The sequence below is a fragment of the Salvelinus namaycush genome, chromosome 31 (assembly GCF_016432855.1).
Source record: "Salvelinus namaycush isolate Seneca chromosome 31, SaNama_1.0, whole genome shotgun sequence".
Classification (NCBI taxonomy): Eukaryota; Metazoa; Chordata; class Actinopteri; order Salmoniformes; family Salmonidae; genus Salvelinus; species Salvelinus namaycush.
The window spans coordinates 35,266,237-35,410,415 of NC_052337.1; the positions used below are offsets into that span (position 1 = coordinate 35,266,237).

The following is a 144,179-nucleotide window of genomic DNA, read 5'->3' on the forward strand; positions in this document are numbered from 1 at the left end:
ACTGGAGGCACCGGGCTGGAGACACGCACCATAGAGAGAGTGCGTGGAGGAGGAACAGGGCTCTGGAAACGCACTGGAAGCCTGGTGCGTGGTGTAGGCACTGGTGGTACTGGGCTGGGGCGGGGAGGTAGCGCCGGAAATACCGGACCGTGTAGGCGTACTGGCTCCCTTGAGCACTGAACCTGCCCAACCTTACCTGGTTGTATGCTCCCCGTCGCCTGACCAGTGCGGGGAGGTGGAATAACCCGCACCGGGCTATGTAGGCGAACCGGGGACACCATGCGTAAGGCTGGTGCCATGTAAGCCGGCCCAAGGAGACGTACTGGTGGCCAGATATGTAGAGCCGGCTTCATGGCGCTTGGCTCAATGCTCCATCTAGCCCTACCAGTGCGGGGAGGTGGAATAACCCGCACTGGGCTATGCACACGTACAGGAGACACCGTGCGCTCTACTGCGTAACACGGTGTCTGCCCGTACTCCCGCTCTCCACGGTTAGCCTGGGAAGTGGGCGCAGGTCTCCTACCTGCCCTTGGCCCACTACCTCTTAGCCCCCCCCCAAGAAATTTTTGGGTAGTACTCACGGGCTTTTCGGGCTTCCGTTCTAGACGTGTCCCCTCATAACGCCGGTTCCCTTCTCCGGTTGCCTCTGCTCTCCTCAGTGCCTCCAGCTGTTCCCATGGGAGGCGATCCCTTCCAGCCAGGATCTCCTCCCATGTGTAGCAACCTTTACCATCCAAAACATCGTCCCAAGTCCATTCCTCCTTCTTGCGCTGTCCCTTCCTTTGATTACACCGCTGCTTGATTCTGGATTGGTGGGTGGTTCTGTAACGGTGGTTCTCCTCCTCTTCAACCGAAGAGGAGGAGTAGTGATTGAACCAAGGCGCAGCGGGTTGTGAATACATAATTTAATAAAGACACGACAAAACAATGAAGACAGAAAACGACCTAGACTTGAATAAACTACAAAATAACAAAACCGAAATGTATAGACAGACCTGAACAATACGAACTTACAAATAACGCGAAGAACGCACGAACAGGGAAAAATAGACTACACAAAATGACGATGAACAAACATACCGAACAGTCCCGTATGGTGCGACAAACACTGACACAGGAGACAACCACCCACAACGAACACTGTGAAACAACCTACCTAAATATGACTCTCAATTAGAGGAACGCCAAACACCTGCCTCTAATTGAGAGCCATACCAGGCAACCCTTAAACCAACATAGAAACAGACAACATAGAATGCCCACCCAAACTCACGTCCTGACCAACTAACACATACAACAAACTAACAGAAATAGGTCAGGAACGTGACAATAGGCCTTTCTTTGCATTGCAGTGCCCTGATACATTTAGTGCTCAAATCTCTGACAGCTGAACCATGAGGTGGACAATTATTGTTTTAGGAAAGTAGCCTAAAACCCCCCAAAATAAATTGATTATAAAATGTGTATGTGCTACTCATCGAAATACAAGGAATAGTGTTTTTGTAATTTGTTATAGGCTGTTTTTAAGGACACATAAATGTGGCTCATTTGGTTAACATCCCTCATTTATTGATGGAGCTGACTGTGCCATTTTGGATCTGAATTCATATGGATGTCCATTAAATTACATTTTTCCCGGTCATGTTGACCGGCGCAAAGTTTTCCTAAAGGAAATTCTGAAATGGCTTATTGTTTTTATGAAGATTTTAGAATCTTCAAATGAAAATCTGTTGCCAATTGGATGGAAACCAAGCTATATACTCCCTAAAGACTCTGGCAGGTGGGCTAGTCCAGTTTCACTGATAATGCCTGCACATCACGGTTCACCAGTAGCCCCAAACATCTAAAGAATAAGTTACCAGCCAAACAAGCTTGTAAGAATTGTACAAGGTTGAAGTTTTTTTTGTCTCTATCTCTGTAATGTGTCTGTATCTCTGTAATGTGTCTGTATCTCTGTAATGTGTCTGTATCTCTGTCATGTGTCTGTATATATGTCATGTGTCTGTATCTCTGTAATGTGTCTGTATCTCTGTAATGTGTCTGTATCTCTGTAATGTGTCTGTATCTCTGTCATGTGTCTGTATCTATGTCATGTGTCTGTATCTCTGTAATGTGTCTGTATCTATGTCATGTGTCTGTATCTCTGTAATATATCTGTGTCTCTGTAATGTGTCTATATCTCTGTAATATGTCTGTATCTCTGTAATATGTCTGTGTCTCTGTAATGTGTCTGTATCTCTGTAATATGTCTGTATCTCTGTAATGTGTCTGTATCTCTGTAATGTGTCTGTATCTCTGTAATATGTCTGTATCTCTGTAATGTGTCTGTATCTCTGTAATGTGTCTCTATCTCTGTAATATGTCTGTATATCTGTAATGTGTCTGTATCTATGTAATGTGTCTGTATCTATGCCATGTGTCTGTATCTCTGTAATGTGTCTCTATCTCTGTAATATGTCTGTATCTCTGTAATGTGTCTGTATCTATGTAATGTGTCTGTATCTATGCCATGTGTCTGTATCTCTGTAATGTGTCTCTATCTCTGTAATATGTCTGTATCTCTGTAATGTGTCTGTATCTCTGCAATGTGTCTGTATCTATGCCATGTGTCTGTATCTCTGTAATGTGTCTGTATCTCTGTAATGTGTCTATATCTCTGTAATGTGTCTGTATCTATGTCATGTGTCTGTATCTCTGTAATGTGTCTGTATCTATGCCATGTGTCTGTATCTATGTCATGTGTCTGTATCTCTGTAATGTATCTCTGTAATATGTCTGTATCTCTGTAATGTGTCTGTATCTCTGTAATGTGTCTGTATCTCTGTAATGTGTCTGTATCTATGTCATGTGTCTGTATCTCTGTAATGTATCTCTGTAATATGTCTGTATCTCTGTAATGTGTCTATATCTCTGTAATGTGTCTGTATCTCTGTAACGTGTCTGTATCTATATAATGTGTCTGTATCTATTTAATGTGTCTATATCTCTGTAATGTGTCTGTATCTATGCCATGTGTCTGTATCTATGTAATGTGTCTGTATCTCTGTAATGTGTCTGTATCTATGCCATGTGTCTGTATCTATGTCATGTGTCTGTATCACTGTAATGTGTCTGTATCTCTGTAATGTGTCTGTATCTCTGTAATGTGTCTGTGTCTATGCCATGTGTCTGTATCTATGTAATGTGTCTGTATCTCTGTAATGTGTCTGTATCTATGCCATGTGTCTGTATCTATGTCATGTGTCTGTATCTCTGTAATGTGTCTGTATCTCTGTAATGTGTCTGTATCTCTGTAATGTGTCTGTATCTCTGTAATGTGTCTGTATCTATGTAATGTGTCTGTATCTATGTCATGTGTCTGTATCTCTGTAATGTGTCTGTATCTATGTAATGTGTCTGTATCTATGTAATGTGTCTATATCTCTGTAATGTGTCTGTATCTCTGTAATGTGTCTGTATCTATGTAATGTGTCTGTATCTCTGTAATGTGTCTGTATTTCTGTAATGTGTCTGTATCTCTGTAATGTGTCTGTATCTCTGTAATGTGTCTGTATCTCTGTAATGTGTCTCTATCTCTGTAATGTGTCTCTGTAATGTATCTCTGTAATGTGTCTGTATCTCTGTAATGTGTCTGTATCTATGTAATGTATCTCTGTAATGTATCTCTGTAATGTGTCTGTATCTCTGTAATGTGTCTGTATCTCTGTAATGTGTCTCTATCTCTGTAATGTGTCTGTATCTATATAATGTGTCTGTATCTCTGTAATGTGTCTGTATCTCTCTAATGTGTCTGTATCTCTGTAATGTGTCTGTATCTATGTAATGTGTCTGTATCTATGTAATGTGTCTATATCGCTGTAATGTGTCTGTATCTCTATAATGTGTCTGTATCTATGTAATGTGTCTCTGTAATGTGTCTGTATCTCTGTAATGTGTCTGTATCTCTGTAATGTGTCTGTATCTCTGTAATATGTCTCTATCTCTGTAATGTGTCTCTATCTCTGTAATGTGTCTCTGTAATGTATCTCTCTAATGTGTCTGTATCTTTGTAATGTGTCTGTATCTATGTAATATGTCTGTATCTCTGTAATGTTTCTGTATCTCTGTAATGTGTCTGTATCTATGTAATGTGTCTCTATCTCTGTAATGTGTCTCTGTAATGTATCTCTGTAATGTGTCTCTATCTCTGTAATGTGTCTGTATCTTTGTAATGTATCTCTGTAATGTGTCTGTATCTTTGTATGTGTCTGTATCTATGTAATATGTCTGTATCTCTGTAATGTATCTGTATCTATGTAATATGTCTGTATCTCTGTAATGTGTCTGTATCTCTGTAATGTGTCCCTATCTCTGTAATGTGTCTGTATCTATGTAATGTTTCTCTGTAATGAATCTCTATCTCTGTAATGTGTCTGTATCTCTGTAATGTGTCTATATCTCTGTAATGTGTCTGTATCTCTGTAATGTGTCTCTATCTCTGTAATGTGTCTGTATCTATATAATGTGTCTGTATCTCTGTAATGTGTCTGTATCTCTGTAATGTGTCTGTATCTCTGTAATGTATCTCTGTAATGTGTCTATATCTCTGTAATGTGTCTGTATCTCTGTAATGTGTCTCTATCTCTGTAATGTGTCTATATCTCTGTAATGTGTCTGTATCTCTGTAATGTGTCTCTATCTCTGTAATGTGTCTGTATCTATATAATGTGTCTGTATCTATGTAATGTGTCTATATCTCTGTAATGTGTCTGTATCTCTGTAATGTGTCTGTATCTATGTAATGTGTCTGTATCTCTGTAATGTGTCTGTATCTCTATAATGTGTCTGTATCTATGTAATGTGTCTCTATCTCTGTAATGTGTCTCTATCTCTGTAATGTGTCTGTATCTATGTAATGTATCTCTGTAATATATCTATGTAATGTGTCTATATCGCTGTAATGTGTCTGTATCTCTATAATGTGTCTGTATCTAAGTAATGTGTCTCTATCTCTGTAATGTGTCTCTATCTCTGTAATGTGTCTGTATCTATGTAATATATCTCTGTAATATATCTCTGTAATGTGTCTGTATCTCTGTAATGTATCTCTGTAATGTGTCTCTATCATGTGTCTCTATCTCTGTAATGTGTCTGTATCTATGTAATATGTCTGTATCTCTGTAATGTATCTCTGTAATATGTCTGTATCTCTGTAATGTGTCTGTATCTCTGTAATGTGTCTGTATCTATGTAATATGTCTGTATCTCTGTAATGTGTCTATATCTCTGTAATGTGTCTGTATCTATGTAATATGTCTGTATGTCTGTAATGTGTCTGTATCTCTGTAATGTGTCTGTATCTCTGTAATGTGTCTGTATCTCTGTAATGTGTCTGTATCTATGTAATATGTCTGTATCTCTGTAATGTGTCTGTATCTCTGTAATGTGTCTGTATCTCTGTAATGTGTCTGTATCTATGTAATATGTCTGTATGTCTGTAATGTGTCTGTATCTCTGTAATGTATCTCTGTAATGTGTCTCTATCTCTGTAATGTGTCTGTATCTATGTCATATGTCTGTGTCTCTGTAATGTGTCTGTATCTCTGTAATATGTCTGTATCTATGTAATATGTCTGTATCTCTGTAATGTGTCTGTATCTCTGTAATGTATCTCTGTAATGTGTCTCTATCTCTGTAATGTGTCTGTATCTCTGTAATGTGTCTGTATCTCTGTAATGTATGTAATGTAATGTATGTAATGTAACCCTGTGGCAGTCTCAATGGAGGTGCCACAGGGTTTAATTCTCGGGCCATCTCTTTTCTCTGTACACATCAATGATGTCGCTCTTGCTGTGTAACGGCATTCCTCCTCCTCTTCATACGAAGAGGAGGAGTAGTGATTTGACCAAAGTGCAGCGGGTTGTGAATACATAATGATTTATTAAATCAAACGATGAAACACGAAAACAAACACTTGGAAGGAGTTTACAAAATAACAAAACGGAGTAGACAGACCTGGACATGGAACTTACATAAAATACACGCAGAACTCACGAACAGGAACAGACTACATAAACCGAGACAGTCCCGTGTGGCGCGACAAACACTGACACGGACGACAATCACCCACAAACAAACAGTGAGAACAACCTACCTTAATATGACTCTCAATCAGAGGAAACGTCAAACACCTGCCTCTAATTGAGAGCCATACCAGGCAACCCAAAACCAACATAGAAACAGAAAACATAGACTGCCCACCCAAAACTCACGCCCTGACCAATAAACACATACCAAACAACAGAAAACAGGTCAGGAACGTGACAGAACCCCCCCCTCAAGGTGCGAACTCCGGGCGCACCCCTACAACTCAAGGGGAGGGTCTGGGTGGGCATCTGTCCGCGGTGGCGGCTCCGGCGGTGGACGAGGACACCACTCCACCACTGTCTTTGTCCCCCTCCTTAGCGTCCTTTGAGTGGCGACCCTCGCCCCCGACCATGGTCCAGGAACCTTCACTAAGGCCCCTCCTACATAGAGGAGACAGCTCAGGACAGAGAGGTAGCTCAGGACAGAGAGGTAGCTCAGGACAGAGAGGTAGCTCAGGACAGAGAGGTAGCTCCGGACAGAGAGGTAGCTCCGGACAGAGAGGTAGCTCCGGACAGAGAGGTAGCTCCGGACAGAGAGGTAGCTTAGGACAGAGGGACAACTCTGTACTAATGGCAGCTCCGGACTGAGTGGCAGCTCCGGACTGGGTGGCAGCTCCGGACTGGGTGGCAGCTCATGACTGGAGGGCAGCTCATGACTGGAGGGCAGCTCATGACTGGAGGGCAGCTCATGACTGGAGGGCAGCTCATGACTGGAGGGCAGCTCATGACTGTAGGGCAGCTCCTGACTGGCTGGCGGCTCTGGCAGCTCCTGACTGGCTGGCGGCTCTGGCAGCTCCTGACTGACGGACGGCTCTAGCGGCTCCTGACTGACGGACGGCTCTAATGGCTCGGGACAGACGGGCGGCTCTAATGGCTCGTGGCAGACGGATGGCTCAGAAGGCGCTGGGCAGACGGATGGCTCAGAAGGCGCTGGGCAGACAGGCAGTGCAGAAGGCGTTGGGCAGACGGCCGACTCTGACCCGCTGAGGCGCACAGTAGGCCTGGTGCGTGGTGCCGGAACTGGTGGTACCGGACTGGAGACACGCACCTCAAGGCTAGTGCGGGGAGCAGGAACAGGGCACACTGGACTCTCGATGCGCACTATAGGCCTGGTGCGTGGTACCGGAACTGGAGGTACCGGGCTGAGGGCACGCACCTCAGGGCGAGTGCGGGGAGAAGGAACAGTGCGTACAGGGCTCTGGAGACGCACAGGAGGCTTGCTGCATGGTGCCGAAACTGGAGGCACTGGGCTGGAGACACGCACCACAGGGAGAGTGCGTGGAGGAGGAACAGTGCGTACAGGGCTCTGAGGACGCACATGAGGCTTGGTGCGTGGTGCAGGCACTGGTGGTACTGAGCTGGGGCGGGAAGGTGGCGCCGGATATACCGGACCGTGTAGGCGTACTGGCTCCCTTGAGCACTGAACCTGCCCAACCTTACCTGGTTGTATGCTCCCCGTCGCCTGACCAGTGCGGGGAGGTGGAATAACCCGCACCGGGCTATGTAGGCGAACCGGGGACACCATGCGTAAGGCTGGTGCCATGTAAGCCGGCCCAAGGAGACGTACTGGTGGCCAGATATGTAGAGCCGGCTTCATGGCACTTGGCTCAATGCTCAATCTAGCCCTACCAGTGCGGGGAGGTGGAATAACCCGCACCGGGCTATGCACACGTACAGGAGACACCATGCGCTCTACTGCGTAACACGGTGTCTGCCCGTACTCTCGCTCTCCACGGTAAGCCCGGGAAGTTGGCGCAGGTCTCCTACCTGACTTCGCCACACTACCCTTTAGCCCCCCCCCAAGACATTTTTGGGTTGTACTTGCGGGCTTCCAGCCTTGCTTCCGTGCTGCCTCCTCATATCGTCGCCTCTCCGCTTTAGATGCCTCCAGCTCCGCCTTGGGACAGCGACACTCCTCTGGCTCTGCCCAGGGTCCTTCTCCGTCCAGAATCTCTTCCCATGTCCAATCCTCCTTGACCCACTGCTGCTGTCGTTGCTGTCCGTTAACCCGCTGCTTGATCTGGGTTTGGTGGGTGATTCTGTAACGGCATTCCTCCTCCTCTTCATACGAAGAGGAGGAGTAGTGATTTGACCAAAGTGCAGCGGGTTGTGAATACATAATGATTTATTAAATCAAACGATGAAACACGAAAACAAACACTTGGAAGGAGTTTACAAAATAACAAAATGGAGTAGACAGACCTGGACATGGAACTTACATAAAATACACGCAGAACTCACGAACAGGAACAGACTACATAAACCGAGACAGTCCCGTGTGGCGCGACAAACACTGACACGGACGACAATCACCCACAAACAAACAGTGAGAACAACCTACCTTAATATGACTCTCAATCAGAGGAAACGTCAAACACCTGCCTCTAATTGAGAGCCATACCAGGCAACCCAAAACCAACATAGAAACAGAAAACATAGACTGCCCACCCAAAACTCACGCCCTGACCAATAAACACATACCAAACAACAGAAAACAGGTCAGGAACGTGACATGCTGCTGGTGATTCTCTGATCCACCTCTACGCAGACGATACCATTTTCTATATAATTATTATTTAAAAAAATAAAATCAATCAATCAATCCAAACTGTGCAGAAGCCAATTAATGAATGGAAAGAGACATCTGTTACCAAACACCAAAAAGTTTAATGACCTTCGGAGATTGTCAAGCCAGGCCTTCAATACTGGGTAAGCCTACAAGGTAGGAAGGATGTATTTTCTCTTTGTCAAGATTGACATAGTCTATTTATTGTGGTGTTAAACACAAACCATGATATTGAAGTGCCCAAAGTCGGTATGTTTTTAAAATTGGTTGTGGGGTATATTGGCACAGAAACCTGTTGGTGGAAAATTTGTTGCATATATATTTTATAGAATTATAAATGGCATCAAAATGTTGAAAATCTGATTTCCCCCCTGGCTGATCATTGTCTGTAGCCGGTTCTGATTGTAGTGTAATGAAACAGGCAGGGAGACGGAGCTCGTCTGTGGTGGTTGGCGAACCCTTAACTTTCTGGCCGTAGCCCTGCCTGGCATCAACTGTGACACAGAAGCATGCTGAAATAGCAAAGTCGATCCACGTTTATAAACACAGCTATTGTTATTTATGGTTGTGAACATTATTTTGAGTTAATTTGATGAGTGGGGAGGGTGTTCCATTTATTTTACAGTACAAGGGGAGGGTCATGTAAAAATATTTTTTACTTTGTGGAGGGGGGCACACGTAATTTTTTATGACACCTTGAGTTGGACCAGCCCCTCCCCCCAGTACATTTTGATCTGTCCCTGAGATGTAAAATTGCCCCACTAAGATCTCTTTGGCAAAAACTTTAAAATTAATGACAGATTTCTTGAGTTATCTTAGATTAATTTTGACTATTTTGAGGAAGTGTATACTGGCAAAAGGATCTCAAAATGGACAAACAGTACTAATGTAACTTTTTAAAAAATGTTTTAGCTAAGGTCTTTTAACGAAGTATGCAAGCACACTCGTTCGGTTTGGCTAGCTAAATCTAGGCGCCAGCTGAACTGAAGCATGCCGATGCCTTAAGGCCAGCTGGAAAGCCTTTTAGAAGAGGCTTAATTTTTGTGGTAGCCTAATTGATGACACTCAAAACGTCTTATTTCAGAAACCATGTATCTATTGGTGTAGGTTACATTTGTGTTCGATCATGTGCTAATCGAACAACAATGAGTAAATTAAACATATTTTAATCTCCTTTGTTGTAGAGTGAGACCCTGACAGAAGCCATGCAATACCCCTTTAAGTTTTTCCGCGAAATAACAACGTGCTCACCTAGACGCTTGCGGCGTCACCGTGGTTACCGCCTTCTGTTTCAAACGATTGGTTGAGCCGTGGGAATATTCAAATTTACTCTTAATTGATTGGTCGGATGCCCGGTTTGTGCAGTCGGGAGAATTCATTCCTTGCACTTCGACATCTTTCATTTCGGTCGGCTTTGGGGAGAGAAGAGGACATGGGAGACAATTTGAACAGAATATAGCTACAAACTAATTTATTTTCAATATCAACCCATTTGGCATTTCGAACATACTTTTTAAAAGTGGTTCTCATGGATATTTTCAGACCTATAATTCCCAGTCTCATCGGACTTCAGCAACGTCTCTTTGGAAAAGGAAATACGCCTTCCGAACAGGGGAACAAGCATCCAGCAGTGGCGAGCCAAAGATAAACAAGCCTTATGATAACACTGAACACTGTATGTAAGAAATAGTTTTTATGTGCTATTCTAGTCTTCGTTGCATTACTTCATTTGACATAATCTCGCCAGGCTATCCATTCAGTTTAATGCATTGTTTGCGGTCATCAGCAGGTGCATTCATTTGACGAGGCTATGGTTAAGATTTGTAGACCTTAAGAATGATGGGAATGGGAGGGAAATCAATCTCCTTTTATGAAACGTGGTGCATTTATATTGCCTAGATTGTTCCACTTGGATCAAATAAAGGTGAATTAATCCAGCTAATCCATCAATGTCTTGTGCGCAATGAGACCAGTAGCCCACTAATATGCGTATGGTCCCAGACCCAGTCTAGACTTGTTCATTATTTGTCCTGTAGTCTAGAATGACTTTCCTTTAGATTAACTGTTTTATGGAAACAGTCTGCCCTTGAATGCGGCATGTATTGGACCTGGTTCGAGAGACTGTGGGACAGATTTGAGTAATACTAGAATATTAAATATATTGGACTGGGACACAGGGTGGAAGGCTACTTTCATGTTTTTGATTGTCCGCTCCGTTTTAAGGCATATCCAGATACCTAACTGCTAAATTTATTCTTTAAATGTATGTTGAGTATTAGACTAGCGTTTTTCAGTTCCCCTTTTGTGCGCATTTGGAACTAGTCATAGCTGCGGAGGGTACTGCTCCACCCCCTAAAAAAGTATTTAAAAAAATATTTTTTTATACGTTTTTGTTTTTACTAGTATTAGCAGACTAGTTGTTGCCCTGTCCCCTTTTCTGCAATTGTCATTCTAATGGCATCCAGAAAGAACAAAACCCTGTCCTCAAACATTTACATCAAAAGGTGCAAAGTTATGGACAAAGACACAAAACATCCACATCAAATTCAATATTTTTCTTGATCAAATAACATGTAAAACTACAATGTTTTGTCCAGTATTAATTTACCGTCTTTACAAACCACAATGTAAATGTACATTACTGTATTGTACATAGGCTGGTCATCTAGGTTTGTACCCGTAGACTTTCCATCACCATGAAGAAAAACAATGTGCAATACAGTAATTGAGTACTCATGTGGCTCAGTTGGTAGAGCATGGCGCTTGCAATGATAGGGTTGTGGGTTTGATTCCTGCGGGGACCAGTATGAAAATGTATGCACTCACTACTGTAAATTGCTCTGGATAAGAGCATCTACTAAAATGGAAAAGGAATGAATAAGGCATTTCAGTTTTCACAGAACTAAGTTGCAAAGTATTTCAAGAAACTGGAAAACATATATCAAGTAATTGTTTTTATATTGTATTATCAGTAACTTTTTGTACAGATAATTATCATACTTTTCCAAAAAAGTGGTCCACTGGGCCTTTTACTAGTCCTGTATTAGCGGACCGATATAGAGGTCTTCAGCATGGCACCCCCAAACTACTTCTCTTCCATATGGAACCAGTCACTGATTGAAAGCTACAAACGGGTCTAGTCTGGCATGAAGTTCCACTCTGTCTCTGAGGCGAGCAGAATGTTTTTTTGGCGGATGTACAGCCTGCAATAAAGGAGGACTTATGTGTCAGAAACCCAGTGGTTACAGGAAATGCTTTGAAGTATATTATTGGCCCTTCAAAGCTGCATCCAAAGGCTATCTTCCACGTCTATTGGCAAAGCCGGAGGAGGAATCCTCACACCTCATTGCACCTAGAGGCAGGGCTGAAGGTTGGCCGCAGTAGAGGGCCATCGATAATAGGCCGAGGTGTGAAATTCTATCCTGCATGCTTTCCTGGCGGTGTCAGATCATTTATTGGGTAGAGAGCGGTCACATCTTCTTCCCATCTGAGGTTTAGCAATAAAAGAGAGACACAATGGCAAATTAACAACTTACTCTACTATCTGACTTTTCTGGCAATGACAAAACTAAAACATTTTTTATTGAAGACATCTTTAAAAGCACATTTTAACCAGACTAAGTCTGAAATGCAAAGTTTTCAGTTTATGTTCTCAGTGTAGTCTTTTGAAGCCCATCGGGCCATATGTATGATGGACAGTACTTGACTTGGACTGAAATAGGTGCCGGTACTCATTTTGTTTATATTTAGGTGCAGGAGCTCCACACTACTTTTGAGCTCATATTCTATAAGAGGAGCAGTAGAACATTTGAGGTGCCGGTACTCCGCTCCAGTGAGCTCCTGCCCAAGTCAAGCACTGATGATGAATAGTCCTGAGAACTCATTCCATCCGTCTCCATGTCTCTTGCCTCAGTACCTGAAAGGCCTCTGTCTGTATAAATGTTATACCCTAAAGCATCTGAAACAAAATTAGGGAGGACCTGCTCTCACTCCTGCCCACTCACATAATTTAGCATCATTATGGGATTGCCTCTGAATATATTTAAATCATGAAATAAACATTATGGCCTTTTGAGTAGAGCGAATGTAATTAAACTAAATGAAAAATGCTCTGACTTACCCTCCCCCACATCCCCACTAAGGAAATTGCTTTATTCACACATCTTGAGTTGACATTCAATCTGTTTGACTGGGCTCTACTTTAATAATTCTGTCAAGTCTGCAGTTTGAATAGCAGTGGCAAAAAAATGTTACTTTCAGCTGCCACTCTGTGTGTAGTGCTGTATGTTTAATATATGACTGAGCATAAAGTCAATGTAATTACTCTGAAATTGCTTTGGCTTTGCCTGTAATGTCTGTATTGGTTTTGACAGACAACATCCTTCATTTTGGGGAACATTTGGGTTGGAGGATGGAAAGTGTCCTTGTGTTTATTATACTGGAGTGATATAACCCAGGCCTAGTGGGGGTGTCAGACATTTTACTGAGTAGCCTAGTAGCAAAACTGATATATCGGCATACTCTACTCTAATTAACATTCTAGATATTGGCTTGGCTTGTGCTTTTTCTTGATCTGAGAAACAGTTAAAACGCTTAGCTTTTTATGGCTTGGCCAGCCTGTAGTCCGTGTATCAGAGGCTAGCGGGTAGAATTACAAACAGTCATGTGCACTTCTCCCTGGGGTTTTCTACAGATCACCTCACACCCATCAGCATTTTATCTCCGGATCCATGATGGGGATTTTGTCATCTGCTGGCTTGTTTCTCTCTGCTCTCCATGCAGGTCACCATAGGAGTAGCTCTTTTGAAGGTTCTGCGTTGGCCCCCCGGTCCACTCGTCTAGCCACTCAAGTTTTCAAGTTTTAATGTCACATGCACAAGTACAGTGAAATGCCTTTCTTGCAAACTCTAAACCCAACAATGCAGTAATCAATAACAATACAAAAAATAACACAAGGTAGAACAAAAAAACACAAGAAATAAGAACACGATAAAGTAAGTAAGTAAGCATACTATATACAGGGTCAGTTTCAGTAGCATATTTACAATGTGCAGGGATACTGGATTGATAGTATGTTATGCCTCTGTTGCATGTTATGCTCTGCTAGGTTTCAAACCAATGAGGTGTGTGCATATTTAGCCTGGAGTTCTATGATTATCTTAGCTACTATCATTTCACCAAGAGATTTGGAAATGATTTTGGAGTGTGTAGGTGACATGCACATCCCAAATTTCTCCACCGGCTAACAAAAAAAAGAGTGATGATAAAAAAGACATTGAAAATAATTCTGCACCACCACAGGTAGGGCTACATAATATCACATTGTATTATGTATCCCGTAGTTACTCTGCAGGAGGCTATATTTCCTACTGTGTGCAGCAGGCCCACCCACTCTCATGTGCCGATGAACTGTAAGATAGAATTGATAGGTTCAACCAGTCTTTCCCTTTATGCAGTCCTTTGCGCTTCATATCCAACACACAACTAGGCTATTAGGCCTAGTCATGGGGCAAAACAAAATGGCTATTATTACCAAGATGGTTTGTTGATGATAACCTAATAGTGGGAATTTGTGTTTCCTGCCCAGTGACTGTTTGCTCTTTTTTTGTTTGTGAGATCGAGAGAGTCAGTGGAGGGTAAAGTGACCTCAGAGAGTGCATGGACGGCCAATCACCATGCTCTGCTTAAAGGGATATTGTCAATGGCTTGGTTGCTAAGCTGTTTCTCCCATGCATCCATAGTAATCACCTTTTATCTCCTAACAATGTCATGTGTAATTATGAACTAGCTGCCATCTTTTGAAATCTGCCTAATTGGTCTTTTTTAAATTTTGATGGGATGAGGAGGCTAAGAGACAGGGGGTTAAGGGTGGGGGTTAGAGGATTGGATCTCTGGGGTCATTGGGGAGGGGAAGCTCTGGGGGCTGTCGTTGCTGTGTTTGCCATTTGAAACAGCCCGTTGTTTTGTGTACATTATGGTGCTCCGAAACCTCAAAGAATACACGTACTGCCTGATTGCACGCAAAGCAATGTTATCTGCCCTTACTGGGAAGGCAGCAGGCAGAGGTCGTTTTGGATTAGTCTAGGGACTAAAGTCCTCTTTCTCCAAGAACAGTTTGGTTTTTCCATGCCGCCCTGCGAGGACCAGAGCTTATCATTAAGTGTGGAAAAGGAGTTCTCTCCAGTGTGAGTACCCTGCAGGGAGCATTTTGCCAATCTTTTCTCATGACTTCTCTGTTTTTATTAAAATGTTTAATGACTTGAAGGAATCAGTGACCCTTAACAGCATAATGAATGGCCTTGCCTGCACTGACAGGAGAGGGGAGGGCATGGTGGGTGGGTATGTAGGAGTTTGGCAGTGAGAAGCACTGTAGCCAAAGCTATACTGTAGGAACATTTTTACTTTGTAGACAACATCTCATCAGGCAGGCATAGCTGCCACTTTGTCTCTAGAGGGTGGGTAAAAGAAACAGTTAGGATCTTGATGGGAAATTGATTATTAAACCCTAAGGACATACAAAGACTAGTTAAAGGATTTGTTCTTGGCCAGTTTGAGAGCATAAACTCAATCAAAGTACTTGTAAAGCCCAGTAACAATGATTGCTTGAGATGGTCTATGAGAATATTCATGAGAGGTCTAACTTGACTTTAGTCTGCCCTGTCTGTGGTATAGGCCAGTCCAGTCTAGTCTGGTTCTGTAGACTCTTCACCAACCATGCTAATCTGTAGAGAGAGTCAGAAGAACATCTGTCACTGTGTTTTGACTAGAAAAGCTTCCATCTCTCCCATGTGTGCTCTAACTGATTAAAGACAAAGACAGGCCTTTTGATTATTGCCTGGGTTCATCTTTTGCGGTTTCCACTCCCAGCAGGTGAGACTGGCAGTCAGTAGGCGGATCATAGACGCAAAGCATCTGTAGATCAAAACGGATAGTTATTGCTCTGACGTTGTGTGTATGTTTATACCTAGCTAGCTTTTGAACATTGCTCATTACAATAACTTGGGATTTTCTTTGTTTGTCAAAGCTTCTTCTGTCAGAAAGGTTGAGTACCTGCAGCATAATATGCATGTTTTTGTAAGGCATGGACCATTTCTCAAGTTGATTCATTGGAAACAAACATCTGTTATGTCTGTAGTTGTTGGGCTGTGGTCTGATAGCTTAAGGTGTGTTTTGATTAGATCCAGGCATCTTGTCAGTGCCCTCAGTGAGCAGTCCTCTCTCTCTACCCATTTGTCAGCCCACCCACACCCATTAAAACCTGTCAGAAACTGTTCAGGGTAAAAGAGCAGGCTTTATGGGAAGCACAAAGTCTAACATGTCATACAGAGGAACTGTATTTTGTCGTGAAAGCATTCATTCACAATTCAGTTCAAGGCCATCCAATGTGGTAGTCCACAATTAATAAACAATTTTTACAAATATATTATGATGACATTTACATGCAGAGCACACAGCGGGCATATCGACGTAAATATTATTGTTGGTTATTAATAGAGGCAGACTAAATAATGATCTCTGATGCAGCCAATACAAAGTGTCAGTGGTGTGGGACGGGAAGCCCAGGAATGGGGCATTTGATTGGCAAACATCTGTATGGACAACAGACAGGAAGAGATCTGTCTGTGCACTCTGCCTCACTAACTGTGTGTTTTTATATATATATATATATATATATATATATATATATATATATATATACACCACACACACACACTAGAAGTCAAGGTTGGCCAATGTTCCCCAGGGTTATCCAGTCGGTGTGTGGGATGAGGATAAGATAAGGCCCTGTTTACTTTTTATGCTCCCTCGGCTATTGCCAGGCTCCATGCCCAAAGCACGAGCAGTGATTTTACCTTGGCACCTGTGCAAGGACAGGGTTGAGGGAGCCCAAGGCTCTGTACCAAGGCTCCCTACTGTGAGATCCATTAATGATGCCCTGACAGAACTGAATGAGTTCATGGGATGTATGATTAGCCTACATGGGCTGTATGTTTAGGTTACCTACTCCCCCCAAGTTGACAATGTGTCTGGTAAAATATATATTTTTCTTTCATTCTAGTAGAGAATTTTATTTTTGGTTGGCGATTTAGTATTTTTTTTGTGGTTGTGCATGTACTTGGCCTAGGTCTAAAGAAACGTTTAACTGAATTTGAATACTCTACTGAGTCTAGGCTTCTCATCCCCTCCCGCTCTCAAAATGCATCTGCCAGAAGTCTCTCGAGGGATATTCATATCGACCCATTGTATTTATATTCCATACATTTTCGAGCAAGTGGATGCATTGTATAGAAATAACAATCCTCCAAACCCTGCTTAACACTGTTGTAATACCTTTTTATAGAAGCTAATCTCAATGGAAATGAGGCTCATTGTTGTCAGCCTCAGGCCTTGTGCAGCTCATTGTGTGGAGCAGAGCTGTTCTGGGTTGTTTGGATGTCCTGCAGTTACACCTTGTTTTCTTTTTTTGTAAAAAAAAAAATTGAGAATAAGAGGAAAAATCTGTCTCTCTCTCAAACCATGTTCTGATACCAATTATGGAAACTATTAGAGAATTTAAACAGGATGGCTCTTATCGGCTAATCCGGGAGTAATAGATTCCATTAAAAATGCATGAGGGGGTGCAGAGATGAAACCGGCAGCTGCAGTAGCAGTGCTGTCTGTCAGTCTGTTTTAGACTCAGACTAGACTGCTTGCCCTGTCTCCCTGGCTCCATCGCTTTGACAGGATCCTGTGTCCATTTAGAGGAGGCCTTTGAGAGTCAGTAGATAGCTTGCAGTCACACTTAAAGACTATCAGTCTGGCATTGCAGGTCATTGATGGAAATGGTTGTTAATACTTTAGGGCTCACTTTTGGCATGAATTATTCACAAAACCTCCTGCATTTTCAGTGCTTTTAAAGCAGTCATTTTATAACCATTTTTACTGTCATCCCCAAACAGAACCTGTTGTTTTGCAGGTCTTTGTGACCATATCACTAATGGTGAGTCTTATCCAATGTTTTTACCAGTGTACTGTAACACCGTTGATGCAGGGTGCATACATTTCAGGTTGTAAAGAGCCTGTAGGTGGCTGACCGCTCTTTGCAAGGTTATAGCTCTGTTATTCAGAGTGATGACGCTGTAAGGAGGCCACTCAGTGTAGAGACGTAAAAAAAAAAGTTAAATTAGGTCAACGTTACTGTATGAAGTTTGTGTTCCTCCTGTGTCTGTGTTTGCATTTGGACCTGTCAGGGATTTCACAGTGGTTAGGGAAGGAAGGACGTTAGCATAGCACTCTAATGAATCCAGCTAGAGAGTGAAAAGGGCGCTCAGCCTAAACCTTTTTTCATGTTAATCTAATTATTAACTGAGGATTCTAAGAACTGCAAAGACAAGCTGAGAGGATTGGGGGAGGAATGAGGTGGAGGGGTTGAGGGAGGGGGGTTAGTGTGTGTTTTTTTTGTCTGTGTGTTTTAGTATTTATTGAAAGGAAGGGTCACAGGGCAATGTTACTCTGCTCCAGTCAAGGCCCTGGAGACCGTTCAGAGGAGAGAAGCGTCTGGAAGGTCAGGCAGATCACCGCCTTTTTATCTGTGTAATTTCCATGTAAAAGGACCCATGAGCACCAACGTGAAGTTCATAAGAGGATATCAAATTGGGTGTCAAATGAAGGCTGTCTATATTTTGAGGAAATGATACATACAGGAAAAGGGCTCTTAGAAAACATCTACCAGAAAAAGTCTTAAAAGATAGAAGGGTTGGCTGAAAACGTCACGAAAAATGATGTGCGCCCATCGATGGGGCGGAAGCTGTGTTTTGCTATGATTCTGAATGGTCAGATCGCTGGCAACAATGACAAGAAGCTGTGTTTTGCTATGATTCTGAATGGTCAGATCGCTGGCAACAATGACAAGAAGCTGTGTTTTGCTATGATTCTGAATGGTCAGATCGCTGGCAACAATGACAAGAAGCTGTGTTTTGCTATGATTCTGAATGGTCAGATCGCTGGCAACAATGACAAGAAGCTGTGTTTTGCTATGATTCTGAATGGTCAGATCGCTGGCAACAATGACAAGAAGCTGTGTTTTGCTATGATTCTGAATGGTCAGATCGCTGGCAACAATGACAAGAAGCTGTGTTTTGCTATGATTCTGAATGGTCAGATCGCTGGCAACAATGACAAGAAGCTGTGTTTTGCTATGATTCTGAATGGTCAGATCGCTGGCAACAATGACAAGAAGCTGTGTTTTGCTATGATTCTGAATGGTCAGATCGCTGGCAACAATGACAAGAAGCTGTGTTTTGCTATGATTCTGAATGGTCAGATCGCTGGCAACAATGACAAGAAGCTGTGTTTTGCTATGATTCTGAATGGTCAGATCGCTGGCAACAATGACAAGAAGCTGTGTTTTGCTATGATTCTGAATGGTCAGATCGCTGGCAACAATGACAAGAAGCTGTGTTTTGCTATGATTCTGAATGGTCAGATAGCTGGCAACAATGACAAGAAGCTGTGTTTTGTTATGATTCTGAATGGTCAGATAGCTGGCAACAATGACAAGAAGCTGTGTTTTGCTATGATTCCGAATGGTCAGATAGCTGGCAACAATGACAAGAAGCTGCCATGTGGGGAATCATAGGTGGCTAATTTCAGCAAGGTTTTATCTTGTTCTTGATACCATGTCTTGTTTTAAGGTGTTTTGACTGATTTCATGTCGATGCTAATATGGCAAAAACATTTGCTAGTTAACAACAGCAACGATGTATTTGATAGACAAGTGCTCTTTTTGCAAATGTATTTGGAGACTAAATATAATGTATATGTCGGCAACAATCTAAGCCAACCCTGTCTGTTTTGCCCCATAGTTGCGCACGTGTCGGTTTTGTTTCTAAACAACCAATCCATCTATTAGAAATACATCAAAACGCAATAATGTTGAAGCGACGACCCCTGCCAACCAGGGTGTCTGTTAGGAAAATGTGACACCTGACAACGTGACAGGGAATATTTCAATTGACTGGCTATTTGAGACATTTTCCGGACCCATATGCATTGGGTTCATAACAAATTAGGGCGTCTACCAACGGTGCTCAGAATGACAGAAATCACATGTAGATTCTGGTAATGCATCTGAACAGAACATGCAACTCATGTAATGAAGCAGCCAATAAAACGTCATTTTCAAACATTTGCCAAAATGCAATTCGCGGGAAAACTAAGAAAAGAGGGGGGATCTAAAGATGCAACAACTAGGATAGGTTGTTAATATGACTAGGATTGGCTTCTGGACAATTAAATAAAGTTTACATGAAAACCAATAGAACAGGAGAGAAATGGCATAGCGGTGGGTCCAATAGTGGAGTAAATGGAAAAATACATTTGCTAAAATTATATAATTACTACTCTTTATACAGAAATAAATAAAATCATTCAAAATACTTCACCAGAAGCATCGATTAGCCACAGAGGAATTGAGGATCATTAGCTTCTTTAAGAAATAGCTGTGGATTGTTTCAAATCACAAGCTCGTATGCGTATTTGGGAAGCCCGCAATTTGGGCAGCATTGTGTGGCAATAGGCCTAGCTGATTATTGAGTTGCGGCTGTACGTGAAAAGCATCAAATATCTGTGACGATAATGTGTCGTGAGTATAATTTCAAATGTTGACAAGAAGAGGAGGGTGTGTGGTGACGATATAGGTGAGTTTCTCTCCAGAATGGCTCCGCTGTCTCCCGCCAATTCTTTCGCATTCATTGTTTCATTGTGTGAATTGTTTGCCCTTTTATTCAAAAAAAAAAAAATCCCCATAATGACAGAAATCACACTCAGCAAAAAAATAAACGTCCTCTCACTGTCAACAGCGTTTGTTTTCAGCAAACTTAACGTGTGTAAATATTTGTATGAACATAACAAGATTCAACAACTGAGACAAACTGAACAAGTTCCACAGACATGTGACTAACAGAAATTGAATAATGTGTCTCTGAACAAAGGAGGGGGTGAAAAATTAACAGTCAATGCAGCTGGTGGCCACAGATACTAAGTACTGCATAGCATTTCCTACTCATGGACTGCACCAGATTTGCCAGTTCTTGCTGTGAGATGTTACCCTACTCTTCCACCAAGGCACCTGCAAGTTCCCAGACATTTCTGGGGGGAATGGCCCTGGCCCTCACCCTCGGATCCAACAGGTCCCAGACATGCTCAATGTGATTCGGGCTCTTCGCTGGCCATGGCAGAACACTGACATTCCTGTCTTGCAGGAAATCACACACAGAACGAGCAGTATGGCTGGTGGCATTGTCATGCTGGAGGGTCATGTCAGGATGAGCCTGCAGGAAGGGTACCACATGAGGGAGGAGGATGTCTTCCCTGTAACGCACAGCGTTGAGATTGCCTGCAATGACAACAAGCGCAGTCCGATGATGCTGTAACACACCGCCCTAGACCATGACGAACCCTCCACCTCCAAATCGATCCCGCTCCAGAGTACAGGCCTCGGTGTAACGCTCATTCCTTCGACGATAAACGCGAATCCGACCATTACCCCTGGTGAGACAAAACCGCGACTCGTCAGTGAAGAGCACTCTTTGTCAGTCCTGTCTGGTCCAGCGATGGTGGGTTTGTGCGCATAGACAACGTTGTTGCTGGTGATGTCTGGTGAGGACCTGCCTTACAACAGGCCTACAAGCCCTCAGTCCAGCCTCTCTCAGCCTATTGCGGACAGTTTGAGCACTGATGGCGGGATTATGCGTTCCTGGTGCAACTCGGGCAGATGTTGTTGCCATCCTGTACCTGTCCGGCAGGTGTGATATTCGGATGTATCGATCCTGTGCAGGTGTTGTTACACGTGGTCTGCCACTGCGAGGACGATCAGCTGTCTGTCCTGTCTCCCTGTAGCGCTGTCTTTCGCGTCTCACAGTACGGACATTGCAATTTATTGCCTGGCCACATCTGCAGTCCTCATGCCTCCTTGCAGCATGCCTAAGGCACGTTCACGCAGATGAGCAGGGATCCTGGGCATTTTTCTTTTGGTGTTTTTCAGAGTCAGTAGAAAAGCCTCTTTACTGTCCTAAGTTTTCATAATTGTGATCTTAATTGCCTACAGTCTGTAAGCTGTTAGTGTCTTAACGACCGTTCCACAGGCGCATGTTCATTAATTGTTTATGGTTCATTGAACAAGCATGGGAAATGGGGTTTAAACCCTTTACATTGAAGATCTGTGATGTTATTTGGATTTTTACGAATTATCTTTGAAAGACAGGGTCCTGAAAAAGGGACCTTTTTTTGCTGAGTTTATGTCACAAATAGTAAATCTACCGTTAATCCCTGTCATTTGGTTGCATTAATTTCTGTTAATACATGTAATTACAGTCATTTACAATTCTCATTCTGAGTCAACGTTCTTTGCAGAGTTCACAACCTGCTGCACTTCTGCCATTTTTGGTTTATTTCATAACCATAATTTATGAGATTTTTCCATTTTTTTCATTGTCTTTTGTTTGGAGTACTCCATGTGAGCAGTGATCAATGAGCATGACTGGTTTCTCTGTCCTGTTAATGTTGAGGGAGCGCACGCGCCTGAGGACGCATAGAAGTACCTGTCCTGCTTGGAAATGTAGTAAAGTGTTTTTTTAACATCCATTGTAAATTATAATATATTAAACAATAGTTCCTCACAGTAAGCTATTTGAAAAAAATCTTTCTAGCAATCTCCCTCTTGATAATCACCAATCCTCGGTGTGAAAGAGCAATGGAAGTTATAGGCCAATGCAGATGTAGGCATATAGGCAATGAGTTCCATGCCCCCCTTTTTATCTAGCCACCAATGGATCACGGTGTATCAATGAGTGCATATGGCAGAGGCTGGTGATCTCACATTAGTTGACTTTTAACTTTTACATTTGATCATTTTAATTCAATGATTTTGAGAAATGAAAACATTATTATTGAAATAACTGTTCCCAGAAAATGCGCATATGAAAATTATAACTGGCACGCAGAATGGTAGAAATGGTAGGGTAAAGCTTCCCCAAACTTGAAACTCATGCGCTGCCTATGAAGTGTTTTTATAAATGAATTGCCTCCACATTTCCATGGTCATATTTTGCCAATAGTCTACATTAAAGCAAGGTAAGACATGCCTAAAAATATTAAATTAAACAATTTAAACAATTAAGTATGTTTCCAAAATACATACTGCCTCCAGCTCACATTGTAAAGTGGCCTGATATAGACTGATAAGCATGACGGTCAAATGTATTTACATCAATCAATGAAAATAATTATTTTGCAATGGGATTTTTTCTCCTGGTCATTTTGGCCAGGAACAGTTTCATTTATCAACTTTACATTTTTTGGCTGGTCCAAAAGCCGGCAATTGACGGCTAACGAAAACCCTGCTGCCAACTAATATCAGCACTTATATTTAGTTTTGGATCTTTTTTTTTGCCTTCTGTAAGTTTTAAGAAGCATTGCCTTGTGCCTTGTAATTCCATGACCAAAAAAATCCATGTATCTTTTAAGATATTTTCTTTATTTTTCTCCTTCATGAGGAGACAGGATAATGAATGTTCACAGAAGTAAGTAAAGGTAGACCTACCAATTACTTAGTCTTTTTACTGATCTCAATGTTTGTTTATGCATTATTAAGTGATTAAAATGTGTAGTTCTGTTACCAAATCAGTAACATAATTACGGACAAAACAGTAATGGAATGAATACAATTGAATTGGCTACAATGGGGAAATCATAATATTCGCAGTTGGGTCACCTGCTACTGTCCTACCTTCCACGGGCATTCTGTTATGCTCAGTTCAGTTCATAACTGATTTCTTTCTGTTGTATGGTCGTCAAAGCGAGAGTGTGAAAACAGTCTGGACAACTCCTCCCTCTCTCCAGTTAATGTTAACTCTCCCAGCTCTTACTGATACCTACCCATGAGCCCCCCCCCCCGCTTTCTATTTACTGTAACCAGCATCTGAGCACCGACCAACACCGGACGTCAATGGACATTTCAACGTCCACAGACGTCATTTTTTTGGACCATTCCAGACCGGCCTTGATTTCCGCGTCTACAGACGTTGATTTTTTTTGGTCTGGACCGGCCTTGAGTGAGCATAGGCGTCCATGATTGGTGACCGGACCAAATCTGAACCAATCATAGACGTCTATGTTTTACATGTTTGGACAGTACAGTACGTGAAGCACAGAGTACAGTAAAGAAAAGTATAGTACAGTAGAGCACACGAGTACAGTATAATGTACTGAACTTTATTGTGCTCTAGTGTTCTGTGATACATATACAGTGCATTCAGAAAGTATTCTGACCCTTTGACTTTTTCCACATTTTGTTACATTACAGCCTTATTCTAAAACATTTTTTTTTTTTTTAAATCCTCATCAATCTACATACAGTACTCCATAATGACAATGTGAAAATATATATAAATACATTATTTACGTAAGTATTCAGACCCTTTGCTATGAGACTGGAAATTGAGCTCAGGTGCATCCTGTTTCCATTGATCATTCTTGAGATGTTTCTACAACTTGATTGGAGTCCATCTGTGGTAAATTCAATTGATTGGACATGATTTGGAAAGGCACACACCTGCCTATATAAGGTCCCACAGTTGACAGTGCATGTCAGAGCAAAAACCAAGTCATGAGGTCGAAGGAATTGTCTGTAGAGCTCCAATACGGGATTGTGTCGAGGCACAGATCTGGGGAAGAGTACCAAAAAAATTCTGCAGCATTGAAGGTCCCCAAGAACACAGTGGCCTCCATCATTGTTAATTGGAAGAAGTCTGGAACCACCAAGACTCTTCCTAGAGCTGGCCGCCCGGCCTGACTGAGCAATCGGGGGAGAAGGGCCTTGGTCAGGGAGGTGATCAAGAACCCGATGGTCACTCTGACAGAGCTCTAGAGTTCCTCTGTGGAGATGGGAGAACCTTCCAGAAGGACAACCATCTCTGCAGCACTCCACCAATCAGGCCTTTATGGTAGAGTAGCCAGATGGAAGCCACTCCTTTAGTAAAAGGCATATGACAGCCCACTTGGAGTTTGCCAAAAGGTACCTAAAGGACTCTTATACCATGAGGAACAAGATTATCTTGTCTGATGAAACCAAGATTGAACTCTTTGGCCTGAATACCAAGTGTCACGTTTGGAGGAAACCTGGCACCATCCCTACAGTGAAGCATGGTGGTGGCAGCATTATGCTGTGGAGATGTTTTTCAGCGGCAGGGACTGGGAGACTAGTCAGGATCGAGGGAAAGATGAACGGAGCAGAGATCCTTGATGAAAACCTGCTCCAACAGCACAACGACCCTAAGCACACAGCCAAGACATTTAGAATTTTTTGAATTTGACCATTTATTTAACTAGGCAAGTCAGTTTAAGAATTTGTTTTTATTTACAATGATGGCCTTCTTGTAAAGCCCCCCTGGCAAACCCTACCCTAATCCGGACGACGCTGGGCCATTATCGTCACTAATCCGGACGTCGCTGGGCACGACGCTGGGCCGCCCTCTGGGTCTCCCGATCACTGCTGGTTGTGATTATAGCCCGGGATCGAACCTGGGTCTATCGTGATGCCTACTAGCACTGCGATTCAGTGCCTTAGACGCGGGAGACCGAGTGGCGCAGGAGTGGCTTCAGGACAAGTCTCTGAATGTACTTGAGTGGCCAAGCCGGAGCCCAGTATTGAACCCGATCTTACATCTCTGGAGAGACCTGAAAATAGCTGTGCAGCGACGCTCCCCATCCAACCTGACAAAGCTTGAGATGATCTGCATAAAAGAATGGGAGAAACTCCCCAAATACAGATGTGCCAAGCTTGCAGCGTCATACCCAAGAAGAGTCAAGACTGTAATCGCTGCCAAAGGTGCTTCAACAAAGTACTCAGTAAAGGGTCTGAATACTAATGCAAATGTGATGGTTTCGTTTTTTTGATTTTTAGAAATGTTCAAAAATGTTTAAACCTTATTTTTGCTTTATCATTCTGGGGTATTGTGTGTAGATTGACGAGGGATTATTATAAATTGTTTTAAATCCATTTTAGAATAATGCTGTAACGTAACACAGTGTGGGGGAAAAGTCAAGGGGTGGGATTATTGTTTTAAGGCACTGTACGTCTATGACTGGTTCAGATTTGGACTGGTCCTGACCTAACACATTTGGTTTTGTTTGGGGAAGGAACTCATTAGAATAATAGCCAGTATGTAAAATAATACCTATATATGCAAATTATGATCTTGCATATTTCTAAATTTGTGTACCTATTCAGCATACATCACCATGAAGAGAATGGCATTTATATCCATAATTCTACATTTCTGTGTAGTACAGATCAGGGACCCATGATATATAATTCTGCACCAAATTCCGTTACCGCAATTCTGTTCCTGGGTGTAAATCCACTTCACTTACTGTAGTTCAATAACCAACATTTTTTTTCAAACTCAAGGTGTCATGTCATAGCTGACACCCCATTCTTTCCGCAGACATATTTGAATCTTTAATTCGGAGCAGATATTTATTAAGAGCTTCGGGAAAACGTGAACGCATAAAAAAAACTGAGGGAGATTTTACCGTAATTCTGTTGCAAAGTTTGTATCTACGCAGTTCTTTTAGTGAATGTGTTTTTTGTGAAATGTTTTGTGTAAATTGTTCAAAGTAGTCCTTGTGCATGGAGTTGTATGGTTTGTTAACCTTGGAATCAGTGTTTTTTTTTTTTTGGCATACATTTTAAAGTAAAAAAATCTGAATGGCCTTTCACACTTTCTGAGGTTGTTTATTTCAACACACTTTCTTGTTTGAGGGAAAATTTTAAGAATCTATCCTGCACGTTTCATAAAATGTTTCTATTAATTGTCCAAACCATATTCTTCGACACTCCAAGGTTAATCCGTATGAGATCATACATCTATATTCTTCTTCCAGTGTCAATGCATAGCCAGCTTTCTTACTGCAACAGAGTAGGTACTGGCACCTCAAATGAGCTACTGCTTGAGTTCCTGCACCTCTTAGGGCGCTTTCACGTATCCTTTTATGATCAGGAGCATTTGGTACCCTGATCTGTTCAATAAAGCATGTGTGAAATGCAAACGAACTCTGGCTGAAAACTAATCCTGGACCTGCGGGAGTAGTGGATCCAAGAGCAGAGTACAAGGTATTGTGACACGGCAGTGTGAGTGGCGTGGAACCTTTTTGCCTGTTGTAAACATGCTAGCTCGCTAACGTAACATGCATCTTACTAACCGCAACCTGAAACGGTCTTGTGAAAGCAAAACGTATTCTGTAGAATTCTCACAAACACTTCAGGAAGCCGAACCAGGGTGCTGAATTTCATATGTGAAAACACCCTAAAGAATATTAGGTCAAAGCCATTGTTGAGTTCCTGCACCTAAATAAACAGTACCGGCACCTTTTTCAGTACAAGTCAAGCGCTGATCTCATCCATAGGGGTGTTTCACAAATGACAGCCAGCCACCAAGTCAACCCACTCTTCATCAGTCGCTAACTGACTCTCATACTGTTGATGGATGCAGAAATCGGGGAGGAAGCTAAGGAGGATACTCTCTTCTGCCAGGTTCCTAGATAAACAGCCATGGCTTGACCGAAAGGACAATTGTCTGGTGTTTAGATAAACAAACTAATTTTGAGGAATATACCTGGCTCATAATGCTAACTGAAGTGTTTACGGTCTGACAAACAAACTATTAGGCTATGTCACTTTGACTGTGATTCTGAAAACTGAAAATATTTTTGCCTGGTTTAAGACATTTTCAGCCTGACAAATGATTTCAGTAAATCTAAGGCAAACTTTCTAGATAAGAGATATCAGGTTTATGTGCCTTATCAATTGCTCTCTCAAGGGTAGGCTACTCTGAAGGATAGACTACATGTCCTTGGGGGACCATCTGGATCCAGTAAGAATATAAGAGGATCATTTTTAGACCTCTGTTCATTTAAACCATGACAGCCATCTAGCTCCTCATCACTACCCCTCTCCCTCTCAAAGTGACCTTGTTATCTTCCAATAAACAATCGTCTTTCTTCCCGAGCCCAGGACAAAAGGCAATAACTTGTAAAATGAGACATTTTATTTTCCAATGCCATTCCCGCAGACCCCTCCCCCCAAAAAATGAGCCCTTAGCCCATCATTGATGGAGCGGCCAATTTGTCTGCCAAAACGTCCTTATCAGGGGAAACCTTGGGAGACAAAAGATGGAGTGCAGAGCCAGGGGTCTTATCAATGTGGCATACCCTCAGCGGACCTGCATCACGCCTGATAACGCCTCTTATCGCAGCCACTGATGTCACCCCAAAGTGGCAAGGATTTACTGTCCTTGCCACTCAAACTTTGTCCCCTTTTTTTGATTTTTGATTATTTATTTTTTGTCCATCACCGTGGAGACCTTGCAGACAAAAAAAAGAAGAGGGAGAAGAAGAGGAGGAGCTGAGTAGATCTATGGGATTAAGCTGAGGTTTTTAAGTCAAATCAGGAGCTGAGGTTAGCTGGTGTTAAACTGCATGGTTCATTTGAGAAAAATGTGGTCAGCACTCAGCAGCAGTTTGAGGTTTTGTGAATGTCGGCAATTCTAACAAGAAAAAAATAAAGCAGGTGGGGAATCGGATAGATGACCATTACCATGCTTGAAATCCCAATTGGGTCATAGTCATAAGGCTTGAGTAGAGCTGTGTCGATGAATCTATCATTGTACCTTGACAGTTGTCTTCTTGCTGGCAGATGGCTGACTGATTGACAGTTAGCAGAGACAATTAACTTCAGATATCTTGGGTTTTAGTTACAGTTTTAACAATATGAGCTGTTGAGTTTCATGTATTTTTTTAAATATGCATCTCATCTAAAGTAAGGAGAACTGATGGGGATATCACTGAGCGAGTAGGGCTGGAAAAAAGGTCTGACAGACAATAGAAGGAGCCCTTTATCTCAATGGCACTGGTACTCTCTGAACTCACTTTTTGATCTGTCTGTACTCTGTCCTTTTTAAAGTCTAATTGAGAATGCAAAAGTACTTTTAGAGCCCTAAAATAACTGTTTATTTTACATTTACATTTTGATGGGATGAAAACAGCATTCTGCCAGTTATGCATGCCATTTCCTTTTTCTTCCTTTTTAATTTTTCTTAAATAAAGCAGCGGCCTCTCTCTGAATAATGCCTGCCTTGATGCATTTTTAATCAGGAGAAAATTGGGAGAGTAATGGAAGTTATTCTGATACCCGTCGCTCTCATTTTTCGACAGTAAAGTAGTGGAGGCATTTCCCTGGAGATTTCTCTTTCTCTGTGCCTTTTCTCCTCAACCCTCTTTTGACAAATGCGTGGTAATGGAAGGGTTGTTGTGAAATTGGTATTCTTTTCAAAATGGAGTCTGACCATAGAGGCTTTTAGCTTGTCAGCTGTGTGTGAGCAGATGAGAGAGCGAGAGAAAGAGGCTGTGCTGGGTGGTTTGAAGTGGGGCTGTCACATTGTGAGAGGAGAGGCAGGTGGGGGAGGAGGAGAGGACGAAAGGGGTGAGAGAGTTGGGGGGGGGGGGGGGGGGGGGGGGGGGGATCTCTTCAGGCACCTGACTAGAATGAAAGCCACTCTGTTCCTCCTTTCTTTTGGGGTGGAGGTAATCATGTTTCTGTAGCCAGTCACTGAGCTCTCTATCCTGTGGCTGACTCACTTAAGCTGGCCTGTGGACATTGAGGGAGAAATGAAAACAAGCCAAAGAATTGTAAAAGAAAAGAGGAAGACAGGGAGAATAAAGAAATGAAGCCGCTCTGAGACAGCTGTGTGCAAGACATTCACTTGAATTGAAACTTCAGGGGTGCTGTTTTTTTGGATAGAAGTAAAAGATTTGCTGACCATACAGTACCATTTAGATGTTGTTGCAGGTATATAGGCCTATGCACCTACCTATAGAGAGTAGAATATAGTACTCTGCTTAAGTCTAGTATTCAGAATGATAACTACAATCAAAGATACTGGGGTAAAACACTTCTTAATCATACACAAACACACCTACACTCCCCTTCCGTATGTATTTAGACAATGAAGCTAAAATTGTGAATTTGGCTGATATATTTCAGCATTTTGGATTTGAGATCAAATATTTAACCTTTTTATTTGAAGGTATTTTCATGTATATCTGTTTTACCGTTTAGAAATGATAGCACTTTATTCAACTAATCCCCACCCCATGTGAAGAAGTCATAAGTATTTGGACAAATTCACTATTAGTGTATCAAAGTAGTTAAGTTCATTATTTGGTCCCATATTCCTTGCACGCAATGACCCTCAAGCTTGTGTGGCGAGAATCTCGTTGGATGCATTTGCAGTTATGTTTTTGCCCAATAGTAACTGAATGGTGAAGGAAGACCGGAGTAAGTTTCTTTCTAAGTGAGTAGATAAGATGTTTCTGACCACTTCTAAGTTAATCCTGATAATGCCGTGATAGAAAAAAAATCAGGACTGAATGAATCATGAATATTGATGAGTGAGATGCTGTTTAGAGGCTACACCTCTCACATTAACCAATAACGGGGGAGGTTAGCGTTTCTTTGTGGGTATGATCACTGTGCCTCTGTAACCTCATCATTAGTCACGATTTTAATTCATGATTATCTATAATCATGGTAGCATCCACATAGATGTAGAAGTGTTCAGAACATCTTTCTTACTTACAATAAAAATTACTACAAAATGGCACAATCCAGAACAAACTGCCAAATGCATCCAACAAGTTTGTAGTCACAAGCTTGATGTAGTCATTGAGTGCAAGGAATATGGGACAAAATACAAACATTTTTGACTACTTTAATACACTAAGTTAATTTATCCAAGCACTTAAGCTTTATCCCCTCCACCCTCCATTTGAAGAAGTCGTAAGTGCTTTCATTTCTAAACGGTAAAACCGTCAGTTAAGAACAAATTCTTATTTACAATGACGACCTACCAGGGAACAGTGGGTTAACTGCCTTGTTCAGGGGCAGAAAGACAGATTTTTACCATGTCAGCTCGGGGATTCGATCCAGCAACCTTTCGGTTCCTGGCCCAACGCTCTGACCACTATGCTAGCTAGTGCTAGATGACAATTTTCAGGTCTTGGCATAGATTTAAGTCAAAACCGTAACTAGGCCACTCAGGAACATTCAATATTATCTTGGTAAGCAACTCCAGTGTAGATTTGGCCTTGTGTTTTAGGTCATTGTCTGGCTGAAAATTGAATTTGTCTCCCAGTGTCTGTTGGAAAGCTGACTGAACCAGCTTTTCCTCTAGGATTTTGCCTGTGCTTATAGCTGTATTACATTTTTATTTACAAAAAAAACTCCCTAGTCCTTGCCGATGATAAGAATACTAATAGCATGATGCAGCCACCACCATTCCTGAAAATATGAAGTGTTACTCGGTGATGTGTTGGATTTGTCCCAAACAATGCTTTGTATTTAGGACAAAAATTAACTTTCTTTGCCACATTTTCTACAGTATTGCTTAAGTGCCTTGTTGCAAATAGTGTGTTTTGGAATATTTTTCTTTCTTTTCACTCTGTCATTTAGGAGAGTATTGTGGAGTAACTACAATGTTGTTGATCCATCATCAGTTTTCTGAAATCACAGCCATTCAACTCTGTAACTGTTTTAAAATCACCATTGTCCTCATGGTGAAATTCCTAAGCAGTTTCCTTCCCCTCCGGCAACTGAGTTAAGAAAGGACGCCTGTATCTTTGTAGTGACTGGGTGTATTGATACACCATCCACAGTATAATTAATAACTTCACCATGCTCAAAGGGATATTCAGTATCTGCTTTTTTATTTGTACACATACTCACTTGTCTTTGTGGTTGAATCTGTGCTTGAAATTCACTACTTGATTTGAGGGACCTTACAAATAATTGTATGTGTGGGATACAGTCATTTAAAAATCATTTAACCACTATTAATGAACACAAAATGAGTCCATGCAACTTATTATGCAATTTGTTAAGCACATTTTTACTCCTGAACTTATTTAGGCTTGCCATAACAAAGGGGTTGAGTACTTATTGACTTAAGCCATTTCAATTTTTGATAAATTTCTAAAATGTTCTACAAACAAAATTCCACTTTGACATTATGGGGTATTATGTGTAGATCATGGACACTCTCAATGTAATACATTTTAAATTCAGGCTGTAGGCTAACACAACAAAATGTGGAAAAAGTAAAGGGGTTTGAATACTTTCTGAAGGCACTGTACATATGGAGGGGAGTGTATCCTTGTGTGTGCCGAAGCCATTTGGGGGAAAGAGCTACTTTTGGCTTTTCACTCCTGATCTATATCAGCATCAATTCATAGAGACATTCTAGACTTCCTGAGCTCCAGGCTAGTGACTGGGTAAAGGATACAGCCGACAGCAACAACAGGCCTTGTAAATGCGCTGTGTTATTTGCAACAGAGTAAGATGGAGAGCAGAAAAGACCCATCATAGCATCTGAGCAGAGTGGGGGAAGTTGACTTGATGTTAAGTGATATTACATGCTTAGATGTGTAGCCTCTGTAGTTCGAAGGGGGGGTTGCTGAGTTTGAATATGGTGTTACGGACCCGAGTGGGATTTTTTTTTTTAAATTTAGGGCTTAAAAGGAAAGAGAGCGAGCACAGGAAACTCCGGAGGGGCAAAACATCCATCAGCATGGTAGCAGTTTGCTTTCAGGGCTTTGACTTAAGATTAGATAAAAGGTTTTGCATTCAGTTCAACTGCCAGCTGCTTATAATTTAATACATGATAAAAAGTCTAACTGATGTGTTTTTTTTCCCTCTGTCTCTCTCAGGATCCCCCAAGGTCCGAGCGGCTGTAGATCCCAGAAAGCAGCAGCCATGTTAGCCTGCCTACAGAGACGGCAGCAGAACCTCTCATCTCAGCGTCTGGTATGCACCCCCAAGATCCTGGATGCTCCGCAGCAGCAGCAGCAGCAGCAGCAGCAGCAGCAGCCCAGCACACGAAAAAGTGAGTCCCCGTGTCTCTGCTCTCAGCAGCTCAGGACAAATCAAATCAAATGTGTATTTGTCACATGCGCCAAATACAACAGGTGTACACCTTACAGTGAAATGCTTACTTACAAGCCCTTAACACTTTTTTTTAAAGCATTGTTGGTTAAGTGAAAAATGGAAAATAAAAGTAAAAAATAAATAAAACAGCAGCACTAAAATAACAATAGCGAGGCTATATACAGGGGGTACCGGTACAGAGTCAATATGCGGGGGCACTGGTTAGTTGAGGTAATTGTGGTAATATGTACATGTAGGTAGAGTTAAAGCAACTATGCATAGATTATAAACGGAGATTAGCAGCAGCGTAAAAGAGGGGTCTGGGTAGCCCTTTGATTAGCTGTTCTTATGGCTTGGGGGTAGAAGCTGTTAAGAAGCCTTTTGGACCTTGACTTGGCGCTTGCCGTCCGGTAGCAGATAGAACAGTCTATGACTAGGGTGGCGGGAGTCTTTGACAATTTTTAGGGCCTTCCTCTGACACCGCCTGGTATAGAGGTCCTGGATGGCAGGAAGCTTGGCCCCAGTGATGTACGGGGCCGTACGCACTACCCTCTGTAGTGCCTTGCGGTTGGAGGCCGAGCAGTTGCCATACCAGGCAGTGATGCAACCAGTCAGGATGCTCTTGATGGTGCAGCTGTAGAACCTTTTGAGGATCTGAAGACCCATGCCAAATCTTTTCAGTCTCATGAGGGGGAATAGGCTTTGTCGTGCCCTCTTCACGACTGTCTTAGTTTGTTGGTGATGTGGACACCAAGGAACTTGAAGCTCTCAACCTGTTCCACTACAACCCTGTCGATGAGAATGGGTGCATGCTCGGTCCTCCTTTTCCTGTAGTCCACAATCATCTCCTTTTGACAACAGCCTCTGACTCTACATTTCACTACAGAGACCCATTTTGTTTAATTTGTGGCGCTGTGTTTGTATCTCTGTATAGTGACAGTCAGATTTCGCGAAAGAAAGCCCTGTATAAGATTTTTAGGGGGAAAGTAAAGCTTCACTTTACATACACAACTGTAGTTTAGTTGAGAGAAGTAGAGCGTTGCACCCGGGTAAACCAGACTCTCCTGTAGCAACCATTTGTACCACTGAGCCTCCATCTGATGGAGTTGATTGGCTTCAATTATGCCACTCGTCTCTATGCTGCATCGGAGGTGTGGAGTTCTGCCTGCGGGGCTACGGAGCAGGAGCCCACAGGGCTGTTCTGTGGTGAGGAAGGGCAAGTTCACCTTGGTCTATCTACCGCTGCCTGCCAGTCTGGCCTGCTGAAGAGAACCGTGCAGGGTAGATATCTCCCACTCAGATCTGTGTGGATCCTCTGGGTCTTATCACAGGCAGTCATCTTGCACTCTTTCATTTCATTCTTAAGAGCACTGATCAATGATGGAGCGGAACGCTGTTATGTTGTTGTTGCTGATGATTTACCCTGCCAAGGGCATACTAGCACACAACCCCCCCCCCCCCCCCCCCCCCCCCCCACACACACCTTCTCCTAGTCAGCCCTGAACTTTTGCCAATATATCTATTTTACACTTCTTACCTTATTATATGCCTCTTTCACATGTACTTGCACGCTCTGCCATTTTAACTCTAAACACACCGTGCTTACAGTTTATTATTCAGGTGTTTGCTATTTATGCTGCGTTTTGCTGCATTATATGGCTGGTACACGGTCAAAGAAAACCCTGTTGTCATGGCCACTCTCGCTCTGAGACCTAAATGACATAGGGGAGAGTGGGGTATGTTGAGGTGTTTTTTAAATTCAGCATCACTACGTCAAGGGAAATATATTATTCTTTCTAACAAATACAGTACCAGTCAAAAGTTTGGACACTTACTCATTCAAGGGTTTTTGTTTAGTTTTACTATTTTCTACATTGTAGAATAATAGTGAAGACATCAAAACTATGAAATAACACATATGGAATCATGTAGTAACCAAAAAATATTTGAGATTCCTCCAAGTAGCCACCCTTTGACTTGATGACAGCTTTGCACACTCTTGGCATTCTCTCAACCAGCTTCATGAGGTAGTCACCTGGAATGCTTTTCCAACCGTCTTCAAGGAGTTCCCACATATGCTGAGCACTTGTTGGCTGCTTTTCCTTCACTCTGTGGTCCAACTCATCCTGACCCATCTCAATTGGGTTGAGGTCAGGTGATTGTGGAGGCCAGGTCATCTGATGCAGCACTCCATCACTCTCTTTCTTGGTCAAATAGCCCTTACACAGCCTGGAGGTGTGTTGGGTTATTGTCCATTGTCCAAATGATAGTCCAACTACCTGCAAACCAGATGGGATGGCGTATCGCTGCAGAATGCTGTGGTAGCCATGCTGGTTAAGTGTGCCTTGAATTCTAAATATATCACTGACAGTGTCACCAGCAAAGCACCATCACACCTCCTCCTCCATGCTTCATGGTGGGAACCACACATGCGGAGATCATCTGTTCACCTACTCTGCGTTTCACAAAGACACGCGGTTGGAACCCAAAATCTCAAATTTGGACTCATCAGATCAAAGGACAGATTTCCACCAGTCTAATGTCCATTGCTTGTGTTTCTTGGCCCAAACAAGTCTCTTTTTCTTATTGGTGCCTTTTAGTAGTGGTTACTTTGCAGCAATTCGACCATGAAGGACTGATGAAGGCCTGATTCACACAACAGTTGATGTTGAGATGTGTCTGTTACTTGAACTCTGAAGCATTTATTTGTCCTGCATTTTCTGAAGCTGGTAACTCTAATGAACTTATCCTCTGCAGCAGAGGTAACTCTGGGTCTTCCTTTCCTGTGGCGGTCCTCATGAGAGCCAGTTTCATTATAGCGCTTGATGGTTTTTGCGACTGCACTTGAAGAAACTTTCAAAGTTCTTGAAATGTTCCGGTTTGACTGGCCTTCATGTCTTAAAATAATGATGGACTGCCGTTTCTCTTTGCTTATTTGACCTGTTCTTGCCATAATATGGACTTGGCCAAATAGGGCTATCTTCTGTATACCACCCTACCTTGTCAGAACACAGTTTATTGGCTCAAACGCATTAAGAAGGAAAGAATTTCCACAAATGTACTTTTAACAAGCCACACCTGTTAATTGAAATGCATTCCAGCTGGTTGAGAGAATGCCAAGAGTGTGCAAAGCTGTCATCGAGGCAAAGGGTGGCTACTTTGAAGAATCTCAAATATAAAATATATTTAGATTTGTTTTAAGATTTTTTTTGGTTGCTACATGTTTCCATATGTGTTGATACATGATTCCTATCTTTACTGTATGCCTTCATTCAGACTTCTCTGCTCAATATCACTTACCCTTATTTCTGGAACAGGGCTTTCGTTTTGATGTGCCAATTCGTAAGCAAGTTTTCTGCATTTGAGGCTACTAACTTCATTAAACTGGTTAGCGAGATTCTTAATATGTTTAGCAAATTCAGACTCCATGTAATCAGATAAGACCTTGTGTGACTCTGCTACTCTATCATAGCCTGTCTTTTGCACAGTTACATGTTTGTTTTCTTTTTTGTCAGTGTACCTCAGTGTCATTCAGTACATTTTATAATTTTTTCCCCCTCCCTGGCTGCTGCTCGACTGGACTTCTTCCCTTCTCTCACGTCCTTGGCTGCTCTCGCAAGAACCTCAAGGGGGGGCTAGACCCCCTGCTTGTTTTACGGGGCATGATGTCTGCTCTGTAACAATAAAAATGCACTATTTTGAGTTCATATGCATGACACACAAAAATACTATGCATATTATACATAAAACTGACAATGTCATCCATTATTTGTATGGGGTATGGTGGCCATTGGCTCAACTTATCCTAAGGCAAACATTTAGACTATTATCCCACACAGCTTCAAGGATGCACTTTCATGCTAGGTTTAGGACCTCATATTGTAGCTTATACAGACCCCAACTGATGTATAAAACGATCTACTTTGGTTTAGATAGAAGCATCATGAAACCTATAACACATAAAATTCATTTGACTTTGTGAAAATCCGTTTGTTTACCACTTTTCCCATGTCTTCCTTCATAGTCTCCATGAAATGACCTCTTCCTAAATATTTGGTCACATGATTCATTTTGTGTATTGTTTCCTACAAACAAAGGGTGGCTCAACTAAACCTTTGGCTCAACTTACCCCGCTCTCCCCTATGTAAAATAAGCTAGAGATGACCTCATTCCCTAACCAATTGAGGATCTTCCTTTTGAACTTGGATCAAAGAAAATGCTTGCTCAAGCACATGTGTTAATCAGTTGATAAGTGATTGCAAGCCATGTTATCCATGTCATAAACAGAGATTTCAAAAGACCGTGTTTATTATTCCCACTGCCAGTGCACATTATTATCACATTTAATGAGAGTATATGTTGTGGCAGTTGTCGGCTGATGAAACCAGCACAGGGCATTCTGAGTTTACGTATCATATTTCCATGATTCAATTCAGAGATAATGTTTAATCACTGTGTTTTATACTGCTCTGTCAGATTTCTGTGGAAGTTTATGACATGAATTTATGGGAAACCGCATATCATGCCGTGCCTATCCCCACATAGCTAGCGTAATAACATATTCACATTTTTTTTTCGTGATATAAATTGCCTATGGAAAATGCATAAATCGTCTGAGTGATTAACCTCTTGGCCGATGAGTAATTGTGTGGAGACATTCAGACTAAATGCAAGCTGATGGATTTGTAATGTATATTGTACTTCTCTAGCTTCACTTCCCAGATTTGGGCCATGAAAACAAATCCTGTGTATCCCCCAGCTTTCCTTCACATTGAAACCTTTCACTAATGCTCTCTGGGAGACTAGCAGTCTCTCTTCCCTATCTCATATCCCCATGTCCCTCATCTCTCTCCCGGGGTGAAACACCTCTTTTTGTCTCTCATTATTAAATATTAATTGGGAATCAGTAGAGCACTTGTCTGCTAAATGCTGGAACAGAAGGACCTAGTTTGCCTCAGGCAGAACCACGGGCGCCTTTCATATCCTGTTTACCTGCAGGAATCATTCCTCCCTCCCTGAGCTCTGTGTCTGTGTGTGTGTGTCAGTGGCGTACTACAAAACAGCTCATTTCCTACAATTCTACACATTTTGCAATGAGGCTGAGAAAATGTTAGTTTTACAGCTTTTTTTGTCACTGCTTCTGACGTGTTCATATGCTATCAGGGGGGGGGGACGCCAGTGGTGTGTGTGCGTCTGTGTGGAGCAGCATCCATCCCCCCTTGCCTCCAGCACTAACCTGACATTTCAAGCACATCCATATGAAACAAACTGCTCTACTGATTGGAACCTGCTGGTTGGACTTGATTAGACCCAGAATAGTTCTCTAAAAGGTTTTTGAGTTGATGTTTTTCCCATTGGGATTCTGTGTTGAAAGAGTGGTTTTCACACAGATTTTTTTGGAAAAGCTTTTGCAGAGGATTCAGAGGTTACAGATTTAGATGGACGAACCATTCTAATGGATGTCTGTGGTTTGGTTTCACAGAGGAATCCCTGACAATGCCAACCCATCTCTTAAATATGAGGAAGTGTGTATGTGTGACTGAGTGCGACGGTTTATGTGATGAAAGTTAATGAGTGCTCTGCTCTACTCTGCTCTTGGCCTGAACGGCAGATCAGAGCCGGGAATGCTTTTTCCCACGCTGCCGGCCTGTCTTTCCGGAGGGCTCTTTTAGAGCGGCGCACTGCTTTCCCCGGGGCTGCTGAGCAGAGTGGCACAGAGACAAATGGGGAGTGACACTCGCGTAAAGAGTTACCCGCCTGAGTCTCTTCAAGCACAAATAACTAAGTGTTCACCACTGAGGTTATTCTGTTCCACGACCAACACCCCTCATGAAGAGATTACAGAGAGCGAGAGAGCGAAAGCGAGGGATGGATGTTAATGGGTTGAATGAGTGCAGTTTCTCTTCATGTGTGTATGAGAGCGGGCGGCCTTATGTCCCACCCGGGACGAAGAGGACTAACTAATGAGAGCGAGCGGTAGACTGAATGGAGTGCTAGGCTCTGTGTGTGTGTGTGTGTGTGTGTGTGTGTGTGTGGTGTGTGTATCAGTGCTTCAGCTTTGTCTTTCTCTCGTTCTGTGTCTTGGGGCTGATGAGCCTCTGGTTTGCCAGGGTCAGGAGCTCAGGAATAGTAACCTCAGTGGAGTTGAGTATGTAGGTCTGCACACAGAGGACTGGAACACAGGGGCTCTGTCCAGCCTCTCTCGACTCTCACTCCAGATCTATGTGAGGAGGCCTCAGCCTCGACCCAGCTAACCTCCTCAGACTCCATTAATATTAATGCATGTTAATATGGATGCAGAGGTGAAGAGTGCTGCAGGCGCTGCATCTCAATACCTCTGCTTTATAAGGGCACTGACCTGTGCACAGCTAGACACAATCAGATGCTCTACCGTAAGATCCAGACAGCGCCCTAGATCCCCACTCCTGTGCACAGCTAGACACCATTCAGATGCTCTACCGTAAGATCCAGACAGCGCCCTAGATCCCCACTCCTGTGCACAGCTAGACACATTCAGATGCTCTACCGTAAGATCCAGACAGCGCCCTAGATCCCCACTCCCCTCATGCTCTACCGTAAGATCCAGACAGCGCCCTAGATCCCCACTCCTGTGCACAGCTAGACACATTCAGATGCTCTACCGTAAGATCCAGACAGCGCCCTAGATCCCCACTCCCCTCATGCTCTACCGTAAGATCCAGACAGCGCCCTAGATCCCCACTCCCCTCATGCTCTACCGTAAGATCCAGACAGCGCCCTAGATCCCCACTCCCCTCATGCTCTACCGTAAGATCCAGACAGCGCCCTAGATCCCCACTCCCCTCATGCTCTACCGTAAGATCCAGACAGCGCCCTAGATCCCCACTCCCCTCATGCTCTACCGTAAGATCCAGACAGCGCCCTAGATCCCCACTCCCCTCATGCTCTACCGTAAGATCCAGACAGCGCCCTAGATCCCCACTCCCCTCATGCTCTACCGTAAGATCCAGACAGCGCCCTAGATCCCCACTCCCCTCATGCTCTACCGTAAGATCCAGACAGCGCCCTAGATCCCCACTCCCCTCATGGATATTGAATGCATGCATGAGGGTTCTGACTTCATTTTCATTCACAGTTACAGCAGTTACTGTATGCCTCGTCAAATTGAAAGGAAAGTAAAGTAACCATGTGGAGCTGTATTGTGTATTGTATTGTGTATTGTATTGTGTATTGTATTGTGTATTGTACTGTATTGTGTATTGTACTGTATTGTGTGGGACTTGAGGCAGGTCCAGATAGTCGATACGAAGCGTCCTTGCGCTGCCTGAGCAGCAGGGGGGGGTAGTCAATTACAGTGCCTTGGCGCTAGGAGCTGAATGGAGTCAGGGTCAATTAATTACATGGGCCCTAATGAGTGGGCTTATTAGGGCCAACTGTGCTCGTACCAGAGGTTGTCATGGCAACGCAGAGGCCTAGGTTTTTGTGTTAATCAGCCTAGTTGTCAAGGACAGTCTGTGGTTGTGTAGGGCAGGTAGGTAGGTACGGTTAGTGTATAGTGGTGTTGATATTATTCATGTTTGGATCGCCATCGTGAAACACTGGTGTGTAACACGATGTTTGGCAATGAGTGTTTGTGTGTTTGCTGGTGATTTCTGAGAACAGCACTAATTAACCTCCGTGAGTGCTGCTGTGTGGCGCGTCCCCAGTGAGGATTAGCTATTATCATGTTTATCAAACAAACATTTTAATCTTACAGGCATTTAACACCAAATACCTTTCGTACAACCTAGACTTTTGGGCTTCTTGCCCTGTTTTTCAAATTTGTCTGCTAAGGATCTTTTTGTGATCGTTGCACAAGGACAATCACCAAGCATAGGACTACATTACTGGTTTTCCTGTTCATTGTAATGGAGGGAGATGTAAAGGTCATTTTGTTCGGTTCCTTCTGTTGGTCTCGGGGTGTTTTGTGAGAACCAGAAGAGCAGCAGTTGTGTTCTGTGGAACTGGAAATTCAGTGAGCCACTCCAACTGCAGTTTTTAGCCCTGGCTCAGGGGCTTGTTTTGCCTGTTAATCAGTGATTAACTCAAACCGCTCCAAAACAACGAGGTCTCCACTCTGATCTGTGGGGTATTGCATTAAGCTTGACCATGGGAAAAAAGATTAGCCAGCTTCCCGCGACTGAAAGCGTGGTGTGGGATTGTACAGAGGTGGACTCGGTGCAGGGTTACGGAAGACTGTGGTATGGTGAAGAATACTTAACGCTGTACATCATCTCCCCTATCTGTTTCTCATTGACTGTTTATGTTTGACACATTGTAAACCTTAACTATTAGGCCTACACACATTCATGCATGGAAATGTGTACACACACACACACAACTCCTCACTCTCACATACAGATACACGGGATCAGGCTGCTGAAAATTGTTCATTTGATTTCCAGAATGTGCCTGTGGTTAATTCTGGATGGAGAAATTCTAGAGGAATAGACTCTGACTTCAGGCTAGACTTTAGCTCTCTCTCTGGCATAGCTTCTCTTCGGATCCTAAACACTGAGTTCACACGGAGGCAGTTCCTGGTGCACAGCAGCACAGCAATCCACATAATTCCAGGTTTCCACTTTCATTTGAACCACCCTAACTGCTGTGATATGCCATTCGTGCCACTGCCAATGGTATTCAATTGATAAGTGACTTTAATATTTGAGCGGGTGAGTTTCAAACCGGCAGAGGCCTGTGTGTTGCCACATGAGCCGCTACTGTGGTGGTATGGCCACACTGCGTCTTTGTGCCGCTGACAGGGCTGTAATCTGTGGATTTATGGAGCGAGACGGCCTTTGAAGATGAGTTAGCATTCCGAGTGTTTTGAAGTGTTTACGGAAAACCAAGCCAATCTGGAGGGATCAGGGCAAAACATTGACTCCATACCAAACATGAATGGCACCAACGGCACTCCGTGATTGGTTTCACAATATTTATCTCGCTGTGGTAATTGGGCGCGAGAGATGATTTGGAGCAGAATAGATCTCTCTTTGTGTGGTACAGAACTTCTGATTGATGCTGGTGTGTTGTGATGGAAGATGCTGATGATGCCTTGAAGTGGTTTTCTGTAATTAACCAATAAGTCTTGAAGGGTGTGGTGTGTGTGTGTATATATGGGCCATAAAGCGGTGAATTGGGAGCATAAACAGTGTGCGGGGCTTCCTGTTCTTCCCAAGTATTCTTTATTAACCCAGCACCTGCATTTTGAAGGACGTGTGTATGACCACAAACGTTTGTATATGGCCAATATACCACGGCTAAGTGCTGTTCTTCGCGCCATGCCTGGATACAGCCCTTAGCCATGGTATATTGGCCATATACTACAACCCCTGAGGTGCATTATTGCCATTTATAAACTGGTTACCAACCTAAATAGAACAGTGAACAAGTATCTTTGTGTCATACCTGTGGTATATTTGCTGACATAGCCTACACATGGCTGAAATGCTGGTTCAGCCAGTCAGCATCCAGGACCCAAACTACCGGGTTTATAATAGATATTATATCACTGAAGTAGGTCAACTCATTATCGTAGAGTAGATTAGTGCTTTCAGGTGAACATGAAAGCACTAATCTACTCTAGTTATAACCGTCGAAGGGTCATGAACTCTCTCCCTGTTGTGACCAGAAGGCAGTTAAAGGCAGCTCATTCTTTATACACTCCTGGGTCCTGTTCAGTGTGACACATAGTATCAAAACATTCTGCAACGGAAAAAGAACATCTCTGCTCATATTGGACAAGTCCAGGCAGTAACTCCCCGTTTCAAAAAGTATTCTCCTTATGGGATTTGTTTTTCACCTTAATGAGAGACTTGATGCTCACGCAGGATCCCAGGGTTGTTTAGACGTCTAGAGGTTGAGTAGGCATCTGTTTAACACTCCCAGATGTCCTTGTTTTCTTTACCACTGGTGTATAGTGATACATAAATAACTAGTGTTTTTCTCTGTTGTATTTCTCTGTGGAATTCACTCTGGCTGCTGCTGGCACTGCTGCGGTGCTGTTCTGTTCCCTTGGCTCCACTGGGAGATGCTTGGATGGATAAAACACTCCGCCTCTCCTCTTTCCTCCATTTTAAACACCCAATTGTATTTCCTTTATGAGATGGATCTTGTAGATTGAATCATTTTCACAGTTGGAGGCTCATTGTGGGCCTGAAATGAAATTAACTCCCCAATCAATTCCGAACGGGCACAACAAGTGAGTTCTCCCTTGCATGGCTGAAGTGCCTCTTCAAATGGGTTTTGTTATTGAAAACGAAATGAAGTGTTTTGTTTTTCACGCTCCCTTTGTCGCCTCTCTCTGCCTTGTTCTGTGTGCTGTGGCAGTGATTTTCGCTGACGATAGAGTAGGTTAATTTCAGCACTTTTGGTTTTCATGTCAGGAATTCCATAAGTGTCGTTCAGAGGGGCGGTGGTAATTTCTGTCAGGTGATTTATTGCTTTTAAATGGAGCGCCTTTTGCGCGTCTCCTTTGTCGCTGTGAGCTAAGCAGCCATGAAATTGCCTGAATAATGGTGTTTTAAATCCAATCTTGGTTTGTCCCCTCAGCTTTCCCGTAGACCATTCAATAGCCTTCCCTGTGGAGATTGCTCTTTCTCAGTGTGCCCTGACTTCTCACAGTTTAAGCTCCAGGCTTTTACATTGCAGTTAATACAGGTCTGTAAGAGGCTAGCTGAATTTTTACTTTACAGGTAGGCAGCCTTGGAAGATTTGAAAGCGATCTTCATCTTCAAGTCACATTAGAGATGGTTGGATATAGGGCTACATGGTAGAACATGAGTGGGGGTTTTTTATCAGTGAAATTTGAAGATGTAACAGTGAGAAATTACAAGGAATAAAAACATGATTCTCCTCATCATTTTCTTTCAAGGATATTGGCTGTCAGACTGTATGAGAAACCACAACAGCTTTACATTTCTGTTTTAGATTGGCCAACAATAAAAACACATGAGCACAGCTGTAATTTCTTCACTTCCAGTCCCATCCGCTCCAGCTTTTAACTCGAGTACATCCGACGGTAGTTTCATGGCCAAATGTCACCAAATGAATCCCACTTGAGCCGCTGCGACAAAATTGGCTTTCTCTCTCTCCCCCGCTGCCTCCTGCTCTTCTCCCTGATTTCCCAGGGTAATCCGATTCTGGGTTGAAATAAGTCCAAATTAATTTTATAAAGCACTGATCAAACAGTGCCGTAGGTGTTTCCCTCCCCCAAATGAGTTTATAAGAGATGCAGATGTCGACGGTTCATCTTCCTAAAGAGATGGAGGGGGGGGGGGGGGGGGGGGGTGTGTACTGAAGAGTGTGAAAGGGAAATGGAGGAGATATTACAATAAGTGTGTTTTTATTGGTCTATTGGTCTTGTCTCAGCTCTGCTCCTTGGACATTGTGTTCTTTGTTCTGACATGCTTTGTTTATTTGTTTGAATATTTATCACGAGGAGCTTTTGTGGAAAGGTCAATTGATTGTTTTTATTTTAGTCCCAGCTGGCAAGTATCATCAAGCCTGCCCTTGTACTTTATAACCAGGCACATAGTGTGAGAGAACTCGTATGGAAGTATAACCATTTCTTTGTGTGTGTGTTTGTGTTGCAGGTGAGCTGTCCTCCATGAATGGCCCTCGGTATCCATCCCCTGCAGAGCTGGATGCCTTTGCCCAGAAGACGGCCAGCAGCCCCCTGTCCATCAAGATCTTCCCATCCAACATCAGAGTGCCGCAGCACAAACAGCTGAACAGGACGGTCAACGGCCTGGACACCACATGCACCCAGCACTACAGTCCCTACTCAGGAGCCTACCAGGGCCTACTAGGTGTTGTAAAGGCCTCCGTCTCCGTGGTCAAAGGCGTGCTGAAAAACTCTGAGGGCAAGAGGACGAAACATTCCCCCGCCCAAACTGCAGCGGCACCATACAACCTTTTCTGTAACAACAGACACGGGCAGCAGAAGAGCTACCGCATAGGCTCCTGCAAGCCTCATGACGGGCCAAATGTGTCTGTACCCTCTAATATCATTGGGGCTGCGTCAGTCATTCCCACCCCGGTAGAGCAGACTCTGGCCCCTCAGTCGGACCTGGACGTCCAGAGCCTGCTGAGGCAGATAAACAGACACACCCACAGCCAGGCCCTGCAGCACGGGGGAGGGGCCCAGCCAAGCCCTTCCCTTCAGGCTGTGGCCGCTGTAGCCTGCTCAGACTCTGGCTTTACGCTGGGAGTAGCGCCCCAGAGCAGTCTGGCATATTCGGGGGCCGTGCTGCCCACCCAGAGTGCAGATATGGCCAAGGCTGGCTACCTGGACAGAGTGGATTATAGCACATGGCAGCACAAACAACAGCAGCAGCACTATCAACATGGGGCGCTAAGGATATACAACAATGCTCGGATGGGCAGTGGGGGAGGTGCCGTGGTCAGCCGCTCTCCAGAGAATTGTCTCCCTTTGGCCTGCTCGGCACAGCTCTCCTATAGGCCTCACCCCCTCAGTGCAGGCACTAACGGGGCAGGAGCAGGGATAGGGCAGGACCGGGTTAGCTCCTCCCCTCTGAACTGTGCTGCCATGCATGGGGAGTTCTCTGTGGGCCAGTACTTCGCCCCTCCCTGGAACAGTGTTCTGGTCACTCCGGACAGCGACTGTTACAACCCTCAGGAGCTGCTGCCTGGCTCCTCTATTGTCCGGCCCAGAGACATGGGGCTCTCCCACCCTCATCCAAACCATCACCCCAACCGTCAGCTCCACCCCCACCCCCAGGCCTATGCCACAGACCAAAGCCTGGGCCTCTGTTTTGGGCTGCCAAGCACCAGCCTGTGCCACGCCTCTGTGCTGAGCAGCAGCCTGCAGTCTCTGGAGTGCCTGATCAGTGAGATCCACCCACCCTGCATTAAGGAGCGCATGCTGGGACGGGGCTATGAGGCGGTAGGGATGCCCCAGCTACTGGACCACAACCTACAGCACACCCACATTCAGCTGCCTGTGTTCCGATAAGACGGGATATATCCACACAGGGCATACAGTGCCTTCGGAAAGTATTTAGACCCCTTGACTTTTTCCACATTTTGTTACGTTACAGCCTTATTCTAAAATAGATTTTTTTTAATTAGCAACATTTTTTTGAAATGTTTCCAAATGTATAAAACTTTTAAGACAACTAATATTTCTATCTAAGTATTCAGACCCTTTGGTATGAGACTCGAAATTGAGCTCAGGTGCATCCTGTTTCCATTGATCGTCCTTGATGTTTCTACAACTTGATTTGTAGTAAATTGTGGTAAATCCACCTGTGGTAAATTCAATTGATTTGGAAAGGCACACACCTGTCTATATAAGGTTGACAGTTGACAGGTCATGTCAGAGAAAAAAACAAGCCATTAAGTCAAAGTAATTGTCCGTAGAGTTCTGAGACAGGATTGTGTCGAGGGAAGGGTACCAAAAAATGCCTACAGCATTGAAGGTCCCCAAGACCACAGTGGCTTCCTTTTGTTCTTAAATGGAAGAAGTCTGGAACCACCAAGACTCTTCCTAGAGCTGGCCGCCTGGCCAAACTGAGCAATCGGGGGAGAAGGGCCTTGATCATGGAGGTGACCAAGAACCCGATGGTCACTCTGACAGAGCTCTAGAGTTCCTCTGTGGAGATGGGAGAAACTTCCAGAAGGACAACCATCTCTGCAGCACTCCACCAATCGGGCCTTTTATGGTAGACTGGCCAGACGGAAGCCACTCCTCAGTAAAAGGCACATGACAGCCCGATTGGAGTTTGCCAAAATACACCTAAAGGACTCTCAGACCATGAGAAACAAGATTCTCTGGTCTGATGAAACCAAGATTGAACTCTTTGGCCTGAATACCAAGTGTCACGTTTGGAGGAAACCTGGCAGCATCATGCTGTGGGGATGTTTTTCAGTGGCAGGGACTGGGAGACTGTGGCAGGGACTGGGAGACTGGACAGGAAAGAGGGAAAGATGAACGGAGCAAAGTACAGAGAGATCCTTGATGAAAACCTGCTCCAGAGCACACAGCCAAGACAACGCAGGAGTGGCTTCGGGACAAGTCTTTGAATGTCCATGAGTGGCCCAGCCAGAGCCCGGACTTGAACCCGATCGAACATCTCTGGAGAGACCTGAAAATAGCTGTGCAGCGATGCTCCCCATCCAACCTGACAGAGCTTGAGAGGGTCTGCAGAGAAGTGGGTGAAACTCACCAAATACAGGTGTTCCAAGCTTTTAGCGTCATACCCAATAAGACTCAAAGCTGTAATCGCTGCCAAAGGATGTGTGTCCAATGTGTCGGAGGAAACACTGTACACCTGGAGACCGTGTCAACGTGCATGCGTGTCACGCCAAAGGAGTCGCGAGAGCGCGATGGGACAAGGGCATCCCGTCCGGCCAAACCCTCCCCTAACCCAGACGACGCTGGGCCAATTGTGCGTCGCCTCATAGGTCTCCCGGTCTCGGCCGGCTGCGACAACCCTGTATCGAACCAGGATCTGTAGTAACGCAGCTAGCACAGCAACGCAGTGCCTTAGACCGCTGCGCCACTCGGAAGGCCCATTTGCTAAACATTATAAAGAGCTGTTTTTGCTTTGTCATTATGGGGTATTGTGTGTAGCTTGATGAGGGGAAAAAAACGATTTAATCAATTTTAGAATAAGGCTGTAACAACAAAATGTGGAAAAAGTCAAGGGGTCTGAATACTTCTTGAAAGCACTGTATACTGTATAACAGGAAATATACTGTATAACAGGAAATATGCTGTATAACAGGAACTCTATGGATGCAGCGTTTCATTTTGAAGCGACCACCTCAGAATGAGAAATGTACAGTACCTTTTATTTAGTGTGTGTGTGTGTGTGTGTGTTGTATTGGTAGAGGGCTATGTGGTTTGGATGTGACCAAGTGTTTTAAACCTTTAAAGGGTAATGATAATCATGACCTAAAGGGTCATCTCATTTGACATCTTAATGTTTTCATTTCGGAGGGTTTGTTAACCAATCATATCAGTTCACATCTTCTGGAAGTTCCTCAGAAGATTCCAGTGCTGTGCACTTTGTCAGAATCGTGTTTTGGGGCTTATTTTTCCATCTGTCCATTGTTAAATTTTTAAACCATTTAAAAACAGTATGGCGAAAAGGTGACGTGCAGGCAATCCCCCTATTGCCCTTTACAAAGTGCCAAACTGGAAAATTTTATACTTAGGGGATACAAGGGCACAGCTCCAGGGCTCAAGACTGTCATGCTTTAACCCTTACACTTAACTGACCAACCGTCACTGATTATAATGCACTGCTGTAAGAATGGCAAAGAATAGGTTAGACATGGGGAAAGGTGTCTGGGATCTGTTATTTTAAAATAAAAACTTGAATATTTTTTGTCGTTTTGTATTTTTGTTTGGCATAACCTGTGTTGGCTGCTAATGGAGCATAATGTATTTTATATAATGATTGACCTTTTTTTGTTTTTGTTAATGTTTTGTCTGATCTTTGATTACTGACTGTCTGTTGCTAGGCTGCATGTCAGATATCTGCAAGCCATCACCGTTAATGTTTGATCATTTAATTTATTGGAATGACAGAGAATTATGTTTTACCCAAAACAACACTGAGACATTGAGGACAGGATGTGCCGTTTGATTATCTAATTTGTTCACATCTTGCAATTTTCTTAGCTTTTGTTGACATTCATCATTCATTCTTTTAGGTCTGAATGACAAAAATACTACCTTAATCATCAGGAGTCCCTCAGAGTTTCCCGGTGACAGGAGAACTGTGAAAGCATGACTATCAAATTCCATGGAAGACCATTTGATTTACAAATTAGTCGAGTTCACTGGATAGGTGTCCCTGTTTTCACAATCACTGGAGAACAGGCATTCCTTATACAGTCACTGCTTTTCTGTCAATGTTTTCTTTCTAAAGATTAGATGTATTTAATTGATTTAGTGGTTTATTTGATGGCCTGAAGTATGGCTATATAAAGAATCTCTTTATGTCAGCACTGTCTAAGATAATTGCTTTTTATTTTCTTCAACCAGTTAGTCAGGATTTATGTTGGTTAACAACATAAGTAACCGACTCAATGACTATGAAGTGCAATTATAATATTGAACAGTGAGGCCTCTACAAACATGTTGAAATGACTACATTTACATGAGTACATGTATGACCCCAGACTCCCATATCCAATCCCCTATTCTTAATTAAGATTGTCAAATAAAAAATCTAAACCCAGCACTTTGTTTCAGTTGTTGTTTTTTGGTGAAAAAAGTTGTCAAGTTCTTCTCTGAAGTGTAATATTTTAATTTTATTATGCCAAGGTGTGTATCATATATAATGCGAAAGAAAATTGCGGAGTGCGGAACATAGAAAGACCCAACACAAACATTCTGTTTCTCTGAGCCTACTTGGCTCCTCTAAATATTATCTAGGCTTAGTACAGTGACCTAAGTATCAAAGGCTAATCCGATTTCAGTATGACCCAACTGCTAACAAGGCAATCAACCCAGCTCAAATCTCTAAGTACACGTACTAGATCTCAATGTAGCTCTAGTACATGTAAGCGCATCAGGTGCTGCCAATTAAGGTGATCGTCAGTCAGAGTACCAGCTTGGAGAGCCGTGAGGCTGCTGGTTTGTTTGGTGGCCATGAGGACTTTCCTTTTGGTTTGGAGTCTTTAGTTTGGACATGCCTTTTTTTTTTAACATATTTATGTTTCGTCCTCATCTGAACAAATAATAATCTTCTTGGACTGGCCGACCAAGAGGTCAAGAAGGAGCTGACCCTGGACCAACACCTCAGCGCAAACGCTTACATCACACATTAAGCACACATCAAATCAGGTTACAGGCCATGTAGCTAGGCCTTAGGCATAATGAGTTCAGCAAAATCAGCGGGCTAGTTATTGGTTTTGTAACACTAGGCTTTGGAGAAAGGGGGAGTATACTACACATTGGAAGTGGTTGGACTGTTAATGGCCACTGAGGTTCTGTCACTGAGTGTGAACCCATAAAGAAATTATAGGTTAAAACGTTTTCTAAACGGCACATCGATTACATGATTATAGCATCATTGTCTAAGGATTTACTATGGACTGGGGAAATGGGGTGCTTTTTTGTTCATTTTGGAAGGGGGGATTCTATTCTCTTCAGTGGCTATTATTACAGTAGCCGCAATGGCTGGAAAAGCTTGAGGTACCTTGGAGCTAGTGCAACCTTAAAAGAGTCATATACAGTACCAGTCAAAAGTTTGGACATACCGACTCATTCAAGGGTTGTTTTTTTTAATTTTATTTTTATTTTTTACTATTTTCTACATTGTAGAATAATAGTGAAGACATCAAAACTATGAAATAACACATATGGAATCATGTAGTAACCAAAAAATATTTGAGATTCCTCCAAGTAGCCACCCTTTGACTTGATGACAGCTTTGCACACTCTTGGCATTCTCTCAACCAGCTTCATGAGGTAGTCACCTGGAATGCTTTTCCAACCGTCTTCAAGGAGTTCCCACATATGCTGAGCACTTGTTGGCTGCTTTTCCTTCACTCTGTGGTCCAACTCATCCCGAACCATCTCAATTGGGTTGAGGTCAGGTGATTGTGGAGGCCAGGTCATCTGATGCAGCACTCCATCACTCTCTTTGTTGGTCAAATAGCCCTTACACAACCAGATGGGATGGCGTATCGCAGCAGAAAGCTGTGGTAGTCATGCTGGTTAAGTGTTTCTTGAATTCTAAATAAATCACAGTGTCACCAGCAAAGCACCATCACACCACCTCCATGCTTCACGGTGGGAACCATACATGCGGAGATCATCCATTCACCTACTCTGCGTCTCACAAAGACACAGCGTTTAGAACCTAAAATCTCTAATTTGGACCAGACCAAAAGACAGATTTCCACCGGTCTAATGTCCATTGCTTGTGTTTCTTGGCCCAAGCAAGTCTCTTCTTATTGGTGTTCTTTAGTATTGGTTTCTTTGCAGCAATTCGACCATGAAGGCCTGATTCACGCAGTCTCCTCTGAACAGTTGATGTTGAGATGTGTCTGTTACTTGAACTCTGTGAAGCATTTATTTGGGTTGCAATCTGAGGTGCAGTTAACTCTAATGAACGTAATCTCTGCAGCAGAGGTAACTCTAGGTCTTCCCTTTTCAGTTTCATCATAGCATTTGATGGTTTTTGTGACTGCACTTCAAGAAACTTTCAGTTCTTGAAATGTTCCGGATTGACTGACCTTCATGTCTTAAAGTAATGATGGACTGTCGTTTCTCTTATTTGAGCTGTTCTTGCCATAATATGGACTTGGTCTTTTACCAAATAGGGCTATCTTCTATACAACCCCCTACCTTGTCACAACACAACTGATTGGCTCAAATTCCACAAATTAACTTTTAACAAGGCACACCTGTTAAATTAAATGTGTTCCAGGTGACTACCTCATGAAGCTGGTTGAGAGAATGCCAAGAGTGTGCAAAGCTGTCATCAAGGCAAAGGGTGGCTACTTTTAAGAATCTCAAATGTAAAATATATTTCGATTTGTTTAACACTGTTTTGGTTACTACATGATTCCATATGTGTTATTTAATAGTTTTGATGTATTCACTATTATTCTACAATGTAGAAAATAGTACAAATAAAGAAAAACCCTGGAATGAGTAGGTGTGTACAAACTTTTGACTGGTACTGTATATGGAAATATGATTCCATAGGCCTTCCCTCACTCCTCTAACTGCAGTGTTGCATTTGTGTGTGAAAAATGCATGCTCTCAGGATAAATGCGCAAGAATATATTACTTTTAATAATGTATATTATCCCATTCTTCAGAAATGGGCTAGCCAACTCTGAGCTGTTGAATATTTAGCCTGGTGCCGGAGGTTCTTTGTCTTCAGCACTGGTTATGCATCATTCCCAAAATGTCAGCTCACAAAAGATCTGATGATACCTGTAAATCAGGGTTGTCAGTTAGTTTGGCCATTTTTATTAACGCAAACATCAGGAGAAGGGTTAAACGTCAGTGTAAAAAAAACTGAAATAGAAAGAGAAACACTTCTGCTTACACGGTGGTGACCCGTCATTCAGGGCAGGTGGGGCAGAGCCTGTTTTGCTTGTTATTTTGGCATTAATACATATCAGTTTGCAAACAATGTAAATATATATATATATATATATATATATATATATATATATATATATATATATATATATATATCATTGAGTTAATAAAGCTGCATAACAAACATGGTCTCTTTTTTGTTTTCTTGAGTAAGGCAGCTCCAAAATACAGATGTTCCAGCCTAGCTCAGTGCTTTCTGTGGCAGTGGGGCAAGCCAGCAGAAAATACGGAGCGTTGCACTGTGATTGGCTTAGTGTTCTGTCACTCATGAGGACACTAAGTCACTGCCAAGTCTAAGGGTAGAGCTCGAAAATTCAATTCCCTTGAGTGCTGCCATAGAGTTACATTAGAAGTGTCCATCCATGAAGGCTCAAGGTCATTGGACACAGATAAAATGACGTCAAATCACGTTATATCTACAGTAGCTTTGATCATACAACATCATACTTTCAGAATCTTAGCTAGCAGTCATCATGAATCAAGTCGACAATCTACTGGCAAATAATTTTTAATCCTTGTCATATGAAGAGAAATAATGAAGAGAAATGTTAGATAAAATGCATCGGTGCTCATCAGCCATTGGACATAAAGGCTTACACAACAAGTTGGAAATCGCAAATTCAACAATGAGTGGTTTGGAAGGAATCAGTGGCTAACTGCAAGCATTGCAAAGCAATCATTAGACTCCTATTCAGTGGAGTGGCTGTGTGGTCCCAAATCTAAGATTAAGGGTCTCTTTTCGTAGTTTAAAATTATAAACATTCAACATTGGCCATACTGTCAATGAAGCATGATTTGTGCCGCGCTCAAAACAACTATTAACTCGGAACGGTAAAATCTGACTTTAGTTAGTTCAAGACAACTGGGAACTCGGGAAAAAGGAGCTACGACTGGGAAAATACGTTTGGAACTTTCATCCAACTCTGAATTGTAAATCGGGAACTCTGGCCTCTTTCTAGAGCTAACACCCGAAGATCACTGACGTCATCATGATTCAACCTTTTTTCCCCCTGAGTTCCCAGTTGTCTTGAAAGCACCATAAATCCAGAGAATGCCAGACTTTAATGACAAAGTTTCACCTCTTAATTTCGCCTACTGTTCTGACTTGGTGGTGCACATGTAGCCTATAACCTGTTTTTGAGAAATGTAATCATCGATAATTGTAAGAGCTTTCATTGTCTGCTTATATGTCCCCTTTATTTATCCTACGGTTCTGACTTGGTGTACAGGGAGAACACTGTAAGAATGGCCCATGTTCTGAATTCTGTCGTTGTACATTTCAAACGTGCTGAACAAATAGTTATATTGACTACGTCCGTCCGAGCTCGCTCATAAATGTCTTATCGAAATTATGGATTGCCTCTTATCCGCTTGTCGTCCCCTTATGCCATAGTTTGTACATCTCAATTGTCAGTAGAAACCACATTTGTTTAAGCAAGTCAATTGCCTCTTATCGTCCCCTTATGCCATGGTTTGTACATCTCAATTGTCAGTAGAAACCACATTTGTTTAAGCAAGTCAACCATATCAGCTATGTTTTTTTTAAAGGCAGTAAATGAGGCTGAATGAACTGTTTCACTGGCAGACAAGGCTCCACTGATAGCCAGGTGTAGCAGTGGTGTAGTGCAATTCATGTATTGTTTAGTGTTGTGTTGTGTAGTGGTGTTGCTGTGTAGTGGCTTTGCTGGCATGCATCCCGCATTTTTTTGCCCCACCAAGATTTACATGCTAAAATTGCCACTGTGCTTACTTATACTGTACAGTGCCTTCAAAGTATTCACACCCCATGACTTATACCACATTTTGTTGTTACAGCCCAAATTCAAAATAAAAATATTCTTACCAATCTACACACAATACCACATAATGACAAAGTGAAAACATGTTATTTTTTACATTTGCAAATGTACTAAAAATGAAATACAGAAATCTCATTTACATAAGTATTCACAACCCTGAATCAATACTTTGCAGAAGCACATTTGGCGGCGATTACAGCTTTGAGTCGTCTTGGGTATGTATCAGCTTTGCACATCTGGATTTGGGGATTTTCTCCCATTCTTCATTGCAGATTTTCTCAAGCATTGTTAAGTTAGATTGTAAGCAGATTCTCAATGGAATTAGCTGGGCCACTCAAGGACTTTCACATTCTTGTTCTGAAGCCATTACAGCGTTGCTTTGGCTGTATGTTTGCGGTCATTGTCCTGTTGGAACGTAGATCTTGGAAATCTATGGACAGTTCCATGGACTTCATGGTATAGCTTCTGCTCTGACATGCACTGTCAACTGTGGACCCTCATATAGGCAGGTGTGTATCTTTCTTAATCCTGTCCAATTCAATTGAATTGGCCACAGGTGGTCCAATCAACTTGTATGGACAGCTCAAGGACGATCAAAGGAAATTGGATGCACCTGAGCTCAATTTGGAGTGTAATAGCAAAGGGGTGTGAATACTTATGTAAATTAGATATATATGTGTTTCATTTTCAATAAATTTGCACAAATCTCAAAAAACATGTTTTCACTTTGTCATTATGGGGTATTGTGTGTAGATGGGTGAGAAAAAAGTATATAATACATTTTGAATTCAGACTAACAAAAAAATGTGGAATTAGTCAAGGAGTACGAATAATTTCTGAAGGCACTGTATGTAAAAAGCTCATTCATGTTAGGCGCACAAATGGGGCCGCAATAAATCAGATCGGGACCGCATGTTTGACACTACTGCTGTAAATAGGGGCTGTTGATTTAGCTTTGTTTCTTCAGTGTTTAGGTGCTGAGTAGACCTGTCGTAAAGGTGGAGCTGTCGGTGAGGCCCCGTCTCTGGTCTTTTTGTCTGTTCTTGGTCTTTTGTCTGACCTGCCGGGAGGCTTCCCTTCCTGTTCCTCCCAGGCTGTCTGTCTATCCTGGCTGTCTGTGTCCTGGCTCCTGGCTGGGCTTTGAGGCAGCTGTGCTGATAAACCTGCAGGATTAAGAGGCCTGTTCAACCTGCACAGCACACGCTCACAAAGGATTAGAGGGACAGGAGCCACTCTGTCCTTTAGCACTACCACAGTCCCTCAGGGACAGAGAGGGGAGATAATGGGGGTCGGTGAAAAGGGGAAGGCTCTCTCATTAGAGCGGTCACCCCATTACATTGACTGCATAACACTATTGGTAATAAAGATGCTAAGTAAATGTAGAGGGTGAAAGTGTTCCAGTATGTTATCAAATACATGCCCTTTAATTTACAGCACATAAAGTATGTACACAATTTTTATGTTGTGTGTAAATAAACAGAAGGTGACCTCTGTTGGATAAAAGTTGCAACTGCATCCCATGAGAAGGGCACAGTCAATGAATGAACATTTATTTGGTAAATGTCCCTCCCATGAGGTTGACAAGTGAATTGCTTCTTATGACAGGTAGGCAGTAGCTGGTTTTATCCATTGGCTTGTGGTATAAAGTGATGAAGGACACCGTGACTCAATACACAATACTTCAATTCACATTTTAATGTTTAAAATGCTATATAAATTAGGTTCATCATTTGAAATCTACAATGCGTTCAGAGATTTAAAAAAAAATAAAAAAAAATCACTGTGATGTGAGCAATGCACATAACCATATTCCAGGTATATGTACAGTACAAACCCAAGCATGTATCTTTCAAATGAATAAATATATGCATTGACTTTGTTCTTTTGATTGGCCCAAAACCAATCACCAGCACTATAGAATGACTCCCCTCAGTTTCCAACAATTAGCAAATACATTACAATTTCTGAAATAACCTTTCTGGAAAAAGAAAAAAATGCTTTCAAAATAGTATGAAGTATGACAACCTGATAGTGAATGAAACTGACATGTAAATGTATGTGCCAAATACTGTTTGGCATTGTGTTAACAAAATTTAAGGAACTGAAAATATGGATTCCACTAATTGAAACTCTTACAGACTGAAATCGTTAACACAAAAAGACATGAAAGAAGTGCAACCCTACACAACTAAACGTTCAGTTGTTCAAACAAGCATGCAAAAGCCACGCAAACAAAACATCACTTGATAGACAACTTAAGAACACCTATGTGAGAATGCTCTTCATTGACTACAGCTCAGCGTTCAACACCAATAGTGCCCCTCAAAGCTCATCAATAAGCTAAGGACTCTGGGACTAAACACCTCCCTCTGCAACTGGATCCTGGACTTCCTGACGGGCTGCCCCCAGGTAGTAAGGGTAGGTAACAACACATCCGCCACGCTGATCCTCAACACAGGGGCCCCTCAGGGGTGCGTGCTCGGTCCCCTCCTGTACTCCCTGTTCACTCATGACTGCACGACCAGGCACGACTCCAACACCATCATTAAGTTTGCCGATGAGTTTGCTGATCAGCGACAACGATGAGACAGCTTATAGGGAGGTCAGAGATCTGGCCGTGTGGTGCCAGGACAACAACCTCTCCCTCAACGTGATCAAGACAAAGAAGATGATTGTGGACTACAGGAAAAAGAGGACCGAGCACGCCCCCATTCTCATTGACGGGGCTGCAGTGGAGCAGGTTGAGAGCTTCAAGTTCCTCGTTGTCCACATCACCAACAAACTAACATGATCCAAGCACACCAAGACAGTCGTGAAGAGGGCACGACAAAACGTATTCCCCCTCAGGAGACTGAAAAGATTTGGCATGGGTCCTCAGATTGTCAAACGGTTCTACAGCTGCATCATCGAGAGCATCCTGACTGGTTGCATCACTGCCTGGTATGGCAACTGCTCGGCCTCCGACCACAAGGCACTACAGAGGGTAGTGTGTACGGCCCAGTACATCACTGGGGCCAAGCTTCCTGCCCCCCCCCCTCTTTTACACTGCTGCTACTCTCTGTTGTCATCTATGTATAGTCACTTTAATAACTCTACCTACATGTACATATTACCTCAACTAACCGATGAGCACATACCTACATTCACATTGACTCTGTACCGGTACCCCCCTGTATATAGTCTCGCTATTGTTATTTTACTGCTGCTCTTTAATTACTTGTTACTTTTATTTCTTATTCTTATCCGTATTTTTTTTTTAACTGCATTGTTGGTTAGGGACTCGTAAGTAAGGATTTCACTGTAAGGACTACACCTGTTGTATTTGGTGCATGTGACTAATAAAATGTGATTTGAAGTCACTAAAACCACTAATGGTGGTTATAATCTCTAAAGGCATGGGATAGTTGACTTCCCAGTAGCTACCAGGCAGTGAGGGCACTATCTCACATTTCAGGGCAGAGTTACAGTAGGAATTTTATGAGTCATGTGCAATGCGAATCAATAGCAGAAATATTCTCCCCTCCCACAGAGAAAGAGATGCTGTCTTAAAATAACACTGACCAGATCTCAGGATATCACTTCTGAATGTCTCTTACCTGTGGTGAATCACGTGTAACAGCATCAGACCGCACCAAGAGCTGTGCTAGACCTGTACGAATTAAAAAACACTCAACACGGAATATGCCACTTTCTGTCCAGTAGCAACTCATCAGGGGCCAAACTATCAACATTCAGTAAGGAGGGATTTAAAAGGAGGGACAGAAAAGTAATAATAAAAATGGTGCCACGGATAAAAACGTCTTTTTTGAAACAGAAACAGAATCCTCAATCCTCAAAAGATGGAATGTTCCATCACCTGAGAGAAAGGACGAAAAACAGAAGACTGAAAGAAAGTACCAAGCAGGATGCTGCTGCAGTCCGGTTTGGGGGACAACATCAAACGCTATAGTCCAGCTCTGCATTCAGCGTTGTGTACATCTCATAGATGGCATCCACAGTTGCCGTGAAATTGATGAGGAACTGGCGTACACTAGCCATGCAGTCCTCCTCTGTGACCTCTTGACCTTTTGACAGGGCCTTGATAAAGTCTGACTTGTAGGGTGCTGCAAGCAACGCCGCCTGGAGTGGACAAGGGGAAATACAGTTGTGTGTGTGTACTCAAATACGTGTGTATTTGACTACATGTTATTTAAATACTTATTTTCTGTGTATTTGAATATTTTCAAATTATAGGACCTGAATCAACTACTTATATTGGTATTTGAAAGTATTTGAAAGTATTATCAAATAATTTCGCAAACACTTTACTTGACATCCAACGTCATAGCACATTATGACCAATATTACATCTAAGCTGCGGGTTTAGAAAAAATATCAGCCCTCGCAGAGAAGCACCAGATTGAACTTCACTTAATTTTGTATTGTTTTCCCCTTTAGTTAACACTATCAATGTTTTGCTCTACTGTGGGAATTTTGGTCAAATCAAAGCAATATTAGCCACTTTTAATGTAACATACCAAAACAAAACGAACTATGCAAGTTTTAGTATGCAAAACTAACTGTGCAAGAGATGGTCATGTGGGCAGAGTGCATTGGAGTAGGATTCTATTGCAGTGACAGGCACTACTCAGGCCCCTACTCTACACAGAACGGTGCACCATAACCAATCAGCTGCAGTAGGCCTATAAACAGCCATTTCCATATATGGATCTGTGACATTCACTTTGAACTGGATTGTGTTTATAGCAAAATCCGCCACGAGTAGATGAGCTTGTTTTGGTATCAAAGCGAGAGCTGCATGTGCACATTTGTTCATATTCTTTGCTAGTTAGTGAGTTATTAGCCCAGTTATAGTCAACAATGGGGGAGTGATTGCTTCCTACAAGAGCACAAAATATGTGCATTTCTAGCCATCTTTGAAAAACTAGTCAGGTAAAGGGGTAGTGTTGTATTTTGAATAAGCTAAATAGACAATAGGTAGAGGGTGTCACGTTCCTGACCTGTTTTCTGTTGTTTTTGTATGTGTTTAGTTGGTCAGGGCGTGAGTTGGGGTGGGTAGTCTATGTTATGTGTTTCTATGTTGGGTTAATGTGTTGCCTGATATGGTTCTCAATTAGAGGCAGGTGTTTGACGTTTCCTCTGATTGAGAACCATATTAAGGTAGGCTGTTCTCACTGTTTATTTGTGGGTGATTGTTGCTGTGTCTGTGTTTGTGCACCACACGGTACTGTTTAGTTTTGTTTAGTCTGTTCGTGCGTTCTTCGTTTTATGTTAGTTCGCATGTTCAGGTCTGTTGTCGTCGTTTGTTGTTTTGTAGTTTGTCTTGTATTTTCGTATTCGTTATTATAATTAAATTCATTATGTCTACATACCTCGCTGCGTGTTGGTCCGGTCCATGCTCCTCCTCGCCTGAGGAGGAGAACGACTTCGACAGCCGTTACAGAGGGTAGTATAATTTGTCTGATTCTCTCTAATAATGGTATAGTAATAATAATAATAAAAAATGTTTAAAGTGGTTTCTTGCATCAAACATCACATTTTCAGTCACCTCCTTGTCTGAAGGATAAACAGGTTAATGTCAAGCCCTGCATTTTCTCATGGAATGTCTCATGGAATGTAGGCCTACATTGAACACCACACACTGGCTGCTACTTTAGGCTGAATGGTAGAACAGCTATTTCGATGTTAAAATGTTATGGGATGCATTTGTCTCCATTGTTTTTGATGGTAGGCCACTCTGGTAGGCCTACATTATGATCAAATAGCCACAGCAGTCTACTTGGCCACTGTGCGTTGGGCCAGTAACCGAAAGTTTGCTGGTTCAAAACCCCGAGCTGACAAGGTAAAAATCTGTCGTTTCACCCCTGAGCAAGGCAGTTAACCCACTGTTCGCCGGGCGCCGAAGACGTGGATGTCGATTATGGCAGCCCCCCGCACCTCTCTGATTCAGAGGGGTTGGGTTAAATGTGGAAGACATATTTCAGTTGAATGCATTCAGTTGTACAACTGACGAGGTATCCCCCTTTCTGTTTCCCTAAACGCGTGCCGGAAGTTGCGCAGAATTTTCTCAATGTTCAAGTTTGCGCTCAGCAGACCTAAAATTTGCTCAGTGCCTAATTTTTGGGGAGGGAACATTGGTTATGACACAATCATAACCATGTCATAATATGTCATAACAGCTGACATAGCTTGTCATAATATGGTCATAACACTGTCATATATTTAGGACTGTTGTGACATATATTGCGTTATTTTATGGCTGGTTATGACACCTACATAAGAGTGTCAAAACCCACAAAACCTACCACACAAGGCAAAACAGTTCATTACACCGTAGCCTACTTGTCAACAGTATGTTATTGTTATTTTAAAAAATTCTGAAATTGACAGTATTAAATTATCATTGTAATTGCACACACAATGATGTCAGACATGCACCTACCCAAATGCTCTGTTCCGGATGACAGGGATGATTTCAGGAGCAGGACAAGACACCCTCTTGGTGACTGACGACTGACATAAGGGCATGTACGTGATAACCGTATAAGCCAGATAGGCCTATGATGGTCATAATCCTTGACAGTGTCATAAAGTGTATTTTCTTAGTCCAAATGACACAGGATGGTCATAATGCTTTATGACAGTGTCAACTTATTTAAAATATGATTTTAAACAACAACAAAGGACTTAAGGAACAAACTTTCAAATGAAAGGAAACTTCTTGGTAGGGAAAAAATACATTTAAAGAAATGTGAGTTTTCACACTCTTATGTAGGTGTCATAACCAGCCACAAAATAATGCAATATAAGTCACAACAGGTGTAAATATATGGGTCATGACAGTGTTATGACCATATTATGACAGGTAATGACAAGTTATGTCAGTTATGACATTATGACATGGCTATGACCGTGTCAGAAAGTGTTATGACGCTGGGTGTCAAGTAAAGGGTTACCATAATTTCCTATAAATAGCCTACTATTTGAAAGTATTTTCAAGTACTTCATTCAAATATTAGTTTACAGTTGAGTAATTTAGCAGACGCTCTTATCTAGAGCGACTTACAGTTAGTGCATTCATCTTAAGATAGCTCGGTGGGACAACAACATATCACAGTTGTATTAAGTACATTTTTCTCAATAAAGAAGTTATCAGCAAAGTCATTACTAGTAGGAAAATATGTGCCTTTTGTGTGTGTGTGTGTGGGGGGGGGGGGGGGTAAGACAGATGTATTATTTAAGATACACTCTTCTTTGAAGAGATAAGGTTTCAGATGTTTTCGGAAGATTGTATATTTTCAAATACCTGGGTTAATGCATGGGAGTGTATTTGAGTCAGTGTATTTGAGTATTTTCAAATACTTTCCAAGTGTATTTCCAAATACATTCCCATATTCAACTACTTGTCTTTTCAAATAAAACTTTTCTAAATACTTACTTCCAAATATCTTTGAAAGTAATACCCTAAATAGTATTTGAATCCAGGTATGTTACATAGTTAGTACACCTTCACTGAGCAGTTCATACACATTCAAATTCAATTATATAGTTTTCAGTTATTATATTTATAAATGTTTTACTTTGGGTGAATGAAGTTCAATATGAAAGCAATACACTCAGAGGTGCTTGAGAACCAGGGTTAAGTAGAAAACCTGGTCAAGGGTCAAAGGAGGTCAAGACTATGCTACCACATGACTTTAGTCACATGGTCTTACCTTAAAGATCTTCTGCACGAGCCAGCCATGGTATTTCTTCAGGGCCTGGTCGTAGGCTTTGGTGATGTTAACACGGATGAGGTTAGGGTTGTTCTCGTCTTTCTCTCCGTCTGCCAAGCTCTGCAGCAGGACCTGGATGAAACAGAGGCCTCTGTGGGAGAGGACAATCAGCTTAACTCACCTGATTTCAGTCCCACCATTATTCATGAAGTGTAGATCTCTATCTAGACATAAGCACACCATTTCACGGCCTTTAGGCAGTACAAACCTCTGATTAACACATTCAGATGTGATGATTCTGAGCTCACCTCTTCAGCCACATTAGGGCCAAGGTGGCTCCCACTTTGGGCCACTCTGTGCCATGTGTCTCCTTCTCTGCCTCCACTATCTGCTGTAGAGTTGCATACTTGGCAGGGTCCTTGTCAAACACACCTCGGATTTTCTGGAAGGAAAATATTACCATCCAAATGTGAAGGCTTAGGCATTAGTTATAGACGTAAGTTGCAGTAGGGTTACACACAAGGCACAATTACAGTGTGTGGAAAACATGCTTACTGTTATATTGCCACTGATGTCTGATTTGATAGGAGCAAATAGTTTTGACCCCAGGCAGTCTGGAAAGAAGGAGAGGAATGAAACATTGAATTGAAATGCAACCAAGCAGTTGTGAGTATATGCTGAATCAGCATCTTGGACGTAGCTGGACACCTTCTTGGGGGGAGGAAAGATTAGAAATTGAATTTTTCTCCCACAATGCTTATGGGAATTCTATGATTGTTTCTTGTTAGGCAATCAATAGAGAAAAGGGTCCATTCATATAATCTGAAGTCACAAGGAGGTCAATGCAGTGTGTAGTGTGGGAGGAAAGAGAGGGGCTACAGCAGCTCCATACAAACCCACATTCACATGGTTCCTCTTGCGCTGGGGTTTCACTCCTTTGGTTTCACTACCTTAATACAATGCCTTCCTTGGTTTTAAAATCAGATTCGTAAACTTTATGCCTAGACTATTCATTGAAATTTCCAAGATGTCAAAACAACATTGTGCAAGGTTGTTACAACAGACAATAACCCATTTAAATCCCAAGATGAGCCTATGATTGAGCCATCCACAAAGATAGTTTATTTGCGGCTCATTCAAAATTCCATAACCGGTTATTATGGTACTTCATTAGTATGGGTGATGGTAATCTTTGCAAGTCTGACATTGACCAAGTAATTATAACGCTGTACTCACTCCACATAATTTGTTATTTATTCACCTAGGTCAATGGCTCCCAAGTGGCGCAGCGTTTTAAGGCACTACATCTCAGTGCTAGAGGCGTCACGACAGACACCCTGGTTCGGATCCAGGCTGTATCACAACTGGCCGTGATTGGGAGTCCCTGGTGGACATTCCTGCAGTCAGCGTGCCAATTGCACACTCCCTCAAAACTTGAGACATCCGTGGCATTGTGTTGTGTGACAAAACAGCACATTTTAGAGTGGCCTTTTGTGCCCAGCACAAGGTGCACCTGTGTAATGATCATGCGGTTTAATCAGCTTTGTTGATATGTCACACCTGTCAGGTGGCAAAGGAGACATTCTCACTTACAGGGATGTAAACAAATTGGTGCACAAAATTAGAGAAATTTGCTTTATGTGTGTATCGAACATTTCTGCTATCTTCTATTTCAGCTTATGAAACGAACACTTTACATGTTGCGTTTATATTTTAGTTTAGTATAGATGACTGGGGGCTCTGTTTTGAAACCTCCATCTTGGGACTCCACTTCCATTGTATAAAATATTTTGGAAGCTATAGAAATGCATTTATTCATGTCTACATTTGTTTTTGCCACATTTATTCTACTACAGACACCTTAATGCATACTTTTATATGTGAACTAAACAAAACGTTTTTTCTTAAAGTATAACTTCTATAAAGTTCTAATGTTACTGCCCCCACACAATACTTTAATAGCCTACATTAAACATTTAAATGAAATACTGTAGAGCTCCATTCATTCCTATGGAAGACTGCTTTTCTGAGGAGTGCCAATATGGCCGGCCGGTGGCTTCAAACCCTCTTATTGGCCATTACATAGCATCAGCAATCCAAGGTTTATATACATAACTCGATCTAACTCTTCCGAGTAGGTTAACAAGTCAGAAATTCCGACATGACATGAACGTGGCATATCAAACCTGTGTTTTGTTAAGACTAAATAACAATGTAAGTTTAGTTTATTTCAAAATGTCGTTAAGACAACCATGGATAGTGAGACAGAAAGAGAATGAAGCGACGATATTTTCTAGACAAAGGTATCGTTGAAGGCGAGACAGCTTGAGCAACTACAATTTCATGAAGACCTAGGATAGGCAGGTGGTCTACTCACCAAAAAAGGTGGAAGATATGCCACTGACTCCAGAAACAACTTTGTATTCACTGCGTTGTCGGCTGGAAGATTTCCGAATTGGTTATCCATTAATAGTGCCATCGTTTTCTGAAATAATACGACTAACCTGAATGATATCAATTGCTTTCTTCCGTGTTCACTGTGCAAGGGAACTGAACTGTATACTTTGGCAAGGCGCACCAAGTTGGCGTGGGAGTGCTTCTCACTTTACGTTCATTCAAGAGTTTAAAAAATAATAATAATAACATGTTTGAATGAAATACGCGAATGGCATGTCACGTTTAGACACGGAACACACCTGTGATTTATTCAGTGGGCAACGCTACTGTACAAAACATTACTCTTTGATAAAATTATCAATAAAGAAAAAAAAATTGGAACATGAAAATCGGAAGGATATATGACAGAACAGAACTGTAGCCTAATAGTTGAGGTAGGCCTATTCATTATTTATAGATTGAGTAATATAAAACAAACTAATAGTCGAGTTATAAATTCAAGTTTATTACTTTAAAAAGGCAGTTCTTTACAATGTAAGTAACTGTATTACTGTTGTCTGGCTCATAACATGCAATGGCACACAATTGATCCTCACTCCCACATCCCTGGACAACACATGACCCCCACATGACTGTATGGCCCATAATACATATAAAAAGGACACATGCTTTTAACACATCTTAAAACCCTATTAGATGCACATGTTTTACCACTAGCAGCACAATAAAGACAATGTAAATCATGGGACACACACACATAGGCTGGGTTTAGCACACACACACACACACACACACACACACACACAGAGTGAGAGAGATCACAAGCACATCTGATTGCCTGTGGATATATTGAAATCCAAATGCTGTATAAAAGACATCACCAATATGAAAACTTGCATGCCTTAAAACAGCACAGAATATATAGGAGGGAACTTTAACTGTTAAACATTTTAAGAAAATAAAATGTTGACAATTTGTCAAGTGTGAGATTGTATTCATACATAGAATATAGAGAAGGGTTGTATGAATTAAGAATAGATGGTTTGTACATTTTTATACTTTTATAAAACAAATTATAGATTTTGGGTTGGCTGTTTTGAGTATCCCTTTGGGATAAACGTCTTAAAATACACACTACACTAAAACAAAATTGATATTGGGCATGCGTGTGAGGTATGGCTACATTGGAGGTATGGCTATACCTTTTGAGCTCAAACAACTACGAAAAGAAACTAAACAATGGAAAACTGACTTGGCCGTTGTCCTCACCTTTATGGCTTTGGCATGAAACATAAAAATGGCATTCATGGAAAATACCTTGAGGAAAACGTTGTAATGGAAGCATCATGGCTCAGTATTCCACTAAGTTTCAATCAGGCCCATAATTATTGGCACCCTTGATAAAGATCAGCAAAAAAATACTGTATCAAATAAATACAAATACTGAGCTATATTGGTGGCTCAAAAATAATAAAATAGGTCAAAATTATTGGCACCCCTGTTTTCAATAGTCTATTGCCCTCCCCTTGTGAGGATAGACACTGAGCCTTTTGCTAAACTGTATTATGAGATTGGAGAACACGTTGGGAGGGATCTTAGACCATTCCTCGTGCTCTTATGGAGTGCCCTCTTCAATTTAAACCACTGGTGTTCAAGTCTGGAGAATGAGATGGCCATTGGAAAATGTTGATTTTGTGGTCAATTGACAATTTCTTAATGGATTTTCATTAGTGCTTGGGGTTATTGTCTTGCTGGAATTGGCAACCAGGTTTTTGGTTAAAATGTCCTGGTACTTGGTAAAGTTCATGATGCTGTTGACCTTAACACGGGCCCCAGGACCAGTGGAAGCAAAATAGTTCCATAACATCAAAGATCCACCACAGGTATGAGGTACTTTTCAACACCAAACCCACCACTGGTGGCCAAAGAGCTCTATTTGTATGTCATCTGACAATGGCACTAGTTCCAATCCAAGTGCCAATGCCGTTTATCAAACTCCAGGCAGTGCTATGGTCAGATGTATTTATTTGAGTATTTTTTTGTTCATCATTATCAAGGGTGCCAATAATTATGGATCTGACTATGTTCAAGATCCCAATGTGTTTAGCCTTGAATAAGAAGTTAAAAGCGAACTGTTTGAAAGCTTTCGACAGCCAACTGTCCTTGTTGCATAGCAGAGAGCACCAAGAATAAGCACTCCCAGCAACCACAAATGTTCAGTCACCTGAAATTGATCCAAGGCTGTTTAAAATGTGTAATGTTGCAAAACTGTTTAGTAACTTGAATGTCTCCTTTTGAGGTAATCCCAGATAGATGTACTCATACTGCTAGAGTATGATGACCTGCCTAACAGACAAACTGATGGACAAATCCCATGGGTGACCCACATTTTGCAAGGTACACTTTCTGTAAACATTCTTCACTAGAAAATTTACTAAGACGAATTGAGTACTTTAAATAAAAATGGTGGCATACAAATAACACTGATAAACACTAACTTGAAATTAGTACTGATAATATATATGATCAAATATCTAAGAGGGATGTTAGTCCTTGGGTTAAAAAAACAATCAGTTGCTGTTTTCTTTGGTTGTCACAGTGACGAGTTGCTTGGCAGCCTTGGCAATGTCATAGGCACACTGGATGACCTGCTGCGTGACCAGCTGCATGTCGGAGGGGCAAGGGTTGTGGGGCGTGGCCTTCTGGCACTCCCCATGGAGCCGGCTGGCACTAGAGGTGAGCAGCCGCAGAGACCCTCGCACTGTGTCTGAGCATGGCCTCTGAGTAAAGGAGAGAGGAGGCAGGAGGTACTGTTGGCAAAACATAGGCCATTAACGGTCCTATTAACACTGCAGTGTAAGGAGTGGATTTACTGGCATTGTGTGTGATTGCATAAACATTTCTCACCACCCTGAAGAAAAGAGTGCAACATCTAACAACAGAACACCAGCTGAGCTAAGATGCAGGACATTCATTTCCCATTCATGTTTACCAAACAAACAACCCTCTGGCTCTTGCATACAAAGGAGGAGTGTCTCAGTTAGAGGTCATCCCAGCTTACCTTTGGAAACAGGATGGCCATCTCTCTCACAGCCACATGGATCCTTTCTGAGCATGGTACAAAGCTGAGGGGGGAGGAGGAAAACATCAAATAATCGAGTGATCCTTTTTCCAACATAGGTGTTAGTAGAAAACTCTGGCCCAGTTTTTCTGTCTCAATAAGACTGTTAAACAAATATGTTGAATACTTAGGAATGTTTCCAGAAGCTTGCAAAGCCATTGATCCCCCTACTACATAAAGACACTTCTTAAAGAACAAAATCAGCAAGCCATGTCCTGGTGGAGGTTTATTAGTGGACAAGTGAGAGAATGAGCAGCCCTGGTTATGTCCACTGTGGAGCAGACAAAATAGAATATACTGAAGTGTCTTCATTAATAGCAACCACGTGCTCCATTTGAGGAAATTGAACACCGGTACTGTATAGGTAATTCTTGAATTGTGGTGGTAAATGCTGTCCCTTGACTTTGGCACCCTGTAAAAACACTTTTAAAATGACAAAAACATGACTAATATGTTTTCTGTTTTATTTAACTTATTTAATAAAGAGGTCTCCCGAGTGGCACAGCGGTCTGAGGCACTGCATCACAATGTTTGAGGCGTCACTACAGACCCGGGTTCGATCCCAGGCGGTGTCAGCCCCCAGTATTGTAGAAAGTAATAGGGGCTAGCAGGTTGCTGATGTGTAGAAGTATAGTGACTAGGCTTTGGCGGTATACCGTATACACCGGGGTATTTGGAAATGGCCACGAGATGATAATTCAATCATGTAAATACCGGTGAAACTATTTAAAGTTTTTCTATAAATTGTAATATTTGTAGCTACTTTTAAGTAAATACCTGCAGTCAACGTGTGCAATGAGTTAGGAGATTCAGCAGATTGCGTTCTTCATTTCACCCGTCACATATTATGAAGCTTACCGTAGTTCCCCAGAACAGTTGAGCGAGTCACGTGTTTGTTTGTAAAATGGCACAAAGGGAGAAAGAGGGAGCAGGTGAGTCCAGATGTGTGATGACATGGGTAGCGTTTTATATTGAAAGTCAAGTGATTTTTTTGCGTCAATAGAATGATCGAGGACATGAAAGTATAGTTTTACTTCTCAGAAAATAGATTAGTGCAAAACATTCGCAGGACAATAGCTTCATTTTCAGATGGCAACAGAAGTGCAACGCTATTCGGCAAGTATATGAGCTTATAATGAAAAAAAAGGGTATTTTTTGCAAAGACGATGCATGGACATCATGTTTCTAATTTGTATGATTTGACAGATGATCTGCGCATGTGTGGTTCCCACCATGAAGGAGGTGCTTTGTTGGTGAAACTGTAAGTGATTTATTTAGAATTCAAGGCACACTTAACCAGCATGGCTACCACAGCATTCTGCAGCAATACACCATCCCATCTGGTTTGCGCTTAGTGGGACTATCATTTGTTTTTCAACAGGACAATGACCCAAAACACACCTCCAGGCTGTGTAAGGGCTATTTGGCCAAGGAGAGTGATGGAGTGCTGCATCAGATGACCTGGCCTTCAATCACCCAACCTTAACCCAATTGAGATGGCTTGGGTTGAGTTGGACTGCAGCGTGAAGGAAAAGCAGCCAACAAGTGCTCAGCATGTGGGAACTTCTTCAAGACTGTTGGTTAAGCATTCCAGGTAAAGCTGGTTGAAAGAATGCCAAGAGAGTGTGCAAACCTGTCATCAAGGCAAAGAGTGGCTACTAAGAATCTAAATTACAAAATATATTTTGATTTGCTTAACACTTTTTTGGTTACTACATGATTCCATAACTGTTATTTCATAGTTGATGTCTTCATTATTATTCTACAATGTAGAAAATAGTAAAAAAGAAAAGAAAAACCCTTGAATGAGTTGGTGTGTCCAAACTTTTGACGGGTACTGTAATTATTCAGACCCTTTACTCAGTACTTTGTTGAAGCACATTTGGCAGCGATTACAGTCTCAAGTCTTCCTGGGTATGACGATACAAGCTTGGCACAACTGTATCTGGGGAGTTTTCCCATTCTTCTCTGCAGATCCTCTCAAGCTCTGTCAGGTTGGATGGGGAGCGTCACTGCACAGCCATTTTCAGGTCTCTCCAGAGATGTCCGATAGGGTTCAAGTCCGGGCTCTGGCTGGGCCACAAGGTCATTCAGAGACTTTTCCCGAAGCCACTCTTGCATTGTCTTGGCTGTGAGCTTAGGGTTGTTGTCCTGTTGGAAGGTGAACCTTCGCCCCCAGTCTGAGGTCCTGAGCACTCTAGAGCAGGTTTTCATCAAGGATCTCTGTACTTTGCTCTGTTCATCTTTCCCTGGATCCTGACTAGTCTCCCAGTCCCTGCAGCTGAAAAATATCCCCACAGCATAATGCTGCCTCCACCATGCTTCACGATAGGGATGGTGCCAGGTTTCCACCAGACGTGACGCTTGGCAATCAGGCCAAAGAGTTCAATCTTAGTTTAATCAGACCAGAGAATCTTGTTTCTCATAGTCTGATAGTCTTAGGTATCTTTTGGCAAAATTAAAGCAGCCTGTCGTGTGCCTTTTACTGAAGAGTGGCTTCCGTCCGGGGACTCTACCATAAATACCTGATTGGTGGAGTGCTGCAGAGATGGTTGTCCTTCTGGAAGGTTCTCCCATCTCCAAAGAGGAACTTTGGAGTTCTGTCAGAGTGACCATCGGTTCTTGGTCACCTCCCTGACCAAGGCCCTTCTCCCTTGATTGCTCAGTTTGGCCGTACGGCCAGCTCTAGGAAGAGTCTTGGTGGTTCCAAACTTCTTCCATTTAAGAATGATGGAGGCCACTGTACTCTTGGGGACCTTCAATGCTGTTTTGGTACCCTTCCCCAGATCTGTGTCTCGACACAATCCTGTCTCGGAGCTCTACGGACAATTCCTTCAACCTCATGGCTTGGTTTTTGCTATGACATGCGCTGTCAACTGTGGGACCTTATACAGACAGTTGAGTGCCTTTCCAAATCATGTCCAATCAATTGAATTTTAAATTATAAAAATAAAGACCATGAAGAAGGCACAGTGATGCCGAAACGTTTGTGATTTACCCAATAAATGACGGAGTTGATATATGGAGTGTGCGACTATTTTTATTCGCCGTTAGTCAGCACATTCACATAAAATGATTTTTCTGGGTGTGCGCCAGCTCATTTTTAAAATTCTACAATCAATTGAATTTACCACAGGTGGACTCCAATGATTTGTAGAAACATCTCAAGGATGATCAATGGAAACAGGATGACCCTGAGCCCAATTTCGAGTCTCATAGCAAAGGGTCTGAATACGTATGTAAATAAGGTATCTGTTTTTTATTTGTAATAAATGTGCAAAAATATTTTTTTTTCAATGTTTTCACTTTGTCATTATGGGATATTGTGTGTAGATTGATGAGAAAAATGCTTTATTTGACACATTTTAGAATAAGGCTGCAACGTATCAAAATGTGGAAAAAGGGAAGGGGTCTGAATACTTTCCGAATGCACTGTATCTGGCATGCCAAAGGGGAATCTGAGACATCGTCCTCTTTGTTTCCTGCCAGCTGCGTTTGACACACGCCCCCGCCCCTCAGCACACAGACAGAGGAGACGTGATAGTGCCTGGGAGACAGGGACCGAGGCCAGAGTACCAGGAGCCAGGGGGGGCCTGGAGAGAGGAAGCAGGGGCCCCCTCAGCACTCTCAGAACAGGGCAGCAGGGTAGATAGACAGCCCTGGGCAGCCCTCTCAGTAGAGACAAGCCGTCCGCAGCTGGCCCCCTCACAGCAGGGCAGCAAGCCAGAGAAGCGGCCTAGACTTCCTGGCCTGGAGCTAGCCCACACCGTGAGGAAGAAAGTCAGACAGGAAGACACAAGGACAGGAAGGGGAGGACAGAGTGGGAATACAGGACAGTTAAAACCGAACTCAGGAGAAGAACAGAAAGAAAATCAGGATACATCCTCTGAATATCACAATTACTGAAGGTTGAAAGATGGATAGGTGAAGGAACAATATATGAGCAGCACCATTTCCCGTATTTAGAACCGATAGGGCAAGTTTCACACAAACCTTTAAGTCAAGAGACCTTTTCTCTAACTGCTGATTGGAGTTTTCTGTGTTCCCCTGACCTTACCTCTCACGTTTGTTCTCCTGTGCGGCCCTCAGCAGGTCCTGAATATTCTTGGTGATCTGCTCCGTCTTACAGATGACGTCCTCTGTGCAGGGCAGGGTGGAGTCAGCCTCAGTCTCATCCTCCCCCTGCTCTGCTGTACTGCTATCCCCGAGCCAACTGCTGTTCCTGCCCATACTGCATGGGGAGAGGAGAGGTTCTACGGTTAGGCACTCCCTCACTTGTGGATCACTTTGTATATGAGCGACTGCTAAAATGTTTCCACATTTTACATACAGAAGTCAGAAATATACAATATTTTTCTACTATAACGTTTTAAATCAAAAGTCCTACCCGGACTCCTCCAGTCCTGTGTGGTTTGGTGTGTTGTCATAGTCACTCTCCAGCATGTGGCTCTGTCCCTCCAGGCTACAACCCTACAATGGGATGAATGATCAAGTAAGATGATGCTTGTCTCTTAGTTTAGTTTGCAGACAACCTTTGAATCTGGTGAGAGAGCATTTGAACAGCCGCACAAACGCTACCACAGTCTGAACGTGCTTGATGAAGCAGACGGATCAGAATCATGCTCTCTGAACCTATAAAAAGCCATTTCATATTAAACCAGACCTCAACTGGTTTCAAAGCAGAGAGGAAAACGAGGTAGTACGTTTGAACCAGGGACCAGCTCTGTGTGGCATTAAGCAGTCAATGAGATCAAGATTCCTGTGGTATGGGTAAGGGCTTCAGTACAGATGGCTGTCCACCCCCTATGGCTGGTAAACACTGTTCACACTACAATGAACCATGACATTCTGTATTCCTTGTCTGCATCAACAACCCTGTAGCCTTCTGACAGGATGTATGGAAACACCACAGTGTACATGTCGTGTTTCGGGGCCTTTGAAAACACACAGACACCCATGTATAGCTCTGGCATTTTGAAAACCAGAGAGTTTCTTCAGGTATTCGACACGGCAGTGCTGGCTGGGGGAATAAGGGTTAGTGAAGAACAGCAGCAGCAAAGTGGTGCATGCAGCCAGCCATACCATGCGGAGAGGAGAGGCAGTGAGGTACAGCAGCAGTTGAAGGATAGAGTATGAGGAGATGGTACAGGAGGAGAGGAAGTGGAAAGGCAGAGGGGATAGCACCCCTTCCCTGGGGCAGCTGCCCCCATCCTCTCAGAGGGAAGATTCGGTACTTAACCCTTCGAGCTCGCTCGTCCCGCGACCAGGACAGGGAGGAGGGGAAGGTAGGGAGGGAGGACGAGGCGTTCCCCAAAGGACCCCTCCCAATCTAGAAAGGGTTCAAACCAAGTTTACATAAAGGGAGTTGACTGTATCCTACAGGAGGAGGGGGCGGGGATAAATGCACAAACAAAAACTGAATTGCCACAAACCAAACCAAATATGCTTAAAAATAATTACCACAAACCAAAAACTCTGAAGGCAACTGTCCACAGTGAACGGCATAAAACAGTCCAGGAGGGAGTGGTGTGACCTCTGAACTTACGTTTGTAGGGAGGGGCTGGACGGTGAGGCTGTCGTCACGGCGGGGAGGCTCGCCCCTGTGGGGATACTGCCTCATGGCCGAGCCCGTCTCATACATGGACATGGGGCGGCCTCCGGGGAGAGGGGGGCGGCCGGAGAGGTCCTGGGGGTGCTGCTGGCCACCGGGTGTCTGCCATCTCAGGGAGGACTTCTCAGTCTGCAGGGAGTTCAGCTAGAGGGGACAGAGTTCAGAACAACCGCTTTATTTCTGTGTAATAGCCTAAAAAAAAGGCCTGTGTGTGAAACCTAGGGTGATTATACCATGGAGGATGTGAGTATATCAGTGCAGGTTTAGATGGAGAAAAATCTCTCTATCCAGACTCTCCATGACCAGGCAGCTGCACTTCCACTGTGTTTTCACTTCCTTTTCTGTAAATAGCCCTGGTCTGGTCACGAAGGACACTCCCAGACTATTGTTCTCAACTTATCATGAGAAAACAACAAACCAGCTGCTTCCTTGAATGAGCTAAACGTTCCTGTCATGTTTGGATTACAATCTGAATGTGTTCAACCAAATACCCAAATACCTATTTGCACTGACAACATAAGAAACATGAGAAGGACCAACACAACAAGGGAGCAGTTCTTGTGGGTCTGCAAACATCTGAATCAGCACAAAGCTACTAGACTTACTGTGGGATCGGTGGGTTGTTATAATGCCAAAGTCAGAAACGTACCTTGCTCTGCATCAACTGGAGCTCCTCACTCAGGTGACAGTTGACCTTGAGCAGCTGCTGTATCTTGGTCTCGGAGGCCGTGAGGGCGCTCTTCACCTCCATGAACTCATGTAACGTGATTGGGCCATCAGACAAGTCCGACGACTCTGAGCTCTGAAGGATGGGGAAGCATGGTGGGATGGAGATTTTAAAAGACGCAGATTTAGCACCATTACATTACAATCTGTTCATACACACCCTGAGGAAGACTACGACAGATTTTTCTCATTTTGAGACAAGTGATCACATAGATATGCTGCCTTTCATGTTTTCGTACATTCATCGAATGTTTGGAGTTCAGTAGGCCTGAACAAAAGGTGTGCTATTCACTTTGAACTGGACTGTGTGTTTAAGCTACAGGGAGCAGCAACAGCTCGACTTTAGATCATTAAAAAGCAATTGCAAAAGCCACAAAATACACCTTAATGGGTTTCTTTAAATACAGTATGTAAATACCATGGGAGTCATCTTACTTTGGAGAACTTTACAGTTCTACTGAACAAACACCCAAAAAAAGGTAGGCTCTCTTCTCTCTCCCTCAGTCGGCTACTGTATGCACATCAACAACGAATTAGCTAAAATCTAGTGAGGGATAAACCGTCTCAAACTTTTTCAGCATGTGGTCCTGGCAGTCCAAATTGCACTGATACGATTAGGAATAGTAGCCTACTCGCCCTGGCTGACGAAGGAAGTAGGGTTGCAGGGTGCGACAGCTCCTTTGAACTAAAAATACAAATGTATTCCCCCTACTGTAGTTACTGAAAATATGGACACTAACTGTAGTGTAATATATACTGAACAAAAATATAAACATGTATAAACAATATACTGAACACGCAACATGTAAAGCGTTGGTCCAATGTTTCACGAGCTGAAATAAAAGATCCTAGAAATTCCCAGATGCACAAAAAGCTTAGTTCTCTCAACTTGTGTGCACACATTTATTTATATCCCTGTTAGTGAGCATTTCTCCTAATACATCCACCTGAAAAGTGTGGCATATCAAGAAGCTGATTAAACAGCATGATCATTACACCACCTTATGGTGGGGACAATAAAAGGCCACTCTAAAATGTGCAGTTGTCACACAGCACAATGCCACAGATGTCTCAAGTTGAGGGAGCGTGCAATTGGAATGCCAACTGCCGGAATGTCCACCAGAGCTGTTGCCAGAGAATTTAATGTTAATTTCTCTGATATAAACCGCTTCCGTCGTTTTAGAGAAATTGGCAGTACGTTCAACCGGCCTCACAACTGCAGACCAAGTGAATGGCGTCGTGTGGGCATGCGGGTTTGCTGATGTCAATGTTGTGAACAGAGTACCCAATGGTGGCAGTGGGGTTATGGTATGGGCAGGTATAAGCTACCGACAACGAACATAATTGCATTTTATCGATGGAAATTTGAATGCAGAGATAACGTGACGAGATCCTGAGGCCCATTGTCGTGTAATTTATCCGCTGCAATCTCCTCATGTTTCAGCATGATAATGAACGCCCCCACGCCGCAAGGATCTGTACACAACTCCTGGAAGCTGAAAATGTTCGTTGTTCCATGGCCTGCATACTCACCAGACATGTCACCCATTGAGCACGTTTGGGATGCTCTGGGTCAATGTGTATGACAGCATGTTCCAGTTCTTGCCAATATTCAGCAACTTCACACAGCCATTGAAGAGGAGTGGGACAACATTCCACAGGCCACAATCAACTTTATGAGAAGGAGATGTTGCGCTGCATGAGGCAAATGGTCGTCACACCAGATATTGACTGGTTTTCTGATCCACGCCCCTACCTTTTTTTAAAAAGGCATTTTATTAAAGTTTTTTTTTTTTTTTTTTTTTTTTTTTTTTTTAAATCGACAGATTTCCTTATATGAACTGTAACTCAGTAAAATCTTTGAAATTGTTGCATGTTGCGTTTATATTTTTGTTCAGCATAGTATTTCTTGCAGTGAAACTATACACCAACTTTAAAATTGTCTCAGGAATAGAAGTGGAGGAATATGTTTTCATTCAGCATCTTGAGATACTGAAAATGCGCAGTTAGGGACCGTGCAAACATGCAGTCTTTGTCAGCGAAATAAAAGGAGACAATAGCCTATTTCAACCACATAAAATATGCATCCAAGTCTAACTTAAATGTATCAGATCCATGTTGGATCATTTTCACAGCTTTTCATATCCTTGAAACTGGTCCAACTCATGTAATTTGAAAGTTTTGCAGGGAAAATCTTTTCGCTGATTTAGTTAGGCTAATGTATTTTCTCCCCGGTCCCTACACATCCTCGCTCAGAGCAGAAATGGAAGAGAACTTTACTGATGTCAACTAGATTAGGCTAATTATTATTATTATTGATGCATTCTATAATTCAGTTTTTTTTGTCTTCTAGAGCAACAAGTAAAAACAGAAGAGAAGCTGCATATAGGCTTGTCTAATTATAGAAAAGTTGGCTAACAAATAGCCTACCAAATGTCAGAAATGATATGGGGTGAAAGTAGCCTGAGTAGGCAGAGATGACTAGCTGGAACCATGACGTGTTCGGACAGTAGTGTACGCAATCAATCAATCATTATAGGCTACAAGTGTACCTAGTGACAATTGACAAACATCATTAGACTTTTGGTGTTTTAAGGTGAATGGCGGGTGCATAGTGCATTGTTTTAGATGCTGGAATCCTTATGGAGTGGATCGAACATGCGCAGGTAGCCTACTTTTTGAAGTGATTTGATGAAAACATCATGCCGGGTGGTGTTCATGTCACATTAAAAGGTATTATAGCCTACTTTTTTACAGTTAAATTACATCTTTAGTATTATGCCCAAAAAATATAAAAGGGCGTGCACACATAGGTCCCGCACCCACTGTCATGAAGTTGGCAGTGGGGGTAGGTTTATGACAGTCATAAATACCTCTTTCCCCCTTTTTCTCTCTCCCTACTATAACTGATGTGACATAAGAAAACCCCTTGGTTAACATAGAGATTCTGGGTAACATCAGAAGTTGGGGGAAATGAACTATATTCTGGTAACCCGACCAACTGAACATATGCGGTGGTACTTAAGGTATATTATGTCAGTTCGGTTGCCCTCTGACACATTCTCATCAATGATAGAATGACATAAACTCTACTGTGGAAAGTCTAAACGTCAGAGGTATCGGATTCACATGGAATTGTTGTTTAATTCAAATGTTTGAATATGACATTATTTGTGAAGAGGTGAAATGTAATTTTAGCTTCCAAATGAGAGATCTGTGCTTTCATAAGTTTTCCTCTGCTCACAGTGGTCCGCCCCTGTGAAGAGGCATGGGTTAATAGACTTTTCAGACACACCCCTCTCCCTCCACTATAAAAGCCATTTTCCAAGAATATAACTTTCTGTTCCGGGTACGCTAGGATGACGATCCAGTGTCAGAATGGTTCAGATAATCACTATAGATGAAGCCAACATCAGCATGGACTTGGATTGTGAATGGTATGAACTTCGAACTCGTATTCACTACAGAAGTGATATCTCCTAGCCTTTGAGTTAGCAACAGCTAAACGCAGGTTCGGAAGGACAGTCCAAGTATCCCGTCTAATACACACAACGTGTCCCGTGACTACCAGAGACATTCTTCAAAGGACAGAGGACTCGGGTTGGCGACACGGTCCATCTACCACCAACCTACTGAAACGCAGCTCAGAGTAAATATGTATTGCATTTTCCTCTTCAAATGGGCGGTAATTTAGAATGCATAAGATACTGTTTTTACGATAGTACAGCTCGCCTATGTTCAAGTCTCCCGCTCCTTCACTAGGACTCAGCCCCTTTCCTTTGTGTAACAAGCTGTCATACCTATTCCGCCCGCTAGGGACGTTTTTCTGTATGACGTAATTTGTGATCAAGTTATGATTTAATGGTGTATGTGTGTTTCTGTGTGATTAGTTAGGTATTTAGTAAATAAATAATTAAACCCAATTTTGTATTGCTGATTCAACTTGTTAGCCAGGATTCTTGCAGATAATCAAGGACTTACAACTTTCAGATGAGACTGAATAAAATGACGATTAATGTGACTGCTATTTAGTAAAATATTACTAAATCTTTAAGAGTTTATTCGAAAAATAACAGCTCAATAAATATTCTTTCGTGGTGTCCCTCTCTAGTTAATTCATATTTACATGATTAGTTCAATCAGGTAATATTAATTACGGAGAAATTATTTTATAGAATAGCATGTCATAGCAATTAATCTGGCATAGTCAAAGACACGACATATTGGTGCCCCGTGTGAGGAGTCTAAGATAGAATGAGGCTTTCATTTTTATTCAGCCTGTATAAAATTGAAAAGCAGATTACATAATATACCAAGTTTATTATACACATTTTTGGAGTGATAGACAGGCATTGTTGTGTGTGCGCGGAGGTTCCCCGCGCTGTTCTCTGACATAGTCAGTGGATAACGTAAGCGAATACATTTCTTGTATGAGGCTGAGAAAGCTAATTATAGAAATCTGAGAAATAGTGCGTTTGGCCAAACGCAGGGCTATTTCTGCCTGGCGCGTTTCATACGCTGGTAGGGCAGGTCATTATTAATTTCTCGAGCGAGGACAAAGAGCCAGCCGATTGAAATTCAGGAGATATAGCGCGACCAGCGATAATTATCTCTCTCTCTCTCGCGATTCAACGCGAAGAGACCACGGTGCATTTCATGTTTGCCGCGTGTTCCGGTTAAAACATCGTCAAAAAACGCCGAAAAGGGTTTGAACATAATACGTTATTAGTAAAACCTTTTCCCTGCCAAGGGAATCCTACGTGCTACATTTTCAGGCACAAAGGAGGGTTAGCTGGCACGAGGTGCTAAAGCTAACAAGAAAAAAAAAGAAGCAATTTATTGTTCTTCTGGTGCCACGCTGAAACTCCTCCGCCTCGCGGAACGGAAGTCCCGCACCGGGTAGTTCCGTTATTTCAGTGTGTGAAGTCAGTGACCGCTGAAGTGTGCATATATTCGTTCATGAAGAATTATTCAGGTCACACTCAAGTCATCACTTATGATATCCAGACGAATATCAATGTCTTATCCAATTGAACTAATAAGTGTAAATCTGGCCATTTACATTCTGAAATAGATATTTTAAATAATATCCAAATTGTTGAGTTCTCTAAATAAGACATTGCAAACTTTTTCCAAACTAACCTAGATTAAGCACTTCTCAGGTTAATTAAAGTTTAATTCACAAATTGCCTATACAGGTTTGATTTATCATTAAATTGATCAATCAGTAAAATTTGGGTTTTTCAAAACCCATTCAGTAATCCAGTACTGACAGAAGCCCCGCCCCAGCGGGAATCCCATGTGGTTTCGGCCTTAGGGAGAAGTGCCACAGTGTTGAATGTGCCCAACATTTGGTCTACTGTTTTACACTTATGATATCCAATCAACAGAGATTTTATGGATTATCGTCTCATTCAATTTAATAAGTTAAATTGTTGAACATAATTTAATGTTCTTCCAATCAAATGAGACACTTTTAAACGTATCATATTAACCTAGATGAAGCCACATCTCATGTTAATTAAAGTTTAATACCCAGATAGCCTACACAGGTAGGATTAATCATTGGCATTGATTAATTAATTCAATTTGCTTTTGCAAATTCATTCACGTCCAACTTCCACATTACTGGTACAGTACTGGTAGTTCGTCAACATCTATAAATAGATTAAACTTGTCTTTGCAGCTTCCAATTAATTCCAAACCCAAACTTTGAATAAATTTAGGGAAAATTTTTCCTCTAAACTTTTCTAATAATGTGCAAGCTATCAAAGGAGGGGGTCACCACTCCTCCGCTAAGTAGTGAACCTCCACCCATAAAAGGATCGATCTCTGACCTCAGCAGCGATACCAACCCTAATTATGCCATTAGTGAAAAAACAGCCGAAATTGCGAACGCTCTCCAAAATCAACCATCAAACACAGGCTTTGTGACGGTTCTCCCCACTTTTGCACTAATGTATCGCCATAAGAATGTGGCATCGGTTCAATACCACCGTGCACAGCTGAAGCACGTGCCAGTCATGGCTAGCATTGGGGTACAGGCGGAGAGAACTGAGCCACTATTGACAAAAGCAGGAAATGAAAACATTCTGCTAGTCGAGGAACTGCGTTTGAAATCTGAACAATTGAAAGTAATTGCAAATACTTATGACGATGAACGAGCACAAACTCTTCAACAAAATCGTTGTCTCCAGGAACAACTCAATTTAGCCAAAACTAAATACGAGGTAGTCCACTCCAAACTAGATAAATCTGTTGAGTTATCTACAAATAGGAGCGCGCAATTTGATAACATGCAGGCAGTTTTATTGAACGTTACTCAGAGTAACACGGTTCTACTCAAAATTCTGCAGACCAAAGACGATCAGTTTATGAACACAATGACGAAGTTGGATGACAAATCAGCAGAACTCATTGAAGTCGCTGAACAAATGAATGATGAGAGAACTCGGGTGATGAAGATGGAAATCTTGATTTCTAAGCAAGAGGAAGAAATCTCATCACTGAATCTCTCGCTCCGTACTCAAGACCTCTATTTGCAAACCATGACAGATAAGTTTGAGACCGAAAGGAGCAAGTGCGACACTCACGTGTCCAAAATCAGTACTCTAAGCGCTCAAGTGGACTCTGCAATGCAGCAGAATACCACCCTTAGGTACCATCTGGAGGAAGTCCAGAAGGGTCACGCTCTACAGCGTGACTATCCATCCAAGCAACCGGAGCCCGGTACTCAAAGGAGTGAAGACGATAGGTTTCAGACATTGCCTCCGTCAGGTGTCCCCCAGTCTTCTCCGCTTGGCCATTCGGCACTGAGTAATATGGCGCCTCTTGGCCAACAAAGCCAAAGCTTGGCTTCTCCTCTTGGCCTTTTGGCCCCACTTTCCCCACAGGATAAAGCCCACCCTCTCCGCCCTCTTGACGCGAAATACCTTGACAAACTCGTCAAGTATTTCCCCACCTTTGACCCCGTTCCAGGTCAGCCAAACGATACTGAGACGTTCCTAGCTGACATAGAGGACGTGTTGGATGGCTACCCGAACGCTACGGGTTCTGACAGGGTTTACCTGTTGAAGCGAACGTCGAATAGACACGTGACAAGGTTCATTCGCCTACAACAGCAACACGTGCTAAATGACTACGCTAAACTTGCCACAGCTTTGAAATTAGAATTCAGTGGTTCTGCAACTCGCAAACACGATAGCTCACTGGCTAACACGGTCAAACAAGCTCGGAATGAACACCCACGAGCTTACTATCATAGGCTTCGTTCAGCTTACTTTGGCCTACTCACTGAAACAGGCATGGAAGACCTGTTACCATTTAAACAAATGTTCCTGTCGAACATGTATCCCACCTTCATTACCTACTTGGGCACTGCAGCCCACATTGGCTTGCCTATCTTACAACTCAGAGAGCTTGCAAGCACAGCTTTTGAGGCATCAAAAGCTCGCAACGCCAAGAGCCCTGACCACTCGGTTTTGAAGTTTGACCAGGAGCACTCACTCCAGTCAGAGGGTGCATTATCAGGTATTGGAGCGTTAAGAGATGACGCACAACAACAGTTTCTACCACGAAACCATGATTCCAATAACCTCCGCGGTCGAAATAACCGTAAAGCACGTCGCCATCAAAACGACTACCGCTACAATCGACCTGTTCACTACGTTCCTGCACCCAACCCACACAAAGTGTCAGAGCACAAGGGTAACAAAGGGTTGAAGGATGATCAAAACGTAGACCAATGTTCTCCAGAAGTTCCACTAGGTGAAGAACTAAAGCGAGAAACATTTGAGAAAAGGGTAAAAGATAAGTCACAAGGACTAGACAGGGAATTACCGGACTCCAGGTCCGCAGGAATTAACACCCATAGCAAGGACGTTTAAATTCAAATCCCTCCTGCTTTCACTCGAGACCCTATCCAGGGCCCGATTGACCAAGAAACAAGCCCACGGGCTTCGTCTATAAACTCTGATACAAAGGTTGCGAAGAAAAAGGTCAAACGCTTCGTTAAAGCCAAGCCCACTCAAAATCGTAAAAGTCAATCTGCTTCCACCTTGAACAGAATTGACACATCACGTTGTTGCGAAAGACCACTCCACTTTGTGGGGAACATGTCCACTAAACACGAATCGAAACGACCATACCTGGAAACAGTCCTGGAGGACTGCTTAACTTGTCATGCGCTAATTGATTCGGGTGCGACAATATCACTCATCTCTCAAACATTGTTTGATGATCTAAAAAGGGCTTCGAAGCCAACTAAACGTTGGTTAAAAGTGGAACGATGCGACACTACACTTCGAGGGGTCACTCAGACTACCTCGCCTCTCACATTGAGAGTCATGCTGAAACTACACTTCAAGGACTTATCGCTCGTCCACCCTGTGTATGTTACTAGCCTCGAAACTGTACCCCTGCTACTTGGAGCAGACTTGATGGATCGGTTACTTCCATTGATGGATTGGAAAACCAACCAGGTATGGTCACAGGCCACAGTGCCTTCTCCAATGACCACACTGTCTTCCCCTAACGCTAGCTGCAACACAGTCAGTCACGAGGGATATCTGTCAAAAGCACCCTTTGGGAAAAAGACGTTTAAAACCCTCTTGGGGCAGAATCCGATCCAAGGAGATATTACGATATCTCAACACATTCCATCAGCCAATCTGATTGACAATTCTTTTCATGATTTCGAGCCAGCTGTCTCTGTGAATGAGCTACTTCCCTCCTCCGTGCAGTTGTGCAATACGGTAGTTGAGATGAACTCCTATTGCCCTTCGGACACTTCCGCAAGCACTGCGGCCGTCTCAGCAAGAAAAACATCGATGCGCAGAGTATACTCTGCTTCCGATGATACACCTTCCGCTTTGTTGGGGACTGTCAACCCTTACAATGACACTAATGGCGTCAGTCCAGCAACTGACCCGATGATTCCCACTGGTGAAACACTTTGCGATATCACAGACCGATATCCTCGTCTTAGTTCGCAGGTACTGAAGAGGTTGCCACGCGCGGACGCGGTGATGACTGACAGACCTCGACAGCCACTGAGGGTGTTGAAGCACAAACACCAGGAGATTTGGTTGAAAGGTTGCAGCCATTCTCATAATAACGCGGCCACTGACAACTCGTACATAGGGTCCGAACCTTTCGTTTGCGCCTCGGATACCAACACCACATGCTGGTGGGGGGGTCCCGAGACGCAAAGGGGGGGAATAGTAGCCCAGACCCATGATGAGCCTTATCGAGGCCGGTGGGGGGGTCGAGACTACGGACAACACCGTACGAGGCCGCCAGAGCATAAATCAAATCTAGTTGTAAACTCCCCTTTGAGAACAGTGAGGAGCAGACATAATCCCTGTCTAGGGGCCTCTTAGAACACATCTAAGATAGTACTGAGGTGTACCACACTGGTCGTAAAGGAAGTCCAGTGGACTTGTCCACCTCCAAAACAAATGGCAACAATAATCATTCCTTGCCTTGTGTAGTAGTCACTACAAGACAACTAGTAAAATGCTCTAATCATGTATTCCTGTAGGATAACATTTCAGAATAAATCGGTAGGACAACTGGACCCCTTGAGTACCAGTACCAATACCACAGTCAGTCCAGCAACACTCAGTAGGAGGATTAGTAACCTCACAAGTTAAATTGCTATTGATAATAGCAACATAGGAGTCACTCGGAGTGCAGCGCGGGGAAGGGAATCTCCATTGCACTCTTCCAATGGTTACACACGCCACTAATAAATAGAACCCTCCGTTCAGGAGAAAAGTTATTAGAAGTCAGGAACCACGATCACACCACGTACGACTGGTCTAATACTTACAGTACTTCCGTCATGAGGTTAGCTCCTCCGTGGATAACATAGCTATGAAGTAGATTTCTTCATACCTACTGCCACTACAATAGTGGAAGACAGTGACTGGTAGTAAAACCACTACAGACTCCCTCGACACCAATTCTGACTGACCTCCAGGCATTGACCTGAAAATTACCTGACTACGTCAGACTCATTCTGAACAAGTTGTAATCTGCCAGAATACTTGGTTTCCTTCCCTTGGCATGTGTGCTTGCGTAAGCAGAAACGCACATGTACAACGGAACATCCAATTAGGATTTATGCTAGGATCACTTAAGGGTCCGAGCAAAATACCAGCCTTAGTAAAGTTGAACATTTATTTTGAGGCCTTTAACTCTACAGCTACAGCACTCACCAGTTTTCTTCTCAGAAGTCCATAGGTCATCCCTGTAGACTGCCCAAAACTAGTGCCTTACAGCTGTAGACGTATCATATAGTTATCAACTTAGGATAGTACCCTAACCAACACCCCGCAAATTAGAAGAGCCCTAGATATGACATTAGACAATGCCATGATAGGGTCATTTTGCCAAGTTATTTTGCCAATAACTATATTTTGTTTTGTTTATGCTTTCATTTATTTTGTTTCATTTTCTTCGGCATGTAGAAAGTGATAGCCATAAACAACTTCCCCATACAACCATCAGTTAGTGCCACAACGCCGCTCATTTGGGAGGAAATGTAATGATATATTTCATGAGTGTGTGTGCGTTGTTAACATCTGCCTAAGTTACTGCCCAGATCTTCCAGTCTGGACGACCAGACTACGGGTCCGGAACGGCGATCCCAATCCGGACCTCCGCTGCCCAGCCATGGAGCAGACTTCTTCATTTGCAGACACCCTACCCGGGTCGACCACACCAGAGGGGGGACTGCAACAGCGATCACCAACTGGACATCTGCTGTCCAGCCATGAAGCAGACTTCTTCATTTGCAGACACCCTACCCGGGTCGACCACACCAGAGGGGGGACTGCAACAGCGATCACCAACTGGACATCTGCTGTCCAGCCATGGAGCAGACTTCTTCATTCGCAGAAACCCTACCAGGGTCGACCACCAGATGGGGACCACAACGATGGTCCACAACCAGGACAACCCACGGTCATTTGTATGTTGGTTTGCAACATGCAGGTTAATCGCAAGATTGAACCCAACATGGGGGGACTGTCATGACGTTGGCAGTGGGGGTAGGTTTATGACAGTCATAAATACCTCTTTCCCCCTTTTTCTCTCTCCCTACTATAACTGATGTGACATAAGAAAACCCCTTGGTTAACATAGAGATTCTGGGTAACATCAGAAGTTGGGGGAAATGAACTATATTCTGGTAACCCGACCAACTGAACATATGCGGTGGTACTTAAGGTATATTATGTCAGTTCGGTTGCCCTCTGACACATTCTCATCAATGATAGAATGACATAAACTCTACTGTGGAAAGTCTAAACGTCAGAGGTATCGGATTCACATGGAATTGTTGTTTAATTCAAATGTTTGAATATGACATTATTTGTGAAGAGGTGAAATGTAATTTTAGCTTCCAAATGAGAGATCTGTGCTTTCATAAGTTTTCCTCTGCTCACAGTGGTCCGCCCCTGTGAAGAGGCATGGGTTAATAGACTTTTCAGACACACCCCTCTCCCTCCACTATAAAAGCCATTTTCCAAGAATATAACTTTCTGTTCCGGGTACGCTAGGATGACGATCCAGTGTCAGAATGGTTCAGATAATCACTATAGATGAAGCCAACATCAGCATGGACTTGGATTGTGAATGGTATGAACTTCGAACTCGTATTCACTACAGAAGTGATATCTCCTAGCCTTTGAGTTAGCAACAGCTAAACGCAGGTTCGGAAGGACAGTCCAAGTATCCCGTCTAATACACACAACGTGTCCCGTGACTACCAGAGACATTCTTCAAAGGACAGAGGACTCGGGTTGGCGACACGGTCCATCTACCACCAACCTACTGAAACGCAGCTCAGAGTAAATATGTATTGCATTTTCCTCTTCAAATGGGCGGTAATTTAGAATGCATAAGATACTGTATTTACGATAGTACAGCTCGCCTATGTTCAAGTCTCCCGCTCCTTCACTAGGACTCAGCCCCTTTCCTTTGTGTAACAAGCTGTCATACCTATTCCGCCCGCTAGGGACGTTTTTCTGTATGACGTAATTTGTGATCAAGTTATGATTTAATGGTGTATGTGTGTTTCTGTGTGATTAGTTAGGTATTTAGTAAATAAATAATTAAACCCAATTTTGTATTGCTGATTCAACTTGTTAGCCAGGATTCTTGCAGATAATCAAGGACTTACAACTTTCAGATGAGACTGAATAAAATGACGATTAATGTGACTGCTATTTAGTAAAATATTACTAAATCTTTAAGAGTTTATTCGAAAGATAACAGCTCTATAAATATTCTTTCGTGGTGTCCCTCTCTAGTTAATTCATATTTACATGATTAGTTCAATCAGGTAATATTAATTACGGAGAAATTATTTTATAGAATAGCATGTCATAGCAATTAATCTGGCATAGTCAAAGACACGACACCACTATCAAAAAAACAAAACATTCCCAATACATTTGATTGACAACTTGTTAAGAGAATTATGTTCTCAATGTTCATAAACTGAACTTCAATTGAACTACTCGGTCTGTTACCAAGAATTTGTAAGATTCTTGTTGAAATGAAACAGACAGAGGTCAGTCTACAATAGTCAGCAACGTTTATTTATGAGAGCTCTACTTATCATTTCCTGTACATTGGTTTATATACCTCTCATTTCATCATAAATGTCCCTCCTCCTCTCAGACAATGACAATATAGTTCACAAGTCTTCTCCTACTCATACATTGCCTGCCACCCGTTACACAATCTACTACAAGCCCAAGGTTTCTCCCCTCCCTGGGTGGGGAGACTTCCTTCCCTGTTATCAGTTTCACAGAGGTTACAAGTTGTCTGCCACAGTTCCTCTTTTTTTATGGACAAACATTCTTCATCATTATACAGAGACAGGGTAGCATTCTGTTAGATATAGTCCTATCATTACTTTAAAATGTATACATCATTTAGTTATTATACATAAAATTCATAACACAACTAAGGGATATGCACTAACTGTGGATAACAGTCATTCAAGTTCAGCAAAGCGAGTCACATGCAAGCTAACCAAATGACACCTGCAACTTGTAGCTAGCCACCGAAGCTGCCACTCACCCACTTGTATGACATGACATCCCATCCCTCCAACTTGCTAGCTACGAGGCTCTGTGTTTTTAGCTTGCCAAATAAATACAGTGCTAAATAGATAAGCTAGCCACGTTATGACTTGTGATAATTGCCCTGGCTAGTTTATTTTCACCCGAACGGCTGAAGACAGCAAACAACGTACAAGCTGTGATTTACAACTATTATAAATATTTATTAGACTACCAAGCAATGTATTGGTGAATTATATGAATTATGCAAATAGAACCCATTTTTAAAACATCTTACAAAATGTTGGTTTTGTAACAAACTGAATTTTATATTTTTTGAATGATAATATCTCTTTGTTTCATATCTGCAAGGTAGTTAAAATGGTGTCAGTTTCACATAATGGCTATGCCAAAACTATGTTAATGAAAATGAAAACCTAAACTAAAAAAATGACAAATATGGTGTTACCTTGGTCCTGCCATCTTTCCCATTCTTCCCAGATGCTGGTTCCCGCTCTGAATCTTCATCAGACGCCACACTGTCATAATCTGGCTGGTCTTCATTATCCTGGTTATCACTCCCATGACGGCTGTTGATTCCCTTCAGGATGAGCTCTATGTCCTCTGAGGAGAGAGAGCAACGGTCAGGGGAGTGGACCACGCAACAACCATGCCATGGTGGGTACAGTAATGAGCTTTGTTCTAAAGTGCCAAATGTAAGTAAAGTAGCTTCAGATTACTGTACTATACCTCTGGGACTTTCACAGGAGTTCCCCCGTTGCCGACGTTTGGCGTCAGTTAATATATCAATGACGAGTGTTGCAAATTCACGTGCGTTGAACCTCGCTAGCTTCTGCCGGCCCTGCAAAACAAGACAACATTATGAAGCAGCTGTTTTGGAAGTTTAGACTCTTCAATGCATAAAACTCACCTAAAGGCTTGGGAAAGAGACCCACCAATTTGACATAACATTGAATTACATTTTTAGTTGACTTGCCTGGTTTCTGGTGGATGAGTACTCAGGGTTGACAGGGAGGAAAGGCACCACAGTTGTGTCTGTTAACAGAGTGCCGTGGTTCTGAGTCACCAGCCACACTGATACAGCAAAGACAAACCATAAATATACATAATTTGTTTCATGTTAATAATAATCTATTAAACACACCTAGTGATACCTTTATCAAACACTTATAAGCAATCACAATTTCTGCTAAACCTACTGGGTCAGTCTTGAATTGCAGTGGCATTTGGGCATGACATAAAAAATAAAATAAAAATTTAAAATGTATTTGGGTATGTCTTTCCATTCAAAATCAACTGATATGGCAGCTTAATTACTTTAAATAACATTGTGCCACCAGTAGGAGCTAGTAACACTAACGATGAAAATGCCAATGAGACATTTTAGGTTATTGAACGTTTTCTTAAAATGGAGGCCACAGATGCCCAAATCTAAGGTCCCTTCACTAAATTTACATTTACATTTAAGTCATTTAGCAGACGCTCTTATCCAGAGCGACTTACAAATTTAAATGATACCATTAATAATTTTGCTCACATTGTTATTTCTCTTCATTCAAACTGAGTAACACCAAGTGACACTTTGGACTCAGACACACCAAAGTATCAACGGAATCCTCAAATGTACAACATAATAAAAGATAGTGTGATTAGCTAATAATTTTCTTTAATATAGACCCCTCCCCCGATAGCAGTTTGCCGCTGGAGGGAATGCTCAAGGTCCTTGTAGATCTTTAATGAGTGATTTTCAAGACAGTAACACCAATGACATAAAACTGAGGGACAGACATTACCCATTTTTTATTGAAATATACAATATATTAACTACTTCTGTTCACCTTTTAGCATTCAAAATAATATATCTCTAAATCCCCAAAACATGTCATTATAACTCCACGTTACTACTGTGACAACCAATTTGCTTACCCTAAGTACTTTAAATCAAATTTCGCAGTAAAAAAATACTTGCATTATGTTTTATCCTTAATAAACAGTTCAAAATAAACAAACATGTGATGTGTAACTATTTGTCATTATGAAGTGTTTTTTTTAATGGTTGCATAGGCAAGGGCCACCAAATGCCACCGCAATTCAAGAACGATCCTACTACAAACAGTCAAATGTCACGGTATCTGTTCACCTGCATCAGTTTCTCTTCTGTCCACTTCATCATAAACGTCCATGGCAAGCTCTTCAAACTGATGGTTAGTGAGCTGAAATCACAAGCCACAGTAAAATCACATCACTGGTATGTCTAAAAGGACCATAATAAAACAAAAAGTAAATTTCACTTACAGACTGGAGTTTTTTCTTTGCAGCTTTTGCAAATTCTGACAAATCCAGACTGCTGTGGACAAAAATAATACATAAAAAATGATATATAAATTACACACACACTACCAGTCAACAGTTTGGACACACCTACTCATTCAAGTGTTTTTCTTTATGTTTTGTATTTTATACATTGTAGAATAATAGTGAAGATTTCAAAACTATGAAATAACACACATGGAATCGTATGTAGTAACCAAAGAATTGTTAAACAAATCAAAATATATTTGAGATTCTTCAAAGTAGCCACCCTTTGCCTTGACAGCTTTGCACACTCTTGGCATTCTCTCAACCAACCAACTTTTGACTGGTGCTGTTATATATATATATATATATATATATATATATATATATATATATATATATATATATATATATCTCATCAGTTTATATAGCAAATGCAAGACAATAAATTATAGCCAACAGTTGACATACTTACACATTTCTTTTCCATCAATATAAGAAAGCAAAGGGAGATAAACAATGGTGTGATAAAGGAATTATGTTTTAACCTCAGTTACTAATCCATTGGATGGATACACACAGATGCATTTCATTTTGGCTTATCAGACTTTGAGAAGAGGTTTTTGTAAAATGTCACAAAGATGCCTGAACAGCATTCTATAACTCCATAAGCAAGCAATGGTGTTGGGTTCAGTTCTTACCTGTCAGCCATTTGTGGAATTATGAAGTGCTGTCCGTTTCTATGATCTAGTAGGCAAACAGTCAGATTAGAACAAACATCATTGTTCAATTCATCAATGAATCACCATCTCCCTATAACCCTGCACTCTTACCTGGCCTTCTCCCACAGAGGTAAAATGCCAGGCAGTCAGTGAGTTCATACTGGATCTCTACCAGTCTGTCTGCCAGCTCCTGATGCCCTGCTTGTCTGAGCGGAACAGAAATAAAAGGTCATGAGTCTTCTCCACATCAATATTAGTGGCGGTGAGGTCAATTTCTGTTTACTGTAAATGCCAACAATAGCACTATTTATTTTTAAGACCGCTCTACAATAAAGCCAAGGGTGTTAAAGTTGTAATTTATTCAGTGAGTTGACACATCTGTAATCATGTAGATTCTTCTAATAAACTTTAGTACTAGGCAGCCTCATAAACCGTTCTCTGTGAAAGAGTTGTGCAACCATCAGGGGTAATGGATTGCTCCCGTGCAGTATAAAAGAGTATGAAGACTGCATTACCTTGCGTAGTCAATAGGGGTCTTACCCCCCATGTCTAGGGCATCGGGATCCGCCCCATACACAGCCAGCAACTCTGCCTGCGACACCTGGCCTGCCTTAGCTGCTACATGCAGCGGAGTGTTTCCTTTTTCCTGAAGGACAAACAGGCCACCACCCCAACACAATAAGACACTGGACACTGTGTGGACACTGGTGTAATAATGTGCAGGCTCATAATCATTCTATTATGCATTGATACATTTCAGGCAATTTTTTACATACCGGGTGGAAGAAGTTGGCCTGGGCTCCCAAAGACAACAGTCTCAGGCACGTCTCCAGGTTCCCAGTCCGAACACTGGAGTGGAGTTGCTAGAGGCAACACCAAAGAGAGGTTTGGTTAGCTAACAGTTAAATATTATTATTTTTTGTTGATAAATTGGCAAATGAATGAGCTCAATGGCAACGAAGCTTGCAATCCAGGGGATGTTCTGGCGGCAATCTCTCACCTTACTGAGGTCCTTCGTAGTGACACTGTCATCCTCTCGACAGGGCATCCGATGGACATAAGCCAGCATCTGATATTTGGCCTTGATGAACTCCGTTTTATGGGGACTGGAAAGGGAACAGACACACACTTAGAAACCTCTGAGACTGTCCAGACAAACCTCACCCCAATAGCACTTTAATACAACAGAGAGTCCCACACTGATGGTGATAGATCATGGCGAGACTAGATGCTTATGCTTTGTCATGACATTGTTGAAAGTTCCATTGTTTAACCTTCAACAAACAGTTTGAAATGTGTTCCACTCACTGGACTCTGTCCTGGGGGTTGGCCTTGCGTTTCCCACTCGAGATAGATGAGGGATCCAGAAGGCAGTGCTCCCAGATGGAGTTGGACCCATTGCTGTACAATGTCTGAACCATCTATAAAGGAAGCAAACAATAAAACCAATTTGTAGAGGAAAAACAACATTTGAAGAAGTCGACTGTTCTCCGATGGTAAAAGTAAAGATACCACAATAGAAAATGACTCAAGTAAAAGTGAAAGTCACCCCGTAAAATTCTACTTAAGTAAAATAAACTTTTATGAAGCAAACTAGACGGCAAACCAGGGGCACACTCCAACACTCAGACATAATTTACAAACGAAGCATGTGTGTTTAGTGAGTCTGCCAGATCAGAGGCAGTAGCAATGACCAGGGATGTTCTCATGATAGTGAGTGAATTGGACCATTTTCTGTCCTGCTAAGCATTCAAAATGTAACAAGTACTTTCGGGTATCAAGGAATATGTTTGGATTGTTTAGAAATGTGCATTATCTTCTTAAGGAATGTAGTGAATTAAAATGTGTCAAAAATATAATATAGTAAAGTACACATACCCAAAAGAACAACTTAAGTAAAATTACTTTAAAGTACTACCAAATTACTTTACACCACTGACTGTTCTTGTGTCAGTACTGCTGTGTGAATTTGTGTGAGGTGCTCACCTGTAGCTGGGAGGGGGGCCATGGTGTTTGGGTCAGGTGTCGGACTTGGGAACTGTGTCGGCCCAGACCCCGGTGGATGCTGCAGCACTCATCACAGACCAGCACACCCCTGTTCACTGAGCCCCAACATGGGCCTGGAAAACACACACACACAAGATTAGACTCAATATTACCACAAAGGCTCCAAGTCCACACACAAACACCATACTACTAAAAGAGTCATGCATCCAGTGCACCAGCCTGTTCTCAGAGCATTTCATATTATTCTGCACGTAAATCCGAGACATTCCATTTAGTATGATATGTTACGTTTGGCATAGTTACATAAAACAGATGGTTACTTAAGGCAAAAATCAAAGTATGTTGGTTGGTCAGGGTGGATGTATAACACGAACATCTAGCAACCCAAAGGTTGCAAGTTCGAATCTCATCTGGGACAACTTTAGCTAATTAGCTACTTTCAACTATTTAGCATGTTACCTAACCCATTAATCTAACTCCTAAACTTAACCCTAACCCCTAGCTCGCTAACGTTAGCAACCTAGCTAGAATTCATACCATATACGTTACCATATAAATTTCTAACATATCATACGTTTTGCAAATTCGTAACATATTTTATGTTTGCAAATCTGTTACATAAAACTTTGGCAATTTCATATTTTTTTATTTAATTAGGAAAGCCAGTTAAGAACAAAATCTTATTTACACTGACGGCCATACCCTGGCTGACGCTGGGCAAATTGTGTGCCGCCCAATCACGGCCGGATGTATTAGAACCAGGGACTGTAGTGACGCGTCTTGCACTGAGATGCAGTGCCTTAGACCGCTGCGCTACTCGGGAGCCCAACATGTTATGTTTGAAAAGGCATAACATATAATACGGATTGTAATATATAACATATCATACAAAATAGGTGAAACTGAAAGACATTCACAAATGAATACATACCATACGAAACTTAACATATCATACCAAAAACGGATTTACGTACATAATAAAACGAAATGCTGTACAAATCATTCTTCATGCATACTTTTTAAAATGATTTCAGCCAGACAGCAACTCCCTAGCTACAAATGTCATAGCTAACTACTTTACTTTTACACAATACAAAAGAGATATTCCCCAACTAACGTTAGCTTGCAAGCTAAAACAAAAAAGAAAGACTCTTGTAAAGTCTAGCTAGCCATAAGCTAACCAGCTAGCTAGGAACAATAACAAAGTTGAGAGCTACGAGCTGCCAGCTAGCAACAAACAGCTAAGTTTACTGTAGCTGACTTCCCCATTCTTCTTTGTTAACGTAGATATCATTGTCATAGCAGCAAGTATGTAGCTAGTTGCAAGCAACGCTATGCATTGCTGGAACTAACGTTTCAAGAATGTGAATCCCATTGAAAGTGAAAATCAAGCAAACAAAGAGTAAAAGAGCTTGGGTTATCATTCCATGAAATACAATTGCTAGCATAAGATAGCTAACTTGCTTGCTAAATTTATAAGGCTAGCCAGCCATCGTTTAACTTACCCGGGGCGCTACAATCAGCGCAGACCTGAAAGTCTCTGTTGTTGCGCAGACGCTTTGACATCCCTTTAGCGCGCAAACTAGCTGGTTGTATAGAGAAAGCCCTTTAAACTATCCGATTCAACGGAAACTCATGAGACACACTATGCTAGTATCTACTGTAGCTACAACGACGAGGTCAGAGAATTTGATAAGGGAAAATGCTAACTGTCTAGCTATCTCATTATCATCAAGATCCCCTCTCCAAGATCCCTCCCGTTATCTGACGTCAACAACAGAAAGCGAGAGGCATCTGGGTTGTCATTGAAAACGCAAACACCAAAATTCTATATATGTTTACCTCAAATTGTGGTACTACTAATTTATTTTGATACACCGCGTGATTATAGCCTATTATATTTGTCAAATGTTCACATTGACTACAATGGAGATGGTGGTACATTGAAGCTAATTGTAAGCCTGGCTATATCTTAATTTTCATTAGCTGTAATTTTGACAATATTGGTAAACCTAATGCAGATTAGGTATACTCTCATAATATATTAGTTTGAGATAATCACAGATTACACTGCAAAATAAAACAGTGGACAGTTAGAATACCTTGGAACAGTGGAATATCTTTCAACCCACACATTTAACCCCTTATGTTGTGTGAATGGGTGAGTGAGTGACAAAGAGAGTGAGAGAGCGTGCGCGTGTACCTGCCTGTGTGTGTAGTCTACCTGCGTGCGTCCGTGCATTCTTTATCAACCATAGACCGCAAATACAAGCCCTATCATCAAGAATTGGCTGTGTATTGCACCGTGTCGCTTTAAAGGGGGCGTTCGGTCGCATATTCCCAATCTGCCAGAGTGTAAATTGAAGAGAGGGACTCATTTGAAGCAAATAGCTGTCCTTGTGCGATTGAATCAACAGCAACAGCGGGGCGCAATGGGAGGTAAATTAGGTTTTTCGATTTTAATAGGCTATGTTATAAAATATCAAAATTGGCTTGAATGCCTCGCCAACTTTCAATGATACCGTTATGTTTTTTTATTCCAGAGGCCGAGACGCGTCAGAAATTGCTGCGCAATGTGAAGAAAGAGGTGAGTGCCTTCAGTATTTGCAATGTTTTTAACGACAAATTATTAGAAGCAACCGTTGGTGATGGATCTCTGGCAGCCGTTCTGTTGTAGTTGGATGCCCAACATAAGATTGTAAAATGGAGACACCGGGAAGTCTGATGTATATGCTTGAATAAATTGATCATAAGGATACATGTAGTCTAATAGGATATTATATTCTTTGGATCGTGATTTTATCATAAAGGATGCGTTCAGGGCCGACTTGGATTGAAATACGTGTATATATACAGAGATAGCAATTATTTGGTATCAGTAGGCAGGCCTAGGCAATAACGCCAAGATCAATGTAGCAGTAATGGATATGTTATCTCTGCATGACGTGAATACGTGTGCATGTCACAGTGCAGAGCCAAGAGCAGCATCATTAGGATTATTGATAACAGCTCTTTCTTGTGTTTTTCTTTTATCTGAATGCTAATGCTGTAATGGAGGGCAACTCAATTCACTGGGCATGCTCATATCTCGGATAGCCTATTACCCCTCTCTCTTTTATATGAAAAAACACGTAATCAATTGATCAGATGATATCTTGGTTCATCCTGTGCCTAGAAATTAGGCCTAAAGGATGTGGTCACACTTTATTTGGATAGTCCAGATAGTGGTCACACTTTATTTGGATAGTCCAGATGCTCTACAGATGGTCATAATATCAACAAAGGGTTAGGTTAGAATAAGGGTTAGGGTAAGGGTTAAGTTTAGGGTTAGAGTTATGGCTGGGGTTAGGATTAGTAGATAGTAAATTGAAATGTTACTGATAGTCTGTAGATAGTTTGTAGAGCATCTACCGATGGACTATCCAAATAAAGTGATAAGGATGTTGCTCTTGTGACATAACGTCACAGTTTATTATTTGGGGACTCCTCGCAGTTATCTGTTAGCTACAGCCAGACCATTCTTCAAAGGAAAATTGTCTGGCTTATGGTATAGTTGGGCTGCAGCACTACAGGAACCTGAAAGGGAGAGAAGAAACCAACTCCCTGTCTGGCTTATTTTCCCTGTAGCTGCACGCTGGTGTGTCCTCTGTTCTAGCTCCATTTATGAGATGTTATTTTATTTTGCCCTGATAGAAAACTAAAAGTAAAAGGGCATTATTAGCAGCAGATTGTATTGTGTTTTAATTTGTATGGATAGCCCTGTCCATCTTTGTGCCACACACATGCATGCATGCATGAACACACAAGCAAACAGGCAGTCACACACATGCACACAGGCACATGCAAGAGAAACACTCTTATTCTGCCAATAACAATTTTTCTCATCTTATGAAGGCAATCATTGGTCACATGCCCCCTGGGAGGGTAAACAGGATGTTTTTCTCAGTAGTGTGAGGGTTGCATGTGGAGGCCACATCACACAAGGGACATGACTAGCACCAGGTCATGCAGCAAGGAAGAGGGTCCTAGTTGGTGATAGTAAATATATACTGTATCTCAAACCCAGACTTTTTTTCTTCCGTTTTTAGTAGATTTGATTCAATTTCTATCCATTTCCTCGCAATGTTCACAATTTCTCTGCACTGTATAATTTCATAATCTGGGAATTGGTCACACCATATTTCACTATTGTGTGTTTGTCGTGTTTTATTATGTGGTTGTATGAGAAATGCTAAAATAACATAGCTTTTAGGTTGTTTGATGAAGATGGCTATCTCAGAGTTATTTAACTGGAAAATCATTGAAAATATACACTTTAGTCGCTCTTTTTTAACCTGGTCAAGCTCTGTCTTGTCTGAAGTGATAAACATCTCCCACCCTGTCTGTCACTCAGGATCTGCACACTCAGGATCTGCATTCTCTCCCCACCCTCCCTCCGCTTACCCGTGATTATCTATTGTTGCAAAATCGCTCCCCATCCTTGCCTCCTTCTGCACTTTGATTTCTTTTCTTTCTGTGCCTCCTCTTGTCAGACCCTGTCTCTGTTAAGTGCCTGTCATATCAAATCCCACCTCAACTTTATGTCTCTCTTTTTTTTCTCAGGTGAAACAGATCATGGAGGAGTCAGTGACTCGGAAGTTTGTGCATGCAGACAGCAGCCATATCATATCCTTCTGTGGTGAGTGTGTTCATGTAGTAATATATTACTTATTGAATTTACAGTTCATATGGCTCATTGGAGTTTTGACTTGCTTATTTTGAGTTTTTATGGTTTGTTAACCCCCTATTAAAGGCCCAGTGCAGTCAAAACTGTGATAGTCTTGTGTTTTATATATATTTCCACATAATGAGGTTGGAATAATATTGTGAAAATTATGATATTTCCCTTCTAGCTGTTTAAAAAGACGACCTGAAATTTCACCCTGTTTTTGTGGGATGGAGTTTTGGCCTGCCTGGTGACGTCACCAGACGGTAAATTAGTTAATAGACCAATAAGAAAGAGAGTTCCAAACCTATGCCAATAACAGCTAGTTTTCAGTTTTCCCCTCCTAGCAAAATTCTTGCTTGAGAAATGACTCTTTGCTAAGAAGCTATTTTTGTTTATTTTTGACCATTTAAATTGAAAACAATCACAGTGAGGTACTTAATTATTACAAGCCCACTGAAGGACTTTAGTGCCACATGGCAGTGCTGTGCTCTAGTGACTGGATGGGAGGGAGGGTGCATGCCATGGTTGATGGGCAGGCCTAGCTGCATAGCTGGTCTGGGTGGGTCGAAGTGTTGATTTAAATTAATGACTGCTTGGCTTACAGTATGTGTAACAGATACTTACCTGCTTGGTTTCTCATCTTTGACCGAAGACCATTACTATTGTAATAAGAGCCAGAGAAGAGTGGATAGAAAGAAGTAAGAGATCGTGGCAAGAAATACATAATATTTTTTTGTGAGATGAAAGTAACCTTATCTCCAAAGAGCACCTACCAAAATGTAGGTGGTACTTCTGGGCCACCCAATTGCAACCAATGATTACTTGGATAAGAGGACAGACTGTGATAGTAAGAACCCGTGGTCAAAGCATACGCTCCAGTTCTGGAGGAAAGTTCAATGTAGTCTCCATCTGCCTATGGGCATTTCATCCCTAACTGGTACTGCAGATCTTACACATTTTCCCACATTATCACTCGATTCAGGTTTCCAAAGGTGGTCATTACTTCATTTGCAATATGTACACCAAGTCTTGAAGAACAACCAAATTAAATCATTCGGTGAACTAAGTTCAGACTTCCATCTGCCAAAGTCAGATTTCTTTAGCTATTTACAGCTAAGAGACTATTTACTGAAACACCACAAATGGGTAAAAATGAAGGGTGAGCCCTCTCTCATAGAAAAACATTTATCAATACTCAGAAAAGGGCAACTGGTAGTTAACAAATTACAAAACTATACCAATCTATTGCTGTCACGACATAGAGCAATACTCTGCAAAGTGCAAGTGGGAATCTCTTCAGTAGTTGGGAAAGGGTACGGGGGCTGGACACGCAGCAACCCAGACCACGCTGCTGATTGGAGATCACATATACTGACTCAAGGTAGTTTGAGGAATGGGCAGGGGAGCTAGACAATAATAATGATGACACTGACAATTATGTTTACACTACTTCTATTAGGAATTGCTATGCTTGAAAATATAGTACAAATATAAGTTAATAAAAAAATGAAAAACAAAGAGCACCTTTCTCTCTCATCGCAGACTCAAGCAGTGCTGCTATTCTCCGTCAACTAAAGAATCACAGTTGGTTTGAACTAGTGCTTTGTAATCTCTTCACAATTGTCCTCCACCTCATCACTCTGGTGTCACAGCCTCACATTTCACACTTGTGATGTGACACATAGGATTATTGTTACATTAAGAGCACAGCAGTAAGATTATGGAGTCAAAAGTAGGTGGATTATTGCTGGTTGAATTGAACGGAGGTAAATGCCAGTCAGAACATGTTTTTTAAATGAATATGTCCCATGACTACATTGACATTTACAGAGCAAGTGACATTGGGCATCATCCTGTGGAGTTGAAATGTCAAGCCCTGCCACCTCCTACTACCCAAATCTGTGTACGGTCACGTTCTCAACCGAACACAGCTTGATTTTAGGTTGGCACTGGCCACAGCCATAGTAAAGAATAAGAGATGTGTAGGTCCATCTGTGTTAAATTTAACTGACAGCAGACACTCTGCAAAGGTGTTGATACTACACCTCCACACATCCACGGATATCCTAGCAACAGTAAACAGCGTTTGTCAGTTTTTAGTCTATTTCTGGTCCTGCTGAGAGCCACCTGCACCTGCCCTCTAACCCGTCTCTGCTTCCCTGCAGTAGCATTCAGACTGTCCAAGGGTTTTCACTGGGTGCGCCTGAAAATCTAATTAGCAAACTCTGCATGTGGTTTATTTGTTGTTTACAGTGTATGCAATCATAGCTTAATGAATATCGCTTTGGGGAAAGTTGGTTCTGAAACCAAACTCTGTGTGTACTGTTGGTGTCTGTATATTCAATACTATGTGTGTCTGTGTGTCTACAGCTGTAGTGGAGGCATGTGTGCTCCATGGGCTGAAGAGGCGAGCAGCGGGCCTCCTTTGCAGTAATAAGGTAGCAGCACTCTTCATGAAGGTAGGGAAGAGCTTCACCCCGGCGGAGGAACTCTGTCAGAAGGTCCAGGAACTAGAGCAGCTCATCGAGACCAAGTAAGACATTGATCTTGGCTATTCATTACTCCGAAGCCCCCCCCCCCCCCCCCCCCCACACACACACCAATATGCCATAAATGAATACAAAATGTGTATCAAACACTCCTCTCTGTATTCCCCAGCAGACAGGCTCAACTAAATAATGGCAGTGTTCAGAAGCAACCTGGAGTGACCAACCTCCCCCCTCAGGGCTTGAGGAACCTATGGATCCGCACTGCTCTCATGGAGAAACTTCTGGACAAGATTGTCATGTACCTAGTGGAGAACAGCAGGTTAGCAATCAATCAACAGATCAGATTCCAGCTGAAAGTCTGACATTGTGTTTGATATTACAAATACCAACAATCGTAGCTGCTCAATATGTATACTACAGATGTCCGATCTTAATTTGATCACTCTTTTGTCACATTTTTTCCCCTGCGCATCAGGAAATTTCAAATGAGCCTTGTGATTTACATACATTCACTGAAAACCCTCAGTTCTCTTTATGTGGGAACAGTCCAGTCATTTCGGAGCAGTGCCAGCCATCAAAATCATCCTCCCTCTCTCGCTCGCTCAAACTCTAAAAGCACCAGACACGCCTCCCGGGTGGCGCAGTGGTCTAAGGCACTGCATCGCAGTGCTAGCTGTGCCACCAGAGATTCTGGGTTCGAGCCCAGGCTCTGTCGCAGCCGGCCGTGACCGGGAGGCCCATGGGGCGGCGCACAATTGGCCTAGCGTCGTCCGAGTTAGGGAGGGTTTGGCCGGCAGGGATATCCTTGTCTCATCGCGCACTAGCGACTCTTGTGGCGGGCCGGGCGCAGTGCACGCTGACCAGGTTGCCAGGTGTACGGTGTTTCCTCCGACATATTGGTGCGGCTGGCTTCCGGGTTGGATGGGCATTGTGTCAAGAAGCAGTGCGGCTTGGTTGGGTTGTGTTTCGGAGGACGCATGGCTCTCGACCTTCGCCTCTCCCGAGTCCGTACGGGAGTTGCAGCGATGAGACAAGACTGTAACTACTACCAACTGGATACCACGAAATTGGGGGTATAAAATAAAATAAATAAAAGCACCAGACAGAATATTAATAATAATGTCCTATTGTTACTGTAGGCCTATAGGTCCTATTACTGCAACATTCAAATGTACATAAATGTATGTGAAATGCAGCCATACACATCAACAACCTTCGTTTTATATACCTTAACACAAGATAGATATTGGTCTCCACTATGACACGGTGTCAAGTGTATCTGAAATGCAGCCCTACAGTAAGCTACACCTAAATTATAGCCTACTGTAGCCTATCAAAACTAATACACCTAAACTATAGCCTACTGTAGCCTATCAAAACTAATACACCTAAACTATAGCCTACTGTAGCCTATCAAAACTAATTGCACACATAGACTTATAATATCAGATGTAAAGACGAGATTAAATTGAGAATAGTGAGGTATCCTATAATGGAGTGCAATGGTGCATGAAAGAGTGACTCAGATTTTAAAACCCCAACACCCCCCAGATCAACAGTATGTATATAATATATATATTCTCATACACACATATTCATACATACTGTATTTATTTATTTATAGGGGACAATGCACATTAATCAACATCAATAATGCAACATCCATGTAAATGTGCCGGGGTTAGCCAAAAGATCATTTGCACCCGTAGTTCCAGGGCAGCTAAGGACAATTGCACAGCAACAATACACATACTCACTAAAACAATACAAATACATTACATCCAATAGTATATCATTCTAACAACAACAACACTATCATCAACTGTCGTCTAACATATGAGGAACCACAGATAACTCATGTGTACAGGTTTGGATAGATTTTAGCCATGTTTTCAATTCAAATGTAAAAGTACAATAATCAGTGCAGCTTCTCAAGTCCATGGGCGTTGCATTCCAGTATATTGTAGCTCTAACAGAGAAGGCCGATTTTACTGTGTTGAAAAGGGACAACGCAATCCCCTCTAGTTACTTTCCTTGTTATCCTGGAGGTGCTTTCCTTGAGCATGATATGCCGGCATAGGGGTGGAGGGGCCAAGATCATACAGGATCTTAAAGACAAGAAATGTTTTTGTTACTTACAACCTCATGCTAATCACATTAGCCTACGTTAGCTCAACCGTCCTGTGGACGGGACACCGATCCCGAAGAAGTTTTAAAGCTATCCAGACTAAATAAATTATGTTTGTAAATGATATGACAATGGTGGTAACTGTTTGGTTTGTTATATAAAATCTTAAGTGTTTGTTTGTAGAGTGACTCAATTGGTTTCAGAATAGTAGCTCCTGCTTTTGACCAGCATGTGAGGCAATATCTCAGATGTGAGAAGATCATAGCATTCGTATATATGTATGTATGTATGTATGTGTGTATGAGAATAGAAAATATACACTACCCTTCAAAAGTTTGGGGTCACTTAGAAATGTCCTTGTTTTCCATGAAAACATACATGAAATGAGTTGCAAAAGGAATAGGAAATATAGTCAAGACGTTGACAAGGTTATAAATAATGATTTTTAATTGAAATAATAATTGTGTTCTTCAAACTTTGCTTTCGTCAAAGAATCCTCCATTTGCAGCAATTACAGCCTTGCAGACCTTTGGCATTCTTGTTGTCAATTTGTTGAGGTAATCTGAAGAGATTTCACCACATTCTTCCTGAAGCACCTCCCACAAGTTGGATGGCTTGATGGGCACTTCTTACGTATCATACGGTCAAGCTGCTCCCACAACAGCTCAATAGGGTTGAGATCCGGTGACTGTGCTGGCCACCACATTATAGATAGAATACCAGCTGACTACTTCTTCCCTAAATAGTTATTGCATAGTTTGGAGCTGTGTTTTGGGTCATTGTCCTGTTGTAGGAGGAAATTGGAGCAAATTAAGCGCCGTCCCGGAGCATGGCATTGCGTAGCTAAATGGAGTGATAGCCATCCTTCTTCAAGATCCCTTTTACCCTGTACAAATCTCCCACTTTACCACCACCAAAGCACCCCCAGACCATCACGTTGCCTCCACCATGCTTGACAGATGGCGTCAAGAACTCCTCTTGCTCACTTGTGCACCGGGGCCTCCCACTCCTCTTTCTATTCTGGTTAGAGCCAGTTTGCGCTGTTCTGTGAAGGGAGTAGTACACAGCATTGTACGAGATCTTCAGTTTCTTGGCAATTTCTCGCATGGAATAGCTTTAAGAAAGGTCTTTGTTTCTGGCCATTTTGAGCCTGTAATCGAACCCACAAATGCTGATGCTCCAGATACTCAACTAGTCTATAGAAGGCCAGTTTTATTGCTTCTTTAATCAGGACAACAGTTTTCATCTGTGCTAACATAATTGCAAAAGGGTTTTCAAATGATCAATTAGCCTTTTTAAAATTATAAACTTTGATTAGCTAACACAACCTGCCATTGGAACACAGAAGTGATGGTTGCTGATAATGGGCCTCTGTACGCCTATGTAGATATTCCATAAAAAATCTGCCGTTTCCAGCTACAATAGTCATTTACAACACTAACAATGTCTATACTGTATTTCTGATCAATTTTATGTTATTTTAATGGACAAAAATTTTGCTTTTCTATCAAATAGAAGGACATTTCTAAGTGACCTCAAACTTTTGAGTGGTAGTGTGTATAATATATATGTATGTATGTATGAGAATAGATACATATACATATGTATGTGTCACACACACATACATACATACATACATGAATTCTTGGGGGTTTTAAAATCTGAGTCACTCTTTCATCCACCATTGCACTCCATTCTGTAGGATACCTCACTATTCTCAATTTCATCTCGTCTTTACATCTGATATTATAAGCCTATGTGTGCAATTAGTTTTGATAGGCTACAGTAGGCTGTGGTTTAGGTGTAGCCTACTGTAGGGCTGCATTATGACTTGCCTTGAACATATAATAAAACAGTTGATAAAAAAAAATGATTTTACCTAACAAAAAATATCTACCCCTACAAATATGTCAATTTATTATAATCCACATAAGAATTCACACGAGATGCGCTGTAGCCTGCACATAGCCTACATAGACTACTTGAACTGGGGCACAGTGGACCTCCAGTCTAAGGTACAATGTAGGTACGGTACTGCATTGTATTCCAGCTGCCCACTGGCGCCATTCTAAATATTTCTTCAGATATTCAAATCCTCCTGCTGCAAGATTATTTTCCTGCTGCAATTAAACGGGTCAAATTAAGATCTGACATCTGTACTTATAGTCGCTTTTCAGTGAACATGCAGCAATGGTTCTTCTTGCACCATTTTGAGGAAACATGATTTTCTCTCTTCCAGTACGTTCTATGACAGTGAGGCCATTCTAATGGATCCTGTGGATGGACCAATCCTTGCCTCTCTGTTAGGTATTGATGGAACCTCTTCTTATGCCCTCTCTTGCCAGGATGTGGCCGGACAAATCTCTGATAAGATAAGAAATAGCACACTGAATGGCACATTACAGTGAATGTGACTCCCTCTGAGATAATCTGTAGATAAAACATGACATTAGAGACTAGTGCTTTACAGTGGAAATTGCCTTATTTCAGATAATGCCATAATTCTGTGGTTTAGAAGTTAAATATACTGGAAAATAACTCCAAATTGAATTTGTACTCATACTTATAATGGACAAGTGCATCTACCTTCTACTGTGAGGGTAACATTGACATTGCTGGTACCTCTAACTTTCACTCTGGATGATGATGGTTCAGTACAGTGCTTTAGAAGTTAGAAATAGTGACTACACCTTTCTACATGAAAACTGTTGTGGATCTCAGTGTTTTCTTGCCCTTATGCCTTGCAGTCGGCCCCTGTGCTCTGGAGTACACTAAGGTGAAGACAGCCGACCACTTCTGGACAGACCCCTCTGCTGATGAGCTAGTCCAGAGACACCGTATCCACAGTGGCCACTGTCGCCAGGACTCCCCCTCTAGGCGACCTGCCCTGGTTAGTGTGTGGATTATGTGTTTAAACGAATGTGTGTGTATAATATATGATGCATAAAAAATGGTCCAATGGTCTGGAATACATTGATATTTTCTAATAGATCCAGAAGAGGCAGTCGAGTGGCAGTATGGAAGATCGGCCCATCCTGTGGGCTCGGGACTATGTTGAGTCCCTCCATCAGAACAACAGGGCTACACTGCTGTTTGGCAAGAACAACGTCCTGGTGCAGCCGGTGTGTGTGTGTGTGTGTCTCTCTCTCTCTCTCTCTCTCTCTTTCTCTCTGCGTGTTAAAGGACTTGGCATTGCTTTTCATCACTGTTTAAACAGCAAGGAACGCTTTGTACAAATCTCCTGTCTTGGTCAACAGAGGGATGACATGGAGGCTATCCCAGGGTACCTGTCTCTCCACCAGACTGCAGATCTCATGACCCTGAAATGGACCCCCAACCAGCTCATGAATGGCACTGTGGCAGATGACACTGAAAAAAGGTAATGTAATATCAAATCACAGTAAAGAAACCTATTCTGACACTTATAGGTGTCTACAAAGGACATGGCAATTTATATAATTGGATATTGTTTAAATCTCAGCAATTTCTCATATTGATTTTCCCAGTGTTTACTGGGACTTTGCCATGACTATTCGCCTGGAGGAGATTGTTTATCTGCACTGCCATCAGCAAGGTACAGGAGGAACCTCTTTTTAATTATGTAGGCATATATCTTTGTATCCATGTGTTTGTGTGTGTCTTCTTGATCTTGTGATCACGGTTTTTCCCAGTGGACAGTGGTGGAACAGTGGTTCTGGTGAGTCAGGATGGGATCCAGAGGCCTCCGCTGCGGTTCCCCCGTGGAGGACACCTGCTCCAGTTCCTGACCTGCCTGGAGACAGGCCTGCTGCCACACGGACAACTCGACCCCCCCCTGTGGTCCCAGAGGGGAAAGGTCAGCATGGAACATAGAAATGTCCTAACATGCACCAGATATAACCCTCACATTTGGAATTCAATCAATCAAGTTTATTTTATATAGCCCTTCGTACATCAGCTAGTATCTCGAAGTGCTGTACAGAAACCCAGCCTAAAACCCCAAACAGCAAGCAATGCAGGTGTAGAAGCACGGTGGCTAGGAAAAACTCCCTAGAAAGGCCAAAACCTAGGAAGAAACCTAGAGAGGAACCAGGCTATGAGGGGTGGCCAGTCCTCTTCTGGCTGTGCCGGGTGGAGATTATAACAGAACAATACCAAGATGTTCAAAATGTTCATAAGTGACAAGCATGGTCAAATAATAATCATGAATAATTTTCAGTTGGCTTTTCATAGCCGATCATTAAGAGTTGAAAACAGCAGGTCTGGGACAGGTAGGGGTTCCGTAACCGCAGGCAGAACAGTTGAAACTGGAATAGCAGCAAGGCCAGGCGGACTGGGGACAGCAAGGAGTCATCATGCCCGGTAGTCCTGACGTATGGTCCTATGACTCAGGTCCTCCGAGAGAGAGAAAGAAAGAGAGAAGGAGAGAATTAGAGAGAGCCAAGATTTTCAAAATGTTCATAAATGACAAGCATGGTCAAATAATAATCAGGAATAAAAGTCAGTTGGCTTTTCATAGCCGATCATTAAGAGTTGAAAGCAGCAGGTCTGGGACAGGTAGGGGTTCCATAACCGCAGGCAGAGCAGTTGAAACTGGAACAGCAGCAAGGCCAGGTGGACTGGGGACAGCAAGGAGTCATCATGCCCGGTTTGCCGTGACGTATGGTCCTAGGGCTCAGGTTCTCAGAGAGAGAGAAAGAAAGAGAGAACGAGAGAATTAGAGAGAGCATACTTAAATTCACACAGGACACTGGATAAGACAGGAGAAGTACTCCAGGTATAACCAACTGACCCTAGCCCCCCGACACATAAACTACTGCAGCATAAATACTGGAGGCTGAGACAGGAGCGGTCAGGAGACACTGTGGCCCCATCCGAAGAACAACCCCTCTAAATTCATGACAATGATTCAGATCTCAAATGTTTACTGTAGCTATTATGTCCACATCCACTAAACCAATTGAAACGAGATGGTATGATTTAGCTAGTTGTTTCTTGTAGCATTAGAAACAGGCTAATCTATAGCAGAGTGGATGTTGTTGGACTGAGGGTAACTCTGATCTCTGTGTTAGTACTATACACTGCTGCCAGAGGGTTACTTTTACACTGACACTGTAATTTCATTGATCTTATTACCAATTTAGCCTCCAATTAGATAATATTAACCCTGACCTGCCAAAGCAAAGGGAAACCCATGAGGAAGTTTTTAGAGGGGTTGTGATGATAAAAGTGGTAATCGTAGTAGAGATGAGACTATAATTTACAGGCTGCTGTAGAATATAACTTTGTTAAGGTTGTGGTATATTACCCGGCGGAGCAGTGAAAGACTATACAACCTCGGAGTGGCAGAGAGAGTGAGTGGGGTCTTAATACGTCCTCAAACCAACATGAAGGAAAGTTGCAGACCAAAGACAAGGACCCCCAAAAATTATACAAATTGAATTTTCCTACTACTGTACCACTGACTTTGCTGTTAACTACTTTGAGGGAAAATGTACTTGTTACGATTGTGACGTGTTGTTGTCTCATCTAGCTATCTTAAGATGAGTGCACTAAATGTAAGTCATTCTGGATAAGACTGCTAAATTACAAAAAAATGTTGGTTTTTTTAAAACAGAAAAGGAAAAGATGACTGACTTGAGATTGGCTGGATCATTAATTACATCTAGCCTAGTCTTGCATCACAATTCAATGATAGGGATCTGAGTTTTAGGGTAAGATCAAATCAACTTTAATCACTCTCGCGAATCGTCATAATAACAACATGTTAATGTCTTATACTGAGTGCACTACCTTCCTTTGCCTACAGGGAAAGGTTTTCCCTAAGTTGCGTAAGAGGAGTCCGCAGGGGTCTGTGGAGTCTGTGTCGGATAAAGAGGAGGACGAGGCCACTGACTATGTCTTCCGGATCCTGCTCCCTGGTACACCGTCAGACTTTGGTATGTCACTTGTGATCTCCTTATTCTGTGTCAATTTTCTGTTGAAATTTGTACATAATATACTTTTTCATTATTTATTTTTCTCTCACCGTTCGTTTTGTTGACCATTGCCCTTCCCTCAGCACCTCTCTGTCCAGCCCCTGTACCTGTAGCCCTGTGAACACCTTACATTGGTTACCCTGGATTTCAGACCATGCATGGGCATGAAGTTGTCTTTGTCACACCTCCATCTTCTGGCTTGGTTTGTCAATGTTTCCATGTTTAAAAAAAGACATATACACTACCGGTCAAATGTTTTAGAACACCTACTCATTCAAGGGTTTTTCTGTATTTTTACTATTTTCTACATTGTAGAATAATAGTGAAGACATCAAAACTATGAAATAACACATATGGAATCATGTAGTAACCAAAAAAGATATATTTTATATTTGAGATTATTCAAATAGCCACCTTTTGCCTTGATGACAGCTTTGCACACTCTTGGCATTCTCTCAATCAGCTTTATTGAATTTCAATTAACAGGTGTCTTCTTAAAAGTACATTTGTGGAATTTCTTTCCTTCTTAATGCGTTTGAGCCAATCAGTTGTGTTGTGACAAGGTAGGGGGGTATACAGAAGATGGTCTTTTACCAAATAAGCTAAGTCCATATTATGGCAAGAACAGCTCAAATAAGCAAAGAGAAACAACAGTCCATCATTACTTTAAGACATTTCAAGAACTTTGAACGTGCAGTCGCAAAAACCATCAAGCGCTATGATGAAACTGGCTCTCATGAGGACCGCCACAGGAAAGGAAGACCCAAAGTTAACTCTGCCGCAGAGGATAAGTTCATTAGAGTTACCAGCCTCAGAAATTGCAGGCCAAATAAATGCTTCACAGAGTTCAAGTAACAGACACATCTCAACATCAAGTGTTCAGAGCGTGAATCAAGCCTTCATGGTCGAATTTCTGCAAAGAAACCGCTACTAAAGGACACCAATAATAATAAGAGAATTGCTTGGGCCAAGAAACACGAGCAATAGACATTAGACTGGTGGAAATCTGTCCTTTGGTCTGATGAGTCAAAATTTGAGGTTTTGGTTCCAACCACAGTGTCTTTGTGAGACGCAGAGTAGGTGATCAGATGATGTCCGCATGTGTGGTTCCCACCGTGAAGCATGGAGGAGGTGGTGCGATGGTGTGCTGGTGACACTGTCTGTGATTTATTTAGAATTCAAGGCACACTTAACCAGCATGGCTACCACAGCATTCTGCAGCGATACACCATCCCATCTTGTTTGCTCTTAGTGGGTCTATAATTTGTTTTTAAACAGGACAATGACCCAACACACCTCCAGGCTGCGTAAGGGCTATTTGGCCAAGAAGGAGAGTGATGGAGTGCTGCATCAGATGACCTGGCCTCCACAATCCCCTGACCTCAACCAAATTGAGATGGTTTGGGATGAGTCAGACCGCAGAATGAAGGAAAAGTAGCCAACAAGTGCTCAGCATATGTGGGAACTCCTTCAAGACTATTGGAAAAGCATTCAGGGGTGAAGCTGGTTGAGATAATGCCAATAGTGTGTAAAGCTGTCATCAAGGCAAAGGGTGGCTATTTGAATAATCTCAAATATAAATATATTTTGATATAACACTTTTTTTGGTTACTACATGATTCCATATGTGTTATTTCATAGTTTCGATATCTTCACTATTATTCTACAATGTAGAAAATAGTAAAAAAAAATAAAGAAAAACCCTTGAATGAGTAGGTGTTGTGAAACCTTTGACTTGTAGTGTATATTATTAAAGAAAGTCACCCAAATCATCCATCAGTTCTAGATGATCATGTTGCTAATGACAATGATGACGATGTTCCTGCTGATGATACCATTGATCCTGTTTGGTGTCCAGTGGCTCCAGAGCTGATGGACCAGGCGGTGAACATGTGGCACCCCACCCCCAGGAAGTCCTCCTGTTTCTCCTGCTCTCAGAACGGATCCCCTGTTGGCTCACTACCCAACGGCTGCAACCAGGACAGGGCTCCCCTGAAACTCCTCTGTGACACCATGAAGTACCAGATCATTTCCCGTGCTTTCTATGGCTGTGAGTACATGCATCATGAATTCCTTTAGGAAACTGATTCAAATGCTATAGTCTTCATGTTATGGCTGGACTGATAACCATGCGTGTTTCTTCACTTCTTCATTGAAGGGCTTGCCTACTGCCGTCACCTGTCCACCGTTCGTATCCACCTCTCTGCCCTGGTCAACCCTACCATCGTTGACCCTAACGTGCCTCATGATGCCCGGGGAGGGCTGACTGTGGATGTCTGGAGCAGCTTCCTCCAGGACTGCTCTGTAAGATCTACTGTACCATCTGCTCTAAACATACTGTACACACAACCACAACCTGCAGTGACTGTGCATGTTCCTTATGACTTAGCTAACAGGTCACAGCTTGAATGCATCTGCATTCACCAACATCAACATTCCACTGCAACCGATGACCGTACTAAACTTGTATGTTTCTGTATTGAGTCTATGTAATCACGTTCACAACCTTTTCTTAGGCGTATGATGAGCATGAGCTTCTGCGGATGGTGTACTATGGTGGTGTGGCCCCTACAATACGCAAGGAGGTCTGGCCATTCCTGCTTGGACACTACCACTTCGATATGACCCAGAAACGTAGGCTGGAGGTGAGTACTGTTATATTGTCATGAGGTAAAACTACTAACTCTGGAATCCAAGTAGGGAGGTGGGTTATGTGTAATACTATTACATACTAGTGACCCTGTGTGTTCATCTGTGTGTGTGTGTGTAGGTGGATGAGCAGGTGCGGGCCTACTATGAGCAGACTATGAAGGAGTGGCTGGGCTGTGAGGCCATCGTCAAGCAGAGGGAGGGGGAGAAGCATGCTGAAGCCATAGCCAAGTGCAATTCTGTGGAAAGACCAGGACCAGTGCAGCGAGACTCCACCATCAGCACTGATGTAAGGGGGTCCTACCTGTCCCATTTGATGAGGGCCATACATGATAGAGTTAGTGACTCATTGGCATATGGTTAACATACTGTACTAACATATGATTCTTCATGGTGTTCTCTTCCTGGATGGCATTTGACCCCATATCCTACACCAGTCCTCACAGAGCACAAGTTCAGAGAAACGGATTGCCCAGAGCGACTCCAGCAGTAGCACACAGGTACAGGAGGCTTTCTTTCTGGGGCATAACACATCACCACATAACATTATAGTTTTCCTTAATACTGAATACTTAAAGTTGTGCATTACAATAGTAGGGAGACTTTAGAATGCTGGGTATTCACTGTCTGTTGTCCGGTGTTGCAGGCATTTGGGTCTGTGGAGGAGGTGGATCAGATAGAATCCGAGATGAAGCCAGAGGAAGGCAAAGAGGTGTCCAAAATTCCATTGAAAGACTGCCCAGATGTGGCCAACCCAAATGTTACCTCAGAATCTGGAAACCCACCCCAAAAAATATCTGTTGGCTCAGGTCTTCCAGAACAGCCCCAAAGCACAAACAACAACAGCCCTGCAACAAAACTTCCTGCAACTGATTTAACTGTCAAAACAGTTGCCACTCAGCCATCACCAGAGCCATCAGAGCCCCAGGGAGCTGCATCTAGGCCAGTGGCAGAGGCCCAGGCTGGGTCAAAGCTAACAGAGGATCTCCCTGTTTCAAGATCAACAGAGGAACCAAAGGTCACGATAACAGTTGATGACAAGGCAGGGGAGGAGCGTCCTAAGGCTCCAACACAAGAGTCCAAAGCCCCAGAGAGTAAAGAGGTTGAATGCTCTGAATCGGTAGAAATCATACAAATCCCAGAGAGGGTTAAAGAAAGGGGTTCTGACAAAGAAGACGTGAAGTTCTTAGGAAATACTGAAACCGAAAACAAAGTTGCGGGAAATGGGTTGTCTGAAGTTTCCACCACAAAAGACCCAAAGCTGCCTGTGAGAGCTGCGTACGCAACTGAGAATACTGATATTCTCAAACTAGAAACGGAGGTTTCTAATGTATATATTCCAGCTCCACCACTAGGCGAGGCCACAGTTAATAAAACACAAGAGAGCAAAGCCCCAGTGTCAGAACCATCCTGTGCCACAGAGCCATCTTTAACAGAAGGAAACAAAGCTTCAACAATAGCAGTGGAGGCTGGTATTGCTGAAAAAGAGGACCCAAACTTCTCTGACATTGAAGAAATCACAGAATCTGAATTACAAAACATTAAAACCCCTCAAACCAGCGACGCTTGTGTTTGTGAGAAAGACATGGATAGTACCGAAGAAAAGGTTTCAGAAATAGCCGAAACCAAAACATTAGACACTGTGGAGGCCAGTGTCCCTGAGAAAAGCAATACCAAAGCTGCAGAAATGACAGTTGCCATAGATTCAGAGAAACATGCACCTTGCATGCCCGTACTGAAGCCACCTCAGCTAGAGGCCAGGGCCAGTGTTACAGTGACAGCCCACTCTATGCGTTCTCCTGATACACTAGATTCTGATGACTCGCCCTCTGCCTTAGAGATGGAGGACATTCCCACGGCCTGGGCAAGACCCTTGTCCGGCCTGATGGCTCCCCCTGCTGCCCCCTTCTTGGCCCTGGGGAGAGTTGTTTCAGGGGAACATGTCCTGCATGCAAGCTCCAACACCAGTCTTGATGGAACTGAGCCAACCCTGTCTGAGGAGGAGCCTGAGATGGAGAGTCTCTACCCCCAGTCTGACTTTTTGGTTGTGACAGAGGAACTCAAACCTGAGGTTTCACCAGTGGTAGTGTCCCCTGCAGGGACTACCTACTCTGTAAGTACTCCAAATGAGTTACCTGTGTGCACTGTAATGCATGTTGCAGATTTTAGGGGTTGATTGGCCAAGAGTTGGTTCAACATACAATACACTTATCCCACCAGACATGCCACCAGGGGTCATTTCAGTCCCCAAATCCTGAATAAATTCAAGAAAGCGTACAGTATTATATAGAGCCCTTATTGCATGGAACTTCCTTCCATCTCCTATTGCACAAATAAACAGCAAACCTGGTTTCAAAAAACAGATAAAGCAACATCTCGCGGCACAACGCCGCTCCCCTATTTGACCTAGATAGTTTGTGTGTATGAATGTATGTATGTAGTTCTGTCCTTGAGCTGTTCTTGTCTATTGATGTTCTTTCTGTATTATGTTTCATGTTTTGTGTGAACCCCAGGAAGTGTAGCTGCTGCTTTTGCAACAGCTAATGGGGATCCTAATAAAATACCCAACTACAAACAGAGCCGTCACAATGCTGGAATGAATCAGTAGCCATTTGAACATGAACCGCTTTAACTAACCTTAGTCCCTTTTATCACTCTGTGCAGCAAGAGCAGCTGGACTTGTACTTGCTCAACCTGCATCGCATTGATAAGGATGTGAGACGCTGTGACAGATCCTACTGGTACTTCACTCCTGCTAACCTGGAGAAACTACGCAACATAATGTGCAGTTATGTGTGGCAGCATCTGGAGATTGGCTATGTCCAGGGCATGTGTGATCTGCTGGCTCCTTTACTGGTCATTCTGGATGACGGTCAGTCTGCATGAAGAATAGCTCTCCTAGAACTGCATTATTCACAGACATGAGTAAGATCAGATGAATAATTTGCTGTTGATGTGTTTCTCAGAGGTCATGGCTTTCAGCTGCTTCTCTGCGTTGATGAAGAGGATGAATCAGAACTTCCCCCATGGAGGGGCCATGGACTCACACTTTGCCAACATGCGCTCCCTCATCCAGGTACATACACAATCACACATGCACATTATTATAAGTACAGTGATATTACATTGTAGTAAAAGATAGGCACTTGCCATTTTTTTCCACTAGATCCTTGATTCAGAGCTCTTTGAACTGATGCAGATGAATGGAGACTACACTCACTTCTACTTCTGCTACCGCTGGTTCCTGCTAGACTTCAAAAGAGGTACTGGCATCTGCATGGGCGTGTTCGACCGCATACACTATCTGTATGGTGATGGAATCAAACAGAAAGGGGGATTTCACATTGGAACCAGAGGAAATAGTTCATGCTGATGATGTTAAAACTTAAGTTAATTGTGTTCAAGGTATACAATATGAAGGACCTGTATAGATTTAGGAAAATGTCATTGTCAATGTTTTTATTTCAGTAACATGACTCTTCTGCAGGCAGGTCACATCTGACAGTCCTACTCAGTATATAACCTGATGTGTCATTCTTCCTCCAGAGATGTTGTATGATGATGTGTTCTCCGTGTGGGAGACCATCTGGGCGGCCACGTATACCTCCTCCACTCATTTTGTCCTCTTCATTGCTCTGGCACTGGTGGAGATATACCGAGACATCATCCTGGAGAACAACATGGACTTCACTGACATCATCAAGTTCTTTAACGGTGAGGCTAAACGATGACATTAGATGTTGTTATGAAATGGAATATTTGATCATTCAGTTATTTCATTCATTTCATTGCCACTGAGTGTTTGCTTGCTAAATGTATGATCTGAAGGTACCAACTGCCTTTACTGTGCTTGCTGACAAAGGCATAAAGTCTAGCTATCTCCATAGACTACACTCATATGTAAATCAGCACAAGCAGCTAGGCTCGAGTGATACAGTGTGTTTTTGATTTGATTTCCCTCTTCAGAAATGGCTGAGCATCACAACATCCCGCAGGTCCTAACGATGGCTCGAGACTTGGTCCTCAAAGTGCAGACTCTCATAGAAAACAAGTGATCCAGCATGTGTATTTTCCTCCCCTTTCACTCAGTGTCCAAAATTGTGAGAAAGTCACAAAATTAATGTATTCTGAAAATCGTAACTTGTATTTGTATGAAAGCTAAACTAACAATTGACAAAAGCAGACATAGTGGTCAGTATTTTAAAATCACGCTTCTCAATTATTTTTATTCCTGAAATCGTCAGGTGAACCATACTGAAGCTGTTGTCACACTACAATAATTGCACAATGCAGTATTTCTGTCTCAGTCCCTAAAAGCACTTTCCTATGTTCAGGTAATTAACATTATAATCAATAAGTTTATGAAAAAATGCAATTGTTCACTTAGTGAATGTACCCTTTTGAAAACAAAAACTCTTTGCATATTGCTTCAGAATGTTTTTGTATTTGTTTTGCCTTAATGTAGCTATCTTGTGCAGGGATATTCTCAATATGATAACCAAATGAGATCTTGTTTGTACATTTCCGTCATATACTTCCCATCAGTTAGAACCATTCACAGAGTAAAGGTGCAGCCAAAAAGCTTGCACCTCTCCAACATCGCAGGAACACTTGCTGAAACCCCTGGCTGTATCTCAAACATATTGTCCCCCATGTATTCCAGTGTTTTTGTATTAAGTGCTTAAATCTGTCTCTTATCTTCTCCTTATCGGCTAAATGTCTGCGTGTATTGCTGTTGTACTGTAATGGTAACTGTACAATTATTTGAAACACACAGGCTAATATTCAAAAGTATCTGTGAGTATAACAATGTAGCTATACTGTTTAATATCAGATATGTACACACACACGTAGGCCACTGTACATGTGATTTGTTGCTTGACGACAATAGATAAATATACCGACAAACATGAGAAAAATACTCTTATTTTTTCAATGTATTCTTGAATTGTTTATTGTTGTTATTACTTTGCTGTGTATTAAACAATCAGTATATTTTGGATTCAGCATTGTGCAAAGTTTGGTTTAATTCATTTCACTCTCTGTGCTGTCTTTGGTGTAAAATTGTTTGCCTGTAGCCAAAGTGTGCTGTTGCTTTAACAATGTGTCGCTTGTATATTACGTCATCAAAATACTCAATGGTGTCTGGCCAAACAGATCATATAGTTCAAGGGAAGTCAAGAGAACTGTGCGGAAGAGAATTTTGCTTGCAATAAATTCAATAATTAATCGTTATCCTTATTCTTTCAGTATTTGTTATTCTCATACGGTCTATGTTTATTCTGCATTGAAGATGAATAGTGTTGGAGAGGGCTGCACTGACCTAAAACGGGAATATGACCAGTGCTTTAACCGTTGGTTTGCTGAGAAATTCTTGAAGGGAGATCGAAGCGGTGATCCCTGTACCGAAATGTTCAAGAAATATCAGCATTGTGTCCAGGTAAATACATGATATCTAAAACGGACGTATGTTAGCTATCTGCCTGCTCATCATCACCACGCATTGATAACTGCTGTACCGCGTACTATTAGCTAACCAAAATGATGCAACACCAATGTGTCAGCTGTCAGGCCACAAGTCTATTCTTCACATGACTGAAACACAGGGCATCTATATTCATATATTGTAAATAAATATACTCACTTCCTGATAGCCTATTGTCCTCTCGATCCATTGTCTTTTTAAACATCAAATGCAAGTGTCTAATCTAATGTTACAGCTACATATGTTGTGCTTGTATTTGCAGAAGGCCATAAAAGAAAAGGACATTCCCATTGATGGCGTAGAATTCATGGGCCCAAATAAAGAGAAAGGTGACAGATGAGATGGATCTCCCCAACAACGTTGCCTTGTGACTCACTGGCATTGCTTACTGGGCATGCAATGGAACATGAACAGGGTGTCCACCAATTTAGCTTGAATTGGGTTTTGTTTGAGGTCGCAGTCCTTCTAGTGTGGAGACTAAAGAGCATTCATATGAAGGATCCAAAGTGCTGAATGACAATTGGGATTGGACTTTGGATGTTGGGCATTGATTACAAAAGGAACATATGAATCCAGACATTTTGGGTCAGACCAATAAAAATCGTAATGTGGTGGTAACATCAGTTTATCATTGTAAAGGACTATGATGCTTTGCAAAGGGAGTTTCATTTAACTTTTTAAATTCTGGAATTGTCAATGTCTATTAGTGTCCTGGCATAATGTCCCTCAAGACAACTGAAGAGGGCATCAATGTGGATGCATTGGACTTGGTTTACACTGTGCAAGATTATAAGTTGTGGGTCTCTTTGCTCAAAGTTATTTTTTTTTACTGGAATGAGTTTAGTTCAGTGATGCAATGTGATTAACATATACATTGACAAAGCAATAAATAGAATAATCATGTTTCATTACTACCAATTCATATTTTCAGCTCTGCGGATGGACCAGAAATGACATCAAAAGGTATAGCATATAACCCAATCTGCAACGTGACAACCCATTGAGTGCAGGTGTTTGGTTTGAAAAACAAAATTATCTTGAATTCAGCCACCACAGGTGGCCAAAACATTGAGGGGAAGGAATGAACTGATTAAAAAGTTTGACATTTATTTAAAATAAAACAAATTTAAGGATTTCAGGTTTACCAGCAGATTACAATCAAACAATTTCCAAAAGGTATTCAGACACTTGGAGGTCCACACTTACAATTCATTTAAAAATATACATTGCAGGCAGATGTTCACATTTAGTTTTTGTTGAGTGTCACACTCAGGGCAGTGTTCATCACAAATGGATCATGTTCATACATGACCTAGAGCAGCAAGACCAGTAAATTGACAAGTTAACAAATGGTCTCACCAGACATCAGAACTCAGCTCACTACAATGCGCTGACACAGGGAACTGAAGTTTACATCAATCAACAGGAAAATAAATCAACCATATTAAGGCCAACAAGAAGGCAGGAGTGACTGACCATGGAATGCACATAGCAAGCAAAAGGGGGACAATTATTTGTGTGTGTCAGGGAGGAGATCTGGTATAAACAAAACAAAATTAAACTGCCCCTAATCATCAGTGCCCTCTTGTGAATGGCTGGCTGGTCTACCGGTAGTGGCGTGGGGGTGGGCTGTGGTGTGTTACTGGGTGTCGCCTCGCTGGGGGGCTATGGCGGGACACATGGCGCCGTGGAGGTGACTGGTAGCGCTGTGGAGGGGACCCTCTGCTTTTGTAAGGAGGTGGTGAGTAGCCACGCCCCCGGGGGGATCTGGAGCGGGACTGCGAGCGACCATAACTGGCACCATGTTCTCCGTGGACACGAATGCTTGCCATCTCCCCCTGAAGGACATACAGAGCAACTGACTGAGGAGACCATCTTCCGTCATGAGCTTGAATAAGCTTGTAACTCGCAAATGCACTCCTATTTGACATGTTTTGCTGTGGAGTGGTGTACTCACCTGATGGGAACGGAACTCAGTCCTGTCCAGTCTGCGCAGGGCATACTCCATGTCCTCCCGACGGACAAACTCCACCACCCCTTCACCATCCCGCTGCACATCGGCGAAACACACATCCCCTGCCTCACGCATGTGGTCTTTAAGATCCTGCCAGCTCCCTGATGGGGGCAAGCCTGGGAGGGGAGACAGCACATTGTCATACAAGAAGGTGCCAAGTCTGCATAATGCTTATTGGAGTGGAAAAGTGATTATTTTGATACTATCAACTATGCCTTTTCAACTACAGATTCTTATAGACCTGTTTCAAGTGGCATATCTCCAATTCACATTTGCGTCTACATTTTCATGCAAAGCTTTGAGGGATACTATAAGTATGCACATACTGTCAGTTTCTCAACTAATATTTTCCCTTGATTTAAAAGAAAAGTGACGTATGATCTGACTGCCAGATTGAAACCTAAGACGTAGGAATGTCTAGCTATATTAGGTGACATACAACACAGATACAATTGAGAAATACCAATGGGTAAAACAAAAATGAATGATAAAACATACACCTACCAGTCACTATGGCCGGTGTTTGGGTATATGCAGTCAACATGATCAGTTAGAGCTTTTACTGTTTTGTTCCTGTTTGTTTTGGGCAGCTGACTTGACCTCCACTTAGTCCCTTTGACCTCCAGTCCGCCAAGAGAGAGAGACAAAAACAACACTGCCTACGACTCAGAACGTCCACCTACCAGTCACTATCACCCGGAACTCAGATCTCCGAGTTGGAGGCCCAAACCTCCCCTTAGGACCCCCTCCTTCTCCTCTTTCTCCGCCTCCCATAGGGCCACTAAATTTGGCGCCAGAGGAGCGAGGGTATTCTACACGCAGCTTGGAGTCTCCGAATCCATATCCATTCCTTCCATAGACAGCATCTTCTGCATCCCTAAGAGAAGAGAGCACAGAACTCCTTACTTACTTGCCTAAGGGATATACACTTGTCAACGCCTTCTCCATCCAGTCACTGAGGTCAGTCCCAGGCGATGTTACTAAATCAGAGAACACCTTGCCAAACAGCCAGGTATTGTGATTGGACGTGTACATACACTAGATCATTCCAGGAACTCACCGTGGATCTTCGAAGCGAACAAAAGCAAAAGGGATGGTTCCCCTGTTATTCTTTAGTTCGACATCCCGAATTTTTCCATATTTGAAGAAGAGATCCTCTATGTCCCTCTCCTGGACATCCATTGGAAGATTTCCCACGTAGATCCTTCCATCAGTCATTGTTGGTATTGGATAGGCCCTGCTAAAATAAACCGAAGGCACCTGCAGGCTTCAAACTCACTGATCCATTCCAAGAACAAAGGTGGAGGTGAGCCGTATCCTAATCCCAATCCATATCCATCCTCTTCTAATGCTTTAAATTTACCCTCAAAAATCTAGAATCCGTATCCTAATCTTAGTCCCAATCCACATTTGTCCATTCTCTTCTAATGCTTTAATTAGGAAAAATCTAGAATCTTTGTGGAGCAGGAGGAGTAGTAGTAGTAACGTTACATGTTGAGTTCAAGACAATCTGCACAGCACCTTGGACCAGTCTGAAAGCTTTAAAACACAGGATAATGATGAATGCCTTAGCTCAAACCATATAGCCATCAGAAGTCGTTTGAACATACACTAATTAGTGGCTAACTAGCTAGTACTACTCTGGTACTACTGACCTTCCCTCAAAGTGACGTAGCCTATAATTTACAAACTGCTTCGTAGCAAAGAGGCGGGCTACAGTTAGCTAAACAGACAGCAAAGAGGGCTGGCACTTCAAGGTGTGTTTCATGTATTTAATACCATTTCACACTGATGCCGCTCCATGCATTACCATGAGCCCGTCCTCCTCAAATGTGCCACTAGCCTCCTGTGACGAAGTGATTGACTAGGTAACGTTCGATACAGTAGTTAGCTAACGTTAGATAGCAAACGTTAGCCCTCTGATTCCATCCTTGTTAGCTAGTTAACGCTATCGTCTACTCTGCTCTTCCGTTTTAAAGTGTAAATAGCAACAGGTACATCGATCGGTTATGAATGTTTATGAGTAGTAAAATATTTGCTATAAAAATTCAGACATACCTCAGTGTAATTTATGTAAAATACGGGATCGCTATCTAGCAGTCTCTTCCTCAATGCAGGAAGTCAGCTCGAGCGGTCGTTTGATCTCTACGTCAGAAATACTACGCTAGTCTACTCTTCTCTTCAAATTTAAAGTGTAAATAGCAACAGGTACTTTGATCGGTTGAGTAGCGAATTATTTGCTATAAAAAAATTGACATACCTCAGTGTAATGTATGTAAAATACTGGAACGCTATCAAGCAGTGCTTCTACAATGCAGGAAGTCAGCTCGAGCTGTCGCTGGATCTCTACGTCAGAAATACTAACGCTGAAGTCTACTCTTCTCTTCAATTTTAAAGTGTAAATAGCAACAGGTATTTTGGTCGTTTATGAGTAGCGAATTACTTGCTATAAAAAAAAATATTATTTTCAGACATACCTCAGTGTAATTTATGAAAAATACGGGAACGCTATCTAGCAGTCGCTTCCTCAATGCAGGATGTCAGCTCGAGCAGTCGCTGGATCTCCACGTCAGAAATGCTAACGCTAAAGTCTACTCTCCTCTTCAACGTTAAAGCGTAAATAGCAAGAGCTACTTTGATCGGTTATGAATGTAATAATAATTGAGCTGTCGCTGGTTCTCAACGTCAGAAATACGCGCCCACTTTTGAGACAGAAAATTATTTGCATAGGCTTATCAATATAATCTTCCCTTTGGAGGCAAGGCACAATCTAATTTTAACAGTCTGACCCTGTTACTTTGTTTGGTAACTTGAGGGTTGGATGGGGCTGGCGAATAAATCACTCTCAAATGAATTTACAGTTAGTAAAAGTTATGGATGCAAGGACAGTCAACAAGATTGTCAAAAATGTCAAATAATTTACCCAATGTCATGTTAATCTCACTGACTGGTTTACTCAATACTTTTTGTATGTTACTCAATTACTTTTTCTATGTTCTGTCCATTTTTCTGATATGGCTTCCTTCCTTTAATACTGTAGCCACCACCAGAGTGAGCTTAAGAGCTAGTTGAGGTTCTGCTGCATTGTGGAACATTGAACCATAGAGATGAGGAGGGAGGCCAACAGAAGAAGGTGCCAAAACACTTCTGTGTCACCACTGTCTCTGTCATGCTGTGGGACACATCTAATCTGACATCTAAATGCTTCCATGACAGAGATGTGTGCATGTGGATGGGAGGTCTGATTTTTCAGGAACAAGCAGAGGGGCAACTCTCAGAACCGAGCATTTAAACATCTGTAGAGGGTGATTATTACAGCCCTATCAGGTAAATCTCATTTCATTTGTATCAATAAGGTTTATGTGATTTGTCTCCCTTGATAAAGGATTTTTAAAATAACATTGCAGCCTTTTTGTTATCACACAGTTGTTATAGAGGGTGAATATGATGTATAATATGAAATCAAATCAAATATATTTATATAGCCCTTCTTACATTAGCTGATATCTTAAAGTGCTGTACAGAAACCCAGCCTAAAACCCCAAACAGCAAGCAATGCAGGTGTAGAAGCACGGTGGCTAGGAAAAATTCCCTAGAAAGGCCAAAACCTAGGAAGAAACCTAGAGGAACCAGGCTATGAGGGGTGGCCAGTCCTCTTCTGGCTGTGCCGGATGGAGATTATAACAGAACATGGCCAAGATGTTCAAATGTTCATAAATGACCAGCATGGTCAAATAATAACAATCACAGTTGTTGTCGAGGGTGCAACAGGTCAGCACCTCAGGAGTAATGTCAGTTGGCTTTTCATAGCCGATCATTGAGAGTATCTCTACCGCTCCTGCTGTCTCTAGAGAGTTGAAAACAGCAGGTCTGGGACAGGTAGCACGTCCGGTGAACAGGTCCGGGTTTAATAGCCGCAGGCAGAACAGTTGAAACTGGAGCAGCAGCATGGCCAGGTGGACTGCGGACATCAAGGAGTCATCATGCCAGGTAGTCCTGAGGCATCAGTCTTTGGGCTCAGGTCCTCCGAGAGAGAGAAAGAGAGAACTAGAGAGAGCATACTTAAATTCACACAGGACACCGGATAAGATAGGAGAAATACTCCAGATATAACAGACTGACCATAGCCCCCCGACACGTAAACTACTGCAGCATAAATACTGGAGGCTGAGACAGGAGGGGTCAGGAGACACTGTGGCCCCATCCGATGATACACCCGGACAGGGCCAAACAGGCAGGATATAACCCCATGAGCCTTGATGTATAACAGTCTTGCAGGCATGGTATTCACTAGATAAAGGTAACACCAACATAAAGTGTCTTAATAGAGCGTTGGGCCACCACGAGCTACAACAGCTTCAATGCACCTTGGCATAGATTCTAAAAGTGTCTGGAACTCTATTGGAGGGATGTGATGCAATTCTTCCACGAGAAATTCCATACTTTGATGGTGGTGGAAAACGCTGTCTCAGGCACCGCTCCAGAATCCCCCATAAGTGTTCAATTGGGTTGAAATCTGGTGATTGAGGCGGCCACGGCATATGGTTTACATAGTTTTCATGCTCATCAAACCATTCAGTAACCACTCGTGCCCTGTGGATGGGGCATTGTCATCATATGGGGGCATAGCCATGGTAGCCAAAATAATGGCCTGCTCAGCATTTTTATACAAGCCCCTGAAGATCGAGATTTGTAGCAATATATATACTTAATTTTTATTTCTAATGCAATTATGCACACCTGCTCTTTCCATGACGCAGACTTTCCAAGTGAATTCAGGTGAAAGCTATGATCCCTTATTGATGTCCTTGTAAATGAAGGGGAGAATGATTTTTTAAGCCTTGAGGCATGGATTGTGTATGTGTGCCATTCAGAGGGTGACTGGGAAAGACAAAAGATTTAAGTGCCTTTGAACGGGGTATGGTAGTAGGTGCCAGGTACACCGATTTGTGTTAAGAACTGCAACGCTGCTGGGTTTTTCATGCTGAACAGTTTCCTGTGTGTATCAAGAATAGTCCACCACCTGAAGGACATCCAGCCAACTGTGGGTAGCATTCGTATACAGAGTTAACTCTCATAACAGCCACGTTATTTTCCGTTGTGGACAACAAATCAGCTGTATGTGACCAGGCGAAAAAACCTTTCCAAGTCAAACCTCCACAAACAGCCTACATCGTTGTCATCATATTAGCTAAACTAATGTCATAGTCAGCATAGCTAATATAATTAACGCTACAATCGTGCAGTAATGTTAGTGTACAGTCAGTACGCAGTTACACCGGCAGTCCCGGTGGCAGTAATACCAAAAGCTTACCTTGACTTGAATGAGTTCCAGTGTTGTGTTGGAAAGTCATAGCCAGCTAGCTAACATAGCATCCCTCTATTTGAGGAGGGTGTTTCTGTAGGCTAAACTAGCTAGCTGCATTTTTTTATTTCACCTTTATTTAACCAGGTAGGCTAGTTGAGAACAAGTTCTCATTTGCAACTGCGACCTGACCAAGATAAAGCATAGCAATTTGACACATACAACAACACAGAGTTACACATGGAATAAACAAAACATACAGTCAATAATACAGTAGAAAAATAAGTCTATATACAATGTGAGCAAATGAGGTGAGATAAGGGAGGTAAAGGCAAAAAAAGGCCATGGTGGTGAGGTAAATACAATATAGCAAGTAAAACACTGGAATGGTAGATTTGCAGTGGAAGAATGTGCAAAGTTGAAATAGAAATAATGGGGTGCAAAGGAGCAAAATAAATATATACAGTAGGGGAAGAGGGTAGTTGTTTGGGCTAAATTATAGATGGGCTATGTACAGGTGCAGTAATCTGTGAGCTGCTCTGACAGCTGGTGCTTAAAGCTAGTGAGGGAGATAAGTGTTTCCAGCTTCAGAGATTTTTGCAGTTCGTTCCAGTCATTGGCAGCAGAGAACTGGAAGGAAAGACGACCAAAGGAGGAATTGGCTTTGGGGGTGACCAGTGAGATATACCTGCTGGAGCGAGTGCTACGAGTGGGTGCTGCTATGGTGACCAGTGAGCTGAGATAAGGCGGGGCTTTACCGAGCAGAGACTTGTAGATAACCTGTAGCCAGCGGGTTTGGCGATGATTATGAAGCGAGGGCCAACCAACGAGAGCGTACAGGTCGCAATGGTGGGTAGTGTATGGGGCTTTGGTGACCAAAGGGATGGCACTGTGATAGACTGCATCCAGTTTGTTGAGTAGAGTGTTGGAGGCTATTTTATAGATGACATCACCGAAGTCGAGGATCGGTAGGATGGTCAGTTTTACGAGGGTATGTTTGTCAGCATGAGTGAAGGATGCTTTGTTGCGATATAGGAAGCCGATACTAAATTTAATTTTGATTGGAGATGCTTAATGTGAGTCTGGAAGGAGAGTTTACAGTCTAACCAGACACCTAGATATATATAGTTCCACACGTATTCTAAGTCAGAGCCGTCCAGAGTAGTGATGCTGGACGTGCGGGCAGTGATCGGTTGAATTGCATGCATTAAGTTTTACTTGTGTTTAAGAGCAGTTGGAGGCCACGGAAGGAGAGTTGTATGACATTGAAGCTCGTCTGGAGGTTAGTTAACAGTGTCCAAAGAGGGGCCAGAAGTATACAGAATGGTGTCGTCTGCGTAGAGGTGTATCAGAGAATCACCAGCAGCAAGAGCAACATTATTGATGTATACAGAGAAGAGAGTCGGCCCGAGGTTTGAACCCTGTGGCACCCCCATAGAGACTGCCAGAGGTCCGTACAACAGGCCCTCCGATTTGACACACTAAACTCTATCAGAGAAGGAGTTGATAAACCAGGCCAGGCAATCATTTGAGAAACCAAGGCTGTCGAGTCTGCCAATAAGAATGTGGTGATTGACAGAGTCGAAAGCCTTGGCCAGGTCGATGAATACGGCTGCACAGTAATGTCTCTTATCGATGGCGGTTATGATGTCGTTTAGGACCTTGAGCGTGGCTGAGGTGCACCCATGACCAGCTCTGAAACCAGATTGCATAGCGGAGAAGGTACGGTGGGATTCGAAATGGTCGGTAATCTGTTTGTTAACTTGGCTTTCGAAGACCTTAGAAAGACAGGGTAGGATAGATATAGGTCTGTAGCAGTTTGGGTCTAGAGTGTTACCCCCTTTGAAGAGGGGGATGACCGTGGCAGCTTTCCAATCTTTGGGTATCTCAGACGATACGAAAGAGAGGTTGAACAGGCTAGTAATAGGGGTTGCAACAATTTCGGCAGATAATTTTATAAAGAGAGGGTCTAGATTGTCTAGCCTGGCTGATTTGTAGGGGTCCAGATTTTGCAGCTCTTTCAGAACATCAGCTATCTAGATTTGGGTGAAGGAGAAATGGTGGGGGCTTTGGCGGGTTGCTGTGGCGGGTGCCGGGCAGTTGACCGGGGTAGGGGTAGCCAGGTGGAAAGCATGGCCAGCCGTAGAGAAATGCTTATTGAAATTCTCAATTATAGTGGATTTATCGGTGGTGACAGTGTTTCCTAGCCTCAGAGCAGTGGGCAGCTGGGAGGAGGTGCTCTTATTCTCCATGGACTTTACAGTGTCCCAGAACTTTTTTGAGTTAGTACTACAGGATGCAAATTTCTGTTTGAAAAAGCTAGCCTTAGCTTTCCAAACTGCCTGTGTATATTTGTTCCTAACTTCCCTGAAAAGTTGCATATCACGGGGGCTATTCGATGCTAATGCAGAACGCCATAGGATGTTTTGTTTTGTGCTGGTCAAGGGCAGACAGGTCTGGAGTGAACCAAGGACTATATCTATTCCTAGTTCAACATTTTTTGAACGGGGCATGCTTATTTAAGATGGTGAGGAAGGCACTTTTAAAGAATAGCCAGGCATCATCTACTGACGGGATGAGGTCAATGTCATTCCAGGATACCCCGGCCATGTCGATTAGAAAGGCCTGCTCGCAGAAGTGTTTTAGGGAGCGTTTGACAGTGATGAGAGGTGGTCGTTTGGTCGCAGACCCATTATGGATGCAGGCAATGAGGCAGTGATCGCTGAGATCTTTATTGAAAACAGCAGAGGTGTATTTTGAGAGCGAGTTAGTTAGGATGACATCTATGAGGGTGCCCATGTTTACGGATTTGGAGTTGTACCTGGTAGGTTCATTGATAATTTGTGTGAGATTGAGGGCATCAAGTTTAGATTGTAGGATGGCCAGGGTGTTAAGCATGTCACAGTTTAGGTCACCTAGTAGCACGAGCTCAGAAGATAGATGGGGGGCAATCAATTCATATATGGCATCGAGGGCACAGCTGGGGGCAGAGGGAGGTCTATAGCAAGCGGCAACAGTGAGAGACTTGTTTCTGGAAAGGTGAATTTTTAGAAGCAAATCAAATCAAAAAACAATTTTGCTAATCAAATTTATTTATATAGCCCTTCGTACATCAGCTGATATCTCAAAGTGCTGTACAGAAACCCAGCCTCAAACCCCAAACAGCAAGCAATGCAGGTGTAGAAGCACGGTGGCTAGGAAACACTCCCTAGAAAGGCCAAAACCTAGGAAGAAACCTAGAGAGGAACCAGGCTATGAGGGGTGGCCAGTCCTCTTCTGGCTGTGCCGGGTGGAGATTATAACAGAACATGGCCAAGATGTTCAAATGTTCATAAATGACCAGCATGGTCAAATAATAACAATCACAGTAGTTGTCGAGGGTGCAGCAAGTCAGCACCTCAGGAGTAAATGTCAGTTGGCTTTTCATAGCCGATCATTAAGTAGAAGCTCGAATTGTTTGGGTACAGACTTGGATAGTAATACAGAACTCTGCAGGCTATCTTTGCAGTAGATTGCAACACCGCCCCCTTTTGCAGTTCTATCTTGTTGGAAAATGTTATAGTTAGCGATGGAGATTTCAGGTTTTTTCAGGTGGTTTTCCTAAGCCAGGATTCAGACATTTGCTATCTAAGTAAGTGAAAAGAATGACACTTTCTCTTGCTTCTCCTTCATTTTGGAAGAAATTAATTTGTTCTAAACTGTTAAACTATTGTCTTTCTCTCTCTTTGAGTCAACTACTCACCACATTTTATACACTGCAGTGCTAGCTAGCTGTAGTTTATGCTTTCAGTACTAGATTAATTCTCTGATCCTTTGATTGGGTGGACAACATGTCAGTTCATGCTGCAAGAGCTCTGATAGGCTGGAGGACGGCCTCCGGGAGTTGTCATAATTACTGTGTAAGTCTATGGAAGGGGGTGAAAACCATGAGGCTCCTAGATTGTTTTTTTTTGGCTCCCAAGTGGCGCACTGCATCTCAGTGCTAGAGGCGTCACTACAGACCCTGGTTCGATTCCAGGCTGTGTCAAAACCGGCTGTGATTGGGAGGCCCGTAGGGTGTTTCAAAATTGGCCCAGTGTCGTCCAAGTTAGGGTTTGGCCAGGGTAGGCCGTCATTGTAAAATAAGAATGTGTTCTTAACTGACTTGCTTGGTTAAATAGAAATAAAAAAGGTTTCGTATTGAAGTAGACCTTCTTTGCAAAATAGTGTGTTTTAATCAGTTATTTGGTGACGTGATTATATTTAATATAGTTTTATCGAAAAAGGATCACTTTTAACAATGTTTTACAGTTACATTTTTTAAATGAATTTCACTGAGGAGGATGGTCCTCCCCTTCCTCCTCTGAGTAGCCTCCACTGGTTACACAGTAATTGAACTACTGAACCTTCCATTCATGTCCAGCCTACAGTAAATAGAAATATTTGTACACTCTACAGGTGTCAAAACATTACTTACCAGGTCATTCCACGAAAAGAGTGTCTTTTGGGTTGTCAGGCCCCAGGGTCACTTAGGGCACCCAACCGCTAGCGGGCTCAGATCAACTCAGTCGGGGTCTCACTTTACTATTGAGAGTAAGAGTAGTAGAATACACCAGGTGCAATTTCTTTTGTTATGTCAGTTATGGACAGTCACTCAATTAGCCATGTCAGCTAACAATTTTTGGATTGGTAAGTTTTGTATGGGACCAGGCGAAAAAACCTTTCCAAGTCAAACCTTTAAAGTTAATTTCCTGCAATTCGACACATTTTGACTGGGGATGGAGAGAAAATTTGCTATCTAAACTTAGTAATCCTGGCCAAATACGGACCGGGCCGGGCACGTGCCCAGGGACTCTGACCTCCAGGGGGCCCCCATTTGATTTTGTTAGTCATTCTCATTCAAATATCATATTAACATGGCATAAGTCATGGCAAAATGTGTAGAATTTAATGAAATTTGTTATAAAATTGCCAAATTTTCTCTCCATCCCCAGGCAAAATGTGTAGAATTGCAGGGAATGACCTTTAAAAAAATTTATACATTCTCCGCCGTCAAGACGGTATGGTGCCCCCCAACCAAATCTCACTTAGGGCACCCAAAATGCTGTGGGTAGTGTAATTCTGTCAAAATTCCACTTAATTCACCAAATGTTAATATAATGTAATAAAGAGCACATGTTCCACTTAAAAATATATATGTTTTCCCATCTCAAGAGGTCAAATTAAGAAAAAAAAGAATTAACGTTGTTAAGGCTGCGAAGGTTCAACTGAGATAGGAACAATAGCACACCTGAACTTGGTTAAAATAATTGTTTTATTTAAAAGTTAATAAATGGCAAATGCATTTTTCGTATATACGGGTTCACTGCACCACCCCGCAGGGTGAAACTGACTTGTTCCTGACAAAGATATTATAATATACTCATGACAGAGATAGTTCCCGCTTCCGAGCCGGCCTGTCAGAGTAGAGACTGGGCATGGTTTAGACTCACCCAGCCTATCGCCGGCGCTCAGGCTAGTCCTAGCCTCTTTGCGCTCTTTGGAGTCCCGGCGCTGTTGCTGTGTAGATTACGCTCCCTTACCCCAGAGACTGAGGTCAGACAGCTCTGCAACATTGTCTGAGCTATTTGCACCTGTATACAAAGCCCACTGTTCTCGCTCAAGGCTAACCACAGCTTCCCAGCACACTTATCTGGGGCTAACTGTTACTTCCAGCACACACACACAGACACCCAGGCGCCCAGGCCAACAGTTGCTAATATTCAATCACATTGAGTATTCAATCACAATCACATATAGTATTGGGTTGTAGTGCATAATTCAGAACCTCACAGATGATCTTCGTGTGTATAGTTTATCTGTTATTGTCTATTGTACACCATAGTCAGCAGTCTCCTGATTCACCCCCCTCCCTCTACACCCCTCATGTGCCTCTCTAAGATTAGCACAGTTTCGGTCACACAGTACAGCGCCCTTCTTAACACACATACACACACATTATTTCACACTTCTGCTCATCCCTTACGTCCTGATACATTGTTGCATACAAAACACATTCTTAGGCTACACCCTAAGGGTTAGGCCTTGAGCACTGGTAAGCCTGAGAACAATGGAAAATGTAGGTTCACATGAGTCAGAAATTCAAACTTTAATGCATAAGAAGCCCTACTAGCTTATAGTTAGTTAAGCATGTCAAACCTTATAAAACCCCACAACGTACCAGGGTTGACATTTTCATCCTAAATCACCCAAGACAGGGGGAATGGAAACATGTGTGCAACAGGGAGGGGCATTCAAATGATGCAAGCTTAACACATTTGTCTAACTTGTTATTTGTATTCCATCTATCTATGGGTAACAGGGTTGATACGTTATTTGCGGCGCTCTCAGTTATCTACCACAAAACACCAGAAAATGTCCAAAAAGAGTAAAACCAGCTCCCCTTATTTTACGCTATGATTTGACTATTAGATGTTCAATGTTTCCTTTGAAACAAAAATTTAAAAAGGAATAGTTTCACCATATTAAAACGAGAGTTCAGTTCACGTAACAGGGTTCACCTTAAAATGAGGGACACCAATTTATTAATCGCTAATCACAAATAAATACTAATCATCAGAAAATTACTTTGTCAAAGCAACAAAATACCTAGCGCTTTCCAATTATGGTGAAAACTTGGGGAAATGTTGGGGTTAAGTGGGTTACAATTTTCCCAGAAGTCAGAAAAACATGATGTAGGACATGTCAAAATCCAGATTTTTGGCACTTTAGCAAGTTCCATGTGTTTTATATTATAAGGCACTTAATTTAATATAACAGGCTTTTAAAATTCTATATTGGTGCACAATTTCTATTTAAAATATCACTGGGACGCAAAAGGCACTCTATTGGTGAAATGACCCATCTGTGCAACAGGTTTTAAGAATTCTGTTAATCTGGGTTAAATGGTGACATACAGAAATGGGACTCATAAATATGCAAAGTGAAGATGAGATCCTACGCTAGGGCTGGGTGGTCACGAGTCATGATGACAGTCAAATTCCATGTGACCATTTAGTCACAGTAATTAGGCTTCTCCAAGCTCTGATGCTGCTGATGGTCATTCGTAGTCTACCAAACCTGCTAACTGCCTGGTACTCTGCACTCTATTGTCCCTCTAATCACTCTGACATCAATGCAAATGTATTCGGAAATCTAATCAAACACTTCACGAGAGCCCATGAGCTCATGTTGGTCAACATTTCTATAGGCTATGCAATTGTGTGAAAACAGAGTGAAGGCGTCTATTAAAAAGAGTATCCCATGAGCTTTCTATTGGCTAGGCCTACTATATTTATTTCTCAACTTTCCTAATAGTAGCACATGGCTTCTCTTTACAACAGGAGTATAGCCTACCTGGCTGGCATGAAAATGAACCACGTGAAAACCGTCCTCCATTAGCTATTTAAGTGCATAGGTGACATACATTTTTTTAACTGCCCCTGTTTCTAGACAGCTGTATGATAATGGTCCATTCTAAATCAAAACAAATTTCACACATATATTATTGATGGGTAACAATATTAGCCTATCACTTGTGAATGATGCCCAGCTTAAGGCAAACAGCGCATGATCTCTTTTGGCGACTTTTTAAAATCATAGTCGCACACCTCAGCCTAGCCCATAGGCCTATATGTTTTTATAAGGTTTGTATCACCAACTAAAGTGGCCAAATAAGTTTTTTTTATTAAACACATGAATCCACTTTACAACGGGTGTAGAGCCTAAGTGGCATATATATGCAGCGTGTGAGTTTCAATTTTGGGGAAGATAATTTTCACCATAACAATGCACCTTTTTAATAAAAGCAATACATGCATAATCGCAATTGTTGTCACTTTTGAGAATGGTGTTTTCCTGCTAATGGAACATTCGCACTTATAGCCTACTGCCGTGTCCGCATTGCTGTGCTTATAATGTGAAGAAATAGCATAATATTTTATCAACATTTTAAGCTAAGCGTTCTCATCTGTTGCCTCAGGCTCATTGCTTAAAACAGTTTTTTTTATGCTAGTGTGTCATGCCCTGATCTGTTTCACCTGTCTTTGTGCTGTCTCCACCCCTCTCCAGGTGTTGCCCATCTTCCCCATTATCCCCTGTGTATTTATTCCTGTGTTCTCCGTTTGTCTGTTGCCAGTTCGTTTTGTTCGTAGAACCGACCAGCGTTTTGTTTCCCTGCTCCTGCCTGTTTCCTTGCTCCTGTTTTCTAGTTTCCCGGTTCTGACCGTTCTGCCTGCCTGTGGTCCTGCACCTTTGCCCCACTACTCTGGATTACCGACCTCTGCCTGACCTGACCCTGAGCCCGCCTACTGTCTTGTACCGTACACCCTCTCTGGATTATTGACCCCTGTCTGCCTTGACCTGTCGTTTGCCGGCCCCTGTTTGAGGAATAAACTTTTGTTTCTTCAACACTGTCTGCACTTGGGTCATACCTTAAAACGTGATACTAGTGGTTGTATTCATTTGGGATCTTTCGCATCCCACAACTGTCCCAAACTATAATTGGAATACTTATTTCTCGCACAGAATAGAGTAGGTCCACTTTTTTACTATGGGGGATAGTAGATTGACATAGGCTAGTGCTTTTGCTGTTCGTTAGGCCTACTCATCTTGTTGGCTGACAAAAAGTAAATGTGGACGGTTCTTCCAATATCTTCCATATGCGCCTCGGACGGATGTGTCTGTCTTCACTTGTAGCCTGTGGGAAAGACCCGATCACTTGACAGAGAGCCGAGCCATGTGAGTGAGAGGTGTTTCGGCATGCAGCCGGGAGAAGGGAATTATAATTATTACATTCAGCCTAAGGGCACAACGGCCACTGGCCGCAAAAGGCATACATTGTTTAGGGGCATTACGGCCACACAAAGGGGATGCAGCCGAGAAATTTGAGGCATTATCAAGTGCTTGTAAAATTGTGAGTGAGAGACTGATGGTGTGTACAGCCTGCGCAAAAAAAACTAAACAGAACTCATGCTTTTCATGTGACTTTTTTCATATCATTAGAGTCCCATCATGCATCCTGGAATGTATTAAAAATCAAAACATATAGCCCAACATTTGTATCACAACTAAAGTTACATAAATAACTCTAAATTAAGCATATAGGAGTACCTGTTTCTTTGTTAACCGCTCAACACATAATAGCCGCATGTGCGCACTCCCTCAAATCGTTGCGAAAATGTCCTTTCTATTTTATTCAGCTATGTTCAATTGTATTCTTCATACTATAAAATAATACCATGGAATTCAGGGCCTAACAAAAGGACAACTCAAAGTATGCTATTTTGTTCTTCTGAAATAGAATACATTTGCTTCATATCATGTTTCGTTAGACCTGTCTAAAATAAACATGGACAATGGATTTATTGTGATGGTGTAGGCTATATTACATGGATTTATTAGACTTTTTAAAATGTAGACGTTCCGAAGGTCTAACTAGGCAAGTCAGTTAAGAACAAATTCTTATTTACAATGATAGCCTACCCCGGCCAAACCCAGACAATGCTGGGGCAATTGTGCGCCGCCCTATGGGACTCCCAATCACAGCCGGATGTGATGCAGCCTGGATTTAAACCAGGTACTGGAGTGACACCTCTTGGACTGAGATGTATGTGTCTTAGACCACTGCGCCACTCGGGAGCCCTATAGCATGTTCATATTCATATACCTAAAAAGTCATATTTTATATATATATATATACAGTGGGGAGAACAAGTATTTGATACACTGCCGATTTTGCAGGTTTTCCTACTTACAAAGCATGTAGAGGTCTGTAATTTTTATCATAGGTACACTTCAACTGTGAGAGACGGAATCTAAAACAAAAATCCAGAAAATCACATTGTATGATTTTTAAGTAATTAATTTGCATTTTATTGCATGACATAAGTATTTGATCACCTACCAACCAGTAAGAATTCCGGCTCTCACAGACCTGTTAGTTTTTCTTTAAGAAGCCCTCCTGTTCTCCACTCATTACCTGTATTAACTGCACCTGTTTGAACTCGTTACCTGTATAAAAGACACCTGTCCACACACTCAATCAAACAGACTCCAACCTCTCCACAATGGCCAAGACCAGAGAGCTGTGTAAGGACATCAGGGATAAAATTGTAGACCTGCACAAGGCTGGGATGGGCTACAGGACAATAGGCAAGCAGCTTGGTGAGAAGGCAACAACTGTCGCAAACATCCCACTGGTCACACATTGGTTGAATCAATGTTGTTTCCACATCATTTTAATGTGGAATAGATATTGAATTGACATCTGAACAAGTCTGTCAGGGGAGTGGCTGCTGTGGTGGCTAATTTCTGCATTACCAAATGAGGAGAGTTACAAACTTCACACACCAGTCAGAGTTATACTTAAACTACATCTTTAATAATAAGAGCTTTGCAATAGCACTTGACTTTCAATGATGCGTCATTTCTAATGAACCATTGAAAGTGACAACACAAAAGTACAAAGATCTTTTATAGCCAAGATACACCCCTCTCAACCTACATGACGAACCACAGATCTTAGGAACAGTCCACAAAGGAAGACTTTATAATGAGAAAGGAGTATCCCTTAGCCAGATAGCATTCGCTATAAATTATCGTTCAGTTTGGTCCCTGAGACGAGGTTCTAATCTCGTTCCTGGTACTTCATAGCACAAAAACACAAACTCATCCAATGGCATAAATCAATTGTCAACTCTAGATACGCCCATCTCAAGTAGAACCCCTTCTTGACCCCTCTCCTGGACAAGCTCACTGAGGGGAGTGAGCCTCTAGGTCATACACTATCCCTGGATAAGTGCAACATCAAAGAGGACATACAATGGTTCCAGACACTGCCATACACCTCCCCCCAATGAGAAAGGAGGGAGTGACTTGCACACAGACATTGTGGAGACAAGTAATTGGTTCCCCATTAATCATGCCATCCCTTCACATGGTTTAAGAATAGGTAAAGACACATTCACATATGAAGACAATGTTCCATCCTGTCCTCTTCCCTTTCTTATATTCTGCATATAGCACCAGAGACATGTAAAAGACAAGCCTGACCTCTCTGGGCCCCAAGTGACTGAGCCCCAGCTGAGGGAAAAGTGCAACTGCCAACACCATTATCCAAAGGGATACATTCTAATAACAAGTATATCACATAAACATATTATGCAGATACAACATCTTAACTTATCTATGTTACTCAACTAATTCTGATTCATCCACCACAGTGCCCACGATGAACATCATGTTCATGAAGCCCCACAAGACTGCCAGCAATACATTACTCAACATCCTCTTCCGCTTCGGTGAGAACTACAGATTAGAAAGTGCCTTTCCTGATGGACACAATTACTTCTTCTACCCATCCCCTTTCCTTTGCTCCCAGGTCAAAGACTACCAGCCTGGGGCATGTTTCAATATCATATGTAACCACATGCGCTTTGATGGGCATGAGGTGGCAAAGCTTCTCTAAGGAGACACTGCCAATGTCACCATCCTACAAGACCCATCAGAGCTGTTTGAGTCATCCTTCCTATTTAACTAGGCAAGTCAGTTAAGAACCAATTCTTATTTACAATCACAGCCTACCCCGGCCAAACCCTAACCCGGACGACACTGGGCCAATTGTGCACCACCCTTTGGGACTCCCAATCACGTCCAGTTGTGATACAGCCTGGAATCGAACCAGGGTCTGTAGTGATGCCTCTAGCACTGAGATGCAGTGCCTTAGACCGCTGTGCCACTCGGGAGCCCAGGGAGCTACACCCTAGGGAGCTACAAATAATTCTACCTCAAGAACCTGCTCTTCTTTGACTTTGGATTTGAGCTGAGGGCCAAGGCCCTGGAGTGGAACGGGGCTGACAGGAGGCTCTGCCAGCACTTTAACTCTACATTCTGAGCCAAGGTGGAGGCGTACGGGCAGATACGGATGGAGCAGGATGTGAGAGAGCTGAGGATGAGGAATGCAGAGATAGCTGCCATGTGCATTGAGGGTGGTAGTCAGAGCTGTGGAGGCTGGGATGATTCGGGACAGCGATCTGCTTCCCTGGCAACCAGTCTGAGAGAACTCCATCCTGGGTTACAACTTGAGGAAAAATATTGGCTCCAAATAGAGGGAACTCTGTCGGAAAATGCTCACACCTGAAATACAGTGCCTGTCAGAGCTAGGGGTCAATCTGTGGCTCACACGATTATGGGGTTGCTTAAAGCATACTATATCCTAGCTACAAACTGATTCATGGAACAGCTTGGATTAAACAACTTGGCTGAGCACATAAACATATATGACTTACTCCTAATGCAATGTTGTCTTATTGCATTGATGTATGTATAACAGCCATGAGCTGATTACAGACATCTAAGATGTTTAATTTATTCTCAGAATTTTTTATATTTTTTCAAAATCTGAAAACTACTCTGAGTTTGACTCTTGAAGCCTGCATGACATCCTTTATCCCCTCCTCTCATACTGAAGATGCCAAATGTGTGTTATTCAGTAGATTAAGGCATATGAATGAGTGTGCAAATCGTCATTCACAGTCCAAATGAAGGTCGATGTTCATTAAAACAGGGCATGGTTCAAGTGCTTTGGTCGGATAATCCCCTTTTCTCTCCATGACAGTTAGACATTGATCAGCATTATTTTCAAAACGAGTCACGCTTCCCCGAGCCACTGAGCCAGCCAGCATAGTAGCTAGAGTGCTGTAGTTAATGATGTAGAGATTCAGTGCTTTTGCAATACACTATTTTATCCCACTAATGAGAGAAAGGACACAAAGCCCACAGAACTGTCTAATAAGCAATGACAGACAGAAGTTCTGCACATATTGCAGTGTCATGCTGAACTAGAGTAATTGAAAGTCACTTTGTCTGACAAATTTCCAATCTCACTGCAGCTGTTCATACTGATAGAGAGCTGTGGCTGGAAATTAGGTATAAAATCAAATTATGGGACAATTCCGTTAGTGGTTTGGTTGTCATCATGATATCAGATGCTGTATAAAGGAGCAGTGTATTTGTTGAATGCTAGGGGGCAGTATAGCACCTTCACAATGAAGCTTCTTAAACACCATACAGAATCTGTATCAGTAAAACAAGTTCCAACTGTTTTATTGCATAATAAAACAATACACACAAATTGTAAAATTTAAGTTCATATTAGCGGGTGGGGAAAATGTGCAACCATGACATGCATGGTGAATCTCCACTAAAAGAGGGTCTCTTATCCCACTTATCAGCCTTGTCTCATACACAAATGTAAATCCGGGACACTCAAATGAGTATGATATGTTCCGTTAGGTATGGTTACATAAGACAGATGGTTACAAAAGTAGGGTGGTTGGTTAGGGTGGATGGGTATGCTCATAACACGAACGTCTAGCAACCCAAAGTTTGCGAATTCAAATCTCATCATGGACAACTTTAGCATTATAGATAATTAGCTACTTTGCAACTATTTAGCATGTTAGCTAACCCTTACTCTAAGCCTAAACTTAACCCTTTAACCTAACTCCTAAACTTAACCCTAACCCCTAGCCTAGGTAACATTAGCCAGCTAGCTGACTTTAGCCAGCTATCTAGAATTCGTAACATATCATACATTTTGCAAATTTAACATATAGTACATTTTGCAAATTTGTAACATATAATAGCAATTGTAATTCATAACATATCATACAAAATAATACATACCATACAAAATGTAACATATCCTACTAAATTGAACTGATTTACGTACAGAATAATACGAAATGCTCTGACACTAGGTTGCACTTATCTGTACAACAAACAGTCTGATAATCCTAACTGAATAGTCTGATAAAATACTATGGAATGTTGTGAAGGGCAGTAGACCCTGGCCTCTGTAGTGACTTCTGTAGTGAGACTCCAGGTACCCTAGTGGTTAGTGTTAGGCCAGTAACCGAAAGGTTGCTGGATCGAATCCCTGAGTTGACAAGGTAAAAGAAAATCTGTCATTCTGCCCCTGAACAAGGCAGTTAACCCACTGTTCCCCGGTAGGCTGTCATTGTAAATAAGAATTTGTTCTTAACTGACTTGCCCAGTTGAAGTCGGTAGTTTACATACACCTTAGCCAAATACATTTAAACTCAGTTTTTCACAATTCCTGACATTTAATCCTAGTAGAAATGTCCTGTCTTAGGCCAGTTAGGATCACCACTTTATTTTAAGAATGGGAAATGTCAGAATAATAGTAGAGAGAATGATTTATTTCAGCTTTTATTTCTTTCATCACATTCCCAGTTGGTCAGAAGTTTACATACACTCAATTAGTATTTGGTAGCATTGCCTTTAAATTGTTTAACTTGGGTCAAATGTTATGGGTAGCCTTCCACAAGCTTCCCACAATAAGTTGGGTGAATTTTGGCCCATTCCTCCTGACAGAGCTGGTGCAACTGAGTCAATTTTTAGGCTTCCTTGCTCGCACACGCTTTTTCAGTTCTGCCCACACATTTTCTATGGGATTGAGGTCAGGGCTTTGTGATGGCCACTCCAATACCTTGACTTTGTTGTCCTTAAGCCATTTTGCCACAACTTTGGAAGTATGTTTGGGGTCATTGTTCATTTGGAAGACCCATTTGCGACCAAGCTTTAACTTCCTGACTGATGTCTTGAGATGTTGGATGACGTCTGCGTGGTCACATGGTGTTTATACTTGCGTACTATTGTTTGTACAGCTGAACGTGGTACCTTCAGGGGTTTGGAAATTGCTCCCAAGGATGAACCAGACTTGTGGAGGTCTACAATTTTTTTTCTGAGGTCTTGGCTGATTTCTTTTGATTTTCCCATGATGTCAAACAAAGAGGCACTGAGTTTGAAGGTAGGCCTTGAAATACATCCACAGGTACACCTCAAATTGACTCAAATTATGTCAATTAGCATATCAGAAGCTTCTAAAGCCATGACATCATTTTCTGGAATTTTCCAAGCTGTTAAATGCACAGTCAACTTAGTGTATGTAAACTTCTGACCCACTGGAATTGTGATACAGTGAATTATAAGTGAAATAATCTGTCTGTAAACAATTGTTGGAAAAATTACTTGTGTCATGCACAAAGTAGATGTCCTAACCGACAAAGTAGATGTCCTAACCGAATTTGTGGAGTGGTTGAAAAACGAGTTTTAATGACTCCAACTTAGGTGTATGTAAACTTCCGATATCAACTGTAAATAAAAAAATAAAATCTCCTGGAATCTATGGTACTGCCACAAGGAAGTTGGGAGAAGATAACCTTTTTTTTGTGAGCTGGTTACCATGGAAACTTGCACAGTGGCCAGCCTAGCATAGTTATTTTATGATCAAAATGTATATTGCTTGTTAACTGGGATTCATACATGCTCAAAACACAGACAAGGTAATAATCATGACTGCATGGGTGTGCATTAACGCCTTAAGCCATGAAGCAGCTGTGTCTAAATGACCACGGTGGGCATTGAGTGTTAGTAATGTGCTTCTACATAGCCAACACAAAAGAGGTCCCTAAAGACCTCTTCAAAAGGGGCGTTAAATATCTGAAAGAATTTAAAACAAATGAATGACCATGGATAATGGATTAGGATATACATTTGAAACCAACATGGTCTGATAATGCTTTTATTTTGTTTGACATATAATTTGTGACCATAACATCTTAATAGTTAATACACTTTAAAATGTGGATTATGCATGAATTTGACTACATCTGTCACTGTCAGGCAGTGCCTCCACTCTTAACATGCTACCTGCTTCCACTCTTAACATGCTACCTGCTTCCACTCTTAACATGTTACCTGCTTCCACTCTTAACATGTTACCTGCTTCCACTCTTAACATGTTACCTGCTTCCACTCTTAACATGCTACCTGCTTCCACTCTTAACATGTTACCTGCTTCCACTCTTAACATGTTACCTGCTTCCACTCTTATTAACATGTTACCTGCTTCCACTCTTAACATGTTACCTGCTTCCACTCTTAACATGTTACCTGCTTCCACTCTTAACATGTTACCTGCTTCCACTCTTAACATGTTACCTGCTTCCACTCTTAACATGTTACCTGCTTCCACTCTTAACATGCTACCTGCTTCCACTCTTAACATGTTACCTGCTTCCACTCTTAACATGTTACCTGCTTCCACTCTTAACATGCTACCTGCTTCCACTCTTAACATGCTACCTGCTTCCACTCTTAACATGTTACCTGCTTCCACTCTTAACATGTTACCTGCTTCCACTCTTAACATGCTACCTGCTTCCACTCTTAACATGCTACCTGCTTCCACTCTTAACATGTTACCTGCTTCCACTCTTAACATGTTACCTGCTTCCACTCTTAACATGTTACCTGCTTCCACTCTTAACATGTTACCTGCTTCCACTCTTAACATGTTACCTGCTTCCACTCTTAACATGTTACTTGCTTCCACTCTTAACATGTTACCTGCTTCCACTCTTAACATGTTACCTGCTTCCACTCTTAACATGTTACCTGCTTCCACTCTTAACATGTTACCTGCTTCCACTCTTAACATGTTACCTGCTTCCACTCTTAACATGTTACCTGCTTCCACTCTTAACATGTTACCTGCTTCCACTCTTAACATGTTACCTGCTTCCACTCTTAACATGTTACCTGCTTCCACTCTTAACATGTTACCTGCTTCCACTCTTAACATGTTACCTGAACAAAGGCTGACCTCCGGCCAACTTCCTTTGTTGTTGGATTATATCAGGAAGAAAACTAATGGAGGACATGGATCAACAGACAGCCCTGGAAAGACCTTCCTAATTGCCCACATCGATCAGTTACGCACAGTGCACAATTTGCTGCAAATAATCAAATCTAAAAGGGGACACTCAAATAATTGCACTCATTTTAAATTTATTAAGAGTTATTTGTTTCAAATATGTCTCTGTAGCTTCCTTTTCTGCCTGCATTCGTTGTGCATCAGATTTTTTTTTCCTGCAGGAAATCATCTGGATTCTCGGCTTTGCAACAAATTACTATTCCCATGTTTTCCCTGGATGACATGACTCACGGATTCATTTTCTTTTGGTTAATAGATGCTCCTTAAAGAGCTGTGAAGCTGAACTTAGTGGATCAAGCTGGGGAGGTGGATAAAACATAATTTGATGCATTCAGTGAGGTTGTCAGGGTGAGGCTGTTGAGTGGGTGAGAGAGCGAGAGCCCACAATGTTTACTCTGTGTAATATTCAGCATGGCATTCTAGTGTCAGATATCACTCCTGCATCTCTGGGTTCAGATCTATTACAGAACCCTGGAACTCATATCAATTCCGTTTGCACTCATATCCCACCTCATTCCTGTATTCGTACCCTTTCCCTCTAGTCTCTAGTGCTCATATCTATTCCCCTGCATTCATATCTAATTATAAAATCTCTGTCAATATCTATCTCTGTGTTATTGTGTGTATACTGCATCCATGGAGCTTGATATTCATACACCTCTTTCTGTTTGAAGAGTGGAAGTTCTTCTGCCTCCCAACAGATGTCAAACACTATAAGCAAATCCCATTTTGTTATGGCAGTTAGGTAAATATGAATCTTATCACATCAGGAGAAGCATATTCCACTCCTGACCTTCAGTTGGAACATGCAGGTAAAACAGAGTTGTTGATGGGTGGCTGTGATCCTTCGCTCAGAGAAGAGAGACAGGGAACGCATGCAGGTTGAGTGACACAGACAAGAAGATTCCCTGACAGAGTCCCTTACAAGTCTAAATAAAACCTGGGGAAAAAATGTATATGCCAAGCCATAGTGAAATGTATGCTGATGCTAGGTGTTCACTGTAGAGATAGACACTCTTTGGCCAAAGATCAACAGGGATGTGTTGATGAGGTGTTCGCATAATTAAATCGAACACTATTAGTGTTATATTGTATTTCTGCAGGATTATTTTATTGGTGGTAATAAAGAAATCATGCTAGGGCTCCAATAAGCATTGTCTTTGTTGGTTGGTGGCACTGCAGTTTAAGTGCTTTGCAATTATTAACTTTCTCATGTTTGCCAACACAGCCATCCGGTCTGCCATGGAGAAGATGACATTTGTTGCCAGTTTGAATCCCGGGTGGACAAAATACTGTTTGTTACTATCTTGTAGAATGGAACATCTCCTTATGCCAAATTTTCTCGCCCAGCTCTGTGAAACATACTGTATTTTGTCACATAATCATTGAACAAAAAAAAGAATTCAGAATGTAGATGAATAGAAAATCTTACAACGATTCCCATTGAGATAGAATGGAAAACTCTGCCTATGCCTTTTTATCCCTGTGGGAGCACCATTGCCGCAGTCTTTTAACATCACATGCTGTCTAATTAAACTCCATGAAATGGCAGGACCACTGCTGTTTGCCATTCTATAGGCCACCAGGATGAATTTCTATAAAAGCTACAGTGGACCAGATTTCTGAGAACTTCCAGGGCAGTCTCAACCTCTTATCAAAGGTTATTAGATGGAAATCTGTGCTGACTTGGTTTGGGGGGTCATTGAGTGTTGTTACCATGGAAAACCTGCTCTCACACATTTCTCTTGCAGTTCCCACACATTACCTAAGCAGAGGCTCCTCTTCACACCTCTGAAGGAGATGAGCAATTATTTGTGTGCAGGCAAACCAATTCAGCATTTGTTTATTTTGCCCATGAATATTAACTTTTTCTGTAGTCTAGTAATATTTTGGGCACATAACTGACAAGTTGGCTGTGAATTTCCATTGTCTATAGATCATGTTTCTGCAGCTCCCCTCATAATAAAGAGTTTTCTTGCGACGCAATGGGTCTGTGTGGTTGGGACAGATTGTCACGACTTCCGCCGAAGTCTGTCCCTCTCCTTGTTTGGGCGGTGTTCGGCGGTCGATGTCACCAACCTTCTAGCCATCATTGATCCATTTTTCATTTTCCATTGGTTTTGTCTTGTCTTCCTACACACCTGGTTCCAATCCCATCAATTAAATGTTGTGTATTTAACCCTCTGTTTCCCCTCATGTCCTTGTCGGAGATTGTCTGTTGTATGTAGGTGTTTATTGTTATTCTGGTGTGCGACGGGTTTTGCACCCTCTATTTGTTATTTTGTATACTTTGGTTTTTGGAGGTTTTGATGTTTATTAAACAGCTCAGTTTTTACCAAGTTCATTCTCTTGCGTCTAACTTCCCTGCCACCAGCACGCACCACATTACACATATGTGCTGTAGTGCTCTGAATGACGGATCAAAGAGAGCCTAGCACATCTGATAACATGAAAAACAACACCCAGACAATCAATACCCAGAACCTGCTTCATGTCACGAACGAGCAACGTCATCAACCTACTGTGCACATCACAGGAGGCTGCTGAGGGGAGGACGGCTCATAATAATGGCTCGAACGGAGCGAATGGAATGGCATTAAACACCTGGAAATCATGAGTTTGATGTATTTGATACCATGCCACTCATTCCACTCCAGCCATTACCATGAGCCTGTCCTCCCCAATTAAGGTGCCACCAACCTGTGGTGCACAACTCGCGTTATAAGGATTATTGAGTGAATGAAGGCTTGATTTCTATACCTGACCTATTAAAGCTTGATCTATTTGATTCATGTCTTGCTAATGGTTAGGAGGGGTAATTAAATATTTGTGTCTCTTACCCACACTCTGCCCTACATCCCACCCCCACCCCCCTTTGCATCAGTGATTAGGACACACCACCTCACGCTGCTTGCTATTCCACTCACAAACACATATTCTGACTTTCACTCTAGATAAACAAACCCCCAGCGCCCATCTCATTCTATAATTCACTGCTGTCGATGCTCTTCAGTTAACTTCTGCCTCTCCCTCCTCTTTCTCTCTCCAAGGCACAAGGCGAGACCCAGATGCAGATGGTTGGAGTTTTACAATGTTTATTAATCCAAAAAGGGGTAGGCAAGAGAATGGTCGTGTACAGGCAAAAGGTCAAAACCAGTCAGGGCAGGTAGGATGATCAGGCAGGCGGGAAAGTAGTCCAGAGTCAGGCAGTGGTCAAAACCGGGAAGACTAGCAAAAGAGAATAGAAAAGGAGTACAGGGAAAAACACACTGGTTGACTTGACTAAACATACAAGACAAACTGGCACAGAGAGACAGGAAACAGGGATAAATACACTGGGGAAAATAAGCGACACCTGGAGGGGATGGAGACAATCACAGGGACAGGTGAAACAGATCAGGGCGTGCCACTCTCATTCACGCTCTCTCCCCTCTTTATCTTCCTTCCCTTCCTCTCTCTCTCTCAATTTCAATTCAAGGGGCTTTATTGGCATGTGAAACATATGTTTACATTGCCAAAGCAAGTGAAATAGATAATAAACAAAAGTGAAATTAACAATTAAAAATGAACAGTAAACATTACATTCACAAAAGTTCCAATCATTCTCTCTCTCGCGTGCTCTCTCTCTCTCCCCCCTATTCTCTCTGGCTCTCTCTGACAGTTCCAGCCAACAGCAACCTATCCAGTGGACTTTTACAGCCTGATAAACATAAGAGTGAGATTTAAGGGTTTTCATATTTGTCACCTCGCTTTTCCACTGAGCCTTTGTTTTCCCCAGTCCCCCAGGGCTAGTTAAGATGAGAGAATAGAGGAATGGCTTCTGTTGTTTCTAGGCAGCAGAGCCGCAGGTTCTGTGATGCTGGCCATGAAATCTCTATCTGAAGGAAGATCCAGAGGATGTCTGGGGGGAAGTGGACAGTGTTTTAGACCTCCTAATACTGTCTTTGATTTATATTTCCTTAATGAGCATGTTACTACATTTACTGATGTACTACATTTACTGATGTACTGATTTACTGATGTACGTCCATTTTATTGTCTGAAGTGCATCATTTGTAAAACGTATCAGAATGTTATACTGTATAGCAGCAATGGGTGTGCTTATGCAACTTGCATAATTGTCATATTGTTTGGCCATAAATTATTGATTTGATTTGATTTGATTTGCTTGAGAGCAAGTGAAAAACCCGAAATTCAGTGAGATTGTCAAAGGTTACAATAGAAACACCAAGAAGTTGAGATGCTCTAGCACTTAAGCAGATGTTACCAAGGCATTTCCTCACCTGCCTAGGTGTTTGGCAGTGCAAAGACTATCTTGGCACAACCAGGCAGTGAAACTGCTCTCCTGAGCACACGAAGTATAAATGAATGACATACTGCAGGATACAATTTTCATCAGGCCAGAATGGATGTAAAACATGCAACACCCAAGAAACATGTCAAGTGATTAACATTGGAAAATGTACACAGAAATGTAACCTATTGAGGGACCTTAAAGCAGATGACCCCCAATTCGGCATCTGAACGTAATGCACTACAGAGGGTAGTGCGTACGGCCCAGTACACCACTGTGATCAAGCTTCCTGACATCCAGGACCTGTATACTAGGTGGTGTCAGAGGGTGGCCTAAAAAATGGTCAAAGACTCTAGTCACTCAAGTCATAGACTGTTCTCTCTGCTACTGCACGGCAAATGGTACCGGAGCACCAAGTCTAGGATCAAAAGGCTCCTTAACAGCTTCTACCCCCAAGGCATAAGACTGCTGAACAATTAATCAAATGGCTATCTGGACTATTTATATTGACCCCCTCCCCCCTTTGTTTTTACACTGCTGCTACTCACTGTGTATTATCTATGGATAGTCACTTTACAAATGGCCTCGACTTACCTGTACACCCACACAACTAAAACCTTTTCAGCGACATTTTTTATTACCTCGTCTATGTCCTTTTTGCATGACAATTTGGCCAAAGACAAACTCATGTTATTAGCTGCTACCGGTACCCCCTGTATATAGCCTCGTTATTGTTATGTCATTTTCTTGTGTTACTTTTTGATATTTTTGATATTTTCTCTCACTTTAGCTGATTTAGTAAATATTTCCTAACTCTATTTCTTGAACTGCGCTGTTGGTTAAGGGCTTGTAAGTAAGCATTTCACTGTTGTATTTGGCGCATGTGACAAATACAATTTGAATTGATTTGTAACTGAAGAAAAATATAAACGCAACATGTAAAGTGTTGGTCCAATGTTTCATGAGATTAAATAAAAGATCACAGTAATTTTCCATAGCACAAAAGCTTATTTC

At 42.3% G+C, this 144,179-nt stretch overlaps 6 protein-coding genes across 16 annotated transcripts; 3 read left to right on the forward strand and 3 right to left on the reverse strand.

Annotated features, from left to right (window-relative positions):
• The first annotated feature begins 10,093 nt into the window (after positions 1–10,093).
• On the forward strand, positions 10,094–45,972 carry LOC120026368 (protein FAM222A-like). Of its 2 annotated transcripts, none has more exons than XM_038971212.1 (3): positions 10,094–10,366; positions 32,494–32,669; positions 44,323–45,972. In XM_038971212.1, the coding sequence occupies exons 2-3, from the start codon at positions 32,540–32,542 to the stop codon at positions 45,702–45,704; spliced, it is 1,512 nt and encodes a 503-aa protein (XP_038827140.1). In that variant the 5' UTR covers positions 10,094–10,366; positions 32,494–32,539; the 3' UTR covers positions 45,705–45,972. The 2 variants fall into 2 exon arrangements, with proteins under 2 accessions (XP_038827140.1, XP_038827139.1); XM_038971211.1 differs by lacking the exon at positions 10,094–10,366 and adding an exon at positions 14,689–14,876.
• An 11,519-nt stretch (positions 45,973–57,491) lies between these two features.
• Positions 57,492–63,820, reverse strand: LOC120025447 (glycolipid transfer protein-like). Its single transcript, XM_038969990.1, has 6 exons — positions 63,719–63,820; position 63,406; positions 61,897–61,955; positions 61,650–61,783; positions 61,342–61,492; positions 57,492–57,745 (listed from the first exon to the last, which is right to left on the reverse strand). The coding sequence occupies exons 1-6, from the start codon at positions 63,818–63,820 to the stop codon at positions 57,563–57,565; spliced, it is 630 nt and encodes a 209-aa protein (XP_038825918.1). The 3' UTR covers positions 57,492–57,562.
• Positions 63,821–65,780: 1,960 nt separating this feature from the next.
• On the reverse strand, positions 65,781–93,061 carry LOC120025865 (ARF GTPase-activating protein GIT2-like). 5 transcript variants are annotated; one of them, XM_038970571.1, is made up of 20 exons: positions 92,823–93,061; positions 91,297–91,430; positions 90,619–90,731; positions 90,311–90,416; positions 90,087–90,173; positions 89,826–89,956; positions 89,422–89,516; positions 89,290–89,335; positions 88,589–88,640; positions 88,434–88,506; positions 87,270–87,328; positions 87,023–87,134; positions 86,742–86,896; positions 73,120–73,272; positions 72,405–72,614; positions 72,099–72,188; positions 71,247–71,329; positions 70,917–71,090; positions 66,800–66,863; positions 65,781–66,548 (listed from the first exon to the last, which is right to left on the reverse strand). In XM_038970571.1, exons 1-20 carry the CDS (start codon positions 92,881–92,883, stop codon positions 66,309–66,311), a joined length of 2,238 nt encoding a protein of 745 aa, XP_038826499.1. In that variant the 5' UTR covers positions 92,884–93,061; the 3' UTR covers positions 65,781–66,308. The 5 variants fall into 5 exon arrangements, with proteins under 5 accessions (XP_038826499.1, XP_038826498.1, XP_038826497.1 ...); XM_038970570.1 differs by having other exon boundaries at positions 65,781–66,518; positions 87,270–87,367; XM_038970569.1 differs by having other exon boundaries at positions 87,270–87,367.
• A 688-nt stretch (positions 93,062–93,749) lies between these two features.
• Positions 93,750–114,229, forward strand: sgsm1b (small G protein signaling modulator 1b). Its single transcript, XM_038970129.1, has 23 exons — positions 93,750–93,756; positions 93,861–93,904; positions 95,920–95,995; positions 98,396–98,558; positions 98,684–98,833; positions 102,882–102,949; positions 103,390–103,565; positions 103,633–103,764; positions 103,900–104,021; positions 104,149–104,216; positions 104,314–104,477; positions 106,431–106,560; positions 108,458–108,649; positions 108,758–108,903; positions 109,116–109,244; positions 109,370–109,537; positions 109,686–109,748; positions 109,895–111,361; positions 111,913–112,120; positions 112,215–112,324; positions 112,415–112,511; positions 112,795–112,962; positions 113,215–114,229. The coding sequence occupies exons 1-23, from the start codon at positions 93,750–93,752 to the stop codon at positions 113,301–113,303; spliced, it is 4,137 nt and encodes a 1,378-aa protein (XP_038826057.1). The 3' UTR covers positions 113,304–114,229.
• Positions 114,230–114,401: 172 nt separating this feature from the next.
• Positions 114,402–115,641, forward strand: triap1 (TP53 regulated inhibitor of apoptosis 1). Its single transcript, XM_038970330.1, has 2 exons — positions 114,402–114,688; positions 114,996–115,641. The coding sequence occupies exons 1-2, from the start codon at positions 114,542–114,544 to the stop codon at positions 115,071–115,073; spliced, it is 225 nt and encodes a 74-aa protein (XP_038826258.1). The 5' UTR covers positions 114,402–114,541; the 3' UTR covers positions 115,074–115,641.
• Positions 115,642–115,817: 176 nt separating this feature from the next.
• srsf9 (serine and arginine rich splicing factor 9) lies at positions 115,818–119,350 on the reverse strand. Of its 6 annotated transcripts, none has more exons than XM_038970327.1 (5): positions 119,225–119,350; positions 117,808–117,987; positions 117,431–117,624; positions 116,691–116,863; positions 115,818–116,571 (listed from the first exon to the last, which is right to left on the reverse strand). In XM_038970327.1, the coding sequence occupies exons 2-5, from the start codon at positions 117,963–117,965 to the stop codon at positions 116,338–116,340; spliced, it is 759 nt and encodes a 252-aa protein (XP_038826255.1). In that variant the 5' UTR covers positions 117,966–117,987; positions 119,225–119,350; the 3' UTR covers positions 115,818–116,337. The 6 variants fall into 6 exon arrangements, with proteins under 6 accessions (XP_038826255.1, XP_038826257.1, XP_038826251.1 ...); XM_038970329.1 differs by having other exon boundaries at positions 117,808–117,984; positions 119,225–119,344; XM_038970323.1 differs by lacking the exon at positions 119,225–119,350 and adding an exon at positions 119,008–119,136.
• Between the last annotated feature and the right edge of the window lie 24,829 nt (positions 119,351–144,179).

Excerpts from the sequence above, each read along its gene's own strand:
- LOC120025865 (XM_038970569.1), bottom strand. The coding sequence starts at position 92,883 with ATGTCAAAGCGTCTGCGCAACAACAGAGACTTTCAGGTCTGCGCTGAT. Across the intron at positions 72,615-73,119 it reads TCCAGTTGATGCAGAGCAAG|CTGAACTCCCTGCAGACTGA; the intron begins GTACGTTTCTGA and ends TGTCCCCTCTAG. Across the intron at positions 72,189-72,404 it reads TCCAGCCCCTCCCTACAAAC|ATTGGGAGGGGTCCTTTGGG; the intron begins GTAAGTTCAGAG and ends AACCCTTTCTAG.
- triap1 (XM_038970330.1), top strand. The coding sequence starts at position 114,542 with ATGAATAGTGTTGGAGAGGGCTGCACTGACCTAAAACGGGAATATGAC. Across the intron at positions 114,689-114,995 it reads AATATCAGCATTGTGTCCAG|AAGGCCATAAAAGAAAAGGA; the intron begins GTAAATACATGA and ends TTGTATTTGCAG.
- LOC120025447 (XM_038969990.1), bottom strand. The coding sequence starts at position 63,820 with ATGGCACTATTAATGGATAACCAATTCGGAAATCTTCCAGCCGACAAC. Across the intron at positions 61,784-61,896 it reads ACATCAGTGGCAATATAACA|AAAATCCGAGGTGTGTTTGA; the intron begins GTAAGCATGTTT and ends TTTTCCTTCCAG. Across the intron at positions 61,493-61,649 it reads GCCCTAATGTGGCTGAAGAG|AGGCCTCTGTTTCATCCAGG; the intron begins GTGAGCTCAGAA and ends CCTCTCCCACAG.
- LOC120026368 (XM_038971211.1), top strand. The coding sequence starts at position 14,818 with ATGCCGCCCTGCGAGGACCAGAGCTTATCATTAAGTGTGGAAAAGGAG. Across the intron at positions 14,877-32,493 it reads GAAAAGGAGTTCTCTCCAGT|GATCCCCCAAGGTCCGAGCG; the intron begins GTGAGTACCCTG and ends TGTCTCTCTCAG. Across the intron at positions 32,670-44,322 it reads GCAGCCCAGCACACGAAAAA|GTGAGCTGTCCTCCATGAAT; the intron begins GTGAGTCCCCGT and ends TTTGTGTTGCAG.
- sgsm1b (XM_038970129.1), top strand. Across the intron at positions 102,950-103,389 it reads AATCCTTGCCTCTCTGTTAG|TCGGCCCCTGTGCTCTGGAG; the intron begins GTATTGATGGAA and ends TATGCCTTGCAG. Across the intron at positions 112,121-112,214 it reads ACTGGTCATTCTGGATGACG|AGGTCATGGCTTTCAGCTGC; the intron begins GTCAGTCTGCAT and ends TGTGTTTCTCAG.
- srsf9 (XM_038970327.1), bottom strand. The coding sequence starts at position 117,965 with ATGACTGATGGAAGGATCTACGTGGGAAATCTTCCAATGGATGTCCAG. Across the intron at positions 116,864-117,430 it reads GTTCCGGGTGATAGTGACTG|GCTTGCCCCCATCAGGGAGC; the intron begins GTAGGTGGACGT and ends CTCCCCTCCCAG. Across the intron at positions 116,572-116,690 it reads CTGAGTTCCGTTCCCATCAG|GGGGAGATGGCAAGCATTCG; the intron begins GTGAGTACACCA and ends TATGTCCTTCAG.